At 43.2% G+C, this 144,179-nt stretch overlaps 3 protein-coding genes across 3 annotated transcripts; 1 reads left to right on the forward strand and 2 right to left on the reverse strand.

Moving 5' to 3' along the window:
- Window positions 1-2,127: 2,127 nt before the first annotated feature.
- Window positions 2,128-6,629, reverse strand: ARPC5 (actin related protein 2/3 complex subunit 5). The gene is made up of 4 exons (XM_080623634.1): window positions 6,470-6,629; window positions 5,796-5,867; window positions 3,891-4,067; window positions 2,128-3,367 (listed from the first exon to the last, which is right to left on the reverse strand). Exons 1-4 carry the CDS (start codon window positions 6,611-6,613, stop codon window positions 3,305-3,307), a joined length of 456 nt encoding a protein of 151 aa, XP_080479760.1. The 5' UTR covers window positions 6,614-6,629; the 3' UTR covers window positions 2,128-3,304.
- Window positions 6,630-7,530: 901 nt separating this feature from the next.
- On the reverse strand, window positions 7,531-8,502 carry APOBEC4 (apolipoprotein B mRNA editing enzyme catalytic polypeptide like 4; the record flags this gene model as incomplete). The annotated part of the gene is made up of 1 exon (XM_080624284.1): window positions 7,531-8,502. One exon carries the CDS (start codon window positions 8,500-8,502, stop codon window positions 7,531-7,533), a length of 972 nt encoding a protein of 323 aa, XP_080480410.1.
- Window positions 8,503-38,935: 30,433 nt separating this feature from the next.
- RGL1 (ral guanine nucleotide dissociation stimulator like 1) lies at window positions 38,936-118,276 on the forward strand (the record flags this gene model as incomplete). Its single annotated transcript, XM_080623992.1, has 20 exons — window positions 38,936-39,047; window positions 40,024-40,134; window positions 59,791-59,999; window positions 69,717-69,794; window positions 80,425-80,609; window positions 83,607-83,731; window positions 84,431-84,646; window positions 92,915-93,018; window positions 94,166-94,250; window positions 96,561-96,650; window positions 100,777-100,863; window positions 101,570-101,602; window positions 102,944-103,065; window positions 103,882-103,971; window positions 106,067-106,271; window positions 108,300-108,536; window positions 109,802-109,916; window positions 111,816-111,999; window positions 117,229-117,296; window positions 117,984-118,276. The coding sequence occupies exons 1-20, from the start codon at window positions 39,021-39,023 to the stop codon at window positions 118,274-118,276; spliced, it is 2,664 nt and encodes an 887-aa protein (XP_080480118.1). The 5' UTR covers window positions 38,936-39,020.
- Between the last annotated feature and the right edge of the window lie 25,903 nt (window positions 118,277-144,179).

Raw genomic sequence — 144,179 nt, forward strand, 5'->3', positions numbered from 1 at the left:
CCATGTCGCTCAAAGGATTAGAACACCCTTTCTGCCTGGGTGCATACAAACAGCTGCTTGCCACAGCATGAGGGGACACAAGTGGGGTTTGGGGACAGAAGCTGAGGACAGCCTCCACCAGCTCCAACTGCTACAAGGCAGCCGCTAGCCAGGAGTGAGTCCCATAAGTGAGCTCCTCTCCATCTTATGGGCTAGCATCATACTTGCACTTCACTGCGGGAGGTCTTGTTAATGCTGTGCCACTGGATTTTGGGTGGGCTGGGAGCACTTGCTGTTCACCATGTTCCTGCCAGGATACCAAGCTCAGGCTCTGCTTGCCATGAGGGCAGCAGGAGCATGTGCCTCCTTCTGCAGAGCCAGTGCCTGATGATGTGATGCTGCTCTGGACTAACTCAGCTGGTGGTGGCTCCTGTGTAAGGGAAATGCAGCACCCAGACACAGGTTGCTGTTTGGTGCAGCTGGGGCTTGCTCCCTGCTGTGGTATTCGTATGGTCCACGAATATGACCAAGGCAGGATGTGGGGGAAAAGACAATGTATTTCTTTTTAAAGTAGATTTACATTTTACTTTCCAGTCAATGAGTTACCAGAAGAGATGCCTTCCTGAAAATCTTGCACTACTGCTGCCACCTTGCTGCATGTCTCCTGGCACATCCCATTTGAACACAAATGCAGAAGATGTGTTTGTGTCGTGTTTCTGAACATGTCACAGCCTAACCTGAGTGAAGGTGGAGAACCTCGAGATCGCTTTTGTCATTGCCTTTGCATAATGCCACCTAGAGGTAGCTGATCTGCTTTAACATCAATTGTTCTGGAAAATATTTTTCACTTGATTTGGGATTCCAGTTTGGTTTGTTGTGTTGTGTTTTTTTGGTTTTTTGGTTTTTGTTTGTTTTTTTTTTAATTAGGACTGATTGGTGTCTTAAACAATTTGGATGAAAGGAAACTGAGAAGCCAAACACAGTCCCTGGAAGAGCTGTGAAAACAGAACCTTCACTGACGTGCCCAGGAGGGAGGTTTCTCTGCATGTGTGGTTGAGACCTCTCTGGTCTTTTCATCAAGGCCAGGTCTTCCACTTTGTGTGCCCAGTGCTTCCTGCGGTTGTGCCTGTGTCCTTCTGAAGGAGTTAAGCAAGCAAAAGCATCCTAGGAAGAAAGGGAGGGAGAGCACCAGACAGTTTGAGGGTTCTGTCTGTACCTGTCTGTACCACTGGTTCCTGTCTGCATCAAGGCCCTGAGGACTGCTGTGCCCCCGGGCTATCCCACGAGCACCCCTGGGGAGCCGTTGAGACAGGCTGGCTAACAGGGCTGTGCTGCCCTGCTCAGGAAGGCACAGCTGCTCCAGCTTTGCTGCCAAGCTGGCTGCCTGTCCTTGCCTGCAGCAACATGTGGCAGGGCTGGGGAAGCAGAGGGAGGAGGTGAAAAAAGGCTTTTACTGATTCCTGAATGTGGTGCACCAGAAACGCTTGGGCTTGAGCTACCTGAAGACGTTAGCACCCCTTTTCCAAAGCAATGACTTCAGTAACAAATATGCAATGTCCTTCTGATGTCAGAGTGCTCAACGCCAGGTTTCTGTATACATAGGCCCTCCACAAGTTCATATGCCATTAATGATGATCTAGGCACCCCACCCACAGGACAAGCCCAGGACCGTATCTATGTTTAAATTACTATTAAAACCAGTGCTTAATTGTTCAGTTTCTTGGAGCTTGGGCAGGCAGAGAGAAAAACAAAAGCCGAAATGTGAAGTCAGTTTTGCTCCAGACAACCACCCTGCTAGGCCATCACCGTTTTCCTTTTGTTTTTGAGAAAGCATCCAACATGAATGGTTGTGAGAAGCATGCTCTCTGGCCACGATTTCAGTATAGGCAGAGACATCTTCAGTAGTCTTGTTCTGCAACATTTTTTGATGTTTAAATATCTCACTAAAATAATGTAATATTTTTTAGTTGGATGAAGCTGTGCCTGTATCACCATTACATACAGGTACCGATAACGGCTAAAAAGGAAGCCTACCAAGGGGAGAAGCCTAATAGAGGGGAGAAGTTTTAGGGCTTGCTTTTTTACTGTTGTACATCCTGGAATAACAGCCTGCTGAAACTTCAAGGCATTTCAGACACCATGTAAATATTCAGTGATGATTTATTTTCTGGTCCTTATTACAAAAAAAAGCAAATATCAAAAACCAGCAAAGATTTGACAAGTTCCCCAACAGTTCTACATAACTGAATGGCAGTAAATTGGTGAATGTAAAACACAAGTATTTCAGCCCTGGGCCTAAAGCTTTAACGGTGATCTGGGATGCCCTGGGCTTTCCTAATTCTTTTTGAAGTACTCTTTGAGAACCCAACTCGCTCACTAGCTAACATGCTGTGGCACAATGCAACAGGAATGTGAACTGTCAGATATCCTTTATGACCCTATACACCTAGAAAACAAAATATGACAGCTCTACAAAGATGGTGTGGGTACCAGCATGCATTTCCCAGATTACCCCAGGCAGCCACATTGTCATGCTTGACAGAACCACTTTCAAGTTGCTGAAAGGATTTGCTGTGTTAAAGCTGCTTCTTTTTTCTTCTCTTCAGGATCTTTGCTCCCCAAAATAAAAAGAATTCACTGGGCTGGGCTCCAGTGTAAACGGACCATCAACCTTCAAAATTCTACCACACTGCATGATGGACAACTTCAAGCCCACTGTGACTTTCCTGCTGCAGACCCAGCATCTGACTGATCAGAAGGAACCTGAACAGGCCGTGAGTTGTGAGGTTAAGGAAAATACTCAGCTCTCTGGAATGATAACTGGGGTTGGAAAGGAGCTTTTGATTTCTGTCCTATTCACGGCTGTAGGTTCAGAGGTTGACTAAAGGAAACATGGTCCAGTTACCTATATTAATAGCTGCCCCACTTCTCAAATATAGATCAACCACTGCTTGGCTAGCGAGAGGAATTAAGACATTGCCCTACATTGCTCAGCACTTGCTCAGAAAGTCAGGTCCAAATTTGCCATAATTATACACAAATGCAAATCACCCTAAACATGAAGTTGTACATGTTACTGTGTCACTGAAATGTTTGTGAGTACCAAATATTCCTGTTAGAAATAAAATTGCACCTTCATAATTTTTCCAGAACTTAACAAGAAAGGAGAACATGATATGCATTATTTGTCAGGTATGAAAGAAGCAGTGAGAAGGCAAGCTGAGAGACAGGTGCTGCCCACAGGTCAGCAACAGCATTTGGTTGTTTGGGTTTTGTACCAGCACTTCCCACACTGTGTATGGCAGACAACCACTTGCTGCTGGATTTAAACTGTTTTCCTGGCTGTCAAAACACGGACGATGGACCCTACTCCTCCAGCAGCCAGAGCCTGAAAAGATACACATGGCAGTTAACACCAGGTCAAGGCAGCTACAGGCCAGATCAGAAAGGCTTCCCAATTGTGTTTGAAATGAGCATCTCCCCCACCTTTACATTAAGAGTGAAACACTAGCAGTCAGGGTGTCAAGGAAGAATAATCACAATCACTTTAAAGACAGCTATTTAACAAGCTTTTATTTCCCTGCATAGCTAAGTTGCAAATCTGCTTCCCTCTAGGGAAGAAATCCTAGTTCCATCTGCTTGAATTACTGGATTGATCCATTTTGTTTGCCTCGGTCTAACAGAAAACCAAATTTTAACGGTAGAATCTTTACCCAGGGCACCCTATCAGAAGTAGGCACATGATGTAACTCAGCTCTGAGCTTGCAGGACCATACCTTCCTCCCACCATGAAATACAGCATTGAGTTCTACCAGAGAAAGGTGGTTCTCACCAGCCTCAATGAGCATGCCTCAGACCCAAGAACTTGCTACCACGGATAAACCAAGCAAGAGCACACGCTATAAACACACCTTCTCATGCCACTGCAGCAGCACAGCACTGCTGTTGTCAGAAGGGCTCTCAAAGCCTTTGTAGATGTACTTCATTAGCAGGTCAACGCCATTCTTGTCCAGTGACTGCACTGCCTTCTCAATATCGTTGGCTTTGAAAGAGATGAGGACCTTCAGGACAATACTTTCTGCGCGATCCTGTCAACAAATAAGGAAAGCACAGTTGCATTCATTCTCATATAAGGTACATACAAACAATACTCATCTCTCAAACAGAACCAGATTTTTTTTTCTCTTTATCAATTCTAAAATATGCTTTGATAGGGCAGTTTGTGAAGAGCTTATGATAATAACAGATAATGTCCTCCCAATGATAAACAGCGTAAAAGTTTAATGCGTTTGTCCTACTCTAGGTTTTTTGCCTCTCTGCCTGTGTTTGTAATTCTCCACTTACTAAATTAAGTTATGCCTAAACAATAGATTTTCACATCAAAACTCAAGGTCTAACACTTCCAAAAGAATTGTCATAAATAAGTACTTGTCTTGGCCTCCCTTTCCACCAGAGCCTTTTCCATGCCTTTGTACTGTTTAACATGATACAACTATTATAATCCATGCAAATACCACTGGCCAGACTGAAAGAGCTGACTGCTGGAAGCCACATGTTTTCAAAGCAGTCAACTTCTGTGTCAGGCACACTGGCAGCATTAATATTTTGCATTAATAACCATTTGCAAGTTGATCTGGATGTCATTTCAGGCCCAGGATGTGTGTGGCGTGCTTGGAAGCAGCAATTAGCCATGTAATCTGCAAAAAGCAGCTCTTCCTGTTCATCCATCACTAACTGATGGAGGCTAAAAGGTCTCAGGTTTGTTGTACTTTTGAGTAATTCCACAAATATTTCAAGCAGCTTCCTCCTACAGAAATTATGGACGTCAGTTTTCTTGCCCAATGTAATATCCCATAGCCGCTTGGCTCAGCAAGACTTCTCACATAAAGAACTGCAAGTAAAAACGAAAGTTCCACAAGATCAACTGAAAATGAAGGCGGCCAATAAAATTCAGTCACTGCCTTTCACAGTGTATTCTTAAATCCATCAATACACAGCTAAGGGAAACTGCTCATTAACATGAGGACAAAGCTCTTCAATCTGTTATATAGCACTATCGGTAACAGAACAACTGGTTCTTAAAATCCTGTGAAACTCACCAGGAGAGGGCTGGGACTAGGTAAAATAATCTCCACTGGTGGCCTGGTGAGCAGCATGGAAACATTGCAGTGGGATTCTCCTTAAGGAGAGAGAACAGACGTCTGCAGGAACTCACCATCTGGGCAGTTCCACATCTTATCTGCCTGTTCCTATTGCCACCGCAAGCATGAGCCATTCAAGGTTTATTCTGGGGAGGTTCAGAAATACATACATGCAGCAGGCTCCTACATTCTGTCACAGGCGGAGCACTTGCATTTTCTGAGGTTTTAACGGCTTAATTTTGATTGGATGTGGTAACCATCAGTTCTTCCTTTTTTGTAGGTTTACAGTCTGGCTGTGCTAGCACAGTTTCATTAGTCAGAGGTGACTACTGCAGTTATGGTTCCCCGATTGTTCAGTACCAACAACCTCTATGTGCTGCCAGGTCTGGATCACACATGGGCACCTGGTGACATGTGGAGTTAGCCAGCGCACACATACACAACCAACAAGAGAACACACAAAACCTGATCTAGCACCAAGTTACAGGGATGTGGAGAGATGACATCTGTATTTTGAACATGATTAAAACACCAGAGATCATGGCTGTTTTGAGGAATACCCTAAAACCAGCTTCCTTGGCTTCCCCTAAGGCAGAGGGGATAGAGGCAGAGTCTGGTAGAGTTGGCAGGATAGAGGTTACAAGAACGGGAAAGGATTTTTAAGGAGTAACTCACCTTCACTGCCTGGTTCTTTGTGTTGATAGGAGGGTTCTTCAGAGCCGCCTGTAGTGCAGCCATCATGTTCCCTGTGCCAGATGGTTAGGGATCAAACACCGAGTATTCGGAAGGCAACAAAACCAGCCCCAGGACAGCGATACCTGTAGCTGGCTCATGCATGGCTGTAAATACTCAGGTTCAGTGGATGCAGCGATTCTCTCAACAGCACGAATTAGTGTAATTGTGACATTATTCTCCATCACTTCTGCAATCGATAACCCTCGAGACCAGGGCTCAGCTCGGAACATCCACTCCAACAGCCCCCGCACCAGTCCCTGGGAAGAGCTACTCCACGACCCGGGCGGCCGGGGAAGCCGGAGGTGAAAGCGGACACACGGAGCTCTCTCCACTGCAGAAAACCCCCTTCCTCCATCCCCGCTATCCCCCCATCAGGCACCTCCCCGATACCGCAGCCTCGGGACACCGCCGTCTCCGCCGTGAAGGAGGAAGCGGAGCCGCCTTCCTCCTACCAGCCCCGGGTGCCCGTCTCCCTCCCTCGGCGGGAGCGCCTGGCACGATGTTCCCGTAAAAGGCAGCCCCGACGGCCGCCGCGCCCGCTGTTGGCCCGCCCCGCACCCCGGCGCCGCGCCCGCTCCTGACGTGAACGCTTCCCGCACCCCGGCGGAAGGATATTGCCGCAGGCATGAGTCCACCTCGCCCTCGTCGGGCCCCGCTTGCCCGTCGCCTCCCTCCTCCTCATCCACGAACTTGTTCTCGTCGTACTCGTCCACATCCACTCGGCGGAACCGCGCCGAGGACACCGTGTGCTTCGCCATGGCAAACCCGCCAGTCGCCTCCACGCGCACGCGCAAGCCGCGCACGTACCCGCACGCACGCGCGAGCCGGGAGAGCGTCCCGCGCAGGCGCGCCGGGGGGAAACTGTTGACGGGGAAGGGGGCGTGTTCCCTGTGGGAAGCGAGATGTTCTTGACTTTAGTTGCCACATTCTTTACGACCTGTAGCATAATAACAAATCTATTGAATCACAAAGCGAAAACACCGCTCAAAAGGATAGGAACCTCTTTTGCTGCTTCAAGTTACACTCGGGCTGTGTAGACTTCTGCTATCTACATTATCCTGTTAGATATTTCTTACTATTAGAAAGTTACACAGCTTTGCGAGGTTGCTCTAGGGCAGCAGCCCTAGGGAAAAAGTACACACACAAACGCACGCATACCTTTGTGTCCGTAATTCCCCCTGTTACAAAGGAAGCAGCTGGTAGGAAAATTGTATTCATGTATCAGCCTTACCTACAGAACCACCTTCTTGATGGAAGAGGAATTCTGGGTACGTCATGTGCTCCGCCAAAGCCACCTCAGCTGGGAAGCCACAGTCTGCTGTAGCTATGGTGGTTGGTTGTGGGCTGCTTACATTTTTCTGGTAGAAACTGGCTTAAGGGTAACAAATAAATTAATAGCAGGAGGTAATCAGAAGATACCGAGGTTTTGGTTTTACTGCTGTGGGTTTATGTTTGAAAGATATAGGACTAAAATAAAAGCATATTATCTTCATAATCAATTATTTGAGACCCACAGTTATTCTGTGGGCTAACTTTTGTAGGAGGTGACTTTATTGGTGAAGGTCTTTTTCCATATATGATCTCAGTTTTGTAGCCTAAAAGTGGTTGAATTGTATCATCTTCAGAGTAGGTGTCTGCTGCTTGGAAACATTTCAAAATTAGGAGTTTAATTGAATTACTCCTTTGGCATTTTTAAATGCCTTATGATATTTTTAGGTCTGGGGTATAGATGTTCCCTCTGAAAGGGCAGAAACATTCCTGGGAAAAGCACTGAGTGGCTTTGAGTCATCAGAGGTAGCAGACTGCCTTTCAGCATTTGAAAAGGCTGTTGAGAAGCTGGGCTAGGAGAAGAAAAGGCCTCTAATTTCTGCAGCACAGGAGGCTTTCCCTGAATTGGTTGTGGAAAGGCTTTCCTAAAATATGGTTTCATTCCTGTCAAATTGTTAATTTGGTGTGGATTTTGTCTGTCTGCTAAGGTTCTTGATGGTTGAGTTGAATGATGAAGTGTTGACCCTGGGATGCCATACACAAAATTGCAGAGGAGGTAATGCCATGCCCCCCCAGGCAGTCTCTGCAGAGTCACCCGAGGCCACAGGCTGGAGAGACTCCGCAAAGCTTCACGGTTCCACATGGCGGTGTGGAAACCGTCCTCAGTGTGATAAAGCTGAGAGAAATAGATGCTGAGTGTGACTTCTTGATACTTCAGCAAGAAGTTGTAGATTTTGCTTACACAGCAATGGTAAGCCTCATTACAAGGAGAGTAATTTGAATAGAGAATGATGCATCTGATGTTTTCATAGGCATCTGTAACTGCATCCAGATAACCACCCACCTCAAACAGCATAGATTCTGGATGGTTGTCTTGGTCAGTACAGTTTGTAGCATGGCCTTTTTGGATTACTCTGCCTGAGAAACTCCTCAGTTCATAGAAGAGAAGGTGTTTGTTTTGCATAGTTGCTGTTGACCTGTATGGGAAGCCGAAGACCCTGTGAAATTCTGCATAAGGGACTCTCGCTTCTTCCCCGGTCCGTATGTGGTAGGGACACCTCCCACAGATGTGGTTCTGTCTCTGCCAGCAGTAGGGCTTTACCACAGTCCCCTGATTTACCAGGTATTCTTGGAAAATTGTTTTCTCTCCTGGATTCATGATCCGTTGAAAAATCTGTGTTTATGTGCTGTACAGCTGACAGTCCTGAATGGAAAAGGAAAGTAATATATTAATTCAATTGGCTTTGCACTTAAACAGCAAAACGTACTCTTAGAAAAACGCACTGCAGTTTGTAGCAGTGTACAGAAACTTGGTCAATGACACACAGAACAAAGCTCTCTTGAAGTGACAAACTTTGCTTCTGCCCTCTTACACCAGCAGGAGAAACTGCATAACAAAAAGAATCATGCTTTTCAGGAATCTATTAGCAGATGAGCCTTATGCAATCTGGCAAAACAAACAAGTAAACACCAACAAAAAAGAGAAAAAGGTATAATTACCATCTCAGCAGCTCCAGCTTGGAGTAATAGTAAATATTTATCTATTTTCCTTCACTGGCTTTTTAGGATTGGTTCAGAGTTTCCACTTTAGTGATACTGCAAGCTTTCTATGCAAAATGATGTGGTGAAGAAGAAAGTTACCTGGTTACCCAATTTTGGCAGTTCAGCTGTATGAATGAGTGTTCCCAAATGCCGTACCTTTGCTTCAGGTGTAATGGTGGCAGCAAGCAGGCTCCTGTAGGTGTTTACAGGTGCCAACTGCTAGGAGACAAGAACACAAACAAGATCTTCTTTTGTATGGCCAGCCACCTGTAGTAGTTAAGCCTCTGTTCTTTGCCTGTCAATATTTGTTTCCTGTAAGAAGTGATAAAGTTTTCTTTGTTTCTTTAGCACTGTTTTAGTATAAGATTTTTATATCTGAAAGATGGATGTTTTTCTAACAGAGATGTTACTGAATTTGTTTCCAGGTGATTGTTATTTCTGTGTGTATTTGTCTGTTGTGCCAGCTGGGCAGAAAGCACCTGTTGTGCTTATGCTCTTGTACAAGGCAAAAAGGTTGTCTCTTCATTAAGAAGTGTGTGTGTGTCCCTCACTGAAGCTGTAATTCGAGCAAGCAGTGGGCTATTTAAGGAGCTAAATCATGCCTGCTTTGCTTGGGCAGGGTTCCATATGAGTGGAAACACAAGTTTTGTGTAGATTAACAACTTTTGATAATTACTTCACTGCAGCTCGAATTGAGCCACTCATCATCCCTGGATCCTGGTTTAATTCTGTTACTATTTTCTGACTATGTACAACTTTTTCATCTGCATATTTTATTACAGCTTGCTTCTGCATTCCATGTTGGTTTGCCCTCTGACTGTCAGTGTTTCATTTTCTTCTTAAATTACTAATTTTATTCATTTGCTTTGTTTTCTCCCTCCGACTCTATGCCAGCTTCCATGTATTTTCCTGTGTTGGAGCTCTTTCCTGATCCCGGCCATTGTGCTGTTCTCATTCAGATTACTTCTAAAGATTGGCTTCCTGACATCAAGAATGCTCCATTTGTCATTTTTGATGTTTCTGTACATTTTTGATGTTCAGTTGTACTCTATACTGTGCATTGCAACAAAATCGTGGCAGCAGTTTTTCTCTGAAAATGAAAGAAACATTTGCTACCTGACATAAAAAAGAGCAGGTCTGAAGAAGGGAGTGCATTTCTTTATAGAGGGGTGTTATGAGACAATTATCACCACCTCACCAGTTTTCCTGTAGGTTGCCAATATTATTAAATACAATTTTAAGAGTTCAAAACTGGGGCAAGGTTCCAGTTCTTTCTGTCAGTGTTGGTGTTTTTGCAGAGCTGGAATGGCCGCATGATGGCAATGTTCTGCACCGGAGATGTATCCCATTTTATGCGTGTTCTTAGAGGCAATGGCTTGAACTCTGTTTCAGTGTGTTTAAAAGTGTTAAAATTTTATATTTCCTTCTAAAACTTGCCGGTTTTGTTTGTTTGTTTGTTGGTGTGGCGTGATCAAAACGTAGGAAAAATGTAGTCTTCTCAATTAATAGTGCCACAGCCCAGTTTGATGGATTAATTGGAACAGTGTTCCCACAACCCTAGGGCATTTCTGCACGTGTGGCACCAGCCTTTGCATCCTTTGCCAGCACTATCTTCATGAGCCTGCTGTGAGGCTTGCAGTGACAAGGGCTGCTGGTTCTGCCTCTGTGGGCTCCAGCCTTCCCACCAGTTTGAGTCCTCTGCCAGCTCTGACGAGCAGAGAGGGCCAGGGAGCAGAATCCCAGTGAATCTGTGAATATAAATGGCAGAGGCTTCTCATTTGCCATGTATGTCAATCCTGTAACTGATCATTTTGGAGGTGCAAAGAGGAAGGATGTTTTCAAAGCCGAGCAAAATGGAAGCAAGCTGACCACTCACGATGTTCTCAGAATGGACCCGTTTCTGGTTTATGAGAAAGCAGAAAGTTGTTTTTTCTTCCTTTTCTTTGCACACTTTTTTCTAAAGTAGAAAACAAGCTGAAAATGTGTTATGCAAGATCTCTTAAGCTGATGTATGTATGCACATACATATGGATGTTTGTGTATGTATACATGTGTATATATACATGTATACATATATGTGTGTGTATGTGGATTGATCAGTTAATAGGAACACTCATAATTCAAAATTTTGTTCCCATGCATGATTTTGTTTAGTAATATTGAGCAGCTTAGTAGCATTTTTCATCTTCAAAGTAGTTTACAAATCAGACCAAGTGGTTAAAATATACACTGGTCTAAATGGCTCTCTTGCTGGTATTTTTGCTGCTTAATGTCAATTAGATCCTATGCAGGGGAAATTGCTAAAGGGCTTCTGACTTTCAAGGTGCCTAATTTGTCACAGTGATCCTGATGTATCTGCAGACATACTAAATGATGTGGACTTTAGTTAAAGTTGATAGTTTATGTAAGTTGGAAATTTGGAATTCAGATGCTTTGAGGTTGGGAAATAAAAAATGAAAGTACTCAAAATGGCTTTGTCCTGTTGGTAATTTTCATCTTGATTTAAGGTTTTGCAATCCTGACTGGGAGGGAGGCAGGATTTTACCTGATCGGGTACCTAGTTTGGTTCTGTAGCTCGTTGTAAGATGGCTCTCCTAATGCTTGTCTCCAGTATCTCCTATTGGCATCAAATGGTTTAAAATGCTTTGAGATCTTCAGGATATGTGGTGGACTGAGGTGTTTTGTAGAGCTTATTCTGTCTCATTCTCTTTATCCTTCAAAAGCAACACACAAATCAAAATAGTTAATGCCCTGGTATAAAAGCCAGAAACCCAAACTGTTCTTTTTTGCTTTGTCTGACTGTCCCATGGTTTTGAGCAGAGAGCTTGCCCAAATCTTATCTGATATTAATATTTTTCAACACAGAGCTCTTTATGAGCTCATAGACTGTTCCATATCCTCAGAAAGGCTTGATTTTAAATATGTTTTATGAACCTAAGGATAGGTCTTTTAACACTTGAAGTTGTTAGGAAAAGTAACATCTCCATCTATCAATTTCATTGCATGAAAACTTCATCCTTATATTAGATCATGTCTAATGGATATGATTAGGAACTCAAAATGCATCTTAAAGGATCCATATCTTCCCCAATTATATTTGAAATTATAATTATATCCCTGTCCCTCACAACTATATTTGGAGGGGTCAGGGATATAATTATAACTTCCAGAAATTGTTTCACTTATTAGAAAAGTGCAGCTATCTTTGGGGCAGAAGGCAGTAGCTGTTTAATAGTGCTCCACAACGAGGTATAAACATTCACAGGAGGAACTGGAGAGGAATGCTTTATCCAGTTAAAATCACAGGGGAAATTTATGAGGTCAGTATGTAATTATTCAGGTTGGAAGTCAGCCAGGATACAAGCCATATGTTCTGCTCCTAGGGAAAAAAAGCATAATGATCAGGGCTGTGATATTCTTTTTTTTTTTTTAATCCAAATATTAGCTAAAACCTGGTATCATTTCAGGCTAAAAAGCACACAGAAATTCTGCACCATCCATGTGGGCAGCTTGGGCCTGATACTGGTTTTGAACTTAGGATACTGTCATTTATGAAGATGTCTTTTGGAAGCAAAGTTGCATGCATTGATTAGGCAAAAGATGTTTTTTTTTCCTGACGTGATTATATGGAAGTATGATGATGGTTTTTTTTATTCCCCAAGCTAAAATATTATCTACTTCCACAGTCCAGTGCAAGTGTAGTTCTGTTTATGTGAGAGAACCTGGTGCTTCCCCTTAAAGTGCTGCACTCAGTACAAGAATGGTTCCTTTTTGCTGCTGAAATACGAGTGTTGAAATTCTGTTGCATTTCTTAGTACAGCTTGGTTCAAAATAATCTCTGTTGGAAAGCATTTTACACATGACTTCATTCAGTAAGAAGTTTATCTGAGTTCAAAGTACAGAGGAGTCACATGGTCCTTCAGACAGCCAGAGGCTTGACGTTCTTGTGCAGTCCTAAGCACAGTAAGAAGCAAAGGATGTGAAGGAAGAAGCAGAATGCTACCGATAACTGCTAAAAAACATATTCATATGGAGAATTTAAACTTGAGCTGTTGTGGCATAACTTGCCTCCACACTCAACAATCTCAAGTTCACTTAACACATGAGATTGGGATATCTAGTATTGCAGGAACGTTGGCTCACAGCTCCAGAGCGGAGCCCTTGTATTTTGCATTGTGCCACTGTGCTGTAAAGATTAGCGAGGATTTAGGTCCCAAGTTTGAAACATTTCCTGCTCAAGCTCATGTGAAAGTCAGACATTCAGAAAACTCTTCCACCAAACTTTCCTCACCTGTCTTGTCTAGCCTCAAAGTGATTTAAATTATCACCTCACTTCCAGAGATTTTCCAGGGCTCCACTTCTTTTTTTGTTTCCCTTTTTCTATCTTTACATCTAAAAAGAAATGTTTTTCCCTTGTCTGTCTATTCAGAGTAGAATTTAAAAACATGAAGTTTGGCTACTTCTGAAATCTTCTATCCACTGATAAATTTATGATGCCTCTGATAACAAACAGCATAATGAACAGCAGCTTGCCTTCCACTTCTGTTAGCATGTAGATCAGCTAATGGTGATTAGGAAAATTAAATCCTTGATGGGCATGCAGAGCATTCTGCTATACCCAAACTGTCAGTAATCTTGGAGGACTTGTTGTGAAGCTATGCCTGATGGGCAGCAAGCCAAGCAGGTATCGGACAAACTACACTGACAAATTTTGCTTAGTGGGGCATTTTCTTCTGTCTCTGTCTGCTGATTTTCCAGAAGTTAGTAGTAACCCAGCAGGTTGGTGACCTCTGTTCATTTCTCAGCTGGGTTTGATGGGTTCAAGTGAGTCAATGAGTTCAGAAATCACACAGGATGGAGCAGAAAGACAGCAGGATTGCATATGCTTTGTTGCTTTAGGATTGTAGGCTAATAACGATACAGAAGCAGAAAAAAAAAAAAAAAAGAGAAGAGAAAGTCCTATTTTATACCAGTTGAGTCAGAAGGTCTCAGCATGAATTGCATCAAATTCTTAAGAAAGCTAAGAATAGAAAAATAATGGAAAATTCACTTACTGTTGTTGAAGGTGGTGTTGATTTGTTTGGTACTGTAGCATTACATAGATAGCAGTATCTATTAGCATAGATAATAGATACATAGATACATAGATAGCGTATCTATGACATAGATAGCAGTAGCCTGGAGAACATAAAGAAGGACTACAGAGCCCTGGGAGAGGTGGTTAGGGGCTCTGGAGCACAGATTGTCTTTTCATCAATTCTCCAGGATATAGAGGAGGACCCCAAAAAGGCTAGGAGGAATGGTTAGAAGGGTGGTGCCATAGTCAGGGGTTTGGGTGTCTTGAACACGGAACAGAAGTTAGTAGGCCAGGTCTACTGGGGGCTGGTGAAGCTGCTCTGACAAAGAAGGGGAAGAGCGTTTTTGATTGGAGGCTTGCCAGGCTGGGCAAGGATGCTTTAAACTAGGTGTGTTGGGGGAGGGGGGCATCATTCCATCCCAACACACCCAGTCAGTTGCCAGCACCTATAATAAATGCTTGGAGCAATATAGAGATATTTCAGCCGCTCCAGCCAATGAGCCGGCTTCATTTGGAGCTCGGCTCAGATGCCTCTATACAAATGCCCATAGCATGGGGAACAAACAAGAGGAATTAGAGTTGTGTGCACGTCTACAGGGGTATGATATAATAGGCATCACAGAAACATGGTGAGATGGCTTCTATGACTGGAGTGTTGGAATGGAAGGTTACAAGCTCTTTAGAAAGGACAGGCCTGGCAGGCGGGGATAGGCTGGAGAGTATGGAACTCTGTCTAGGGGCAGGTGATCAGTCAACAGAGTTTGTGGATCAGGGTCAAAGAGAGAACAGCGATGGGGGACACGATTGTGGGGAACTGTTACAGATGCCTGACCAAGAGGAATCTGTGGGTGAAGCACTCTATAGAAAGATAGGAACAGCCTCACGCTCGCAGGCCCTTGTTCTCATGGGAGACTTCAACCACCCTGATACCTGTTGGAGCGACAGTACGGCCAGGCACAAGCAATCCAGGAGGTTCCTCAATTGTGTGGAAGACAACTTCCACCTGCAAGTAATAGAGGAGCCGACAAGGACAGGTGCCATGCTCGACCTCATGCTCACCAACAGGGAAGGGCTTATTGGAAATGTGATGCGCCAGGGCAGCCTTGGTTGCAGCAATCATGAAATGCTCGAATTCGAGATCCTCAGGACAGTAAGAAGAGCATGCAGCAAGCTCACTGCTCTGGACTTCAAGAGAGCAGACTTTGGCGTCTTCAGGATCCTACTTAGTAAGGTTCCATGGGATATAGCCCTAGAGGGCAGGGGGGCCCAAGACTGTTGGTTGATATTCCAGGATCACCTACTGCAAGCTCAGGAGTGTTGCATCCCAACTAGAAGGAAGTGCAGCAGGAGGGCCAGGAGACCTCCTTGGATGGATAAGGAGCTGCTCAGGAAAATTCAAAGGAAAAAAGAGGATTATAAAAGGTGGAAGCAAGGACAGGCGGCCTGGGAAGAATACAGGGATATTGTCCGGGAAGCTAGGGACCAGGTTAGGAAAGCTAAGGCCCAGTTAGAATTGAACTTGGCTAGGGATGTTAAGGATAACAGGAAGGGATTCTATAGGTACGTAGCAATAAAAGACAGGGGCAACGTAGGCATACCTGGAAGCTATCAGGAGAACTGGCTACCCTGGATTTGGAGAAGGCTGAGGTTCTTAATGACTTCTTTGCCTCAGTCTTCACTGGCAAAGGCTCTGACCACACCACTCAAGTCTTGGAAGGCAGATGCAGGGACTGTGAAATGAAGACCCTAGGCCCACTGTAGGAGAAGATCTGGTTCAAGACCGTCTTAAGAAACTGAACGTACACAAGTCCATGGGACCTGATGAAATCCATCTGCGGGTCCTGAAGGAGCTGGCAAATGAAGTTGCTAAACCACTGTCATGGCAGTCAGGTGAAGTTCCTGATGACTGGAAAAAGGGAGCCATAACCCCTATTTTCAAGAAGGGGAAACTGGATGACCCAAGGAATTACAGACCAGTCAGTCTCATCTCTGTGCCTGGCAAAATCTTGGAGCAGATTCTCCTGGAAGGCATGCTAAGGCACATGAAAAACAACAAGGTGGTTGGTGACATCTGGCATGGTTTCACTAAGGGGAAATCCTGCCTGACCAATTTGGTGGCCTTCTATGATGGGGCTACAGAACTGATGGACAGGGGTAGAGCAGTTTACGTCATCTACCTGGACTTGCGCAAAGCCTTCGACACTGTCCCACATGACATCCTTGTCTCTAAATTGGAGAGACATCAATTTGATGGGTGGACCACTCAGTGGATAAAGAGCTGGCTGGATGGCCGCATGCAAAGAGTTGTGGTCACTGGCTCGATGTCCAGCTGGAGACCAGTAATGAGTGGTGTCCCTCAGGGATCGGTGTTGGGACTGGTCTTGTTCAACATCTTTGTCGGTGACACGGACAGTGGGATTCAATGTGCCCTCAGCAAGTTTGCTGATGACACCAAGCTGTGTGGTTCGGTTGATACGCCGGAGGGAAGGGATGCCATGCAGAGGGACCTCGACACGCTTGTGAGGTGGGCAGATGCCAATCTCATGAAGTTTAACCATGCCAAGTGCAAGGTCCTACACCTGGGTCGGAGCAATCCCAGGCACAGCTACAGGTTGGGCAGAGAAGAGATTTGGAGAAGCCCTGCGGAGAAGGACTTGGGGGTGTTGGTTGATGAGAAACTGAACATGAGCTGGCTGCAGTGTGTGCTCACAGCCCAGAAAGCCAACCGCATCCTGGGCTGAATCAAAAGGAGTGTGACCAGCAGGTCGAAGGAGGTGATCCTGCCCCTCTACTCTGCTCTCGTGAGACCTCATTTGGAGTATTGTGTAGAGTTATGGTGTCCTGAACATGGAAAGGACATGGAACTGTTGGAACAAGTCCAGAGGAGGGTCACGAGGATGATCAGGGGACTGGAGCACCTCCCGTATGGAGACAGGCTGAGAAAGTTAGGGCTGTTCAGCCTGGAGAAGAGAAGGCTCCATGGAGACCTCAGAGCAGCCTTCCAGTATCTGAAGGGGGCCTACAAGGATGCTGAAGAGGGATTCTTCATTAGGGGCTCTAGTGATAGGACAAGGTGTAATGGGTTAAAACTTAAACAGGGGAAGTTTAGATTGGATATAAGGAGGAAGTTCTTTCCTGTAAGGGTGGCAAGGCACTGGAATGGGTTGTCCAGGGAAGCTGTGAATGCTCCATCCCTGGCGGTGTTCAAGGCCAGGTTGGACAGAGCCTTGGGTGACATGGTTTAGTGTGAAGTGTCCCTGCCCATGGCAAGTGGGTTGGAACTAGATAATCTTAAGAGAGTCAGTGGTGTAGAAACACAGTACCCCTTTCAGCATAATCAGGAAGGCTGGATCTACCGCTATGTTGGGTGAGCTGAGAGAAAAGGGCTGCTAATTTACTAGTCCATTCACCACAATTCTAAAGGACATGGCCTTTTGGGAATGTATCTCAAGGACATGCAATTACTTTGTTGAAACACCAGCCAAAGGGAGGAGCTGCATGCTTTTTCCTTTCCAAGTGGCACCAAAGTGCTCTCCTGGTTATACGCTACTCTGCTTTCACAATTCATGGTTGACAGAAGCTCAGCAGAAAAGGAGGTTCTGATCTTTGCTGCCTACCTTGCTGTGTCTAGCTGATACATTAGCAAGGTGGATAAAAACTCTCAGGGTCTACCCAGAATGCTGGCCTTAGGATGCATGAATTCAGGTTCTAAGTTAGCATTTGGGCTTAGGCCTCCTGCTGCCACTGCACTGCATAATGTACATGAACAGTAGCCTGAATAATAAAATTTTAAATCAACATTTCTTCAACTGTTAGCTCCTAATCGCTTTTCACATATGTAGTGGTTTAAACTAAGCCAGTAACTCAGTACCAGGCGGCTGTTCACTCACTCACCCCCCTTCTTCCCCCCGCTCTGGGAGGGATGGGGAGGAGAATCAAAAGAATGTAACTCCCACAGGTTGAGATAAGAACAGTCCAGTAACTAAGATATAACACAAGCCACAACTGCTACCACCAATAATAATAATGATAAGGGAAATAACAAGGAAAGAGAATATGACCACTCACCACCCACCGATGGATACCCAGCCCGACCCTGGCAGTGATCTCCCCTTCTGGTAACTGCCCCTAGTTTATATGGTGGGCATGATGTGCTGTGGTATGGAATACCTCTTTGGCTAGTTTGGGTCAGGTGTCCTGTCTCTGCTTTCTCCTGGCTTCCCCTCCTCCCTGGCAGAGCATGAGACTCAGAAAGTCCTTGGTCAGAGTAAACATTACTGAGCAACAACTAAGAACATTGGTGTTATCAGAGCTGTTCCCAGGCTGAAAGTCAAGAACACAGCATGCACCAGCTACTAAGGAGAAAAATGACTGCTACTGCTGAACCCAGGACAACATAGCACTATGAAGATATGGGGAGAGGAATGCTGACTGAAGCTGCTGGCTAGAGCAAAGAATTCCAAATCAGTATTCCTAGGATTTATTCCTGGTGCTTGCACAGACACAGCCCTTCCCAGTATTTTAATTGCCAGTGGTTCAGTTCCTGCTCTGTAATTTTCATCCTTGTAACATTTTCATCCTTGCTGCTTAGAGAAGTGTGGGAAGTACAGTTCAGTTAAAATCAGTGAAATGTGAGGAGAACTGATAAAGGATGTAACAAAAGTGCTAAATGTTACAAAAAACAAGTTGTAATGTCCCAAACTGTGCTAGAATTAACAGTGGCTCTTTTGTGCTCATATGGTTTGCCTAAAAAAAGTCAGAACGAAACTGAAGGTAATTTATTGTTCTGTACAACCTTTTGATGCACTTCAGTATGAAGACTGTAGTGTAAAACCATATCCTTTGGAAAGAGAAATGAAATATTTGACTGAGAAAATATACATCTGGTATAATGACTTTTGCAAAGAGCTCAGGCTTTTATATCCCAGAATGGGTGAAAAAAATCTTACTGTGATATAGGAAATGCTTAAAGAAAGAACTGCGTTTTTTTCTTCTTCAGGTTTTCAAATGCTTTAGCAGGCCTGTGTCTGGATTTGCTGTCAGATCTTAAGAATACCTTGGATAATTCTTAATAGCACTTTCAAAGACAGTGCAGAGTGGCCTGTGTGTGTTTGTTTGTTGGGTGTTGGTGCTTTGATCCTTAACTTTCATATGTTTGTATGTGTGTTCATAATTATGTATATAGTTAAGGGTTAAAGTTTGACAGCTGGGGCTGCAACCTAATTGACCTCTTCTATCTCATTCTATTTTATGTACAAGTGCTTGATAACTGAATTTACAAAATGCTGCGATACCAGTCTGGAATGCAACAGATGTAATATTTTGCTATCTCTGAGTTTCTTAGCCTGCACGGTGTGAGGTTTTGGCTGTGTAGTACTGTAACTCATTGTTTCACTTTCCATGATCTTAGTTTCTACTATTGTCCTGAATACAGGTTAGATGCATTAAAGAAAAAATATGTTTACCTCGTGTATTCTCCAATCCACGTTTCTTTTCGAGAAGGGCATTTTTTTATCCATACTCTTTGTAACAGTCCTATATGGGTGATACTGAGGGATTAGGGTATTTATAAGGGAGTTGGGTTATGTGGAGAAAAGGATGAAAGGACTTCTATCACGGGTTGATCAGAAGTTAAGCATTCGTTCTCTTGGTCACAAAACAGATTTTTTTTCAGGTCTGCATTATGGGGCTTTAAGATACTCGAAGTCTCTGAGTTTCTCTGTATCTGTTCCAAATCTCCACATAAGAGATTTTCTGAGATTTGTTGAGTATGCCCTACTATGTGTTTTTAGGCACTCTTAACCGTGGACACCAGAGTTAATAAAGCCTGGTTTTCCTCTAGTTTGTGCTTTGTGATTGGTTCTGGATTCTAAGAAGAGTGAAGTATTTCCCAAGATTGGGCTGATTTTTATCAGCGAGATGCTAGAAGAGCATTTACTGTGAGGATGATGAGGCACTGGAATGGGTTGCCCAGGGAGGTTGTGAATGCTCCATCCTTGGTGGTGTTCAAGGCCAAGCTGGATGAGGCCTTGGGTGACATGGTTTAGTGTGAGGTGTCCCTGCCCATGGCAGGGGGATTGGAACTAGAAGAACTTGAGGTCCTTTCCAACCCTAACTATTCTACGATTCTATGATTCTGTGTATCCTTGTCTGAACCCAAAAGAGCATTTCCTCCTTTCCAGCTGTAGAAGATTTCCATCAGCCGTACAGCAATTTAAATTCCTGGTGAACCTGGCTTGAATTCACTGTTTTAAGGGGAAGGGTGGCAGGGAGTGTGATTGCCTGGGAAATCAAGCTGAAAAAGAAAGAGTATACTGCTCTAATTCTTTCAGTGTTGTTTTAAGTACTTAGCCAGCTGAGCCCTCATAATAAGTTCGATACTTTCCAACATCTCATCAGGTTCTGACTTATCTGTTTAGGAGTTTTATGACTTGCCGCTAACTTATAAACCTCTGGACTTAGAGTTTCTTCTTCAACACGTACAAAATGCCTTTCTAACTTTAGGTCTAATGAAGAATGAGTTTGCAGTTGTCACATCCTCACAATTCCTTGTTCAATAGATTTCAGGTATTTAGGTAGATTATATATGACAAACACACTGATTGCTGCACCTTAGGGAGGGCCCAAACAGGTCAATAGTTGCTTATCTTGGAGGCCTTCTTGAGCTACTGTCATGTAGGTGCTCTCTTGGTTTTAACACCACCTTTCTTTGCAGTGGAAACATGATAAACTGGAAAGATTCCTCTATGGTCTTCACTAACTATTGTTTAAGATAGCATTTACACCACTCTAAGCTGCATTGTTCTGGCCTGAATACCTAGATCAAAGGAAGCTGTAAAACAATTCCTCAAATAATTGAGCAGGAAAAGGTAAAAAGTAACCTAGATAAGAAACATGTTCACAAGCACAGTAAGCATAATAAAGTCCTGAAGAAGGACTCCGTAGTCTGCCCTTGTGTCTGCCTCCCATGGAGACTAATTAAGTTTTGCTGTGGATTCTCTTTTTCAGCATACCAGTTTAATAGCTGCATTTGATCTGGGTGTTGTACTCTGTTCTTGTATAAGCATAGGAGACCAACAAAGATTATGGAGGACAGGCTAGCACAGGTAAAAGGTTTGTTGCCATATGACTTTTATGGGAGATAGCTAGTGCTCTATTCTGATCCTGAAACTAGTCATAACTTGAATATGATACACATTGTGAGTTTTTTTTATTTAAGTCTTTTGATTTAACATGTAGGAATAGACAAGTTATAGGCCCTGTATGTTACATGCAGGGCACTTTGTTTTAATGTAGTTTTATGTTAATCAATATTTGTATAATTGTTTGAATATTACTTTGGAATACTTGTTTCCATTCTTGTAAATACTGTTTGAAGAACTGCTTCCCTCTTCCCTCAGCTGCAGACTGAACCAGAGGAATTCATAGTTTGTCCGCTGAGTAGGCTGTGGTAACAAAGTTGCAGTGAACAAAAAAAGAGGTGGGGAGGGCAGGAAGGGGGACTCATCCTGTCATTCAGATGCAAGCGGTGTGAGTGTTGTGATGACACAGCCTCAAGGAAAAGGACAGAACTTCAATTTGTAGTCTATCACCTTAGAGGTGCAACACTGTTCTCTCTTCCTTCCCCCCTCACTAAACCATTAGTAGCCAGACTGTTGTAAAGAGTTAGTTAGTTACTATTATCTAGATGTGACTAGTAATGAGAGGCAATTGAAAAGGTCACATTTCCTTAAAAAGAAGAAAGGAGCAAAGCTGAAAAAAAGGGAAAAATGCAAGGCTGGAGTGTTATCCACTATCAGTGCAGTAAAAAACACTCGGAGTAAAAAAGACCTCACTTGGAGTATTGTGTGCAGTTCTGGCGTCCTCAACATAAAAAGGACATGGAACTGTTGGAACAAGTCCAGCGGAGGGCCACAAGGATGATCAGGGGACTGGAGCACCTCCCATATGGAGACAGGCTGAGAAAGTTAGGGCTGTTCAGCCTGGAGAAGAGAAGGCTGCATGGAGACTTCAGAGCAGCCTTCCAGTATCTGAAGGGGGCCTACAAGGATGCTGGGGATGGACTATTCATTAGGGACTGTAGTGACAGGACAAGGGGTAATGGGTTAAAACTTAAACAGGGGAAGTTTAGATTGGATATAAGGAAGAAATTCTTTCCTGTGAGGGTGATGAGGCACTTGAATGGGTTGCCCAGGGAGGTTGTGAATGCTCCATCCTTGGTGGTGTTCAAGGCCAAGCTGGATGAGGCCTTGGGTGACATGGTTTAGTGTGAGGTGTCCCTGCCCATGGCAGGGGGATTGGAACTAGAAGAACTTGAGGTCCTTTCCAACCCTAACTATTCTACGATTCTATGATTCTGTGTATCCTTGTCTGAACCCAATTTTCAGCCTTGCCTGACTTCCCTGGAGATTTACCTGCTGGGTCTCTTCCAGAATTCAGCTATGATGTCAAATGCTTTGCATTTTGAGATTTAAATGTAAGGAAGTTAGCAAGTAATATATGGATTTTCAAATTAAAGCCCAAGAAGCAGGCAGTTTTAGAATATAAGGACTTCATGGCTGTAATCCTTGGATTAAATGTTGGCTTTCCCTACACATGGAAACAGACATGGTGTTTCTCAGGAAAAAAATAATGTCCATCAAAATAATCTTGACACCTGGGGTGATGTCGTGATAGCTTCATAGTTAGTATTGCTTTTCTACACAGTGGAAAGGGATTTAAAGTAAGTCTCTTGGTGTTCAGATTAAACTGGATGATATTCTTATGTATCTGAATGACAGCTGTTAGGATTGCAGCCAAATAAGTATCAATCCCTTCTGGCAAGCTCCTCCCTCCCCAATATGAGGATGACCTAAAAAGTAATAATGCTTGCATTGTCTTCATGTTTTGGGTGTTAAGGGAGTTATTGGGGGAGCCATATTGAGGTATTGGAAAACAAAAAATTATTTGTATGTGAATGAAAGGCATGATTTTTCAGGGAGTAAACAGAGGGAAGATTCTTCAAGGAAAATGCTAAATGAGATAAAATCACGATGTATAGCAAGATTGCTGCCTGGATCACTTGTATTAGGACATGTTTGTCCTAGAAAATGTATATCCAGCCTTAGGGCATTCATTGGGTAATGACACAGAACATATATCTGTTGCTTTGCATTACTGATGTTATTTGTTAGTGCTGGAGACTGTGTCCAGGTTCAGACTGTTGTAGTAAATGCTGCTCAAGCCCATTTCCCAGGTCATTGCTGTGTAGTCTTTACAACAGACCTGCTTTCTTCATTAAAGTTGCAGTTCTGGTTGCCACTTGATATGAAGCTTTTCGACAGCTTTTGGTGGTAGTTGGATCAGGTTGTTAATGAGCTCTGTTTTATTGTGGCTGACTGAATGTATTAATTAAAAAAAAAAAAAAAAAAAAAAAAAAAAAAGCTGAAAATAACGTCTTACAAAAGTCATCATGCATTTCCTTGTCAATGATTCTTTGTTGGTTCAGTCGCTGTTTCTTTTTGCAGGGATTTGTTCCTAGGCTGCCAGGCCTGAATGGAGAATAGGAAGTCACTTCAGCTGTTTTCCTCGTGTTGGCACTGTGCTGAACAGGAATTGCTGAGCAAAGAACATCATATCCCCAAAGAGGTTTGCTGGGGTAGCACAAAGGCAATCTGGATTTTTTATTTTTTTTTAATTAAAAGTTCCTGCCAAATACTATCATCAAGGATTGGGGGGAGGGAGAGAAATAAATGAAGTCTGAAGTCCACTTGGAAGAGCAAGAAACCTGCTGGGGAAAGCAGAAGAGCAGTATTTTTCTCTGGTGAAATTTTGCTTTTGAATATCTAACCACTTACCCAGAAAAGAGGACTGGAAATTTTTTTTCCTTTCCCTCTTCCGTGAATCTCACTTCTGAATACTGCTTCTCCAACAAAGTTGAATGGATTGTGCAACTTTGCACTTAGTTCTGGACTTGCTAGTGGAACAAAAAATCAGCAGAATTCCTTCTCCTAAGTGGGTGTCAAATTATCGGCTGACACATCATGCCATGTTATGGTGATAAATGCATGTCTGGCTGTGGTTTGCAGTAAGCTTAAATTCTCTTTTTTTCTTTTAACAAAATACAAGATAACAGGTATTGCTTCTTTGCTTTCTTTTTGCTTTGTAAAAGAAAGCTTAAGTAAGAAGCTATAAAGAATAGTAGACATTTGACAGAAGAGGGAGATACAGTCATTTCACTTGCTTGCAGGTTTAATGCAGGACAAATGCATAATGACTGAAATATACTGTGACTTGATGCTGTCTGGTACTGGATGGGGAATGCATAAGGTGGCTTATTCTGGTCCTCAGTGCACTGGTGACAATTTTATAAACTCCTTTATTGTATTTGATGCTTTCTGGGATTCTTCTGGCAGTATTACTAAAGAATTGCCTTGCAGTTTGAATAGTCCTCTCTAGCAAGGCATTTTCAGGTAAGAAATTATTTGTGGTTGAAAGACCATATGGTTTAGCTCATTTTTTGAGGATGCTGCAAAATCCCTGTATAGTGGAAGGCATCTGACAGTTCAGTTGTGGACAAGTATGGAGTACCTTCATATAGGAAATGGATCCTGTCAGTGTTCAGCTTATAACCCAGAGTGAAAGAATTTAACTTTGACTTTTTCATGTGTGAGTATTTTAGAGTTTTTAATATAATTGTATCATTATTAATTATCTACTCTGGGTTTTGATTTCCAGTCCAGTTCATCACTCTGAGCACAGCAACATATTGCACAATTAATGTGCTGTTTATAATAGTCCCTTGAAAAGAGTATCATCCATCCTGTTTCTTGGTGTGTTTCAAGCTATCTGTGAAGAACAAAACAGTTGGCTTTGGCTTGAACTGTTATGTTACAATGTTCAACCTTGAACAATTTTGAAGTTCTTGCTTGTTTTTTACTGAGGGGAAAGTATGTTTGACTTCAGCTCCATCTTCGTCCATGTAAAAACTTCAAAATATGCCTTTAGCAATGTCATCCTGATACAGCGGAAAGGGTTTGAGTTTGCTAAGTAATGCTCCATTGCCAGTAAGCTAGATGCTTGTTCAGAATAGCACAAAATGATCTACAGTCTAGCTTGCTTGTTGGTAGGTTTTCCTAACTTTTCTCTTAATACAGGTGGGGTTTACTGTCATGTCACTGTTCTATTCCTGCTTTTATACAAACTTTTTCTAACACAGTGTTGTAGACCTGCATTCTATCTAAAATTTTCCACTCTGCTGGTATCTGAATACAAGAGGATTTCCCCTTCACAGAGTTTTGTTCATGATTTTATTTTGCTTTTTAGACTTTGTCTAATTCTTCAGTAAAGATCATCTGGAAGAGAATTGGGGAAACAGTCAAAACACTGGCCATTTCCTGTCATTGTCTAGAGTCTCAAGCACTGTGGACTTCCATCTCCTTCCTGTCTTTTGTTTCTGGGTTGATAATGTTGTCTTTAAATAAGCTCAAATAAAAATAGATGTAATGGAGCTGGAAATAGAAACTAGTATCCTTAAATTAATGTCTTTGCACTGTCTGAGCACAGCGCACCAATAATGATAAAACAATGTAATCCCAGAGGGTACCCAAGTGTTTACAGCATATGGTTCTAATCCTGTCACCTTTCCCTTAGAAGTGAATCCAGTGAAGTCACTAGCAGCACTTCTTCAAGGAAGTGATATTTGGACTACAGCAGCAGCCAAGTAGCAAGAGCACAAGTAGTAAGAAGGATTTCTCTTTAGCTAAAGATGCTGAGGCATACTGCTCCCAAAGGCTCACATAACTTTTAATAATTGTTGATCTAAATTCATTCAAGTGGGTTGTACTCAATTAATCTACATCCAAGTGGCATCAGTTGGCATGACTGTTGGATATTGTACTCTATGGATCCATCATATAATCTATTTTTGCTCTGTAATAGTGCCTAAAGGTCACAGCTAGGGTTTATGTAATCTTGTCCTGGAACATTTAAAAGTGGGTAGAAGTCTGTCTTAAAGTATGTAATGAAAATTAAAATGCAGAACACAGGTAGAGTGAACAGTGGGAAGGATGTAGGGCAAAGTATGAAGGTAAGTACCAGTGAGGGGAACTAGTTATAGATAAGTAGTGATACACATCAATTGCAGGCTGTAAATCATTTGAACTTTTGTTAGTAAAAGAAATATTACTTGTGTCCCACAGGATTTTTATGTCACTATTGTGAACTACAGATGCATTTCTGGCATCAGAATAAAGATGCATCTCAAAGCTGGGTTTATCAGTTTGAAATGGTTACCAAGGGTATATTGGTAGTGTTATACAACAAAAAGCCTAGCAGTGAACTTTACTACTGGGAGCTTCTGGCAGGCATTGATCTGCGAGAAGAAGCATCAGCAGAGGTGAGAAGATTCTAAGGGATGAAAATAAGGGAAGTCAAAAGAGAGAGCAAATTCTAAGGGATCTTCAAAGTGAGTATTAAATAACTGAATGAGGAAGAAAGTCTTGATGCTCCATTTTGATTCGTCTGGAGGATAGGAATATGGGCTTTGGAAAGCTCAGATTCTGCAATAGGTGAAAGACAAGAGTTATAACAACATAAAGGGGAAAAGACTGGAGATGACTTAGGCTGGTAAAAGCATTTGTGGCTCCCCTAGCAAAACAGGTTACTTCCAGAAACACGTTTAACACACATTTTCTTAATGTAGAGCTGTGCTGATTGAGGAAGTCTTAGCACTGCACTTACATATGCAGCGCAGTCAAGAGGGAGAAGTTGATATGCTTTCTAGCTTACTGGTTTAGGCCTCCGCAATAGCAATACTCCCTCTAATGTCAGAGAAAGCAGAAGTTTAAGGGATCTAGGCAGAGAGCTTGGGTGTATGTAACCATGCCACTGGTTGTGAGTGGCTGGCACTGCCTCCATTGAACATCACTGAGCATCTTCCTTATCTGTGTAATGATCGTATCCAATTGTTGTGTTTCACAAAAGGGAGAGAAATACAATGGACACTGAAATCAAATGTATTGCTATCCACATTTCAAAACTGCCTTTCTGCTTTCTTCAAACAGTTCCTGGATTTCTCCTTGAAATGCATGTGTCTTCAAGGATGTTGTGGAAGAAAAAGGAGAGTCTCACCAGAGAGATGCCAGCAGAAGGCAAGTCACTGGTGTACAGACTGTTGTATTTGACTGTGGGATATTTTAGAGGTGGAGGAGATAAAAACAAACAGAAAAGCAATTCAGAAAACCAAGCCCCACCCTCCCCAAGCCTGGATTTTATGGCAATGCGCTTGAAGGATACCCTTTCTAAATTAAGGATTTCTGTGTTCAAGGCTGTGGTACTAGTAAAACCCCCACACTTTAATTGTTTGAGTGGTATGTATGATGAAAACCCATCACAGGGTTGCAGAGGGATATTTCTTTACAATTCTTGTAAATCTAAAGAGTGCTCAAAAGCAAGCTGTGAAGTAGGAGTCTGATTTAATGGTGCCTACCACTGTAGCAGAGCTAGAAGAGGGTAATAAAATCTTTGTAGGATCGTGTGAAATCAGATAGAATGAATGTAGCATTAAAGAAAATGAGAGGTGCATAGATAAGCTGAAATCCTGCTTCACTTCAATTATTTCCCTTTAGATCGAAGGAAAAAAAAACCCCAACAAATCTGCCTTAACGATTACTTGAGCACTGGGAAAAAGGTAGAGGCAGTAGACCAAGGCAGCTGGAAAATGAGATTCTGCAATAGATGGTGGTTAGCAGAAGAGGGAAAATATTCATTTCTCTCTCCTTCCTTCCTTCCTTCCTTCCTGCTTTCCTCTCTCCCTCCCCTTCCTTCCCTCTTTCCTTCCTTCCCTCCTTCTTCCTTCCCTCCCTCCTTCCCTCCCCTCCCCTTCTCCTCCTTCCCCTTCCCTCCCATTCCCTCTTTTCTCTTCTATTCTCTTCTCTTCTCCTTTTTTTCTTTCTATCCCCTTTCCTCATAGTCAACAGAGATTTCTGCTCTTTAAGCATGTGCATTGTGGCAGGGCCAGAAAAGGCATACATAACATATCTGTAACCAAAGCAGAATGAAACACAGCAGAAGGGAGAAAGAAAGTTATGTTTGTAAATGGGAAGTTTGGAGAGCTACTTAATCAAATAGTTAATTTTCTTGTTACGGAAACTGAAGCTTGATTTCTTTCTTTCCCCTTTCCCTGCAGCACTCAATTCAAGAAGAGGATGAAGAGGGCGCTCTTTCCGATGCCACCTTGGAAAGAGCGCAGATTCAGGAGGCTCCTGCAAAAGAAACAGCATCACTAGGGGTAAGTAATTGAAAGTTCATTTCGTCTTTCAGGAAACTATGTATGCATGATGTGAATGAGTCAAGATACGCCATCTGACTATAACTCAGTGGGGGGGAGGGACACAGTCCTTAGGCTTTGAACTACTTTAGACACAAATACAGAGCTAGGTGGCAAAACTCTGCTCAGAGGTACAGGAGGCCCCAGGTAGAGTGGGAAGTATTCCCAGTACCCTAACTAATAGACAGTGCGACGTAATTATTAAGGCCAGAGTCCTCTGGGGAGTGCTTGGCTTAAAGGACACCAGAGTGTTACAGACTTCTAGGGGAGGAGAAAAGAAATTTTTTTCAAAGGACTATTGAAAAAGAGCCTAGAATCAAAACTAAAGGGAATAAAATCTTCATAGTCAACAGAGATTTCTTAATAAACAGAGATGTTTCAGCATACTGTAGCAGGGCCAGAAAAGGCATGCGTGCAATGTATCTGTAACCAAAGCAAAACAGAACAAGGCAGAAGGGAGAAAGAAAGTTATGTTTGTAAATGGGAAGTTTGGAGAGCTATTTAATCAAATAGTTAATTGTCTTGTTACGGAAACTGAAGCTTGCTAGAGAAGAACATAAACTATGGCAAGGAATTTGGGAATGAGGAGAAGGATCGAGTAGCTACTAGCCAAAACAAAAATAACAAACTTGTAAATGTATTGACAGTAAAACGCTTCTAATGGAGAATCACCCTGTTTATGGGGACGAGAGAACAATCGGGGAAAACAAGAATTTTGCTAAATCAACCCAATGTGTGTTTGTGCCACGACCAATCTAATGATTGCACCATCCGTAGGTGCAAAACAAAAAAGGAAAGAAAGGTCTGCAACTCAGAGAAGGCAATCTTTTGAGTGACACTTGTATGTGACAGCCACGTGAGTCACAAATCAGGAAGAGGGCTTTCTTTTCCTTAATTCAGCTGATGCAAACAAAATGACCCATTATATCACAATGTCCGTAAGATATTTTTCTTACTCATGTCTGTTGGACCTGATTTCTGACACAGTCTAGAAGCTGTGGCAGAAAACTCGGTGGTTACAATAGTGATAATACTAAATGGAAAAGTCTCTGTCTGTGTGTGTGTGTAAAAGATGGGAAAATCAGTCCTTTCACTGAAAAAATCGGTAAGCTCCATCTCCCTGTCTTCTTCTTTCTATGCATGTTTGCCTATTCCTCTGTGAAGAAATCGTAAGATAAAGGAACAGAGTCCCATTGTTTACAAACAGAGCGAACTCAACAGCAGAAGCAACTTGCACTTCGTTAATACCCCACTATCCCCCAACACAGTCTTGTTTCAAGCGCTGTGCAGTTCTCGAGTGCTTTGGACACTGCCTCTTCTTGCTCTGTTCTAGCTGTTCTGTATCATCTTTATACGAACAAATTACTGAAAAATATTACCTTGTGGGATTGTAGATACTTCTTCTTTTTTGGTTTTTTTTTGGGTTTTTTTTCTGTTTCTTGGAGTTGTGTTTTAATTCTCATGAAAGACTACTAACCTCATGCAGCTCGTAGGCAGTTCAGGTCTAACTTCATGCTAAAGTTCCAGCTGAGCAAGATGTGGGCTGTGCTGGTGCAGGGTCTGCTGCAGGATCCAAGTCTCCATCTGGCTGAAGTCACCAGCTTGTCCAGGAGCTTTGCTGTACGCCAAGGCCAGCTCCATTTGACCGTGTCCTGGGAGAACTGGTGGGGAGTCATTGTGCTCTTCAACCTCAGAAGTGTCTGGAGATCTCCCTTCCCACCATTTTTCATTCAGCTTGTGACATGATGATTTTATTATGAAGCTTAAAGGTGTAGGCATTTTTGTCTGCTCTTTCATGGCACTGTTATTTTTGTCATTGTTCTTACATGTATGTAATGCTTGCAAGATATATTAGCCTTTTCTTTTCAGTCTTGTACAACTTTCTGTTGGAGAAGGAGGTAATAATTGTTATTAGTTCTGCATAGGCACAGCGGTTGATTCTGGTATCATGACAATGTAAATTGGGAGAAATGGAATTGACGTCAGGAGAATTACCCACAGTTAAATTTGCACTTGAGCAACGACTTCTTTATATGATTCAAGTATTTAGTCTTTGCAGAAAGTTTTCAAAGTGTTCAAATAAGGCCCTTGGACTCTCCTCAGAGGTGAATTTTTTTGAAAGTTTGAGTGAAAACTTTTCATCAATGTGTTTGAGGAGGGTGGAAAACTATTTTTCCCCTCCAAAAAGACTTTTCGCTGCCTTCTCTTGAACAGCTCAGCATGAGTAGCTGAGACCTGTGTGTTAAAATTTGGCATTGAAATAGCCATAACTATGAAGTGTCTTAGTTTTGGCTTTGATTTGACTGAGTTACGAGCTCAGGAAACCATGTACTCTGTGTGCACTTCAGGGTTTTGTTTATTCCTTCAAAGCTTGTGAAGCGTGCAGACAAGAGCATTTGCTGTGAACACCTGAATAGCTGCACAGCACAGAACTAGGGAAAGATATTGCTTTGAAGCAGCAGGGACACGTGGGACTGGAAAAGTTCAGAAGACTTTGTAAAGCACTTATGGCCTAAGAGAAGTTTCTGGTGTTTTGCAATATGTGCAACTGAGACTCAAGTTCCTAGGACCTGCCTTCTCTGCTCCTACAGGTCACTTCCAAAGAACCAAGAGAGGTTTCTGCACACTGAGTAGGGGGCAGGTATAAGACCAGCTGTACTTACACTCCTCTTGAGTTGAAATGCTTAGGCAACGGAAAGTAAAATATGCCGTAGTTTTTCCATCTGATGTTGAAGGTGGCACAGTTTATCGATGATATGACAGGGTTTTGCAAGCAGCATTGCTTTAATGGCTTAACAAATGGATGTCTTAGGACTTGCTGTTCCTGAAGGAGATATGCCAACCTAGATCTGAGATTACACAAAAGCATACCATATCCTATTGGACAGCATAGTTTTTGAAACAGTGCATGGCTATCTAATTGCAATCACATGTGTAATGAGAAGCCAAGCAAAGGCTGGATGTGCTTCCTTAACTACATGATTTTTTGACTTAGCCTTGTTAATTATGAAGCCTTATGAATCATTTATTTAGTTTTATGTATGGGAGCTCTGCTTTATTTCCTCTGGCATTCTACAATGAAGCTGGTTAATATTTGCAACGACTTGAAGGCCTCTATTTAGTTCTAGTGTCAATGAAGGCAGATAATGATGGACATGTGTAATGGGTTCTTTACTGAGCTGCTACTGCATTGTCACAATTCAAATTTCATTTTTGAGCCAAACAATTTTTCTTACTAGCTGACATGTAGTGTCAGTGCATCTCATTCATTTACAGAATATGAATACCGAAATTAATTTCTTTCCAAATGAGGAAGATGGAAGACTTTGCTCATCTCCGTTACTCACTCTCAGCATGTGCAAAGTATTGCCCCTGTACTGGTGGAAATGACTATGTGCCTGTGAGGTGCTTTGTGCTGTAAAAGACCTTCAGCGTAGGTGAGATTGTACTGCACTGACTGTTAAGCAGATCTAAAGCACTCCTGACAAACTGTGTATCTGAGTGGAAAGCAGCAACTCAGGTGTGCAGAGTGTAGAGGAATACTACCAGGTGATTTTCACATGGTAACTGGTAAAGAGCTCTCTGCAACCAAGCTAGAGATCAAAGTCCACAGTCATTAAAACACAATATAAAACTGATTTGTGCTTGCATTCTGTAGTTTCTGTGGCTCATCTGCATGTGACTTTTTTTTTAATAGTTTCAGTCTCAAGAACTGTATTCTGCAGCATCTGTTATGAGGGCACGTGCCATAAATAAAAAGCAAGAACTAAGTGTGTTTATATAGGAACCAGATGAATAATAATTAATGACATAGTCTTAATAGAAACAGTAATTATTTCCTTTTGTAAGCATGCGCTTCTAATGCATCATCCATTGCAGGGCTGTCTTTTCAGACAGGCTTTATTCTACATGAAAGATGCTCATATTTTCTACAGGATAAACAGACTGCCTTGTGGAATCTCTTCCAATTAACAGCTGCACACATACACATAGTGCCCATGAGGTGGTAGCCACTGCTTCTTAAAAAAACCCAACCAAACAAACCCAAACCAAACTAAACCAAAAAAACAGGAAAGAAAAACTAGAGGGAAAAAAAAAAAAAAGGGTAATATTGTAAAAACATATAATGCAAAGGCATGGTTTGCCTTTCATTAGAAAATGTCTAGCATATCCAACATGCAAGCAGTTCTAGCTCCTGGCTCAATCAAGCACCAGGGAGTGGAAACTGCTTGAGCTGGCACTGCTACTGTAAGGGACATCTTGAAGACATGGCCTAACTTACGTATTTTTGTAATGCAAGAAGTGTTTTCCCTTTTCTGGGGAGAAAAAAAAAACAACCAAACAACCAAACAAAACCCAGACAGTTGTGTGTTTTTCTTACCCATCTCCCACTGAGCAGCCTTACCCAGTGAAAATAATTTGCATGCACATCTCTGGTACCTGGCTTCTTTCATTTTAGGCTGTGTGACGCCTTTCTGTCATAGAGAAGCTGTCTGGGATGACTCTAACATCACCAAATTACTTTGTCCTTTTAATTTGCCCTCCCAAATATTTTCCTTATTTGGGTATCTCTGACTTCGCTTTCCTCTTTTCCTTCTGTGAGGCCCCTAGCAGAGGCATGAGACTGGCTGTTCTTTATTTCCACCTGGTTTATAGGTCTTTTGCTTTGCCTTCTCATGAAAGCGTCTACATGCCAGCTGTAGCAATAGCTGAAAACAAGCAAAAATCATCACTCTGTGCTTATTTTTCTGTGGACAGCTGGCAAGTTCTTGTTGGACTGTAAGTAGTCAATGACCTACAGTTTGAGAACTTTCCAGACCTCAAAGTATTTTCTTATATAACATCTCACTTGTGCCTTAGCATGCCTTCCAGGAGAATCTGCTCCAAGATTTTGCCAGGCACAGAGGTGAGACTAACTGGTCTGTAATTCCCCGGGTCATCCATTTTCCCCTTCTTAAAAATGGGGGTTATATTTCCCTTTTTCTAGTCATTGGGAACTTCACCTGACTTCCATGATTTTTCAAATATGATGGCCAGTGGCTTAGCAACTTCATTTGCCAGCTCCTTCAGGACCTGCGGATGGATTTCATCAGGTCCCATGGACTTGTGTAAGTTTAGGTTTTTAAGATGGTCTCAAACCAGATCCTCTACTACAGTGGGCCTAGGGTTTTCATCCTTACAGTCACTGCGTCCACCTTCCAAGACTTGCGTGGTGAGGTCAGAGCCTTTGCCAGTGAAGACCGAGGCAAAGAAGTCATTAAGAACCTCAGCCTTCTCCAAATCCAGGGTAGCCAGTTCTCCCAATATCTTCCAGAGGGGGCCTACGTTGTCCCTAGTCTGTCTTTTATTTGCTATGTACCTATAGAATCTACTCTGCTCTTGTGCGACCTCACTTGGAGTATTGTGTGCAGTTCTGGTGTCCTCAACATAAAAAAGACATGGAACTGTTGGAACAAGTCCAGAGGAGGGCCCCAAGGATGATCAGGGGACTGGAGCACCTCCCGTATGGAGACAGGCTGAGAAAGTTAGGGCTGTTCAGCCTGGAGAAGAGAAGGCTCCATGGAGACCTCAGAGCAGCCTTCCAGCATCTGAAGGGGGCCTACAAGGATGCTGGGGATGGACTATTCATTAGGGACTGTAGTGACAGGACAAAGGGTAATGGGTTCAAACTGAAACAGGCGAAGTTTAGATTGGATATAAGGAAGAAATTCTTTCCTGTGAGGGTGGTGAGGCACTGGAATGGGTTGCCCAGGGAGGTTGTGAATGCTCCATCCTTGGCAGTGTTCAAGGCCAGGTTGGACAGAGCCATGGGTGGCATGGTTTATTGTGGGGTGTCCCTGCCCATGGCAGGGGGGTTGGAACTAGATGACCTTAAGGTCCTTTCCAGCCCTGACTATTAAAAAAAAAAATAAAAAAGGTTGCATTTACAAGTGGATCTGTATTTCTTTCTTCTTGTGAGGGGGAGGGAATATATGCTCAGATGCATTAGAAGAACAATTTTGATTCAGTATAAAGGGCAGGCACAGAGCTTGATTATGGCAGGAATATAGTTATTGCATGTAAACATGATTTGGAAAGAACCAAATATTTAACACAATGTTGACCATGAGTGTGGTTCATTTGTACAGATTGGTTTTGTGATGGAAGTCTTTTAAAAGACTTTTAAAAGAGCAAAACAGCAGTTCTACTAAACCAAGTTGCAGACTGTTCTTTTTCATGCTTCCTTGAAAGCTTTACAGGACATCTTTTAGATTAATCAGAGCCTGCTTTGTCTTCATGTTTTCCTGTGCATTCTGATCCCATCTCTTGGTCTCAAATAAGTGGTTGAACACTACAAAGTGGTCTTAGAATGCAACTAAATGGAAGGTAAATAAGCTTTTCCTCCTTTACAGTATTAAATAATCAGTGTTTGGGTATAAGGCAGATTTTTAGTAACCTAGGCTGAGCATAATTCTTTCTCTATGAAAGATCAAATGAATACGTATATGTTATGTATACATACACACATATGCTTGTTTTGGTAAAAGTTAATGACAGGAGTTGGAGTTTAAATGAGTCCTTCTGCTACATTTTTAGTTGGTACAGTATTTCATTCAATTTGAAAGATTCTACAGTCCAAGAGAAATATCTTGTATTCCATTCAACAACATTGTTGTGACCATGGGATCTGATGATATAAATATGGACAAGGTCTGTTAGAAGAGGTAGTATATTTGAATTTTCCTCTTTTTTTAGCTGGAAAGCAAGCAAATACTGTGGCATAAGAAAGACATGCTATGTTGGAAAACACTGTTGCATCCCCTGTCAGCTGCTTTCATAAAGATACCACCCCAACCTACAAATATAATTTTCCCGAGTGAGACAGTTACATCAATAGAATCCAGGCTTCCAAGGATCTGCAAATATTAGAATTGGCAGCGGATTTGGATAAGCAGTTTTTTACTGAAAATCTGTTGCAAATGTGATAGCTGGGCTTTTTGCAATACAATGTTTGATGTAATTCTTGTAGGGAGAAGATTCAGTCCCATGGAGGTTTGATGCACTTTGATTTCAGGGTCTAGTCTCCAGTTCATCAAAGAATTAATTTAGTTCCTCTGATGTTTTAAGCTCATGCTACAGTGAAGCTACTACTTACATGCCTTTCTGAACTGGCATACTAGGTAGGGGATAAAGAAAGATTAAATTAATTTGTCATACTAAGTTGCATTGTCTGTTGTCCTGGCCATCTTGCAGTTTCCCCCTTGCAGCTAAACTAGTTAATGGAAACAGTTTCTAGAAGCTTAATCATATAAATTAAGTTAAGGGATAACTAAACAAAATAACTAGATTAAGATTTCAATCAAGTAAATACTGAAGGTTTCTACAAAAGACAGACTATTGTGATATTGGGTTGGGTTTTTTTTTGCCTCATCCTTAAAAAGCAACAACTGTTAGCATCGACAATGAGTTTTTCCTTCAGGCTAATTCTGATACTTCCCTCCCAGATCAGCTGACTGAGGACACTATGGAACCAAATATCCCATTTAAATGTATTGTCTTCCCTGCTCACAGAGAAATCTGTTGAGCTGCCACTTAAGTATATCTACCTTCACAAGTGCATTTAGCACCCATGACAGCAGAGGGTGGGTGATGCTGGAGAAACCCAGATAACAACAATTTGCCATATCAGGTGCATGTTTGCAGAGCTGAGATCTAGGGGTAAAGATCAGCATTTGTGTGTGATTTAGATTGTATGAAACTTGACCTTCAAATCTGGAAGAGTGCAAGTAAAATACATGTGTCTGTTGCCATAGAGACCTCATCACATTAGCTGAAATTTCCATCTCCTCTTATTTCCCTGTGTGCCTTTTTATGTGTTGCAGGTGTGACCATGTGCCAGTGATGCAGTTTATACAGTATCTTGTTTGTGCAGCCCTTGCAGTCTGTTAGGATGAAAGACAACCTGTTCATTCAAAATACTGTTCCAAAAGTAGGATGCAGTTTGATGTACTACAGAATTATATGCCTGATTACTGTCCCTCCTGTAACCTTTCACTGTGATTTCAGTTTGGGTTTCTTTAGAAGGGTGTATCTGTGTTTAATGTTACAAAGTCTGGGCACTGTATCTCACTGAAAGTAATCTGGAAAATAAGCAGGACTAATGACAAATCTAATAAATAAAAAGGCTGTATTTTTGCTACTTGCTAAACTGGATGAATTCATCTGACATTCCTTTCTGAGGGAGCTTCTCTCAGGGAAATCCTGACAAGAGGATTCCTCTTCCATAAATCCTCTTGTCAGTGACTGAGAGAATTCAGAAACATCATCCATGAGAGGGCTTGTGCCTGACCTTGAGTGAAAAGTCCTGAGCTTATCTCTCCAAGGATATCCCTAAGGATCCAGTCTGAAATGCATGATTCAACAGAAGCTAAATTGAGTCAAATGCATGTGTTCCTTCCCACTATATTAAATTGCTGTCATTTTCTTCTTCTAATGAAACAGTTCAAAGTAACTGCAATTTTTTGGTGACTGTCATCCAGAGTAATGGTAGTGGCACTAGTGCACTTACTGTGGCACCAGAACATCATACCATGACAAAGCTTTTATTTCAATACAGAAATAAATACAGAGTAATTATTTGGCTTTGGTGTTATATTCCTTGTAGCTGGATATCCATTTTCATATGCTATGTTTGTCCTGTTCAACAGCAATTTGTTCTGAAACTGCTTGCATGCCTGCTGGGCCAGCTACACGAATTCAATGCAGACTCTGTTTTTTGCATCTAAAAATTACGGTGTGGAAAGCCAGTTTGCAAAAGCTAAAGTATTCAAAATGCTCTGTGCAGTTTTGCAGGAGAAACCAAGGGACTTCGGAAAATCTAGACTTTGATTTGCATGCTACAATACATTTTAGACAGAATATTAAAGTCTATATCTGCCTCAGCATATTCTGGATCACTTCAGTATTACACAAATAAAGTAAATGCACAGCCTGGCAAATGATCAGATCAGGCCACCCACAACAACAACAGCTCAGTCTTGGTTTTGTAGCTTAAAATAATGTTCCTTGCTTTCATATGCTTCCTCATGTTAACAGCTGCGAGTGATGAATAGTCTCTCTGAACTAGCTCTGCTCTTGAGAAAACTGGTAGTAACACTTGTGTATAAATATGTTAATACATTGGCTGCTAGTGCTGAGTTTCAGGGGGATATGAACTCTGCTGTTCAATTCTTACCTCCTTCATTGACTTGTACAGTAATTTGTGTATCAACTCCTCTCTAATTTCATTCGTAAGTCCCCAAAAGCAGGTAGCTAAAGACAGGTCAGGACGCAATTTAAGTTAGTGGTTTTAAGGTGCTTTGAGATCCTTGTGCTAGTATGCTGATGTCTGCAGCTAGTGCTTGTACAGAGAAGGTTGTCATGGTTCATACAGGCTTGTCGGTGAGCAAGGGACTCCTGGAAATAAAAATAAGGAGATTGTGGGTTTAATCTAGATAAATAGATATGTGGGAAATATGATAACTATAATCTATTGCTTACAGAATCAATATGAGAAAATTCTTCTTAAATAGGAAGAGTCATTCTCTTGTGGAAAGATGAGTAAAACCAGTCATGATTTGTTTCCTAATACCAGCTATACAGGTCATATGGGTTGGAATGCTTTCCCTATGCCTGCAATTTCCCATCACCCTAAACCTTATCTCCTCAAACCAGGAACTCACTCCTGTTCACCTCCACAGCTGTGATGCATAGCCCATAGGTCTATTCCTTGCTCCTCATGGCTCCGCTGTTTAGCAATGGTTTCTTATCTGCTGCTACGCACCTGCGCATCCCCCGTCCCCACTCTTAGCACGTCCTTGTCAGGGGAAAGTTTTCTGCTGATGGCCACAGGATAGGCTTGCCAGAGGGCGGCGGGAGGGGAGGGGGTGCCTACCCGGGCACGGTTCGGCTGGCGTGCGCGGGAGGCGGAGAAAGGTCCTTCTCGCTTTCTGTTTGAGCCACCTGAATTGCACAGTGGGCGAGTGCTGGACAGACTCTTCACTCGTCTGCGGAGCAGGACCACGACAACGTAAAGTACTGTCGCTCGCAGCGGTGACGGGTTTTACCATAGCGTTTTACTTCCTTGCTTTCAAGCTTGTACTTTTAAATTTGAGTTTGGCTTAAACTTCCTGCCTTTTGTGCATTTGCGTTTTTCTGTGTGCTGGAGCAGTTCAAAATCCGGCAGCAGCGGCAGGGAGCCCCAAACGCGGCCCTGTGCTCTCCGCACCTGTCCCGGCCATCAGCAGGCACAGGGCACCGCCGCTCACCCTCTGCCGTGCCCGGGCACCAGTCGGTGCGCGGCTGACACAGGGGCGATGGCTGGCGGAGCTGGCAGGAGGCGCTTCCTCCGTGCCCCATCCCGCTGGAAGCCGCGCAGGATGAGCAGCACCTTGTCTCTCTTATGGGGACACCGCGAAGGAGGCTAGGTGAACGCCCCACTTCGGCCGGCACCCCGCTAGGAGTTGCAGCCCCGCTGCGGGTCCCGGCGCTGACTGCTGACTCCACCGTAACTTGGCGGCCGGGGTTGCCCGCTATAAACAGGAAGCCCCTCGGCTAGGCCGGGCCGAGGCGTGGCCTGGCGCGGCCGCCCGCCCGCCCTCCCGTCTCCCGCGCCGCGGAGCCGAGGGGCCGCACGGCCCGGTCCGGCCCGCGGCGGCGGCCGCTGACAGGGTGAAGCGGCGGCGGAACAGCGGCGGCGTGGCCCGTCGAGGCGCACGGGAAGGCATCGAGAATGAAATTGCTGTGGAAAGCTAAAATGGTAACCGGTTGTCCCGTTCCCCCTCCCCTACCCGCGGGGTCCCGGTGTCGGCGGGGTGGCCGGGCGCGCCGCCCGCTGCTTCCCGGAGCTTCGCTGGAAACGCCGTGTGTTAATCGCCTTTCTGCGCTTCCTCGCTTCCGAGCGATGCTTATCTTCACGAGTACCTCTGTGTGTGTGCTTACAGAGAATGAAGAGAGAGGTCCAGAGGGGGAAGTTGGTAACCCCTCAGAGAAACTCATATGCATGTTTTCTGTCTGCCTTGCAGCAGCTTGCGCTCTTTTGTACGGTCAATAACCTAGGAAGTGAGAAGTCGTTGCAGCAAATGTTCGGTTAAAGTTTGGAATACTTGGTTTTTTTCCCCCCATCTGCTTTCCATTATTTGTGAGTTTTAAAGCCTCGACTCTGGAAAGCTTTTTTTTTTTTTAGCTTGGAATAAGAGGTTTTGGAAAAGCAAGCCACAAGAGCTTAAGGTCCCTCCTGTCAAAAGAAAGAAAGGGTTTCTCTATTTTAAATACTTGTTAGCTTCAAAGTTTAAAGGCTGTCTGCCTAAGTAATTCAACAGTTTTAAAAAGTGTAATTCCTTCCATAAATGAAAGGCCAAAGAGATTAATTGCTTTAGAAAAGGGGAGAGGGGGAGGGAGAGAGAGAGGGAAGAGAAGGCTGCTAATCAAAACCAAACTATTTCCTTAGAAAAGACTTTATACAACTATTTAAAATATGTGCTAGTCTAGGAAAAACAGTTAAATGGAAAGTCAGGGTGTCTTGATACCACAGGAAAGGACTGCTTGCCAAGAATATCTTCAGTATTCCCTCAATCTAAAAGTATCCTGTATTGCGTCGATTGTTCTATTTACTTTGTGTAGCCCATTTTGTGCCCTCAAGTCTGCATGAAGCAGTAGAGCACCTGGTATAGATTGTGGTCAGCAGAAGAGGGAAAATGTTCCTTTCTCTTCTTTCTTTCCCCTTTTCCTGGCAGAGCACAATTCAGGATGAGGGTGAAGAGGTAGAAGAGGGAGCTGTTTACCATGTCACCCTGAAAAGAGTGCAGATTCAGCAGGCTGCCAACAAAGGAGCAAGATGGCTAGGGGTAAGTAAAGCTGGCACAGTGGCATTTTGGAAGGCTGCTCATGGACTTTGGAGCCTGCTCCAGGGAGCTGAATTCCACGTGCTTTGTTAGGATATTAACTTTTAGCACTGACTGCGCTCACTATTTAAAAAAACTCCAAAACACTGAAGCAGTGAGGAATGAGCCATTGAGGCAGGTGGGGCTCCATAATGCTTACAAACATTTTTCCTAAAGGAGTCCGTTATTCAAGGAGTGAGGAAGAGACCTTCACTTTGCCTCTGGAGTTGTTATTTGGGTAGGTCACAGGAAATGCAGCCAGGAACAGGAGTTCCTCCAAGCCTATGTGCACTGGAGGAGGCCTATAGAGACTGTATCTCCACATCTTAAATGACTGCTAAGCTTTCCTCAAGCATCAGGTTTCTTGCTCTACTGATGGATGACACAGACTGCTCTTCCTTTGAGTCTTAAATATCCGGACAACAGAGAAATACTATGCTCCTTCATAGCTAGTGCTGCCATGTATAGTTAGCCACTGGTTACATGTCAAGAGTGGAGTTTAGATATATGGTTTTTTTTTTTTCTTTCTGCTTTCATTTTTTTGGCCACAGCTGAACTTTTGGCTCTGGGTTTGTTCAGAGAGAGATTGATTCAAAACATTATTTGTCTGAGGGTTCCTTTAATCCTGTAGCATTGGGTGTATAGCAGAACATATTCTTCCAAACTATAAACAAATTGCCATAGAAGGGTGCTTTTAAATACTTTAAAAATTCTGAGAGGGGAAGAGCTGAAAAGTACCAAATCTATCATTAAATATTTTTGTGTTTTCTTAATACTGATATTATTTGATAACTACCTTTTCTGAGAACTTTGTGGTGTTTAAAAAATAAATTTTGAATGACTGTCTCGTACTGCATGTGACTGCAAGTTGGCTTCTAAACACCTTTACAGTCACATATATTAGAAGGAAGCTTCTGTTTGAGAGTTCCATCAGAAAAACATTACAGAAACTTCTAACTTGTTAGAAGTTAGGACCTGGCCTTCTCCTGGAATTGAACAGTATGTCAAAAAAGAGGTTTTAGCTTGGTTTTTTTGTTTTGTTTTGTTTTGTTTGGTTTTGTTTGGTTTTGTGTGTGTGTGTTTTTTGTTGTTGTTTTTGTTTTTTCCAACAGTGACTTCCTAAAGTATGAGTTGAGATTTAAATGGTGCCTGGAAGCATCAACATTTTAGGAACATGCAAAACCTCAAATTTTCTCTGAGCCTGTTCCTGCTCTCCTTTATGCCCTTCTGAGCCAGCTCTGTGATTTCTTTTTCATCTTGCTCTGAGGTCCTACATGTTCTGGTCAACTGTATTTTCCTGTGTAACCAGCAAGCAAGGACTTGACTGATCATTGTCCTTGCTGCAGCTTGCTTTTTTTTCTTAATTTATACCATATGTTAGTCCCTTTTGGATAAATCAGACTCTTTGGAATCAGGTTCCTGCAGCCTGTGCTGACTGCCCAAACCAAGGCCAGCGTGTAGTTCTGACTGTATGTTTGGCAGAAGCAGAAAAGCAGTTCCCAAGGAGCTGACAGGCTCCGTACAGAAACCAGGTTGTACTATTGTCTGCTCCAGATGCTGTCTTGTCAGGGAACTGTTTTGGAGAAAGAAGAAAGATGGGGTGTGCTCACATTGACTTTGCATGGTGGAAGATACCTGTCAAATACTGGAGACCCACGAAGTAGATACATAGGAGATTTCAGAGGGAACTAAATTACTTTACCTGTAGACATGTATATAGCTATCAAAAAGAAAGCTTTGGCATCTCATTCAGCTTGCCTTTTCGTTTTGCATAGACCTTTTCCTCCTGTTCTTTCCTTCAGCCGTGGGCATAATAGTACCATATAGTACTGTAGCTTATTAGTGACTTCTTATGGAATATTTTTCTTCTTACTTCCTGGTTCAGGCACAGGTCTCTGCTCCAGGGATATCCCAAGTAGCAGTCTCCAATGCAGTCATCAGCTGGATAATAGACACTGCATGTGGAACAGACACTCAAAAATGAAAACTGAGCTTACTCTGAGTTTTAAAAAGGAAGCCTGAAACATTGCTATCTTTTACTTTCCCAATTCCAAATACAGAATGCATAATTAGAAGGGTAACTGGCTTTGTAGCACAGTGTCATGCTCTCAGTTGACTTTAAACCTCTCATTCCAAGCTGTCAGAGGGTGACAGCTTGGCAGTGTGTTAATCTTGCAGAGTAATTAACACTTAGTTAAGGCTGTAGGATAATTCTGGGAGGCCACATGGAACTAGAAAGACACAGGCAGCCTCCCTTCCTATAAGGCTGTGCAGGGGCATCTCTTGCTAATGGTAGTTATATTAAGTGGAGTAGCAAGAGCTAAGGGAGGCCTCTTGGGTAAAAGTTGCTGGAGACTGCACTGTTCTGTTTTGGCACAGGTTGTGTGTGACTGTGTTTCAGAATCTCATAGCTAGCCAGTTTATGTATGAAAACTTGCCTTTGGCATACTTTCAGTTTACCTGTGATATAGAGGAATATATGACTTCCTGTGCTATCATTGATCTCCACTGAGAATTCCTCCGATAGCCAGGATGCCTGTCTTTTTAAAGTAGGCTTCTTGGATGTTAAAGGTTCTCCCTGGATTCTGGCATCTTAACTATCTTGCTAACATCACCAAATACTATCTGGCTTGCATTTTGAAGAAGTAAGTGAAAAGGATAACAAAAGAATCACCTTGCTCTGCAAAAAACCTGGCATTTTCTTTCTGAGTGCTAGATCTAGGTCACTTGTTGGGTTAAAGAAGAGTTGGCAAGGAATGTGGCTGTGTGTTGTTGGAAAGCCTGGGAGTAGCAGCATACAGACTGAACTGAGATGCTGTAAAGGGAATAGGCCTGGGGAAGCCATTAGTTTTACAGTTTGGGTTTTGATGGTTTCATTTAAGAGACAGGCTGGAGCATTGCGAGCATGTTAGTCACACTTGTATGTAATCTTGGGAAAGCTAATTAAAAATGTGTGTAAATGCATGGTTTGAACTTGCATCTTTTACTACTGCTGTAGGAATCTATTTTATAAATAAATAGCTTCCTATAGCCAGCGGTGTAAGGGGGTGTACAGCTGTGTGAAGAAATGAGCACAAAGTGATCAGATCGTGGCCTATCCCCTTGAAGAAAATGGGATTACCTTGTGTGAAAGAGGTAAATGAATGCTAACTCAGTGTGAAACCTGCTGTTGCTTGTCTTTATGCAGCCAGTGTGTAGTATGTTCTAAACCAGAAGCAAAACAAGTGTGATGTGTTAGTGTTATCACCCAGTAATATATTATCAGAGATTATGTATAAGATCTTTTTTTTTTTCTCTCCTTTTTTTTAACACAAGAAAAACTGTGTCCCACTTGTGTTTTAAATGTTATATTCTTAGCAGAATGCTTAGACAGCAGCAAAGCTGCTTTTGTCCACTGGATGTGGGCCAGTTTGATAGACCATTCTTTGAGCTTTGGGATGATACTCTAATTATGTTTCATTTGCATATTTTCTGTGTCTCCTCATAGTTAACACAGATACATCTAGACCTAGGATGAGCAGCTGACCAGTAGTTATCTCCAAGGTGTAGTAATGCTTTGCCCCTGCAGTCTCCCAGAACCTCTTTTGTCCTTGATTCACTCTCAAAATGCTCTTGTTTTTGTGTTCAGTGGCCATACAAGCTCTCAAGAAGTGACCTGTAGTTCTTCATGGGTGGTATGCTAGGATGTAGGTTTACATTTGGGCCTGAATAATAAAGTCTGTGTTATGTTAGAATGAGAATTTTATGGAGATATATGAGGAGATGGGTTTCTTCTTCTTTTTTTTTAAATGAAATTTAAAGGTATAGTGAGGAATTCTATGTTTTGGACATAGAAATCCATTTGCTGTTTATGAAATCACTCTACCTTGGACCAGAATGAACTCATGCTAGGGCCTGAATACAACTGCACTGTAGCCCAGTTCAGCACCATACCATCAATAATTTAAGGACCAGAAGGAAAGTACAAACATCTAAGTGAAATGATAATGATCTTGCATTCTTACAGCATCTATCATCCAAATAACTCTGAAAGCATGGCCACAAATTTTCACATAGACCGACTGTGTGAAATATGTTGTAACGTAACATAGTACAAAAGTATGATTTGAGTGGGGCTTAAAATTCAGCAGCAGTACTGTTGCCTGGGATTTGGTAGAGTTCCCCTTTATTTGGGGAAGTGGGAAAGAGAAGAAGAAAAAGTGATTCTGGTACAATGTGATTTCAAAAAGGCTGGGCTTTGAGGTTGCTGAAGAGTTTGAAGCATTAGAAAAAGGGAGAGATGAATTAGCTGTTGAAGTTGCATGGTTATATTTATTTAGTGGCTTCATAGTGCAATCACATGGGTATGTTCTCCACACGTGACATGTATACTGCAAGGAGCCGCTGTTTAACAATACACAGCAGCACATTGAAACAATTTAGGACCAGAAGTGGATCAATTAAAAACACCTGGGGAGAAGACCCAGACTTCTGAGAGTCCAGAAATCTGTGGACGCATTCACAAACCATGCAACAGCAGTTGTGAAAGCAAGCCCAAATATTAAGCTGTAGTGGGGAAAAAAGTAACACTTAGAATAGAAAATACTATTAAGGAGACTACAGTAGCACCTCACTCATTCCTGATGCTTGTACCCTCATCTCAAAGGTAAAAAAACCTGGGAAAGGGATCCACAGATAGGAAAGGATTGCCAGCATTTGAAGACACTGAAAAGGTGAGGACTGTTAAATCTGTGTCTTGGTGCAGCTAGGGTTGATGTGCAGGTTTAGCATCTGTTAAATATTCATAAGATTGAGGCTTGATACTGGCATTGAATAGGAGGATGTAGCGAAGGCATTTAAACCAGCGAGTGGAGAAGGGATGCTTTATCTCCAGGGAGTATTTGGTGCTTTTGAAAGCAAAGGGGATAGGGGAAATGTGTAATTTTACGCTGTATGTAATTAACCTGAAGGACTTACTCCTGGAAGAAGTAATTGAGTCCAACTGAGCTTAGAAGGATTCAGGAAGGATTAGACATTTCTATAAATTATGAGAATGCATTAATACCATGTGAGATTTAAAACAAAGGACATGTAACTTTTTGTGAGTTAGGCATAAAACAAACATCTGCAGCTGAGAAGAGTCTTTTCTTTTAGACTGGTGTGTTATGAGTGTTATTTCTTCACCTTCCTCTGTAGCATCTGGCCATTGTCTGAGGGAAAAACTTCTAGTTTAACTTAAAATGACAATTATTATGTGTTGCTGTTTATAGAGTCCTGGTTTCAATTTGTTTGCAGCAAATATTTAATAAGGCAGAATAGGATTGAACACAGGCACTTATAAAAAGAATCATGAGAGCTTTAATGTCCATAAGATGTCAGGACATTGCAACGTAGTACGGGAGTTTGTTGTGGGCCTGTTTTCCAGCAGTCCTGCAATCTCCTCCTGGTCGATGAGAACTCTGGGTGCTCAGATACTGCTTTTGTGTGTGTGTGTGTGTGTGTGTGTGTGTGTGTGTGAAACGTTTGCGTCCTTGCTGTTTTAGACTCTGCAAATGTAGGAATCATGTGGGTTGCCTTTTGCTTTACCCCATTCAACTTCATAACAGCCACTTTAAAAATAAAGCAGTTAGAACAGAGTATGGTACTCTACATGTGGTCTCATCAGACCTTTTATGCATTGGAAGAATAGTGTCCTTTGACTGGCTTTGGTACCCGTTATTTATACTTTGCAGAATTGTTTGCTTTTTGTTGCTCCTTCCAAGTGTTGTTCTGAATGATTTAATTTTCTGCCTACTCTAACCCTTCAGATCTTTTCTCTGGTCTGTGTGCAATGCTGCGACCTTTGAGGGTAGTACTTTCAATAGACTGTTTTGCTGGCCTCTTATATTTCTCGTCATTTAGTTGTATAAGCCATCTGTTGCCCATCAGACTGTAGCTACCCTTCAGCAGTGTTGGCAATTGAAATAAAACTTTGGCAACCTCTACATTAGGTGTGAAGCTTTCTACCATTTTGTGTGGTAGCAGTCATTACCCTTTTGCTCTGTCAGGTTACTGGGTTACAGTCTGATGGAGTTTTTACTTGTTCCTCTTTGCTACCAAGTTGTGTCCAAATACCAATTTATGTCCACATTTTTGTGGTCATCTCTGTGTAGCTCAGCCCTGCATCAGTGCAGAAGTTGCTGCATACTGCAAGCACCACTGAAACTTGTGGTGGTCGTCCCTTTGTCTCCCATGACTTAAAGTGAAATCTTCACTGAGAATAAACTGTTTGATCCAGGTGATATTGAGCACATTATTATGTATAATGGTCATGTCATACAAATTTAAGGATAATTATGGTACTGGATTTAGAAATGTACAGCAAGTCAGGAGTCCTGTGTTCACTATTCTTTGGCTAGTGACTCACCCTGTAGCTTAAACTGACCAACTTAACTTTTGGGCATTTCATGTTCTCACCTATAATATACTCACTATTCATTTTCAGATCTAGTGATCCGAGGAGCGTAGAAGCAAACTCTTGTGTTTTAACACAAATGTAGAGTATTCAGATCTGTGAGAGAGAAAACTCTTCTGCTCTGCTGGACAAGCAAGAAAAGTTCTGTAGCAGAGCAAGATCCTCCGATATGCCCTGTGATTCTGTTATCCAATCTTCATTGTTGAAATCTGGGAAAGCAATATACTCTGCTGCTTACAGGTGCAGAGACTTGGCTGTTCTAATCCCTTCTGTGAAGAGAAAGAGTGTTGGATGAGACACTAGAGTTTACCTCCCTCCTAAAACATTCCAGCAGGACCCCAAAGATGCACCATGCAGCACGTGGAGAAGCGCCTCTCCTGTGGAATGAATTGCTGTACCTGAGGGGGTTGCAGTGGCTTTCAAGTTCTTCGTGGGTCTCCAGCACACGGCCTGTGGACTACCGCTAGCAATGCAGCTACTGTGCCACAATGGCACCAATATGTTGTAGGCATTTCAAATGCTTTTGCAGAATGATCCTGTTATTATATTCTATTCTTTCATCTGTTTCCCTTTTATGTTCTTCCCACCTTTTTGTTCTGAAAGCAGTTTAAAGAATTATTTTCTTTTCCCGTTCCAGCCCTTCCAGTGCTTTGTACAGTTGTCTTTTTCCTTATGAAGGCTCAACCTTTCTCCTAGTCATTAACTGTTTCTTCCTTTCTAGGGAGTCCATGGGCTCTATATGCAAGTGAAACAACATGTTTTTATTATAAAGTGGCATTTTATATTGAAAGGTCCAGAATGATTGAATATGGAATGGCTGACAGCTTTGAGATGTGTTCAAATTATCACAGCTATTGGGCTTTAAACTGGAGATTTGTGATATATCCCATCTATTAGCTTAGACTTCCGGGTATCAGTAGCTCCTTCCGACCCTTAAAAATCAGTGATCTAGAATTCTGAGTATCTGTATATCCCAAAGCAGAAATAGATTGTCACATGCTCATAAGCTGTCTAGGGTTTTATTTCCTCCTATCTATAGTTTATGCCTCACATAAACTTGCAAAAAAGCTTGCATGCATTGAATCATATTGAGTTTCGCTTTTTGACTCGAATCTAGCGCAGAATGTCCTTCAGTTGTTTATAGTATTCATGTGTATAGAACTCGTTAGATGAGGTTCATAACGTCAAAGCTTTATTGGTGTTGGGATGCAAATGGCAAGTCAGTACACTATTCAGGATTAACGGTTATCTTCAGTGTGAAAGACATTAGTTAACTAAATGCTCTTGAGGTCCATTTGGAAGTCAGTGTAAATATTACGTGCAAATGCAACAAGAAAATTATTATTAAGATAGGCCCACACATCCTTTGTCTGTGTTTGGTTTGTAGTAATCTCTGGCTCTACCTGCAGTGCAGTTTGTACTTTCAGAGTAGAAATCTTTTAGGGCAGGGGTGATCTTCTGTTTTGACATGGCAGCCATTGTGCTGTTGCTGGAAATGTTTCATAAGTAACAATAACGTATTTCATTTGGAAGTCAGATCTTATGCTTTTGCATCCCTCCCATTGAGTGCTTCAGATTGATTTTGGCTGTGCTTTCAGTCTGCTGGCTCCCTGTAGCATACAAAATGTAAATGAACTCTTGCACACTTACTTAACCATGAGGCTTGCATTCTTTACGCAGAACCAGTCATTTTGCTCAGAAAACATCAGGTAGCTGGAAGGTTAGAACAGGACAGAGAACAAAGTTATGTTACTAATGGCTGATGAGTAATTAAATAACAACCCCTCATAAAAAACCCCTCAAAACCAACAACAAAACAAAACCAACTTAGGCAGTAAACATGAACAATTTCTGTTTTATCTTACAGCTTGACATTTTTTGCTCTTTCTTCCTCCCTTACTTATAAGCTATGCTTATTTTGTATTCTCACTGAATACTTCCACATAAGTATGTGTGTGTTTTGATTTGTGTTCATTGACTAAAGATTGAAGTTCAGCTGCAACATAGTATTCTTAAATGTCTGCAGCGGGCTCAGTGCCAGCTCATGCAACCTGTGCTACTTTCTGCTCCATGAAAAGAAATGGGTTAATGGCTGAGTGCTGTAGTTACAAGAATGCAGTAATTTGTGTACGTATGCAGTATGTTTAGTTGTCATACGCTTATGCAGTTTGTCATAGAACACACAGAATTTGTCATAGAGAATATACCTATAGAATTAACACAAGGATGTTGCCATTAAAGGTGTAGTACATACAGATGTGTTATATGTAGACACTCCCTTTCTCTGTGTGTGTGTACGTATACAAGAGAAGAATCCTAAGAGATTCCTAATCAGGTGCCCTGTTATGTCTAGATAATATACTAGAAATACAGTTTGACCTGAACTACTGATTGAACTAGTATTTTTGGACTCTTTCAGCACTTAAATCAATGTTCACACTGGTAACTCATATTAAGTAGCATTAGTTTACTATAACTGCATTTTCTACTCGGGCCCCACCCTGGAGAGATCTCTTAGTTTTAAAACGAAGGGTAGTAAAAAGCACAGCCATTGAAATGAAGTTTATAATGCAGCTTAAGTATGTATTCATGCTGTGGTCATGCAAATGGTTACTTACTGCTAAATTCTTTCTTTTATAAAAGATTAGCAATCTTTATTGCCAAGATTTTTTAACAATAATTTTTATGAAACATGGTACAACATTTCCTGGATATTTAATAAAAAAATACCTTAAAATACCTTATGCTTCAAGTTCGGTTTATTTTAAAATCTGAATCAGTCTTCTGCAAAATATTTTCTTCTCTGTCAGAATGCATTTAATCTCCTCACACCTACAGTTTTTCAGCTATTCGTACTATTATAATCTCTCACTCTTGTCGTGTTGTTTACACTGAGTGCAGTAGCAGTTTACACTGATTTTTCTGAGTCAGTACATTTTTAATTTCTGTGTACTGTCTGACCAAGCTTTACAGTATGAAAGGAAAGCCAACAATATGATCAGGGTGAATAAAAGCATTTTGGGTTATGTAATGTGCATTCATGCTACTATTATACAACAGAATAATTACTTGTGGCATCCTTAAATCCATTTTGAATTCAACATCGTTGCCTGCTGTCTCATACAGGGCATTCTTTGTTTCTACTGACTGCGCAGGAAGTGATGGTGAGCTCCACAATTAAATTACCTTCCTGGAAGAGGAAGAAAATAGCGTGACTTTTCACAGGAGCAGTATCACAGTTTTTTACTACCAGCAACATACATACTGGTGGAAAATGGTCTTTGGGTTTCTAAATAGTCAAAATACAATATTTTCATGTTCACATATAGTTTTCATAAAATGGTGTGACTCTGGCCATATTAAATCTGTCTGTTATTTGTAATATCAGTCATCCCTTCTCTTTGCTATACTTGGCATTTAATAAAAAATATCAGCATATTTTGGTTTAGCATTTTTCATGAAAGAAGCATGGCAAATGGCTTTGCTGGCCAGTGTTTCACAAACAGAATTTGTGTAATAACTTATCTGTGATATTTCTTATTCTAGATATAGAGTTGTCATCTTTAGCATTCAGCTTATAAATATGAAGGTAATTGTAGATTTTCAACTTCAGTGCAGTGGTGATGTCATTGGGCTAATACTATAGCAGTATCAAGTGGCATAAAAATTCACTTGTACTGGAAATAATCCTGTGATGTGTAGCCTTTTGCCAAAGTAATCAAGGGCCATTTAACAATAAAATGGGGAATTAGGGAGGTTGGAGAGGACGCAATATTAAAATTGCAATTATGTAGTTATTTCAGCACAAGTGTTGAGGTGAATAAGACCATGAGTCTTGGGATAGGGATAAAGCTTTCACTTTCAAGGCAGACTATGAGTTATTTGTGGGCTTGCATGATGACTTTAGCAGCTGTATATTTTATATCTGGGAGGATATTGATGTGGGTGGCATGGGGAGAAAGGTCCAATGTTGTAGGCCTTTGAAATCTAGATTAGTTTAAATTAGGTGAAAATTTTTTGTAGAGGCCACAGTGTTGTCAGATGTCACTGAATCAGGTAACCTGACTTGCAGCTTATACAGTCTACCTTGTATAAAGTTCTTCAGTATTTGCATACAAAAGGAGTCCTGGAAGGACAAAAAGGAACTAATACGTGCTTTTAGGTCAGCCTAACTTACTGAAGTGCAGAAGCTAGGTTATTACCTCTGTGTGTTCATATTTGTTAGAAATATTCTTAAAGTTGGGAAGTTGACATGGTGTTAGGCATTTTTGCCATACTTTCAGAGTTTAGTTAGCTCTTCTGTAAGAGATTTACACACTAATAAGTGAATTCCATTTACACAGTAAGTGAATTCCATTATGTGTATTCAATGTGGCTGTTTACAATACATATCTGTGTGTCATGTTGTTTAACAAAAATCCCACAATGACTTTTGATAGTGTTTTCTTTTCAAAGTATTTGTTCATATGTGGGTTTGTACTACTCTTTGCTTGCTGTGACCTTAGTTGTTGGCTTATGACGGTATTCTGCAGTCGCCTGGTGACAGTACAAAAGCTAAGGCCATGTGGAGGTCTCTTAGGTCTCGTATGTTGAATGCTCGGGTTTCTCAACCCTATATAAAGATCTAGACTGGCTGGTATTGCGTGACACTGGCAGGTGACTCCTCCAAAGATTGTAAAATAGGTGAGGAGGAACTGGGGAGAAGTGTTCGTGTTGGTAAAAGACAAGTTTGTTTTCAAGCTTCCAGCAGACCTTAAAAAAAACTGAGCTGGGATCTGGCCTTTTGAGCTGAATGCACATATTTTTCGTGTTTTTAGTTGCCATCTTTAGCTTCCACTGTGTGCTATTTGCAACAAAACTGGATTGATTTGGTGGCCTTCTACGTCAGAGTCTAATGGATTCAGTGTAGACATGATATTTCTTAGTTTAATAGAGTACCTGTCATCTATAGACTCTGAAGTGCCTTGTAGAGGACATCAATATTAACCTTCCCTTCTGCAAATTGAAGGTTATAGAATAGATAGAAGGTTATATCTGAAGTATACAGCGGTCTTGCATATGGCTCTACCATTTGTGGCTACTATCACCATGACTTGAATTTCCAGAGTGCTAAGACTCTCTTGAGCCACTTTTGAGGACCTCCGAGGAGGGACTCTTCTTCCTGCAAGACTGTAATCTGAAGGGCCAAACTCTCTACCATCTGCAGTTAACAGTTGTCCTGCTTGATCATGCCATGTTTTCAGATGATCATACATGAGGCTTGCATTCTGTATATAAATATAGCATTGGCTGTGCTGTGAGCTTGAACACCTAAGTATTCCTCTTATGAAAGGCACAATATAGCTATCACTCTATTCTATAGTCAGGATTACTGAAAGCTATTGACTGTTTCAGAGTCAAGTGAAATATCTGAGCTGTCTGCCACCTTTTTGTACTGTTTTTCCTCGCTCAGCCTCCCTTCCTTTCTCCTTTATGGTTCCTAGTAAGTAACTCATGTGGGAACTGTAAGCAGGCTTTGCCACCTATGAATTTCCAGGGCAGACTGGAAGCAGCAACAGTATGGCAAGGAAGAGAAGATCAGGGTTGTTAGCAGAAACAGTAATTATTATTTACTGTTTTGGGGGCACAGAACTGCTCCAACTGCCTATTTTCCTCTTTTAGGGACCCTCAGTAATCCATACCTGTAAAAGCTTTTGTTAGTTTTGACAGTTAATCACTGACTGTTTTATGCAAATCCAAAGACTCTGTGAAGAGCTTTTCCTACATTGAGACGCTATGTAACACTTGTCTCCTGTATAACACTATGTAACATTTGTCTCCAGGAGTCAAAATATTTGACAAAATGGGCTGATTTTTCTGCCAAAATCGGCAATAAAAGCTGCTTCTTTGCCTTCACTTTGGTGCTCTATTAACTTAGCTGTTATTTAGAGTATCTATTTACTGCTTAGTTTGGTGATTGGACATTTGGTTTTCCTATGCACTGAAGAGAGGAGGATTCTGAGGTTTACAAAAGTAATTCTCTGATACAGAAGGGCTTTGGACAGATATTTAATATGGGACATGTTTGCTGGGTTAGAAGAGTGTTTCTAGAAAATGTCATTTGATGATAGCTATTCCTCAAAAAATGCAAGATATGCATGGCTGAGTGTCTTACCTGACAATTTACTGGTTTCTGTTTCTTACTTTTCTATTTTAAATTAGAAACCAGCTAAAGCTTCAATGTCCGACTAAAACCACAGCAAGGAATATTTATACATACTGACGTATTATGAAAATAATACATCTCTGGCACGTTTAAGAGTGACCAAGATTGTGGTGAACTGTAGAGCTGTGAAGCACGACAAAAATGGGAAGGGTTTAGGTTATCTGATGTTTCAGGTTCCATGAAGAGTAAGTCAGACAAGAGGGTGGGAGGGCTTGTCTTGATTTTGTTAAAAGTCTTTCTAGCAAGAGAGGTGAGAGTCAGGATGAGAAAACTGTTTGTAGGTAAGAAGCAGTGAAAAGGTAAATGCATAAATCATACAAGATAGAGATGGAAGTTTGGGGCTAAGCTGTTAGGGCATTGCTGCATAGTGAACTTCTCAGAGGACTTGATTCTCACTGAATAATATGGCTACATTCATTTGCTGCACAGATGCTTCTAAGAAGTGGGACAAACTCAGAGGAAGAATTTATGTGTTCCCATGGCTGAGCAAGTTCCACCATTTTTAAGAGCTGGACAATGCCATTTTAATGTAGACCACTTTGAAAATTCGATTTCTTAATGCACCTGCCTAAACTTTAAATGCATGCAGTGGGAAATGATGTGTAAATTAGACTTCTTTACTTTTGCTTTGATTCATTTGGGGCTAGTCCCATGTAATTCACTGATATCCAAATGAGTCTAAATTTGCATAACTTCAGAAGGTGTGAGAATGCACAGCTCAGCACCATGGTATGCATGTTGTTTCTCATTTTCTCCCAGAGTGGCTTTAAGTAGCTGCAAGATGCCCGAGTAAAAGGGTTCTAACTGAGCAGCAGCATTTGTGTAAGAGGCTTTTTCTTTTCTTTTTTTTTTATTTTTTATTTCTCTTAACCTCTAAATCTGACCTATAGCTTTTATTACTGCTTGCCAGCTCTTCAGGCAGATACCAGCCAGGCTGTGAGCTCTAAGGATTGATCCTGGAAGCTCTGGGTTGCTGCCAGGAAAGGTTATGTCGTAAGAAAGGAAAGGAAAAGGGTGGAGGTTTGGAAATCCAGGAATACCCCTAGCTCTCAGATCATAGGAAAAGTCATAAAGCCGTTCTGGCTTCGGAGATTGGTGCAGTCAACATACAGAATTCTGATTTTTTTTCAGCAGCATCCAAAATGTGGAAATGGGAATTTGCAAAGTGGAAACAGCTCCATAGTGATTTCATTTCCAAGTGTACTGTACAATAAGAGCAGGCACTCTTGCAAAGCCAAGTGTCTACGCTGCCTGGAGTCTGCAGGCTGCAGGAGATGCTACCTCTAGCCACCCAAATCCTGCATTTCAAGCCACCGTTTCCTAGACTGGAGATTCTGCTTTAAATTGAGTCCAGTCTCATGCAAGCTGTTTTCCAGGCTGGCAGTTCTGCAGAGTGGAGCATGAGGACAATGATGGGATGCAAGGCTCTTTAAATACTACCAGCATTGCAAACTGATTGCAAGAGGAAGTGTCAATGAGTATAGCTAGGGGCCTTCTCTAGTGACAGTTAAAATACTTCTGACTTCATTTGATAAGCTTAGTCCTGTCACTGCTATTTTCTGTGGGGATTTTGCTGTGGGATCTGGTTGTTCTTCAGACAACTTTTCTGTTTCATCTGCCCTGCTACTTTCTTTCAGTGATGTGTTACTGCATGTTAAATTAAGGTTTTTCTTCTCTTAGGTATTACATCTGGCATTATAGATGCTTTTATTTCTGGAGCTTTTGAAGCTTACTCATTCCATTATTTGATTTTTCCCCCCCCCCCCTTCTTCCCCCTTCACCCTCCCAAGGATGACTGTAGTTAATTAAAGTCTTATGCTAGAGAATAGTGTGTAGGGAAGCAATATCCAAATAATAAGGGTCAAATGACAAAAAAATCTCATTCCTTCATTCAGGAATTCAAATCCTTCATTCAGAAGGTTTAAGGTTATTCACATTTTCACAGTTAGGCAATCAGTGAAATGAAACAGTCATTCTTGATTAGAGTGCCTTATTTTTAGTTAAATTATAAGTTACTGCACTTTAGGCAGTTTTATTCTAGCACAGGGTGTCTGTCCCTGAAGTTAATAAAAATAGCTAGAGTGGAAAACTCCCCATCTGGAAAAGCTGTAAGGTTCAAGGAAAGTGAAAAGCATTTGAAAATCTGTCAAAATCAGTAGAAACTGTGTTGTGGAGAGACGAGTTTCACTATCTTGAGACTACTTCTGCAGAATTCCTGAATAAAACAAGCCTTTAGTAAAGTGGTAATGTTTTAAATGACTAAGCCTGAAGAATATTTGGTGTCTCATTTACTTCTTCTTCATCCCAGTTGTTTTCTTTCAGTACTTTATTCCAGTCTGCCTAATGAAACACAATCGCATTGTTTTCATTCCACAATTCTTGCTTTCAGAATCTCAATGGATAATATTTGCATTGGAAAAAAAGTGCAAACCAGTGGGGTTTTTTGGTAAAAGCAATTGTTTCGAGTGATATTTATAAAGTAGTGGCTGCAGTTCTTTATGTTTCTATTTGGGTAGCAGCCTACTTTTGTACTGTTCAGAATTTGAACTGGGTTTTTTTTTTTTTTATTAAAATCTTGAATCTCTGTTCCCTGTTGCTAGGATGTATCGTTAATTTAGGAGGTGGTGGAGTTTCTAATTTATAATCCCATGGAATGTCAACAGGTAGCATTTGTACCTTTGGCCCACAGGGCTGTGGAATGCAGATCTGTATTTTAGCTTTCAAACTGAGTGAAACACCTGGCAACTTTGGGACATATGCAAGTTCTGCTTTATTTTCCTGTCATTGGTAGGCAAAATGGCCAGAGATCAGCATCTCTTTTCCAGTTTTGCGGAGAAGAACTGATGGGAAATGGAGATTGGGGTATCGAAGGTTGCACACGGTGTCTCACCAGATTCATGAAGGAGTGTTGCTTTTACACACCTGGTAACAAGCTGCTTGTAATTTAGGGCATGCTTCCTCAAACCCTGTGTTGGTGGCCACTGCAGAGAGAATACGTCTGTTGGATATTATGCTGATACTCATATCTTTTCCTCATCCTGCAATTGTGTGTGTGGCTATCTTGCACTTTCACAATGCTTTGGTGAGTCGGTGAGACTGAGTGTGGATGCAGGAGCCAGCCTGTACAGGGCAGGGTCAGGCCCTTGATTACAGCCAGCTTGGAACCAAATTATAGCTCCTTCAGTACAGGGCATCTGCAGCTGGTGTTGGAGTCAGTTTGTGTTTGGAGGAACATTTTAGTCTGAATGTGTTTCAGTCTGCATGGAGCTCTCATGTTTCAGCAAGAGCTGTATACACGGGTAATGTTTTGCGCTGCATAGCTGCAAGATGATTGTGAGGGTGTGCCCCTTTTAAGGTCCAGCATTGCAGAGAATTAGTAAAGATACTAGAATTACCCTAGGTCATCAGTACCTGCACAGCCTCAAAAAGCAAGGACTTACAAGATTATACTTCAGTTCAATCTTTCTACATTTGCTTTTGAAAGATGCTGTCTATATGGTTGGAAGCTATTTGCTCATTAGTTACACTTGCAGATTATCAAAGCTATCATCTGTTGCCTGAAAAATCAAAATAATACTGTTTAAAAATACAAAATAACTCGGACTCTAAAATGTCATATCTGTTTGTTTATGGTTAGCCTTGTGGAGGACCAAGAAAATCTTACTGAAGCCCTGAGATGTTGGGGTCTGACATCTTTGTTAGACTTCTGGACATGTTGAAAGAGATGAGAGGAAAGTGCTGGAGAGCCTTTTCTGTTGTTCTGATGCACAAAATGGCGTAAAAGTTCTGGTGCTGTTAATTGGTACCATGTAACAGTGATCACTGTGTGCCACTGTCAAAGCTTGCAAAGAGCTTTAAGAACATCTTTTAATAGCAGTATTCCTCTTAGCAGACAGCACAAAAGCAAGCGTTAAAACTCGCCTTTGGGTAGCCTGGTTGTGTCAGTGAAGAGATGGCCTCTTGATTAAATCCAGATCGAGCAGTTTCCTGCTAGCATGCTAACTCAGCCCACAATGTCTTATTCTGAAAGTCTGTTATTGACCTCATCTGCCAAGTCCTTTTTCCTTTTAAACTTACAGGCAGAATTGCTAAAATAATACAAACACAGACAATACCTAAAAATTTCCTAAAATGGTTTCTAGCAGTTTAACTGACAAAACTCAGGTTTAGATTTTGGGAGTTTGGGGTTGTTTTTTGTTTTGCCCTCTTTAAAAAAAAAAAAAAAAAAAAAAAAAGTCTTTTTTAAACATTCTCCCAAGATGATGTCTTGGGGAAGTTGCAGTGTTGCAATTAATGGAAAATATTGTGCATGTGTCAATCTTGGAAGCAGATTCTGCCCTTGTTTGGTACAGTCACGTAAGTGAATGAGAGTGTTTTTTACACACACTGAGTAGAATATGGCTGTAAGTCCCACTGTGAGTGGGACAATCTGTTGGAAAGAACAGTAATAATTAAGCACAGTGGTGTTGACTTTCTTCCCTGTTTGAAAGTGGTTGTGTTGTCTAACTAGTAATACAGAAATGTATTTTAATTGTAAGATGAAAAGTCAGCAATAAAGTGGTTCTTTTGGGTTTTTTCATCTTTTTTTTTTGTCCAATCAGGTATGGCTTAGGGAAAATTTGAGTGGAGGAGATACATAGTGGTAGTAGCAATATATCCTTTTAGTATTTCTGTAATGGTGGTGTTATATATGTTCCAGATAGGTCTTTAAGTCAGGTATGTAACAGATTATACACTTCTAAAACAGCTTTCCGATCCATGGAACAATATTTTGCAAGTTATCCTGGTGAAATTGGATTCTTTTCCTGTGGGCTTGCGCTGGGGTAACAGTGGGTTTGGTGCAGTAGCACTGTGCATTGCCTTGTCGATTTGTAAAAGGCATTAATGGGTTCATGACACAAGGCCAAGTCAGTTTGCAGTTTCACAGTCAAGCAGATGTAAATCAGCAGTGCTTCCAGAATTTGTCTTGCATCTTGCACACAAGCTTGTTTTCCCTGTATCAGCTGGTGTGTTTCTGCAGCTGTGGGGTGAACAAGGGTGGGCAGCTAATCTGGATTAAACTTGACCCAACCAAGTGAAATGAAAGGCTGTGCTCTGGCTTGGCCACTTTCTAAGCCCAGTTTGCTGTAGCAGGTAGGCAGAAAAAGGCCTCTGAGCCTGACTTGTTTCAGTGACTTAAACTCAACTGAAAAATGACATTTTGCAGTTGACATGTTGCTGCAAATTTCCTAGGACCTTTGCTTCCGTACTGTGTCTACACTCTTTACAGTCTGTTAATGGGGCCTTGTGTCTTGATCCTACAAGATGTTCCTGCTCTTTCAGGGCTTCCTACAGACACAGAGGTACTTTTCTGCCAAAAAATGCCTGTACTCAGGCCCACTTATTGTTAGAAAGTCAAGAACATTGAGGGATACTGATATTATTCCTGTCTTTTTCTTTCCCTTTCTAGTTTTTGGAGGGTGTTTTTGTTAAATGCAGACAGCAGGTTGTATTTTAATAACTAAGATAGACTACTGTGTGTTCATACCCAATGCAAGTTTATTTCCTGTAGTATTTTTCTACTGATGTATTTAACCTAAAAAGATTTAAATTGGGTTTTTTTGCCATAGTCTTGAAATATTTCATGATGGTCTGATTTTCCCTTTGCATAATGTCATTAATCCTAGCTAGATACAAGGCTTGCCTTAAAATACCTTCTAAACTCAATAAATGTGAATACTTAAAAATTTATTTAATTCTTTAAGATGACCTTTCAATAGTTTATTTACATAAATCGTAGCGATGTCTGGGGATTTTTGAAAGGGGTTTTCTTTTCTCTCATGGTTGCAGACACTTGAATAGGCTCAAGCCATTTCCTTCTCTGAAGCAAAAGGCCCTTTTTGTTACTGGAGTTTCACTGGTGCTAGTGATATGCGATAATAGTGATTAAATAGTGATTATTCATGCCTGGTATTTGAATCAAGGCAGAAGCGTAGATGCATCACAGCACATTTTCCTCAACCTGACGATGTAGTACATCGATCGCTAAACAGCAACAGTGGGAGGGGAACTGCACACCTCCCTCATGCTGCCTCTGTAGAGTTCAGCCTTTCCTACGTCAGTGGTCTGAAAGTTCCTTCCCAGAGACAGCCAACTCAAAAGGTAGAGAGGAATTTTCTGTTAGGCTGCTCTTGTTGTTTTCATTTATAATCCCGTTTTTAAAGCTTTTTTATCACACCTACTTAACAAATAAGTATTTAAACTACTCACAAAAATCATCTTCTGAACTTCCCTCCAAACAGTGGTAGAATGTAAGGGAATGTTTCTAGCTACTTCAGACTTAAAGCCAGATGTAAGCGTTAAAACCAACTGCTGTTTAAAAAGCACACACACCCCAAACACCAAACCCTAGATTTGTTGACAAATACTGTACCTACTGGAAACTGTAAGAGAAAATTGAAATGTTATAATGGCACGTTTGCAAGATGACTTTGACAAACTCCTTGCAAAAGTATGATGAAATGTTCCGCATCCAGATGTGTTCATGACCTTACATTCTGTGTGGTGAGCCAAAGTTGGTATTTTCAGCAAGGGAATCACAAGTGCCGATGCTACAGTTGCAGTCAGTTTTCATGTTTATTCAAAAGTTAAGTGAGACACTGGATTACCACTGTTGTTCCCTCCAGTAATATTATTCTTTGTGGGATAATGGATATTCTTTTAGATACTAATATACGATAGGATCGTAAGATAACTTGATTGCCATCATGCTATAAAACCTTAGGTGGAGCTTGTCACAGAAGTATCTTGAAGATAAACTTACGAAAAGTCTCTGTTATTTGATAGAGCATTTGGTGTTTGGGGAACCAAAATAATTTAGTAATTAAAGATGTACTGTTCCTGGGAAAAGATGGAATTTAATCTGTGTTTCATTGTGAAAGCCTTGTCAGGGATCTGACTTGTGTCTGATTGTTGTGCTTTGGTTTTTTTTTTGACTTTGTAGGTTGAAGAAGACCAGTTACCTCCAGAACACACTGTCAGCCAGTATGAAACATGCAAGATCAGGACAATAAAAGCTGGAACTTTGGAGAAACTTGTGGAGAACCTTCTGACAGCTTTTGGGGATAATGATTTTACCTACATCAGTATCTTTCTCTCAACATACAGAGCTTTTGCTTCTGCTAAGGAAGTACTGGAACTTCTCCTTGACAGGTAAGAGCCAGTATAATGCAAACTAAGCCATTGTTTCCAGGACAGGGGGATGTTGTCTGGAATTCCTTCCGTTACATTTAGTGCACCTGAACTTAATAACCTGATGGACAGATGTCAACAATACTGCAAAATCCGCAATTTCCACATAAACATGAAGCGCGTAAAGGCACGTTGCCCACATCCCAAGTCTCATTGAAGCATAGTCACCAGGTAGAGAGTGTGCTGTGTCTGATTGTTAAGAAACCAAACTGGGACTGACACAAGACAATTAATATTGTTCCCCCCCCAAAAAAAAGGCCAGAATGCATGGGCTGCAAAGCCCATAAGAATCTAGAATAGCTGCTTATATTTTGCTGGATACTGATATTTCCAGATGTAATTCTGCTTTTTGAGGGCTGCTGATTTTGAAGAAGTATTGTACAGCCATAAGCAAGATTTCACTATACCCTTCTATTACTTCACATGAACTTGCAGTCATAATTTTTTAAAGATGGACAAGAACTGCTTAATGTTCATTAGTATAGAAGAGCAGCATAAGAACTCACAGGTTTTAACCTTGGCTCTCCCCACTAGGAAGATAAGGAACCAAGGCATAGATAAGTTATCTGTGCTCTTCGTTTGTATTTGAAAAGTGGTATAGTACTCCTTGCTTTAAATGAATGTTTTGTGGCTCAGTTCATAGCAGTGTTGAAGTGCCTAGCTGCCAGGCCTGCTGTGATTGTAGTAATAGCTGTGGTTGCTCAAGTGTAGCAAGTTCACAGTCAAGGAAGAAGTCAGATGAGGAAAGAGCAGCCATCCTCATGAGCAGACTGTACAGTGAGGTTTACTACTGTGAGCTTTGCCTGTCAGTCCATACCATTTCAGATGCAGAACATGAGGAGCAATAAAAATTGCATATATGAAAGAATATAAAAATATTGAATGTACCCTTCTTTTGAGTGGGTAATTCTTTCTATGCCTTCAGCTTTGGATTCTAAATTTTTTACTTTTAAGAATAAAGTAGGAAAGGACATCAAGTTTGTATGGTTTCTAGTAACTTTAGAGAGGAGCTGACTTGCCAAGTGACAGTGTCATGAGATCTCTTGCTGCCTAAGCATGTTGATTGCCAAAGAGAATCCAAGAGCTGTATGCATATACATTGTGACTTTCAGCCAGTAATCTTTCATGTATGATTTATTTTACTTACCTTCATTAAGATACTTTTTTAAATGGAAAATTTTGAATGAATTAAAAAATAGCCTTTGCAAGGATGCTTTGCCCCAAACGGGTATTTTCGGTATCATTCCCGTAACAGTGCAGTTTTCTCTCTCTGTACTGGTGGGTTGCCAGACTGCTCACTTGTGATTCTTGCGTGTTAATTGATGTGTATCTGGGGAAATTTTCTTTCTGTAAATTTTCTTTTCTGTGACGCCTTGCAAAGAGTTTAAATAATGTGAATCAGTCATTCAAAGGTGGCTCTGAACAGGATTGTACACAGGAAGCTTTTCTATTAAAGGCACTTAAGTAGTCTTAAGACAACTAATTCTGTCTTAAAGTACATTCATACATCCACTTTAGATTCCCAGAAAGCATATTTATGTGCATTCCTCGACATGGTCAACGTAGTTTTGACTTTTAGTAGTTTCCATTCTTACTTCTCTCTTACTGAGGTACCTCAGTAATGCAAACAAATGTCCTACCTGAGACTGCAACTTCATTTTAAAACTCACTGTCCAAACATGCCTAGAACTTTTTGCAACAGACCCCACCATGAAGACCCTCTACTGTCAACAGGTAATAAAGAAAAATAGTGTGAGGAATACGCTATGATGCAAATATTTAGGAGGAGGGATCGTACTGAGGTGAAGTGAGAGTAGGTTTTTAAGTCACAGGGACAGTTTTGGAATTCCACCTAAGTTTTCAAATGTCCATTATTTTTACACTTTTATATCTGGTTGTTTTTTGCTATTCTTAGGAGGCAGAAGACTGTTATGCAAAGAGCAATTCATACATCACACTTAATTTGTATTATTATTTGCAGCTGACAAGCAAGTTTAGAATCTAGTATCAAATCTGTTAAGCTGGGTGATCACCAAAGTACTGTTTCTGGAGAAAAGTTCTTGGTGCTGGAAGCTGTTTTGGGTCCTTGGTGGTGGGCTGGCTCTTTGGTTGTTTCGAAGCCCCTGGTCAGGACTAGGAAAGGGGTCGTGCAGCTGGAGCTGTTGGGCTGGTTTGTTCTGTGTGCTTCTGCACAGAGGACTTTGTGTGTCCTGTGTATAACAGGATAGGTGGTTATTTCGTATGGAGGTATCTGGAGCTCTTGATTGCCTTACCTGGTTGGATTCAATAGGTGCTCCTAGGGATTCACTAGCCATTAAAATGTTCAAACTCTGTTAGGCTGCACTGTCCTAAGAATAATGAAGAAGTCACTTGGGATTCTTCCTTTTGCACTGAAATTTGTAGAGTCCTCTAGATAAACTGTTCTGTTTTCTTCCCATATTTTCCCCTAGTGGAAAGGATCATAGCAAGGTAAAAATAGAAGTGTACAAAATTAATAAACATTGAAATTATAAAATGAGATAATCAGGGATCAGGAATTTGAGAGGCGGAGAAACTCAAGATCTTTATGAAATTCAGCATGTGCTTTAATTTGTGTATTGTTTTCTTGGAAAGTATGTGTTAATAGGATTATAAAAACAGCTTGAAGAAAGTAATTACTCGTTCTCTCAGAATCTTTGGTCATGAGACATGTAAACTCTCTGGGCTCCTGTGAAAATGCCAGCTCTGTGCAGTAAAGGTATCTGTAAATTGTGTAGCTTGGTGCAATTTAGCTCAATTAACTCTGCAACTAAGTTCTTAATATTTTCATATCTGGGAATTCCATCTGTCATATTACAACTGGATTGCAGCACAAAAGAAATGGCAAGTCTGACTTGAGTCTTACATTTTCTCAGGAGTTTATCAGAGGAGTGAAAACCAGCCTTAATTGGAAAACAGATTATGCAGGCAGGACTAACTGAGCTTTGAAATGTTTGAATAGCCAGTTTAAAAGGGATTTCATTTGAGCATTCAAGCAGGAACTAACAAGAAAATAGGTGTCCTTTTCTAAAGCTGATGTGCTTGTTTTTCACTGCATTGTTGGCTGCTGATTGGGGGAAAGGATCTTGGGCCAGACTTGTGCACTGCTGAGTCCTTGTGGTCTTCAAGAGATCGAGTTCCCATCGTATTGGTTTTTAGTAATGTGCTGCCATGGTAGAAGCCCTGCTTTAAGGAGGGACATCCTCTTGTGAATGGCTTTGAAGGTAGGAAGAGAGAACAAGGGAAGTTTGAATACTGCAGTTCTGCTTCAAACAAATAGCCTAAATGATATTTATAGCAACATTTCAGGTAAGTTTTGGTAGTCTGGTTGTTTAGGACAGCAGCAAGTTTGGAGCATATTTGACTCAAAGTCAGCCCTGCCTTCCTGATGTTGCTTTAAAGAGGTGAAAATGTCAGAACAGGGCAAGAAAGCACAAGGGAAAAGTCTCCACAGAATAGAACTCTCCTTTCTGAGCCCAGTTCTAATCTTACTGGCTTGTGTGCCTCTCGAAATAAGTTATAATACCTCCCTCAGCTGAAGGGCACACAGGCTGCCTGACCTTCTCACCACTACCACCAGCCTTTTACAATGAATGATAGAATCCACAGGAAATCCTAGGAGGTCACCACTTCCTTCCCCTCTCACAAATCTTAGGAGCACCGTGAGTAAGAATCCATGGATGTTTCTCTTGCCTTTTGGATTTGGATAATCTAGAATTTTATGACTTGGGACAAAATGTAGATGAAATTTAAGATATAAAAGTTAGCATGATTTACACACAGCTGTGGAATACGGGCTTGTGAAGAAATGCAGATGTTATAAGGAAAAATAAATAAAAAAAGAATTGGATAGTAGTTGAATTTAACCAGCTTAGTTTTCATCTCTACATTAGTTCAGAATAAGTAGCAAAGACTCCTCATTCTCATGCTGGAGAGGGATTCTTCATTAGGGGGCTGTAGTGAGAGGACAAGGGGTTACGGGTTCAGACTTAAACAGGGGAAGTTTAGGTATAAGGAGGAAGTTCTTTCCTGTGAGGGTGGTGAGGCACTGGAATGGGTTGCCCAGGGAGGTTGTGAATGCTCCATCCCTGGCAGTGTTCAAGGCCAGGCTGGGCAGAGCCTTGGGTGACATGGTTTAGCGTGAGGTGTCCCTGCCCATGGCAGGGAGGTTGGAACCACGTGATCTTAAGGTCCTTTCCAACCCTGACTGTTTTATGATTCTATGACAAACTTCTTCCAAAATTTACATGTGGAAGCTGGATAGCCCTTAAGTCCAGTGCATTCAGCTTATTTTGGATTTGCTGTGGATACACCCCTCACTGTGAGTGCTGAGGTATTGTCTGATGTATGTATTAGAGATACACAAACCCAGATTAGACAGTGAGAGTCCTGGGTCTCTTTGGAAGAGTGTCCTAGGAAATCTGGATATATTGTACCCTAATTATGTGGGGATACGTGTTGGTCATTTGATGCTTTGTCTGCAGAGTATTCTGTCCAAGCAGTGCAAGCAGTAACAGATTAACTAAATCTGATGCGGAAACATTCTGTCTAAATAAGGTGACATGATCTTCCCTGAGTGATGGGGCAAATAAAAAAGCAAATGCTGTGCTTATGAGAAACTGAAGTGTTAGGGCAGAAAAAATGAACTTTTAACAGGTTTGAATAATGCAGAATCACATTTGTTTTCGTTAAATCAGCCCACACTGCGGTGAGGTTTTGTGAAATCTTACGGGCAAAACCTTTTTTCCAGTGTGGGCCTTACTCTATTAAAATAAGCTGTAATCTGTCCTGTGAGCGTGTGAGGCTCTGCAGCCATAGGTAGCTCCTAGGCGGCCTTTCTGGGCTCTGTGCTGTAGTCTTCATTTCCTGCATAGCTGCAGAGGAGTTGGTAGTTTTCTCTTTTCCCGTGTGTCTCTTTAGTCTTTTCTGCCACACGTTGCTTACATTGCCTTTACTCCTCTTCACATGACATTGGAAAGCAGGAGAAAGTCGTCCCAAAGCCAAGCACGCATGGCTTTGGTTTTTTCACAATAGGAATCGTACAGTTGTGCAGTGCTAGTCCTTGCAGCGTTTTTTACTCCCGCAGCCCATGCTGGTACAGTTATCACAGAAATGCACGATTTCTGAGTAACTTCTAACACTTCTTGGAGATTGTGAATAAATCTGTTCGGTTTTGGGGAGGCTGATTGGTTTTTTCTTCCTGTTTTTTTTTTTTTTTTTTTCTTCCCTTCAAGGACTTCAAATTCAGCTTGAAGGTTTTGCTTTTATTAAATTTGAGACTGAACCCCTGTTGACTTTTTTTTGTCTGGATTCAGCCTATAAAGGTTTTCTTTAACATAGAATAGAAGTCAAACTAAACAAAATCTTGGGCTGGTATGTTGAAAAATGAAGGGGATGACTTGTATTTTCAAAGCTATTTAAGAGTAACTGGACATCCGCATCCCTTTAGTATTCATGGAAGTTTGGCATCTAAATGCAGCAGACAGCTTTGAAAACCTGCCAGGTCTTTAACACTGTATGTTCTGATATCTTCTCTTTGTTTTGTTGAAGTGGGCAGGGATATTTAAAAAAAAAAAAATCTTGTTGGCATTTTGATGTGAAAACACTCAATGGAAGTTCCTGGATAGAGGAAGAGGAGGCCAGCTCTTCCTGCCCCTAGCTGTGAGGGTACAGCACGATGTGCCAGTGCCACTGGGTGTGCTGTGGAATTAACCACTCACAAGGGTAGTGGAAGCCAAAGATGTTTAGTTGTCCAGATGAGAGCAGAAGCAGGCTAAGTTCCTGTCTTATGTCTTTTATTTTGTCCTAGTAATCGTGTTCCTTGCGATGACACTTAGAAGTGGGGCTGTGCTGTACTTGGCACAGTTGCAGATGAAGTGGCAACCAGTGCCTATGCCAAGGAGTTTACAGAGAAGGGAGTTGATATTGTTTAATGAGAGATCTAAAGCTGAATAATGACAGCAAAAACCAGCAAGTTAGTTTTACATTTACAGTTCATTCCTTTTGCTTGGAGAATGGCTCTATAGAGGGTAAATGGAGGGAAAAATGAAGGTACAGAGGGGACGTTGAAGGAATGGGTCCTTTGGTAGCAGAGCCACGCATTTTGGAACAGGTGCTTTATATGGCACTTGGCTCACTGTTGCTGTAATATCTGATCTTTCCTCTGTTGTATTATCAGGTGGTTTGTCAACTGAAAAAGGTATTTCATTTCCATTATTCTATGTGTGTATAATTCAAAGTGCCTCATGATTCTTGCTGAGTATCTGTATCTCCAAATTGTTTGTTTCAATGCTTACAAGCCTTATTCAGTGCTTTGTTTGGGGATTTTGACAAAAACAAACTTTCCATATTATTTTTGAGTTATTCAAAAAGTATTTTCCTCCCTCTTCTTCACTTCCTTCTTAAAAGAGATGCAGGGATGTGCTTTCTACTGTTTCTTACTATTTAAATATTCAGTACTGCCCATTACATTCTGGTCTCATTTGCTTAGTCAGTCTTTTTGAGTAGCCTATAACTTTCCAAACGCCAAGCAAGGCTGAAAAGTTCTGTGGACTACAGGATCCTTTTGTTTCCCATGTCTCTTTTTGTATGCAAAGCATTCATACAAGGCTGGGTAGTGAATGGCTCTTTGTCCAGGATCCGGTGAGAACAGAGCAGTTGAAGTCTTCAGAAACACTGTTCTTTACGTCAGATGTATCATTAACTCTTCCTAATCTGTATTTAATGACCTGTTGTTCATGCAGAGCTCTCTCAATGAGAGATAGGCAGAGGTTTACATCTGGCAGTATAACGAAGCATTATATACTTCTCCAGTTTTGCACAGAAAATTGTCTGCACTTTATTATTGTGTTAGGAATTTATATTATAAAATCAGCATGTATCTCTCTAGTGACATTTAAATATAAATGCCTAATGTTTTGCATATTTTATATTTCATACATAACCGGGACAGTGATATTGTGAGTCATTGCAATAAATTTTGGAATTTAAATTAAATTTAATTTTTATTCAAAACCTGAAGCTGTCTTTGCGTATTTCTCCCAGTAGGGGAAAAATGTCTTTTATCTCTTGGCTAAGATTTATTTTAGTCATCTTACCTAGCAGACAGCAATGGAGGGTGAAATCCTTGCCCTTTAGCAACAGGACAGGAGCAGCCTTCATAGCATGTCATGTACATTATATCAGCAGCATGTCTCAGTTCTGTCCTGGGTGATCTTCACTGAGGAGGTGTCAGCATCATTCTCTAAAAACCCCCTTATACTCTTTTTGTGTCATCTTGATAAGGTATGTTACCTCATGTTACAGAATTCGGAAAAGCAGAACAATTTACAGGTCTGCAAGAGCAAATATTGAAACCAATAGAGTTAAATCTAATAAAAATAGGTTAAGCTTTACACTGCAGCTTAGCAAAGTGTTGGGAGTATTGATCTTAGGACCCCTCTGATTTATTGCATCCTTGCAGGAAAACAGTAGAAAGTATCTCAGATAGTTAATTGCATTCACTTTGAATTGCAAACACTAGTAAATTAGCTTTTAGGATATAACTGACAGCCTGGAGAGGCCAGGTAGGATTAAGTAGTGAATTCTGGCATAGCCAAGAATCCGAAGGAAGGTATCTATTCAATTTTATAGCTTCAGTAGTGCTGATCCAAATAAAAGGAGCATGGGCAGGGTGTGAAATTGCTTGGGAGAATATAGAGGAAAGCACAGAGGCTATTGATGCACCAGAAATTTTCAGAACATGATTGACAGCCATTCTTGTACCAAGCAGTGGTTCCTCTGTGAATGCTCCTGTTGTGATTCACTGTGACCACCAAGGGATCGAGGTGTTATTCAGCATGTTTAGAAGTGGATTCTTACTTTATTGTCAGTTTAACTAAGCATATTTTTCTTCAGATGTTTGGATTAGCTCTGTGAAATCTCAGTGGCAAAATGGGTTATCCTGTACATAAATCAATTTCTAAGGATGCATTTTAAGAAGCCCTTAAAACCTACTCTCATACAGCTGCTGTCTTACAGGACCAGCAGGATTGTTTCAGGATGACTGAGAAGAATTTGGGCACTTCAAAACATATGTTTGCAAGTTTTTGTGCATGTTGCACCTTACCCCCCCCCCCCAGACAGATAAAATGATGAGATTTCCAAAACAACTGGAACAAATAATTTTTGTTATGTCTGCCTACAATGTAGTTGGAGATTCAAGATCTGGTTTTAAATGAGCTGTTTCAGATAATGCAAGTGGTTTTAGCACAGTACTCAAGGCTAAGTAAACCCAAGCTGACATCCTAACCCTTTGACTGTGTCAAAGACTGTGGCTTTGCTGCTCCTTTCAGACTTGTCTGCCTTTATTAGTTTGGGTTTACTTTACAGTGCACTCTTATAATATGCAAACCCTTGATGTTTCTCTGCCTCAGCTTCCCCATCGCAGTGGATATGTCCAACATTAAGACCTTGTCATAAGATTGTTGAAACCTATGTTCTTATTTTGAAGTATTATGGAGTTCTAAGATTGTTAGCCATAGTAGGGCAGAATATCAATATGAGGGTGGTGGATGGTGGTGCTAAAACTTGTTCTTTGCAGTTCAGCAAATCTGGTGGCGAGAGCTTGAATTCAGTTTACACTGATTGACTTTCTCTACAGATCTGGGATTCTTACATATGAAGCTTTACTTCAGACCGATATTCTAGAGGAGCATAAAACTACCATATTTTTATCATTTTAGATACTTTAGATGAATTTGTTACAGTTCTCACGTGAACCTTCAGAGCAGAAACAGACAGCCCACTATGTTTTCTCTATCTGATGTTACTAGGATGTTGTAGCACAAATACTTGTTCTCCTGCCTGTTCAGATTAATTTCAGGTGCCTGACGCAGTTAGTTGAGCACAGAATGTGTAAAATCAGCTTGCCTTAATCTCAACTATGTGTAATTGTCCCCCTTCATTAAAGCTGCTTCTAAGGAATCACGCAATTATTTATGGAGCTATATATCTGAAACAGTGGGCACTCCCATTGAAAATGAAATACATAATACTGCTTTCAAGGCACATGTGCTTCTTATGAGGTAAGAGATTTTGCTTCGTGCTGTTGGAGTTGAGTCTATAGTTTCCTCTTCCCAGTGGCATTTTCACAGTGCCAGGGCCATTCCCACTCATAACAACTGTTATCAGTAGTTTTGGCACAAGTGGGCACTTGCCACCTAGAAAACTTTTGTGTGAAATAACAGTTGGGAGTTAGAAGGAATGACAAATACTAGAGGAACAGAAACTGTGTTGGAGAAGGTGGTTGTGTTAAAGCCTCACTGCACACTGGAGTATTGCTCTGGGAAAAAATGGAGTGAAAACAGTCAGAAAGGGTCTTGAAGCTCTGAGCAAAAGAACTGTTTTGGTTGATTCCTCATGTCTGCAGGCTGCTTTCTCTAAATTAACAAATTAGTTTGGAAGACACTGGCTGTCTCTCTAAGATTACTTTTTTTTTCCCCCCTCCAAAATGAAATAATCTTCAAGCTCCTTACTTTTGCCCAACTGTTAGATTCCATATTTGTAGTTTGAGCTAGAAAAGCTTTTTAGCATTTATGATAATCGTATATGAATTATGCTATTTGAGATTTTGCTTTGATGCAGTAGAGGTTCCTCTAAACACCCATCTCATTTTTTCAGATATGGATCACTGGAGACCCCAAGCTTTGAAGAAGTTGAAAACGAGAATTCCTCTGAATCCCAAGCGGTTGTCAGGATGTAAGTGTGGTTTTGCCCTGTACAGCGAGCTCTAGTCAGGATTCGATATTGGAGGAGGATGTGGGCAGCATAACATTTGTTTCCTTTGAAAATTCTCAGCACTGTTTGCTTGCTTAAACAAGCTTGTGTAAAGGCCAAATATCAATTGTCTCAAAACATATCCAATATTATAACCCAGAGATCTTTTGATCCTTTGGCCCTCATGCCTTTCATGTCTGAATCTGATACCTGTTACTCAACTACTTATAGAAAGCTCAACAATGAAGTTGTCAAGAAAGTAATCTGTCAGGTGCATGTGTTTTAACAGATCCTGTATAAATGTGAATTCTCTTTCCTGCCTTAAAAATTCCCATTGCTCTCAGTCGCTCTGGCTACTTCTGTCTTACACATGATTAATGGTATCTGGAAAAGAGGTTGGCTTTGCAGTCCTGTTGTGAAACATGTAGTTCAAGTAGTTCATGTTTTGTCTTGTCTGGGATAATTCCAGTATAATTGCGTTTACCATCTTTTCTCATAGAATAGAAGCATGATACAATTTTGCTCTCCGCATTATGTGACTTGGAGAAATAAAAGGAAAAAGCACAAAAGCTATGTTATTTCTTGCCATTAATTCTGTATTCCTCAGAGAAAAAATATCTCATGGGGAAGCCTGGGGTCTGTAGCTAGAGATCTGCATTTATCAGACTCCTGTTATGACACTTCAGATGCTCTAAAAATCCGTTTGGGGCATTAGAAATAGGGATACAATTTAAAGCATTTCCACTGGTTTGACACAAAAAAGAAAACTGCTACAGAAGTTAAAAACAACTGTAGGAAGAGGATTTATGGCTCCTGAAATATCCTTTTTAAAGAAGAGATGGGTTTTTACAAAATCTTGGGGTATGTATGGGAGGACTATTATGTTGTATGTGGTATACTCTAAGCCCACAGATTATGACTTTCTATATTGAAATTCTCTGTGCTTTCTGTACTTGTAGTATAGATTTGTGATTAATTTTGAAGCGAAAAATGCCTGATGTAAGATTTTGTTTTGTTTTATTTTTTTCTTTTTTTCATTAATTATTGTTCCACCTCATGCTCATGTAGCTCAGAACCTGCAAGTCCCACACGGGGGCTTGAGGACACTTATGGCACAGCCTCATTTGAGAGACTTGTGGGAGCTATAAACCTATCCTGATGTTTGCAAATTCGGGGTCCAAGCCGGCAGTTACTTCTCCCACTCGTTGCAGTGACATATAGTTGTTACTGATCCAAGATCATTTCAGCTGTGTTCAAAATCGTGCCTTCTAAGGATCCGTTCTGCCAAGAGGATTTTCTTCTGTTCACTTCTGCATCATTCCTGTCAGTTTTGGGCCTCTGGGGTGGTGAAAAAAAGAAAGGTATTTTTCCTCAGGGATCAGGTTTAATTACCTATAATCTAAAATGTCTTTGGGCCTTTTTATGATTATTGTCCTTTTCTTTAAAACTGCATTCAGTAATACACAGCTTAAAGAAAGGAACTGTAATTTTGTAACTTTACAAATACACACAGTTTGGGCCTTAGTGTTATGAGTAGGCTCAGAACACCCCCAAAAGGTCTGTGAGCTTAAAAAAAACCCTGCCATGCGTGACTCTGCTTTTCTTCTTTTTTTTTTCCTTAGTTATCAGGACCCAGCTTAGCTTCTCATGTTCAGTAGCTTGCTTTCCACAGTTCTTGCTGCTTTCAGTCAGTCAGAAAGTTTGTGGTTGTAAGTAAGAGAAGAATAAAATCCAGCAAAGGTGGAATTCCAGTCAAACGTCTGTGTTTCCAGAAATATGATGCCTTGCCTCTCTTAGCTGTCTGACAAGGGAGCAGTAAGGAGTGAGTAACCTGACCCTCTCTCTCCTCCGATAAGCAATTCTTTTTGCTCTTCCTTGCATTACATAAACAAGATTGCCTGGTGCTGTTTCTCAGTTCTGCATTTTTTTTGTGTCGAGGTGTGACGGAGTTGCCTCTTGATCTTAGGTCATTGTTGCCTTAGGAGTTCTCTGTGTTTACTACATGTTTTCTTAGCTTAGGCTTCTGTTGACTTTCAGAAATATAAGTTGATGGAACACAGGAAGACATGACAATTCAGAATAAAACCATACATACATTAAACACAAAAATTATCAGCATGATGAGCAGCATTAAGAATTAGAGAGGTCCATATGACAGTACACATTACATGAGCTGTAAAGAATTTGTACTACGATTCAATTCTGGTTTTGTTTTTAAGTGAGGTTGCATAGCTCAGATGTCTGGTTTGGTATGTGTCACCTGACAAAAAGCAAATAAGGAAAGAAATTAGAGCCAAAAGAAATACTTTCTCTTGCTTGTGTTTGATGTGAAGACTCTACACACCTTACCAGCCAGGAGGTATGGGAAACTTCAAAGAGGTAGTCGCATCCAAGGGATCTCAAGCACCTTTACATATTCCGGGAAGGGGATCAGTAAGCCAGGCAACTAATGCTGTTTGGGGACTTCAGTCCTTCTGAAATGGTTGTGTATATTGCCTACAAGATAGTAAGAAACAATGCTTTAGATGATATGACCTGATCACTGTGATCTCTATTCAGAGCAGGAGAGTTCCTCAGTTAACTTTTAACTCCCTGTTTAAAGGTTGAGCTGTCTATGCAGAGTGATGTGTGGAATATCTTCTGCCCTATTTTCCCCACTCTACTGAAAGATGGTGTTAATTTTGATCTCTGGGCAATCCACTGCTGGCAGACAACTGTACCCAAAGCACAGACTCCATTAATTTAGAGAGGTGGTGTATTAAAGGAACAGAACACTTGTTTCCCAGAAGGTAGGCATTAAAGACGTGGCTGGAGCTGGTTGAGGACAGAGAAAGGATACCAAGATGCCTCTGGGTAATGTGAGGGTCTGAAACAATGCGTGCTGAGGCCGCATCACTGAGATGACTTGCCAGGCTTGCAAGACCTGTAGAGCTGATTCAGCACATCACACTTCATGGATAAAAGGTGCTAAGCTTGTTGCCAAGAGTTTTAAAGATTTCTGTAAGTGAAGTTCCCAGAAGTGATTCATTCCTGTTCAGTGTACACAGAAGAATGTTCAGCCTGGCAGACCAGGCTTGCCTGCAATGTTTGCATTCAGGGAAGACTAGTTTAATGTTGACTGAACCTAGTTACTTGGAGACCTCGTGCAAAAATATAATAGCATGAACCTGAGATTATCTGTGGGAGAGGTTTTTCAAGAAGCAGTGTTGTCATATTGGTCCATGGACTTGGACCATGATTCTTTGTTTGTTTGCTTGCTTTCTAGAGGTCTAACATTTGTACATTTTCTTTAAAAATACTCTTTAGGCATGTTGGTAAATATAATGGGGAGTGGAAAAGTGTGCCATCTCTCCCTGTACATAGAAACAACTCTTGTGTTTGTAGCTAGTAAGAGACTCCACAGCCAGGGCAAAGGCAATGAAAAGGAAATGCTGTGCTGTAAACAGTGAGACATGTTCTGATCTGTTCATTTACATCTCTCCTGATGAAGCGAAAGAAAGATAAGTCCCAGTTTAGGTTCTATTTCTCATGGGCGCTAAAGAGAAAGTGGTAGAACTGGAAAACTGGTCTCCTGGTTGCAGTATGAAGTTTCAAACAGGGATTTTATTTTATTTTTTTTTTCCCGTGTATGTTTTCTACTTGCAGTATACTTACAGTGCTGTAAAAGAGAGGGTTCTTGCTGGAGTTGGACCAGCTGAGTGAGAAGAAAAACCAGTTTGCTTAGTACAAAACGTTAAAGAGCTTTACGCCCTCAAAATCCTTCTCTTCTGCACTCCCAAGCACTGCCATGGCTGAGTCTAGAGCCTGTTAAATCCTGAATGAGCTTGAGTAACAGTAAAAGTCCTTTCAAGCCTCCTCTAGGAGCATAAGGTTGTGATTTCCTTCTGCTACTGGCTTTGGTTTGCTGATTTTGGGTAGATTGTTGGTGCTCTCCCCCAGATGAATGACAGAAATGAATCAAAATACTTGGAGGTTTTTTTGTTGCGTTGAATGTCAGCGCCTAGTTGCATCTGCTTTATTATCAAAATGTGGAATTTATTTGTTACTAAAACTTGGAACGTGGCACAATTGAAAGCCGCAGACAAAGCAACTCGAACCTGAACTGAAATCTCCTTGTTTCATTCCAGAGCAATTGGGTAAACCAGTTCAAATAAAATTAAGGAACTCTTCAGTTACCACATGGCAGGTCTTGCATGTTTACCTCTTCTCTTCTGCATTAAACCAGCAAATACCAAAACCTTCAATGTAATACTGCAGCATTTGGAGTTTCTCATAGCGATAAAAAAACATTGTCCTATGGTTTCTTGACCATTTTTGATCTTTCCGGAAAAGAACTTGTCTTTTGTGTCCTACTGACATTAACGGTCGTGCTGGAAAACAGAACTGGAAAACTGTTACAGTCCTGCAGAAATAAAACTGCTCCTGAGGCATTGTACTCCAGTAGAACAGACACCAAAGGAATGTGAGATAAATGGAAGAAAATTGGCTGGAAGCTTCTGATGCCTGGGAAATCCATGGTGGGAAGCAGTTCAGATGCATTTGGGAGAGCAACAATCAGCATTCATTCCAGTAAAGCCAATTAAGCTAAAACAACAGCAGAAACCAATGTGGTTACATGAGAAGTGGAGTCAAACATAGGACAGTATAAGCAATGGAAGAGTGGGAGAGTTATGAAAACAACCAGAACTAAGCAAAAAAAGAATAATTAGAACAGCAAAGAAAAATAATGATTGGCATTTCAAAACACAGAACAACTGGCCAAGCTGTTCCCTTAGTGTCTTTACGTGTGTCCCAGCAAACGCCCCCCTCCCACGCCCCCATACTATTCAGTCAGTTCTTCTCAAATCAAAAGAAGAGCAGATCATTTGCTGGAAGTCATCAGCATGTTATTTATAAATGGACTGGGTGTAAGAAGCTACCCTTACAACATCTGTTGCTTGCACTTTACATACATTTTACCCCTAATTCAAAGCTGAAGTTTAACTGCCCATGTTGATATTTAATAAGCAAAACTGAGAAAATACAGCTGGCTTAATTTAGTCTGTGTGAGCTAGCCTGAAAACTGTTGCATGGACAGTGGTGGAGCAGGAAGAGCTCTCTCTAAAGATTATTCCATTGATGGTCTTAAGTATGCGTTTGGCAAATTACAGATAGTTTTGTACATGTTCCTGTCTAATTTAATAAGAAACCAGTCATTTAACCTCTCTTTGCAACTGAGGTTCTCCTTATCCTTCTTAATTGTCGAGTTTCCCTTCTATTCTTCTTCTGAAGGAAAGAAAAACTTTATGGCTCATAATCAACCCATGAAAAATGTATTCTGTGATGTTTCTTTCTTGTCTGAGATCTTGGAAGGCTTCCGTTCATATCTGTCTCTGGGTCTATCAAGTAGAGGGAGTTTCTTCTCAAGGGCAGCAAATGTAAAGCTACTACTGCAAGATATTCAGTAGCCTGTTTTCAGAAGTCTTACCTCCCTGACACACAAATTAAACAATCAGGCGACAGGAATTCAGTAGGGCACAGTGTACCTTTTTTTCTCTTTCCTATTTCTCCTCTTGAATGAAATTATTTTGCTGGCAAAAATCAGTGTCTGTAACAGTTGTGAACTGTTCACCCTGCTCTGGGAAACTGGATCTGTCTTAAACTCTGTTCTTCAGCTTATGGAAGTGGCCATCAAGCAAGCCTGTGGAAACTGAGCTTAGTATAAAGAGCATGTGAACAATATTAATACAAGAACTTATCCTGGGGAGAGGCTCCTTCCAAATCATTGCTGAACTGGTAAATGCTCCTAAGAAAAGAATACAGAGCCTAGTTTTTTGTGGTGGAGCCAGTAGGGATGATGGTGAGCTCATGATATGGGTGGGGAAAAGGGGCATAAGAGCAGGAGGAAGTATTCAATTAGGTCACGCAGCGAGGCACAGTGTTCTCCTGCCTGTGGTGGAAGAGAAATGAAAATACTGTGGACATAGGACAGGGATGTTTGTGTAAGTGTTGCTGTAACACAGCATTCAGGGTATGTGTGGGACTAGAGTGGATTAAAAATATTAGAGGAGGGTGGAGCGAGAGCTTGGGAGCACTGCTGTGAACATGTCTGTTGTGGCCTTTCTTGTACCTCGGGATGTGGAGCACTGTTGGCTTTGCTGTGGCAATCATGGAGCACTGGCTGTTGTGTGACACCTGTCCTGACTGAGAAAAATGGTCTTGAAGCTCCAGATAAGAAGTTTTGCCACCTCTGGCTTAAACTGTGGAATGCATACTTGTTGCATTTATGGTAGGAGCTTGCCTGAGCAAAGTTGTGAAAATTCAGTCCAAAATGGTTTTCAAATGTGGAGAGAGTCTTACAACTTGCACAATCTGTTTCATGTTTGCAGTGAAACCTGAAATCTGAAACATGTTTCCATGTTAATGTTTAGTTGTAAATACTTTTTGTAGCAATGAAACTGTAATTCTGGAGTTTCTCCTGTCAGCAAGCCTACCCAAACAGTATTACTGACGGATCTCCCAATAGTCTCATTAGAAATTCAAGGTTGCTACAATATTAGGGAAAGAAACAGACAAAACAACAGACTAAAATGGATAGGACTTGTAAAATGATATCTCTATGGGATTAAAAGTTAATTGAGTTTTGAGGAAAAAAATAATATGGTTAAGATGAGACAAGGAGAGTGGGAGAAACTTATTTTAATCTTTCGTAGCTATTAGTTTATTTTGAATGACATTGAGCAGCTGAGTTAACCAGATATTGCTGTGGTTTCCCTACTTGCACTACAAACATGCCAGTATTAGTATGCAGCTCTGATACAAGAACTTTCTGGGTTGGCTTTTGGGATCCTTATTGTCTACATGTGAAATCTATGTTCATATTTGAACTCTTTTCGTGATCTCATAAATTGAGGAAAGAGAAGTCCTCCTGTCTTGCTTCTCCCTTTCCATTTTGCAGCTATTAACACAATAGACCCAGAACCACTACATCCGTATTTTTTAGAATTTGAACTTTAAAAGCCAAGTGCCTGATTCTCATGAGCACAGGTGCTCTTTGAGCTGACACATTGGTGTCTCTCACTCTACACTCGTGTTTAGTGGTTTTTACTGAGAGCATAGCCTGTTTCTTCTTCATGGAATATCGTTGGGTGTATGGAATACTGTTATATGCATGATATTGCATATATGTTAGTGCTCTTTGAGCTGACACATTGGTGTCTCTCACTCTACACTCATGTTTAGTGGTTTTTACTGAGAGCATAGCCTGTTTCTTCTTCATGGAATATCGTTGGGTGTATGGAATACTGTTATTGCATGAGGGTCTTGGAAGTGTGGTTATTGGAATAGGTATCAGGGAAGGTTTCTGTAGATGTGAAAAATATGTTCATTGGAGGGCTAAGTTCTCACAGCTAGCTACACAGCAGAGCAGAAAGCATTTGCAGAAAGAGAGCCTGCTGCAAACTAGGGCTGTTGTCACTTGCTCATCTCGGCTGTTTTTCTGATGGCAGTAGAGCTCATGAGATCTGCTTCCTTATAGAAGGAAAACTGCATTTTGTAGCAACACCTCTAACTCTCTTCTTGTGCCTGCCACAGCGTTTGCGACTACTGGTTGGAAGAGATTTGAAATACAGGGATGGTTTCAGTGTCACAGAGGAAATCTTCAGAACTTCCTTTTCTCAGGGACTTTAGATGTTTATTGTGCCTTTTATTCTGGAACAAGGGGGTTTTTCCCTCTCACGTTACGTCCTACTCTGAGCAGGTTAGCACGAAACAGTGGCTGTGGCCAGTGCGTCATGTTATGTGACTGCACCCAAAAGTCCTTTTCCCTTATCTCTTTGTCAGCTCAGGTAAACAAAATCCTCTTTAAAGTGTTTTTTTAATATGCCTTCTGTGTCTTCCTAGCCTCTAATTGTACTGTGGCCAGTGCTAATTGATGTGCTAAAAATATACACACTGAGTTACCTGCACATTGCTATGAAGAACCAAAGATTTCACAGCCTTTCCTGCAGCAGAAAAAATAAATCGCCAATTTTTTTTTAGCCAGGCTTGAATTTTCTTAAAACTTGGAAGAAATCAGGTTATTTTTCCAGAGTTCTTTTAGTTTTTCCACACTTAGTTGAAATTTGTCAACAAAACTTTTAAGTTAGTTCTGGAAAACCATAGCATAAATTCTAAGTCTTATTTTCTTACAAAATCAAGTTGAAACAATGAAAAATCCCTGAAAAGATAGGCTTTAAAGAAATTCCTATAAGCTTACATTTGTGCAGTATCTAAGAACCAATCTAACAGGTGGGTGTGGATTAAAACCTACATAAACCAGGAAAAGTAGATAAACAAATCACTTCCCTCTGTTTCAGGCAGGGTGGAGATGACGATTCACCAGCTCTGGTTTCCCCTCATTCCACTTAGTCTGTAGAATGTACATGGGCAGTTTTCTGCAGTTGGTGACTTTTTAGCTGCATGTGTCTAATAAGGTCTGGGATAATTTTCCTGAATGAAATCCAGCACTCTTGTAGCTCCTTACGCATCGTTTTTCTGCACTGTCAGCATGACCAAGATACCTTTTTGCATGGTATAGTCTGACAGACCCTCCTTTTCTCGGGGCTAAGGAAAAAATAAAGCTTCTGCCGCATTTCACCCTAAGGTTAGCAAGACCAATCTGTCTTCTGGGTTCAGCTGTCTTGATGCTTCAAGCTTGATATTGGGTACTGGCAGCACAGTGCAACCAGTGCTGCACATGTCAGGAGTAGGGTTTTATCTTTACAGATGAGGCAATCTCAGAGTGTGCGCTTCTCTCCCTGTCCTCTGCTTGCCCTTTGCCTGTCTTCTCCCTGTCCACTCCCTCTCCTCTTCTTTCAATTGCTTTATCTACCATTATTTGATATCCTGAATTTAATTGAAGGGTCTCAATATAGCTTAAGTGGATTTGATTCTGCATTCTTTTGGGGCTGTAACTGGATCCACTTGTATGGGTGCAAATCAGGAGCAACTTCACAGAATCACAGAACATTAGGAATTGGAGGGGACCTCAAAAGATCATCTAGTCCAGTCCCCCTGCCAGAGCAGGAACACCTAGATGAGGTTACACCGGAAGGTGTCCAGGCGAGTTTTGAATGTCTCCAGAGAAGGAGACTCCACAACCCCCCTGGGCAGCCTGTTCCAGTGTTCCGTTACCCTCACTGAGAAGAAGTTTCTTCTCAAGTTTAAGTGGAACCTCTTGTTTTCCAGTTTGTACCCACTACCCCTTGTCTTACCATTGGTTGTCACTGAGAAGAGCCTGGCTCCATCCTTGTGACACTCACCCTTTATATATTTATAAACATTAATGAGGTCACCCCTCAGTCTCCTCTTCTCCAAACTAAAGAGACCCAGCTCCCTCAGTCTTTCCTCCTAAGGGAGATGCTCCACTCCCTTAATCATCTTAGTTGCCCTGCGCTGGACTCTCTCCAGCAGGTCCCTGTCCTTCTTGAACTGAGGGGCCCAGAACTGGACACAATATTCCAGATGCAGTCTCACCAGGGCAGAGTAGAGAGGAAGGAGGACCTCTCTTGACCTACTGACCACTCCTCTTCTAATACACCCCAGGATGCCATTGGCCTTCTTGGCCACAAGGGCACAGTGTTGGCTCATGGTCATCCTCCTATCAACCAGGACCCCCAGGTCCCTTTCCTCTACACTGCTCTCTAATAGGTTATTCCCCAACCTATACTGGAACCTGGGGTTGTTCCTGCCCAGATGTAACACTCGACACTTTCCCTTGTTATATTTCATCATGTTATTCCCTGCCCAACTCTCCAGCCAGTCCAGGTCTCGCTGGATGGCAGCACAGCCTTCTGGCGTGTCAGCCACTCCTGCCAGCTTAGTGTCATCAGCAAACTTGCTGATAGTACACTCAATTCCCTCATCCAGGTCATTGATGAAGATATTGAACAGTACTGGCCCCAGCACTGACCCTTGAGGCACTCCACTAGATACAGGCCTCCAACTAGACTCCGTCCCATAGACTACAACTCTCTGGCTTCTGTCCTTCAGCCAGTTCGCAGTCCACCTCACTACCTGATCATCCAGATCACACTTCCTCAATTTAGCTATGAGGATGCTGTGGGAGACTGTGTCAAATGCTTTGCTGAAGTCAAGGTAGACCACATCCACTGCTCTGCCATAATCCAACCACCTTGTTATGTCTTCATAAAAGGCTATGAGGTTCGTCAAGCACGACTTCCCCTTGGTGAAGCCATGTTGACTGCCCCTAATGACCCTCTTATCCTTGATATGCCTTGAGATGGCACCAAGGATAAGGTGTTCCATCACTTTCCCAGGGATGGAGGTGAGGCTGACTGGTCTATAGTTACCCGGGCCCTCCTTCTTGCCCTTTTTGAAAATTGGAGAGACATTTGCTTTCCTCCAGTCCTCAGGCACCTCTCCCTGAAGTCCCTGTGAAAATCTGGGTGATATCGTAATAAGATTCCATGCATAAAAACAACAGATTCAGTTCCGTGCTCAGAAGGTCTTCATACTGCCTTCATGTAGGGGATGAAAGTCTTAGAGTTTTTATTGTTATACTAATTACAGATACATATGATTGCATCAATACGTGCTGTATACAACCAGTTCTCTGTGTATTTGCTCTTAGTGCAACAGCGTCAATCTTACGAGCCTGGCTAAATCAGTGCTCTGAGGATTTCAGAGAGCCGCCCAACTACCCATGTCTGCTGAAGATGCTGGATTACCTAAAGAAGAATATATCTGGCTCTGACCCAGAGAGAAGGGCGCAGAACCTCTTGGAGCAGTTCCAGAACCAAGAAATGGAAAATGATGGTAAGTTACCTTTCCCTTCTCTCAGACTGTAAGGTATCATAGGGATTTAGGTGGAGTACGTTTCATAAGCTGTTGTGCTAATTGACAATGTTGTGAGGTGCACCAGTGACTTTTCTCTTAAAAATAAAAAAATACTAATAAAAAAAAAAAACAAACAACCAAAAAAACTCTTGGTATGACTCTGCAGGTTTTGTGCAGGATAAGACTTTTACGGTGTAGGTGCCTATGCCTGTTTATTCCAGGGTATATTGGGAAATCCAGCACTTCTCATATTTAGCCAGAGATCTGAGATTGCTGCAGCAGCTAAGTGGTTAATTGTCAGTGCACTTCCCATGTCACTGAGGTAAAACACACAGCTGCGTTTTGGCTGGTCTTCTGATTTCAACACACCACCCCCCAGCATCCCCCAAGAAAAGTCCAAATCAACAAAAAGCAAAATACAGAGCTGTGACAAAATACAGCTTGAGTCACAAGCCTTGTTGTCATGAAGCTTTTCTTCCTAGTTACCATCATGTCAAAGGAAGTGTCTGTGGCTGTTTTTTCCTATTTGAGTGGCTGGTATCCAAGGACAGAGGAAAACCTTACGTTATTGGGGGTCACAATCTACTGAAAGAAGAGTGAACTGTAGTAACACACATATGCTGTGTGCAGCAACAAGTCTGACACATACCCTTATCCTGGTCAGAAAGCTTCCTGTGACATAAGCTGAGGAGTCACAGGAGCTCAGGTAGTGTTTGAATGAAAACTAGAATCAACTTCCAGCTTTGGTAGAGGGGTGAGAGGGAATAATTCATGTCATAAAGCATAAAGGAAATGTCAGAAAAAAAAAACCATTTCATGCCATAAAATTCATGTCTGCTGGATGTTCCAGAAATACCATGCCAGTGTGTACTACTGTGAAATGCCAAATTAACTCAGTTGTTAAAATGTACATAAAAAGGAGTACTACACAGAGCCCAGGCTTTTTCCTTCTTGAAAGCACATAAGTGAACAGGATTGCTAATGTGTGCCTATTGATGTCCTTTCCTGGATTTGGTTCCTCCATGTCAAGGAAAGCTTACAAGAGCTGTATTTGGGTTCATCTGTTGTTCCAAGCAAACAGAAGTTCCCAGGAGCCCTGCTTCTGCATGTTTCCTCTAAAGCGTTCAAATTATGCTATGAATTTACAAATTTGGGTCCTGACCCTACAGTTTGATTTGTGCCATCAGACGTCCATTCAGTGCTACCATCAATTCTTCCAGCTTGGGCAATACAAAGCTAGGTGAGCCAGAAACTGCAAATTCAGAAAGGGTGCATGGTTGCTGTCAGTGAAGTCAAGCGGGCCGCTGGGCTTTGAGAGGGCTAAACGGATCAGAGCTATTTGAAGATGATGAGATACTTGAGTAGAAGAGGATTCCAGCTTCTGGGAGAGTAGGGAAAAGACTGGTTACACAGTCATGAAGAATGAGTGACAGAGAAAGGAGGAAGAGGCTTGAAAAAATAAAAGGGAAGTCTTGCGTTGCACTCCAGGACCTGGTTTTAAGGGCACTGTGAGGTTTTGAATAGGGTTGCAACTCAGTGATGCAGATTTTCAATTGAATTTCAAGAGCTGAAAGGAAAGTGAGGAGTCACATAGCAAAAAAGAGAGAGAAAAAAGTGTGACTCTTGTAATGGTTCAGTAGAAATCCATTTAACTACGCATAATGTTACGAAAGAGACACACAAAAATAGTGCTGAAACAGAGATCTCCCTTTATCGCATTTAGCTCTGTCAATGAATGGTGCAATTAGAATGTGCAGGTGGAAATCTGGATACAGCCTTTAGTTATAAGTTGTTACATCAAAACTGTAGCAAATTACATTCACAATTAGGTTCTGTTGTTACTTAATGAAGGAAGGAAAAGCAAAGTATTTTGAAAAACAGTGATGAAGTATTACTTTATCTGCTTTTGCTGATTTGATGTCTGTTCTGCTTAAACTGGGTATAAAGTATTGCATAAGATACTCTGAAATGCACTGTTGGTTTTGTTTAATGAAATCTCACTAGCAGTAAACTCGGTACCTTTGTCGGTAGTCTTCAACAAGTCCATTTTTTTTCCCCCTCCCTTCTTACGGAGTTACTGTCACCTTACGGTAAAAGGGATGAGGAAGAGGATTTATTTTTAGGGATTTTCTGTTTGACTTCCTCCGCTACCATGGGAAACAAGCACACATTTCTTTGTGTTTAATGTGGCTTTGTTCTCAACCTGTGGGAGTCAGAAAGTGACTTGGGAAAAATCTGTGAAATCCCTTCCCTTCTGCACCGGATCAAGTCCCTCAGTGAGGAAAGCTCTCCTCTCCCACCTCTTCACTGCTGCCCAGTGCAAATTTAGAAGCAGCACTCAACAGAATGTTAGTAGATGCTCACTGTGCTCCCTTTTTCTGGGAAAAATTCCTGGAGAGGGAAGGTGAGGGATGCTGAAATAAACTCTCTTCAATATAGTCATTCAATATAGTCCATGTAACCACAAGTGGGGCTAAGAAATCTGGTATCTCCTTTTATTTCCACACATGAGAGATGAAATCTGGATATAAGAGCATTCCTAGTGTAATATTTAGGGATATAATTGCATTCTCGTCCATTTACAGTTTGATTTTTTTTTTTTTTTGGTTATAAGTCATAATATTAAAAAGTAGATTAACAAAATTCTGCAATGTTAATAAGGAATTGGGGTGGTGGACATGGTTTTTCTTTTGGAAGAATGTTTAACAAATGGGCAAAGCCACTTCTCTGCTAAGAGACTCTAAACACCTGAATTCTTTCTAACTGTGTTTCTTTATCTTCCAGCTTTTCTTTGCCAGTTCAATCTTATGGTCATCATCTTTCTCACTAAACTATGCAGCACAGTGAGGCATTTGCATCAGGCTGGACCACTTGGGTGTTCTGCTGTAATATGTACAGTGATGTCTTAAACAAACACCTGGTTTAATTCACTGTTTGCTGTAGAAATTACCAAGTCGTGTTTTCCATTCTGGACAGATGAGTTCCATAACACATCCTCCGGTAACCAGTGTGATGAAGAAGAACTGGAGATCTGCAGTCCAGAAGAATTCTCTTCTTTCCAAGAACACCTTGTGGCAGAACAGTTGACATACATGGATGCAGTATGTAGAGCATACGTAATACTTGAAATGCTAGTGGAAATAGGGCTGGGCTTCTAAATTTTGGTTGTTTATTTATTTTATTTTAAGTTTTGCATCAACGTAAGAATAGTGTTCCAGAACAGGTCTGTTGTTGGGACACAAAACACAGCTCTGCTTGGTTATCCAAACTTGCTTTCTTCATTGAGCACTTTCCTTTAGTCCTTTGGTTTTTTGTTGTTGTTGTTTTGTTTGGTTTTGTTGTTGTTGTTTGGTTTTGGTGGTTTAGGGGTTTTTTTAAGTGTGAAATTACACTGTACAGCCTTTTTTGCAAAGTTCAATATTTGTTACCTGAGAAATAGCACATTTTGGCTATATTGCTGCCTGGCCTGAAGATGTGTAGTTACTCTTAACTGTAGTGCTCTGATTTGGTTTGTCTGTATCAAACTCCTTCAAATTATCATCCTATAAAAAATTTTCCCCTTTGGTTGTGCAACCGATATAAAGGTGTCTCTTCTCAGGACTATTTAGCTGACAGTTAGGGCATCAAGCCTATAAGGAATATGCCAAAGTATGTATTCTAAACTAAGTGAAAACAACTATTTACCCTTTAATACCATATTAGATTTATACCAAGTATGTACTGTAAACACACATTTCTTCTTGTGGACAGTAGAGATCTTTGAGAATCATGCTGACTTATGCACCTCTATTTCACTCTAGGAACTCTTCAAGAAGGTTGTGCCCCACCACTGCTTAGGATGCATCTGGTCTCAAAGGGATAAGGAAGAAAACAAGCACGTGGCACCTACCATCAGAGCTACTATCTCTCAGTTCAATGCAGTTACCAACTGTGTTGTCAGCACTATCCTGAATAGCAAGGAACTCAAAACACAGCAAAGAGCCAAGATCATGGAGAGGTGGATTCGTATTGCACATGTAAAGCATTTGTTCTTTACTGTTTAATGTTTCTTGTGCTGGGTGCCTTGGATTGAGGCAGGTGGAAGGGGAGAAGGAGGTTGTATGCATTGGCCCCAGGCCAGTGAACATCTTGACTCTAATTCTTTCTGGTTTTGACTGACGTGCCAGTTGGAGTGGTTTCAGGGAGATACCCCCGAAAAGGGGATGGACCCCCTGCCCTCTCAGACAGAGGGGGATGGCCCGAGACAACCCCTGCCCTGTAGCTGTCGCACAGAGGTAAGGGACCAAAAAGACAATGAGGGATGGAAGCAAGTTCCAGTTCGGAGTCATGGGCAACCCTGCTCCCTTCCTGCCCTGCTTCCCCAGGTGCCCCTCCATAATAGGTTTGAGGCCCTGGATCTTGATGGAGAGGTAAGTGAGGATGTGGTGCAAGGCCGGCCTACAAGGTCACATAGGAAAAGGCGGTCGACTTCGCACCTCAAGACTGCCTCTGACAAGAAAGAAAGAAAGGTCATTGTCGTAGGCGATTCCCTTCTGAGAGGAACAGAGGGCCCGATATGCAGAGTTGACCCTCATCATAGGGAAGTGTGTAGTCTGCCTGGAGCCCGGATCAGGGATATCACCAGGGCGCTCCCCAGCCTGGTGCACCCGACAGACTACTACCCGCTGCTGGTCTTCCAGGCAGGTGGGGGGGAAGCTGCTTCCCGCAGTCTGAGGGGGATGAAGAAAGACTACAGGGCCTTGGGGCGGATGGTGAAAGAGTCTGGGGCTCAAGTGAGCTTCTCCTCACTCCTTCCATCTTCCGGTGATGATGTGGGACTGAATGGGAAAATTCAGTCCATAAACAATTGGCTACAAGACTGGTGCTTTAGGCAGGGCTTTGGATTCTTTGATAACGGCTGGTTTTATAAGGCTCCAGTCCGGATGATGGCACGTGGGAAATGTTTATCTCACAGAGGCAAAAGGATGCTGGGGCATGAATTAGCAGGGCTCATTTGGAGAGCTTTAAACTAGATTCGAAGGGGGACGGGGTTGTAACTGGGCTTGCCCCAGTGGGGCAGCACTCTAGAATTGATGAAGACTGGGAGGCCTCCTATAATCCTAAGGTGAAATCAGTGAGCTCATCTCCCTCCTTGAAATGCCTGTACACCAATGCGTGCAGCATGGGAAATAAGCAGGAGGAGTTAGAGACCTGTGTTAAGTCAGGAGATTACGATCTGGTGGCAATTACAGAGACGTGGTGGGACAGCTCACATGACTGGAATATAGTCATGGAGGGCTATGTCCTTTTCAGGAAAGACAGGCCAGCCAGGCGGGGTGGTGGGGTTGCTCTTTATGTGCGAGAGCAGCTGCAATGTACTGAGCTCTGTCCAGGGACAGAGGACGAGCGAGTTGAGAGTCTGTGGGTGAGAATTAAGGGGCAGGCTGGCAGGGGCGATACTGTTGTGGGTGTCTGTTACAGGCCACCAGATCAGGGTGAGGAAGTTGACGAGGCCTTCTACAGGCAGCTGAGAGCGGCCTCACAGTCACAGGACATGGTTGTCGTGGGGGATTTTAACTTCCCTGATGTTTGCTGAAAGGACTACTCAGCAACCCAGCCACAGTCCAGGAGGTTCCTCCAGTGTATGGATGATAACTTCCTCATGCAAATGGTGGATGAGCCAACCAGGAGAGGAGCGCTGCTGGATCTCATCCTCACTAACAAGGAGGGTCTGGTCGAAGCAGTAAAGGTTGAGGGCTGCCTTGGTTGCAGCGACCACGAGATGGTGGAATTCAGGATCTTGTGTGGTAGGACCAGTGGAATAGCAAGTAGAATTGCAACCCTGGACTTTAGCAGGGCAAACTTTGGCCTTTTCAAGCAATTGCTAGGGGAAATCCCATGGGCAAGGCTGCTTGAAGGTAAAGGGGCCCAAGATAGTTGGTTAACAGTCAAGAATTGCTTATTCTGAGCTCAAGAGCAGAGCATCCCGACACGTAGGAAGTCAAGGAAGAGGGCCAGGAGACCTGCGTGGCTAAATAAGGAACTGCTGGGTATGCTCAAGTGGAAGAGGAGAGTTTACAGGTCATGGAAGGAGGGGCTGGCCACTCGGGAGGAATATAAGGCTGCTGCTAGAGGATGTAGGAAGGCAGCTAGGATGGCTAAGGCCTCCTTAGAAATCTGGCAAGAGGGGTCAAGGACAGCAGAAAGAGCTTTTTGAAATACATGGCCGATAAAACTAACACCAGAGGCAAGGTTGGCCCACTGCTGAACGGGATGGGTGCCCTGGTGACAGAAGATACAGAGATGGCAGAGTTATTGAATGCCTTCTTTGTCTCAGTCTACTCTGCCGGAGGCAGTCCTGAAGAGCCCTGTACTCCTGAGACCTCAGATGAAGTCAGATCACTGGAGCAGTTTGCCTTAGTCGATGAGGAATGGGTTAGGGACCAGTTGAGCAATCTGGACATCCATAAATCCATGGGTCCAGATGGGATGCACCCGCGGGTGCTGAGGAAACTGGCGGAAGTCATTGCTAGACCAGTCTCCATCATCTTTACCAAGTCTTGGGAAACGGGAGAGGTGCCTGAGGACTGGAGGAAAGCAAATGTCACTCCAGTCTTCAAAAAGGGCAAGAAGGAGGACCCGGGTAACTACAGACCAGTCAGCCTCACCTCCATCCCTGGGAAAGTGATGGAACACCTTATCCTTGATGCCATCTTAAGGCATGTCAAGGATAAGAGGGTTATGAGGGGCAGTCAACATGCCTTTACCATGGGGAAGTCATGCTTGACCAACCTCATAGCCTTTTATGAGGAAATAACATTGTGGATGGATGATGGCAGAGCAGTGGATGTGGTCTACCTTGACTTCAGCAAAGCATTTGACACAGTCTCCCACAGCATCCTCATAGCTAAATTGAGGAAATGTGGTCTGGATGATCAGGTAGTGAGGTGGACTGCGAACTGGCTGAAGGAGAGAAGCCAGAGAGTTGTAGTCTATGGGGCGGAGTCTAGTTGGAGGCCTGTATCTAGTGGAGTGCCTCAAGGGTCAGTATAGGGACCAGTATTATATAATATATTCATCAACGATTTAGATGAGGGAATTGAGTGTACTGTCAGCAAGTTTGCTGATGACACTAAGCTGGGAGGAGTGGCTGACACGCCAGAAGGCTGTGCTGCCATCCAGCGAGACCTGGACAGGCTGGAGAGTTGGGCAGGGAGAAACTTGATGAAATATAACAAGGGAAAGTGTAGAGTGTTACGTCTGGGCAGGAACAACCCCAGGTTCCAGTATAGGTTGGGGAACGACCTGTTAGAGAGTAGTGTAGGGGAGAGGGACCTGGGGGTCCTGGTTGATAGGAGGATGACCATGAGCCAACACTGTGCCCTTGTGGCCAAGAAGGCCAATGGCATCCTGGGGTGTATTAGAAGGGGGGTGGTCAGTAGGTCGAGAGAGGTCCTCCTTCCCCTCTACTCGGCCCTGGTGAGACCGCATCTGGAATATTGTGTCCAGTTCTGGGCCCCTCAGTTCAAGAAGGACAGGGACCTGCTGGAGAGAGTCCAGCGCAGGGCAACTAAGATGATTAAGGGAGTGGAGCATCTCCCTTATGAGGAAAGGCTGAGGGAGCTGGGTCTCTATAGTTTGGAGAAGAGGAGACTGAGGGGTGACCTTGTTAGTGTATATAAATATATAAAGGGGGAGTGTCACGAGGATGGAGCCAGGCTCTTCTCGGTGGCAAACAATGATAGGACAAGGGGTAATGGGTACAAACTGGAACACAAGAGGTTCCACTTAAACTTGAGAAGAAACTTCTTCTCAGTGAGGGTGACAGAACACTGGAACAGGCTGCCCAGGGGGGTTGTGGAGTCTCCTTCTCTGGAGACATTCAAAACCCGCCTGGACACATTCCTGTGTAACCTTATCTAGGTGTTCCTGCTCTGGCAGGGGGATTGGACTAGATGATCTTTTGAGGTCCCTTCCAATCTCTAACATACTGTGATATTGTGATACTGTGACTTTCTTTGTAATAGCAGCTGAAGTATTGCCCTTCTCTCCTTAGTTCCTTCCCCATCCTGGGAAGAGGGCTGTTGCTTGTATCTTGACAGTGTTGGGAGTGCTACTTGAAGGGTGTCAGATACTGTGTCTTGCAGATGGGAAGTGCCATGTACTTGATAATGTAACATTTATGGTAAGATAAGTATAAATTCAACCAGTTCACTTCCCTAGGAAGTGAATATATTTCACTGATACTGCTCGTATCAGTGAAAGCAATTAAGGGATGGTTGGTATCATCCAAAGGTTAGACTTGCTTTCAGAAGAAAGTTTAACAAGAATGGAGTAGGACTGGCAGTGGCCAGATTCAGAATAAGCTTTGCGCTCATCTGCCTCTGGCCATTCATAGTTGGTCAATGAACATCATGCTCCCTCTCCTGCATCTGTGAACACCATGAGGGCTGAAATCAGACATGGTGGGAGATACATCAAATATATGGGGGGGGCCATGTCAGAGGCCTTACAGAAGTCCAGATACGACATCAGTAGCTATTCCCTTGTCCACTGAAGGCCACTAGATTGTTCAGGCAGGACTTGCGCTTGATGAAGCCATTTTGGCTGTCTTGAATCACTTCCCTGTCCTCTCTCGGCCTTAGCGTAGTATCTAGGAGGATCTTGTAGCAGATTGCGTGTTTGTTAATCTTTGCGTGAAAGGGTTTTGTGTGCCTTTTTTTGCATAAATCTAGTTTGCTTAGATTTTGTCTTTAATATCTTACTGTAACCTTTTTAACTCCCCTCAGAGCACTGGGAAGCTGGCAGTAAGCTCGATCTCTCTTTTTGAGGAGAACATTTAAAGCACTTTCATATAAATATGTATTGACTTTTATTTAAGAATCACATGGATTCTTTCTGAGCTATACAAAATAAGCAGTCATAAAAAGCTCAATGCAAACAGAGGTTTTCCAACCTTGACAATGCACTTCTGTGCTTCCAGAGGGGCAGTATTGTTAGTCCTGGCACCTAAGCTCTGGAGACTGCATGGTTGAAGAAACTGGTATGGGGAAATAGACTTTCACCTCTTTTGGCACTTACACCAACTTGTATTATCATCTGATGGCTGCTTTATAAGCCATGTGAATGGATTACGAAGTTTGATTCTGGTTTTCTGTGTGCAGATCTTTAAACTGCAGATGATAATAGCTAAAGCAGGCTTTATGGGCAGCCTGGGCCACAGCCTGGGCAGGTGAGTATGAAGCAGCCTTCTGCTCATCACGGGGCAGCAGGGAGGCCTGGGGAAGCCAGGAGAGGCATCACTCTCATCATACGTGTTCTGTGGATGGTGAACTTTGTTCTCCACCTCTATTGATTCAGTACTTCTCCCTTTACTTAGTTCATACACATAGTGAAATATGCCAGTCTTAGCTATGCACATGAAAATGCTCTACAAAATAACTGCATATGTAGAACAGCTGGTTATATATAACATCTATACTTAGCTGCCCACTTCTGAAGCAACGTGCTTGCTTTTTGCATGCAGACGAGTGTTTTGAATAGTTAGAAGCCTGAATTAGAAAATAAGCTACTCAGTAGTATGCAGTTACACAATGAAAACTAACTGTAACTTAGCAGCACGGAGTTCCGCATTTGTTACTGTTAGTGACTTTTGGATCCAGTTTCTTGGTTTACAAGATAAACTGAGTAATTTCTCTAACTGCCAGCCCTCCAGACCTTTCCAGTCTACCCAGATCTAAGGTTCTTGAGCAGAAGCAGCCAATCTCACTCACACAATATTTTCTTTAAAAATAAGTGAAAGAATTAGGATCTTGTTATGCTTAATTTTTTAAAATCAGAGTTGCTTCTGCACAGGATTCTTTCTGGTATTTCTCTTGTGAAGGACACAGCATGAAACAGTTATTCAAACCAGTCTTAAAAATACTTCTTCTATGCAGATGAAAGCTTGCTGAAGTTTAGTTTGCAATCAGTTAAATTATTGAGAACACAAAATCCAATATTGAATTCCTAATGTGTTTTAAATTATGCAATAGGCAGTTAAGTCAACATTCCAAATTGGATCTTCCAGTCCATACTCCTGTTGTATTTGGAGTAAAAGAAATGCTGAAAATTTGTGCCTGTTCATGTTCTTTCCAGCCTGAATTTCAAGTTGAATATAAAAAAGGAGCTCATTCTTAAATGTGTCAGTCTCTGAGGAACAGCTGTTATGTGGCTTCTTTGTCACCAGTCCATGCAAGAATAGCTTTCAGATCTTGTGCGTCCTACCTCATGATCTTGAACTTGGCCTTTATCTAGCCAAATTGCATACCTACCTCAAGTGCTGTCTGCCCAATCAGTCTTCTTAAACCACACTGTAAATGTGGCCTTCTAAGTTGCAGAGCTACGTTTTTCTTTTCTTTCCCTTAGGTAAATAAATGAGAGTAAATGTACGTATCTTAATTGTTCAGTCAGTCTAAATGCAACTCATGAACAGAGTTGCTGATATAGTAGGGTCTGACTTTTGTTTATGCTAAGGTTGCTTTACATTTGTTCAGTCCAATGAAGGAAACAAATCATGTCAATTTTCACTGAAAGGATCCTTTACATAATCAGCATTATCTGTGTTATAATCAGCCCCATAAAAATTTGCAGAAGCAAGAATTGTAGTTTGAGTACGTTCTCCATCTACATGCAACAGTCAAATTGGCAGGTGTTTTGTTTGCTTAATGTGCATGCACTGTGTTTGTGAGAGCTTGTATTTGCAAGAGTTCCTTAAGTCATTGGTGCCCATGCTCTAGTTCATGGGTCACCAACAGATTGCCAGGAAGGCACCAATAGATTGCCTTGAAAAGTCCAAGGCCAGACTTTCTCCCTTCTTCTTTCTTCCATCTGCTTTACCAGTAATCTGCTGGGGTTTTGAGAATTAAGCTTTTCAGTACCCTTTTCCATCAAAGCTTTTGCCACAAAGAAGCTGCGTAAGAGCTGTCAATGAACCAGCCTCTCAGCTAGCATTTGGTCGCAACTCTGGAGAGGCTGGGAAGGTTTTTCTCTTTACCTGTGTATGTACTTGAATAACAGGCTATTTCTGTGCATGTCTTTATTTATAATTGACAGGTGAATGATTGAGGGTGACATTCTAAATACCACATATGAAGAATCATAGAATCATAGAATAGTTAGGGTTGGAAAGGACCTTAAGATCATCTAGTTCCAACTTCCCTGCCATGGGCAGGGACACCTCACACTAAACCATGTCACCCAAGGCTCTGTCCAACCTGGCCTTGAACACTGCCAAGGATGGAGCATTCACAACCTCCCTGGGCAACCCATTCCAGTGCCTCACCACCCTCTCAGTAAAGAATTTCTTCCTTATATCCAATCTAAACTTCCCCTGTTTAAGTTTTAACCCATTACCCCTTGTCTGCCACTACAGTCCCTGATGAATAGTCCCTCCCCAGCATCCTTGTAGGCCCCCTTCAGATACTGGAAGGCTGCTATGAGGTCTCCACGCAGCCTTCTCTTCTCCAGGCTGAACAGCCCTAACTTTCTCAGCCTGTCTTCATACGGGAGGTGCTCCAGTCCCCTGATCATCCTCGTGGCCCTCCTCTGGACTTGTTCCAGCAGTTCCCTGTCCTTTTTATGTTGAGGACGCCAGAACTGCACACAATACTCCAAGTGAGGTCTCACGAGAGCAGAGTAGAGGGGCAGGATCACCTCCTTCGACCTGCTGGTCACGCTCCTTTTGATGCAGCCCAGGATACGCTTGGCTTTCTGGACTGCGAGGGCACACTGCAGCCAGCTCATGTTCATTTTCTCATCGACCAACACCCCCAAGTCCTTCTCTGCAGGGCTGCTCTGAATCTCTTCTCTGCCCAACCTGTAGCTGTGCTTGGGATTGCTCTGACCCAGGTGTAGGACCTTGCACTTGGCATGGTTAAAAAGAAACAAAGCTTGCTTCTTCCCCTAAAGGGTAAAAGGGATTGGTAACTCTAAAGAGCTTTCTAAGAGGTGTAACATTTGTGCTTTTTAGCTCTGCTTCATGGACTGGTTTCCCCTTTTATTGTTACTAGGAGAACTGAAAGCTGTAGCACTGAAATGTCACCACAAGTACATGCAAGCGAGGAAAACAAGATAAAAGTGCCAAAGCCTGAAAGTATTTTGTGGATGGAGGAGGGAGTGATATTTTTGATGCTCAATATTTGCACTGCTGCCTGCTTAGATGTGAGAATGTGTAGCAAGCATGACACCAGTCAAACAGAAGGGCATAAACATATTTGTAATGCTGACATTTAATGCTCCCGTGTTTCTAATGGCTTCTTTCACAGGAATGTAGGATCCTGAAGAATTTTTCCTCCTTAAGGGCCATCATTTCATCACTGCAATCCAACTCCATCTATCGGCTGAAGAAGACCTGGGCATGTGTTCCAAAGTAAGCCTCTCTCTCTGCTCCTATGGCCAGTCCCAAACAAAGGCAAAAAGCTCATTGTTCTTTCTTTTCATCTTGTTCTTCTTAGTCTTCCTATTCTGCTCTTTTGTGGACATCTGTTCTGTTAGAACTTCTCACTCCTGTGAGGCTCAGACCCCTCTTTTGAGTCTGACCGCTGTGAGCTCTCTTACATATCGAGGGGACAACTTGCTCTTGGGGATACTGGGTCTGTTCTGTCCTTTGCAGCTTATTGGATCTTCCACAACCTCTTCCAAAAAACTGGGACCATCTACTTGACCAGATCATGCACACTGCTCTCAGACGGTCAGCAAAAGGGCCCCATGATACTTGTCTGTTGTCTTCTCTCCCATGAGGTTGGAGGAAGTCCAGGTTGCTACAGCCCTCACTAATCCTCTCCTGGTCCTGACATGTCCTTAAATATATCACCAAACAACAAAATCCAAACCTGTATCAAAGACAGTACTTCGTACATGGGAATGCCTGGTATATTAACTGCATGCCAAACAGACACCAGAAGTCTCCTTGTAGGAAAGATGGTGTTCTGCTCATTCAATTTGGGAGGAATAGACTTCTTTCCTTTGCCTTTGATAAACAAATGAAAATGTCACTGCCAGGCAGTAGAGTTCTGCATTTCTCCTAGAGAGGTGGGTCTTTCTTTTCATTGCCCTGTGTTGCTGTTCCTGGTCAAAATATTGCTATCTTGTAAACATAGTGTTGGACAATAGAAAGGGACTTGTTCACTTAAATGCTTCTAGCTTTATAGAGTCCATGGAATAGGGCAAAACCGAAGTATGTAGGGTACCTCTGACAGCTGTTTTCCCGTCCTTTGTATCCATTTACATCCTTTCTTACAACAACCTCATAGCCTGCAGTGTAATTGATAAATGCTCAGGGTCTGCATACCTATGGTATTTCTAAGTGATGCTGTCAAATAAGACCTGACTTTACTGGGAGCACCAGAACATCCCAGGAAAGTTCCTAGTAGATGTGCAGCGTCTCATTGGATGCAGTTTGGTTGTGTTAATCTTTTTATATGCCCAACTGTAAATGATTTGTGAGAAAAAACAGTGATCTGATCTATTTAGAGTGCTTACTAATGACTCAAACTATTTACTTGTTTCCTGTACAGGGAAATAATGCTGATGTTTGAAGAGCTGGGTGATATCTTCTCAGACCATGACAATTATCTGACAAGCAGGGAACTACTGATGAAGGTGAGAATTAGCTGAGTTGCAAGGCTTGTGATCTCAGTTAAAGCTGAGGTTAATGTTTTTTCTGACAAGCTACCAAGGCTCATCTCTCCCTGAACTACTCTATGTGGTGCTTCAGGGGAGACAGGTCCGTGAAACCTGTACTTTTCTGTTGGGCTCAGAGGTGATTTCATTGTTCCTGAAAAAAACCTACACTAGCATTACCGTGTTGAGCTTGGATACCCACAAGCAGCAGGCTGCAGCAGCACAGATTTGATGTGGACTTGTTCACAAGACAGCAGGTCAGGATCGCTTGGAGCCCCTCAAGTTGAATGTCACACTGCTGTAGTTTGGTAAGGCTCCTTTGGGCGTGGTGAGGTCTAGGTCCAGAATAGCTCTATGTGCTGTATTTCACCTGCGACAGCGCTGGAGCCACAACCAGAGGGAAGAGGTGCTGCGTGGTGTAGTTTTGCTGAAACGAGTTACAGGTTAACGCTTTGGCTTTATGCTGCTCTGTCTAGAGAGATAAGCCTCTCGCTTGTGTACCTCTTAGAAGACCTGGAAAGGCTCAGGTTTGCACTGGTGAGTGTAGAGCAGCTCCAGATGAGATCTTCAACTGGGCTGCACCACTGTGGTACTTCTGACTTCACTGGAGCACTGCCACTCAGCTGCAGCAGAGGAATGAAAGCAAGATGTTTATCCATCTTCCCGTAGCTTTCTCAGGCCTAGAAAACGGGACTGGGAATTTCGAAGGAACAGGCTTCCTGCTCTTGTGTGTGGGCAGATGGACAGCAAAGCAGGTTCTCTCTGAAAGTTAGACTTGTATGCTCTTCTGGGTGATCCCCGAGTTCAGGAGCTTGAAAGGAGTGAGGAAGAACAGCAGGGAAAGGTTATATTCTGTAGAAACTAAGGAGTGCTTGCAGCAGTATTCTCTGTTTGCATAAAAAAGTTTCCAGAACCTGGCTAATCAGTTTACTTTTTGGCAGTTGTATTCAGTCAATCTGGCATTTGTACCTTACCCCCTTGCCTTGGTATCTGAAACACTGTGTTTTGCTCAGGAAGGATGGGTGAACACATTCAAACCTGTCAATCTGCTTTGTTTACCATGAATTATCCACCTCTGTCACTAAGTTTTAAATCAGCTTTTGGAAGTAGTGAGAGGAGAAAAATTCCACAGAATAGCTAGAACCTCTCTCCTACTTCTTGCCTTGGACCGCTTTGTAACGATTGGAGGGTTCATGTCCCCTGAATCCTTAAAGTCTTTGTTTCATTTCACTATAAATAATCTCTCTAGGGAAGCTGTGTTTGACCTTGCCTATCCATCCTCCAAATTTAAATGCAGAGCAGACAAAATGCCACATGAGACAGGTCGGCTGGCACGGAGAGGGAGCACTGTGTTCTCCCCAAACAACAGCTCTGCTGTAGGCTGCAGTTTTAGCTTCTGTGCCTGCCTGCTGGCTGCTGCTAGAGAATCTCGAGTTTACCTTTCAGGTATCCTGAAGATATTGAAATAACCCTTCTTGTTCATTTGCTCCTGTTTTTTAGCCAAGGAAGGAAATACAGTTTGAGTGATCTGTTCAGTACCTGAGACTGAGAGAACTAACCATCATAATGAGAGGCTCTTTACAAGTGTAGACTGTTGTTTTGTGCCTCTTAAAAAGACATTGATAATGATTCATGCCCTATCTACCTGACCACTGGAAAAAAATAAATAACTCACAGCATCCCTTATAGATCCAAGGAAATAAAGGCTACAGGTCTATTGTGAAATACCTCATCCATTCATAAGAAAGCTTATATTGTGGAGACAAAAACCTATTACTTTCATTTCCTGTGTGTTTCTGGATTAGTAAATAAGCCACAGGGGGTAGTTGCCGAATCTGTATGTCACGGCATAAGAAAAACAACAAAGCCTTACATAAGATAGAGATGTTTACCTGTAGTACTCCTGATTAGGAAATTTAACCAAAGTCCTGAGGTCAGGAGTTTCAGGATAGAGTTTAGAGAAGCGTCTAGACACCTGAAGTATATGTAAGCTGCTCTGATTTGAACTCTCAGGAGATTTTCAACAGCACTTAGCTTTGGCCTGAGTAGAGCCATTTTGCAAAAAAATTCCCTTGTAGTCATCCTGTGGGATTTTGTCCAAAATTCCCAATCAGTGTATGAGCACCAGAAAATTAGCACATGTATACACATGTGTAGCTGCACAGCAAATGTTTTTGCTGGCCTGGCTTGCCTGATTAAATGTATTTGCAATTGTTTTACACAAATGTAGTCGCCAGCTTACCACTTAGCTCTTCCATTAATTGCCTTTAATTCCCTTTTAACTCACAGGAAGGAACATCCAAATTTGCGAATCTGGACAGCAGTGTGAAAGAAAATCAGAAAAGGACACAGAGGCGACTGCAACTTCAAAAAGATATGGTGTGTTTGGGGTCCTTTTTGAACTGGTAACACGATTAACCCTAATTGGTGAATTATAGAAGCAGCAAAATCTAGAAAAGTATTTAACAAAGTGAATGATCTGTACGTAATACTCATGAATTTGCTTTCTGTCAAGAAAAACAATAGTATCAATGCTATTGATTAGCTGATACAAAGCAAGTGAACCAAAAGGTTTAGACTGAGTATGTAGTCAAAGTGTTTGTCCCTGTAGATATATGCCAGAAGCTGTATTGCCCTCATGCTGTGAATCGTACTAAGCAGGTAGTACTATGTGTGTGTACATATAATGTGCAGAGAGAGAGAGAGAGAGAGAGATGATCCCACACATGCATCCATTTTTCTGGGTATACAAACAGTTACAAAGTGGGATTCATGCTGCACCCAGCTCAAGCTGTTGTGGCCTAAGCTGACCTGCCAAGCTGTGACAGGAATGGCTTTCAGTACAACCCAGCTGTCCTTTTACTTCAGCATCACCTGTCTGTGTACTGAAATGCTGGAGGAAATGGATATGCAAAGCATCAGCATTGCCAATGCATTCAGTGATCTGATGCTGGGAATGCTCAAAGATTGCAGGATTTGGTGGATGTATGCAGGGGTCAACTTCATGTTCCCTGGTGCCTGTCTTCCCCTGCAAGAGTTAACTGGGTATATGGACTTGCTTTTCCTATTCCCACTTGAAAATGCTTCACATCCCAACCTGTTCTTTGGGATGGACACTGAGCCAGGAGTTTGGCCTTAGTTTCAAGTTTTCAGATTTACTAAGCCTGTCATAGAAAAAAAAAGTAATAAGTGATTGATGAATATAAACATGAGTTCCTAAGTTTCAACTCTCTTGTTTCTGTCCTACAAGAAAGAATTCCATTAACTATTCTTGTTAACCCTTAGAGAGAAACACAAGGAAAGACATGCAGTAAAATACGTAATGTAAATACTGAAATCCTTGTGATAAACAAAATCAGCTGTGGCCAGAACAGAAAGCTTGTTTACTTTTAAACAAGCTCATGAATCTTCTGCCATACTAGCTTGAAAATTGCACAGACTTTTACAGAGATTGCTTTGTAAAACATACCTGGTTTCCAGTCTACTGGTGAAAATGGCTTTCGTCTCGAAATTGGCAAAGATTTAAAAGGACAGGGAGAGAGAAATCTGGGATGCTTCTGGAGGCGAAAGTGCTGAATATGATATTCTGTCTATTTGCTTGGAAAAAAATATGGATCATGTTGGATGGTACAAACAAGCATTTTGTTCACAAGTTTAGAAACAGCCTGAACCGCACAACTGCCAGCAGCCCAGAAAATTTAAAATTTAAGTAATTAAAATGCAGTGAGTGGCTGGGGAAGACGGTCATTTCTTGGAGGAAAAAAAAGCGGTGACTTGATTTGACTTGACTGTCACATGTTATAAAATCATTAAGTAAATACCCACTGGAATGAAGCGGAGAAACCGTGTACACAGGCTAGCTAGGACCATTCCTCAGCTCTTTCTCTCGTAGTAGGAAACCAAGAGACCCTCTCCCTGGTGCTTTACGCTTCTTACACAAGCAGATTTTCCTGGTGACCCACTGTTAGAAATCAGTGTATGGTGGCAGTGCTGTAATTATAAAATCACATGGCAATATCTGTAAGAACATCCTGCGCTCCTTAGGATTTGGCTTAAATCCTAAGATTTAAGAGATCCTCAGGACAGTGAGAAGAGCGTGCAGCAAGCTCACTGCCTTGGACATCAAGAAAGCAGACTTTGGCCTCTTCAGGAACCTGCTTAGTAAGGTTCCATGGGATACAGCCCTAGAGGGCAGGGGGGCCCAAGGACGTTGGTTGATATTCAAGGATCACCTGCTACAAGCTCAGGAGTTTTGTGTCCTCACTAGAAGGAAGTGTGGCAGGGGGGCCAGGAGACCTCCATGGATGGAATAACAAGCTGCTGAGGAAACTTAGACGGAAAGAGGCTTATGAAAGGTGGAAGCAAGGGCAGGTGGCCTGGGAAGAATACAGGGATGTTGTCCAGGAAGCTAGGGACCAGATTAGGAAAGCTAAGGCCCAGTTAGAATTAAACTTGGCTAGGGATGTTAAGGATAACCAGAAGAGATTATCCTTCTAAGGGTAATGTTAAGGATAACCAGAAGAGATTCTGTAATTACATTGCAAATAAAAGACAGACTAGGGACAATGTGGGCCCTCTCCAGAAGCTATTGGGAGAACTGGCTACCCTGGATTTGGAGAAGGCTGAGGTTCTTAATGACTTCTTTGCCTCAGTCTTCACTGGCAAAATCTCTGACCACACCACCCAAGTCTTGGAAGGTGGACGCAGGGACTGTGAGAGTGAAGACCTGAGGCCCACTGTAGGAGAGGATCTGTTTCAAGACCATCTTAAGAAACTGAATGTGCACGAGTCCACGGGACCTGACACAGTCCATCCACGGGTCCTGAAGGAGCTGGCAAATGAAGTTGCTAAGCCACTGGCCATCATATTTGAAAAATCATGGCAGTCAGGTGAAGTTCCTGATGACTGGAAAAAGGGAAATATAACCCCCATTTTCAAGAAGGGGAAAATGGATGACCCAAGGAATTACAGACCAGTCAGTCTCACCTCTGTGCCTGGCAAAATCTTGGAGCAGATTCTCCTGGAAGGCATGCTAAGGCACATGAAAAACAACAAGGTGGTTGGTGACAGCCAGCATGGCTTCACTAAGGGGAAATCCTGCCTGACCAATTTGGTGGCCTTCTATGATGGGGCTACGGAACTGATGGACAGGGGTAGAGCAGTTGATGTCATCTACCTGGACTTGTGCAAAGCCTTCGACACTGTCCCACATGACATCCTTGTCTCTAAATAGGAGAGACATCAATTTGATGGGTGGACCACTCGGTGGATAAAGAACTGGCTGGATGGCCGCATGCAAAGAGTTGTGGTCACTGGCTCGATGTCCAGCTGGAGACCAGTAATGAGTGGTGTCCCTCAGGGATCGGTGTTGGGACTGGTCTTGTTCAACATCTTTGTCGGTGACACGGACAGTGGGATTGAGTGCGCCCTCAGCAAGCTTGCCGATGACACCAAGCTGTGTGGTTCGGTTGATATGCCGGAGGGAAGGGATGCCATCCAGAGGGACCTTGACACGCTTGTGAGGTGGGCTGATGCCAACCTTATGAAGTTCAACCATGCCAAGTGCAAGGTCCTACACCTGGGTCAGAGCAATCCCAGGCACAGCTACAGGTTGGGCAGAGAAGAGATTCAGAGCAGCCCTGCAGAGAAGGACTTGGGGGTGTTGGTCGATGAGAAAATGAACATGAGCTGGCTGCAGTGTGCCCTCGCAGCCCAGAAAGCCAAGCGTATCCTGGGCCGCATCAAAAGGAGTGTGACCAGCAGGTCGAAGGAGGTGATCCTGCCCCTCTACTCTGCTCTCGTGAGACCTCACTTGGAGTATTGTGTGCAGTTCTGGTGTCCTCAACATAAAAAGGACATGGAACTGCTGGAACAAGTCCAGAGGAGGGCCACGAGGATGATCAGGGGACTGGAGCAGCTCCCGTATGAAGACAGGCTGAGAAAGTTGGGGCTGTTCAGCCTGGAGAAGAGAAGGCTGCGTGGAGACCTCAGAGCAGCCTTCCAGTATCTGAAGGGGGCCTATAAGGATGCTGGGGAGGGACTCTTCATCAGGGACTGTAGTGATAGGACGAGGGGTAGCGGGTTAAAACTTAAGCAAGAGAAGTGTAGATTGGATATAAGGAAGAAATTCTTTACTGTTAGGGTGGTGAGGCACTGGAATGGGTTGCCCAGGGAAGCTGTGAATGCTCCATCCTTGGCGGTGTTCAAGGCCAGGTTGGACAGAGCCTTGGGTGATATGGTTTAGTGTGAGGTGTCCCTGCCCATGGCAGGGAAGTTGGAACCACATGATCTTATAGTCCTTTCCAACACTAACTATTCTATGATTCTATGATTCTATAAATTCTGGATTAGATACCAAGGAATACACATAATGAAAGAAAACGTAATTTGTAAGACCACTGGTTAAGCAGACTACTTGTACTTCATTTTTTTTATACAGGAGCATTCTAGCATTCTAATTATTACCACTTGTCAGTCAATCCAACGTTGCTCTGATCATTTGCAGGGGGTAATGCAAGGCACGGTTCCTTACCTTGGTACCTTCCTCACTGATCTCATCATGCTTGACACAGCCCTTCCGGACTATGCTGAGGTAATTTGGGGTGATTTTTTGAATCCTCCCTGCCTTCCCACCACTGTGTGTGTCTGTTCCCCTATCTTCTACTGGGAAGGAGTAAGCAGTTTTATTAGCAACAAGAATCTTGAGTGCAGATATCTCTAGGGAAAAGCTTAGCATTGTATATTGTCTTGTTTCCCTAGGTTAGGAAACGTGAAGACGGTAGGTTTTCTATTATTCTGTTTTACTTTCTGAAAACATTTTAGGTATAACGATTTTTGTGAATAACTGGTAAAATACACTGACAAATTCAGCTCTTCAGACCGATCAGTAAAGTGCTTCAGTATTGAGTCAGACTTGTCACTCTTGGCAGTTCCCTTCTGTCCATGCTTTGTGTTCAGTTGGTGAACTCACTGAGGAACACTGCTAAACTCAAAGCCCAGCCAAAAGCCAAGTTTGTTTCTTGCATTCAAAATCCTGCTAGCGTTCTTCAGACCTGATCTCAACACAGGTTTTAGGAGCACCCTTATGCTTTTCCATTTAGGCCATGAGGACATATATCCTTTGGAGAGTCAGGTGACTGCTGTGGTTTATACCAGATCTGAAAACAGCTATTTGTAGAAGGTGCTTACTCAGGGCAGGTCTGTGCTTTACATTAGCTTTGCTACTTCTTCCTGTTTGTGATTAAATTCCACTGAGCATGGGCTCTTCTACTCTGATCCCTTCTTTTTCCTTCTAACAGGGTGGCCTGATAAATTTTGAGAAGAGACGAAGGGTAAGCTGAATGTTCTGTGATGTTCAGTTTAGTGATGCCCTCTTCTAGAGTGAGGCCATTTGTCTTTGCTCAGGGATATACAACAGCTGTTAATTTTAATTCAAGTTCATGAGGAAAGAACAGATCCCAGAAATGCTGTGAGCCTCTGCCAAACTGTGCGTGTGGCAGGGGGTCGTGCAGGAAGAGAACCTACTTTTTAGATGTGAGCAACAGGGGAAGAGGAGCTCAGGCCACTTACTTCCATGGGATTTACATCTGTGGCATAAGACTATGTGTTGAATAAGACCTGGTGGCATGAGAACTTTGCATTCCAGAAGATACAGTTTGTAACTATCTTCCTTCTGCTGCAGTTAACTATTTGTAGATAAAAGGCTGCACAGAATGAACTAGGTACACAGGACTGAGAAATAAATGCTGTCTTTCCTTTCAGCCTGATCCTTGTTGGTCAGAGAGATAATGCTGTGTAGGAGTAAAGGTACTAAGGTTGCATTTGTCTAAATAAAGTCCTGCCAAATCTCCCTTCTGGGGTCTGAAAGGAGACTTGGATTTGGCTGTGATGGAGCCATTTCCTTCCCTTAACTGCTTCCAGTTCTACAGGCCACTTCTTGGACTTGCCTTGTATGTACAGCTAAACAGCTCAGGATGCTAATAATGCAATACAGGCACTTCTCCACGGCCATCAGTCCAGCTTCATACAAACCAGTGGCAAAGCTGCCCTCTGAACCATGATGAGTACTCAGCTCCATACCTACATCCTGATTCTATAACGTCCTCTAATGCAAGGGAGTTTTAAGGGTTATTTTGGCAAAGTGTGTATGCGCATTCTAGTCACCCATATTAAGGGTAGCATTTTATGTTCCTCTGGTGCAGGTTTGAGTGCACAACGTGCAAAGTTGAGGAGGATCAGATTCTGCTTTCATCCCAGGCACCCTTAATTATTACCCTTGCTTGGTGCCTGAGAACCACTTACGTTCAGAATATGATTCTTCTCTCAGAGCTGGTCTGGCCAGCACAGGGGTGAGAGGGTAGGTTAGTCTGAAGGATTTATGACCTTCGCTACTCTTGTTCCTAGAGGAACAAGCAGCAGTGCTGCTGTTTGGTGGGTTTGCACCAGCATTACACTTCAGTTGGTACTTGGGAAATGACTTCACTGTTTGAAAAACTGGTTCTTGAAATTGTCACTCAGCTGAAACTGAACTTCAGGTCAAAAAATATGTCCTGGCGCTTTTGGTCTGTATGTTTATTATATTAATGAATTTTGCTTTATCTTGTTTTCTACTTAGAATTTATTTCTGATTATGTATCTACTTAGAATTTATTTTTGATTATGTATTTTCTTAGGAATTTGAAGTAATTGCCCAAATAAAGCTCCTACAATCTGCATGTAACAGCTATTGCATGGCACCAGACCAAAAATTCATCCGATGGTTCAGAAGACAGCAGCATTTAACTGACAAGGAGAGGTAGGTTAAGTCCTGCTGGTGAAGCAGGCTTTTCTTACTCCACACCCACCTGCAAATAGGTTATGTCAGCCTTTAGTTATCCTCCTAAAGGAACTTGTATATACTGCTGCTCCGGGAGAGTGAAAATACATCTGCCTTCTGCTAAGCAGCTGTAGAAAACCTGTTGAACACTTAGCAGGGTTTAGTTTTGAAACTGGATATCAGACCTGACTTTGAAGTACGATAGTCTGTTGGGTCTAGGCTGTCTGTATGCCCAGACACATGCTCAGAAGTTGATCCTGAGGGATGTCAAGACGCAGTCACTGAGCCTTCAGCTGGTGGATGCAGGCAGCAGGTAGCCACAGCCACACAGAGCTCACTGAATGCTTGCCAGATAAATATCTCCCCAGGCGTTTGGGGTGGGTTTTGCAGGCCTGCTGAGTTCTGTGCTCCTGCACGTGCTGCTAGGCCAATCTGAGACAATTTACTTACGCATTTTAATATCTCCACTATGTAGATGAATACCCCTCTGCTGCACTAAGAGTGTAAGCACAGATACATACTGCATTGTACTGAGTCATACTAAGAAACTATGTCAGCTTATCCATGAGGAACATAATCCAAAAAATGCACTAGTTGTTAAGACTATTCTAAAGAAGTGAAATATCCCCTTCACTGTGGTAAAATGTACACACAACTATGCTCCGCTCTGTGGAATTGCAGCCTGTGAAGTAGGTATACCTGAAGGTTTCTCAAATTTCTTGAATATTGCTACTTTGAGATCTCTAACTAATAGTCTTGCCTGTAAAAATTAACCCAGTGGCTTCTGTTCTGCAGTTATGACCTTTCACGTGAGGTTGAAGCAGCTGCTGACACCAGCACCACATCACCAAAATCTCGGAAAAGCATGGTGAAGAGGTTCAGCCTGTGAGTATAATGGAGCAAAGGGCATTTGGTGTTTCATCTATTCAGGCTCATATTAACACAAGTAGTACTCATTTCACCGGCTGAAAAACCTGGCTGTGGATCCAAACCACTGAATTGCTTCAAGAAGACACCATCAGCTAGAAATGCAAACTTCTGAAGCTCTCCCTGTCTACTGTTATAAGTAATCATGAGGATTATTAATGATAAATGAGATTAGAAACAAGTAAGCTTTTCTAAGCTGTCAGAAAAAGGAACAATTTTAGTGCTAGTTTATACATTCAGTATCTATTTGTGTAATAACTTCCCTGAATGCAGTAGCAAAACAAAGTAAAGGAGAATGAAGTCTGGCCTATTATTAGTCTAGTTTGCTATACACATGCAAAAAATTCCTTGCAGGGTTTTAATATGAAAATTGAGGTTATCAAAAGGCATTTGATAAGGGAAACAATCTGCCTAACTACCTTTAAATTAAAGAAGGAAAAAAAAATCATGGGGATGTGGTCCATTTTTGTCTTACACCACAGAGATTCAAACAGAAGATGGGTGGAGAACAGGGGCATACAGCTAAACAGACATGGGAAACAATAGACTAGCAGGAATTCAGGGAAAGCTGCAGGGAATGAAAGCAGAGATCAAGGACTGATGTAAAAATACCTTCAAGGTGAGAAATTTGAACCTGATGCGAGAGGACATACGAAGAGACTCCCATATATCAGTGGCGTAATCAAAATGAGGGGGAAAACGATGAAGTTGACTGCACTACCATCTCTTAACTGTCCTTTCCTGCTTGGCTCTTGTACGTAGTTTCCTCAGAACAGTCAGTTGCTGTTCGTATCAGCCAGCGCTACTGCAGGTTAGAGTCTGAAAGAATAATAGATGTTTTCAATCTGGAGTTTTGAGTTCTTATACACACACAAAAAAAATCCAGGAAGCTGTTCAGAAAGTGTTTCAATGAGTCAGAGTTGGTGATAGGACAATGTGACCTTTGAAGATGACAGTGCCTGAACTCTCGGTGACCTGTCATTTGGGTCTCCCTTGGCCTGTGCCTAAACTGTGCACAGGAGGTGTTGCTGGAGAGCATAGGCTTTATTCTTTCGTTTCTGATTGTGTTTCAGTGCTGTGCTGTCATTTACCATACTGAGTTTGTTTGCACTGTGCAGTCTTTGTCTAAAGAGTTGTTTCATCTGCACTCTGAATGTGTTTTCATGCAAATCAATACTGTAGAAAAGGCTGGCATAATTCATCCCAGTAACAGCGAGTGACACCTCTCTAAATTGTCTTAAACCATTAACTGCATGCTGACTAACATCTAATTCATCTTGCTTCTCTACTTAACATATTATACAAGTTTGTTTCCTTTGACACTCCTTTAAATTTATTTGAGCTGCATTCAGAAATGAGTCTCAGAGAGAGTGAGCAAGCCTGTAATTTACATTTTCTTGTGATCTCCTTGTCTACGTCTCCATTCAGACTCTTAGAGAAACTGGTAGCTGTAGCTCCTTTATTGAGTGAAAAATCTGCAGCAGGGATGAATTTGCCTTTTGAAACCTTTGCCTGGTGTATGGCCATGCATTACTTTTCATGCACTGTTTCACTCACTCATGGTGACTGAGTAGGTCTTGAGCTGCCTTGTGTACGCAGTCCTGTACTGCTTCCTTGTGTATGCAGTCCTGGCCTGCTGTCAGGGTGTGACAGCAGTGCAGGACTGTGTAAGGTGGAGCCAGCTGCCATGCCTTGAACTTGCCTCTCATCCTGTGTTTTGTGAACACATCAGATTTACCATCAATCATTTCCTAGCAAATGAGTCTGAAAATCTAACAGTCCAAAGAGGAGCCTTGTTTGTGACACGGGGACATTAGCTATGATTTTGGCCTTGCAGCTGGTGGGTGTGCTAGGTCAAGAAGGTATTGTGTTAGTGTATAACAAGCTCTCTTGACAAATTGTCTAAACAACATAGAGGAAATGAAAACAATGGGACAGTCGAGATAGGAAAACAAAACAATACATAGGACTTTTGAACCAAGTGACAGCTTTGCTTAGCCCAGCTCTGTCATGCTTTTGCTTACTGGCTTTTATGCTTTGTTTCCTATCCTAGATTGTTTCTAGGCTCTGAGATGATAGCCCATAGCACACCCATCAAAGAGCAGCCCAAATCTACCCCAGGTGGGAGCTCTGGTGAAAGCACAGACTCGGCCAGTGTTTCATCATGTGAGTTTAACCACTCTGAAGCTGAAGACGTCTGCATTGGTCCTGTAGACACTCCTGACACTCTTGACACTCCTCATGAGTCTCAGAAAAAGGTACAGTCTGGGCCTGTTGCCAGCAACATATATATATATATATATATTATAAATATATAAATATATATAAACATATATAAATAGCATGTAAGAGACTGTTGACACACACGCAGGCCCTAGATGCCTTCCCAAGCCTGTTGGTCTTGGCTAGAGAATTGCTTTTAGTGGAATGGAGAGACTCTAGAAATAGATGTGTAAAAATGGAAGCAATGCAGTCAGGATTTTTGCACAATCTTTTCTATGTTGCTGAGATACGAAGCAGACTGAAGTTCTCCTTCCCTGAAACCTCACGTTCTTGTGCTTGGCAGTGTTCTTCGCTTAGGTGAGACCGTAGAGAAGCACAAGATGAATTTTTCTTTCAGTCTCTAACTCTCCATTTTGAGAGGGATGGGGCAGGTTAGTGACAGTTCTACCTTTGAGCCTGGAGTGAAGAGCCTGAGCATCGCACTCACTTATGGCACATTAGCAGTAAAATGGACAAGAGGATTTATAAGGCCCCACAAACAAAACCAAATGAAACAGGAGATGGGATCAGCTGAAGAGTAGTAAGATCAACAGCCAGTCATTGAATATCTCCTTGAATATCTCAGGTTTGATGACTTATTCTGCTGTCAGCAGCCCACTTTTGTGTCCATCCTCAACCAGCTGTAGCTGGAAAAGGAAGTTTGGCTTTGTCAGCAGCTGTATGCTCACGAAGCTCAGCTGCAGTAAGGCTGTGCCTCCACTCTGGGAAAGGTGTCTTTTAGGTGTGGAAGCATGTGTGCATTGGTAACGGCCTAATCCTGGGGAAGACAGAGCAGCTGCAATTGCCCAAGTGACAGGCAGGTACGGTCAGGGTTGACTAACCCTGTGGGTTTGACCTCCTGTGAGCTGCCCCTGCCAAGATGAACACCTTGCCTCGGCTCAGGTTAATTTCACTTGGAAAGTCAGTATGCAGTATGGAGCTGCTGTACCTCCTCCTGCACACCAGCTCACTCAGCACATGCAGCCAATGTCTTATACAAAGTCACTGAACCAGGGCGCCTGGAATCCATCCCATTTTGCAGAGAAGGCAAAGCCCTGCACCCTGGCAGCTGGGACATGCAATGGCAAAATGGGTGTGAGGCTGAAGCTGTGTTTGTGCTGAGAGCAGGTAGGTAGAGTGTGCGCTGTGACCATCCAGAGACAAACTATACAGGCAGGAAAATGGCAGAAGGGATCTGATAGGGGGAGCCACAGAGACATCTTTCTTACACACACTGCCTTTTGAACTAAATTCTGTTAACTGTATTGTTGAAGCCCTTTGCAGGGATGCTTTTTTGAAGAGAGTTATTTTGGGTTTAGCTGATGGATATTTTACTAAAATTTGTACTAAATGTTCTTAAATTAAGCAAAAATCCCAGGCACTGGCATCCATAATTTTTTTTAAACTGTTTAGCTGGAACAGTTGTTAATGGTGGTTTTGATAAGCAAGTTAGGAAATGGAATTTCCTCTCAGCAATTCTTGAACAAGGCCAAGAAAGAGAATGGCCAAGCCCTGAGAAGGAAGGAAGGAAGGGAGGAAGGGAGGAAGGGAGGAAGGAAGGAGGCAAATTTCACTAAGGAGAGAATATTCAAGGAGAAATGGCAGACAGGGAGGTGTGCGTGCATCTTCAGTCCTGTAAAGGCTCCAACCTGGCGCAGGAGCAGTGATGCCCATGACTCCCTCTGTTCTTTCCCAGCCGGGGTTGCCTGCAACCTGATTCTGTTTATCTGCTGCCACCTCCTGGCCTGCTCCAGAGGTGCAGGAGGCACCTCTGAGGCGAAAGCAAACAGTGCACAGTGTCCAGCACACCGAATTGGAAATCAGTTTTCATTAAAATGGTGAAAAGAATCAAATGAAGTTCACTTTTTCTGAGGCAAGGAATACCACTGCCAGTCTGCTGGGCAGAGTGCACATGACTGAGGTTTTCTATATGCCTTCTGCTTTCTCAAGTTCTTCCTCCAGAATTACTCATGCAGACAGAAAAGATGTCCAGCTTGTGACAGTGTTTTTCTTTCTTTGTGTAGCTCTCTGAATCCTACACCTCCAGTTCCATCAGCTATTCTATGGATGCATCTCCCTTGGGGGTGGCATCTGTAATCTCAGCTCCTGCCATGCTGTTCTCCAGTGACAAGTGCTCTAACTCTGTGACACCCATTACCTCAAAAGAACTGTCTCCTGTTTACAACCAGCAGAACAAAGATATGTGCATCATCCGAATCAGCACAGAAGACAACAATGGCAATATGTACAAGAGTATTCTGGTGAGTGGCGTGGAACAGCAAAATGCTGTTAGTGTAGATGATGTCCTCATCCAGGGCTTAAACAAATTGTGCTTTTAGTTTTTAAAGCACCTGTTCACTGAGCTGACTAATCAAACCTCCCTTGCAAGGGAAAATTACAAACATTACAATTCAAAATATGTGGAGCATAGGTGAGAGGTTTGGAAATATCATCTTTGTGGAAGTTATGGTCTTGAAATTAAAGCTTGTGCTTTATCAACAAGTTCAAACTGAAGCATTCTGATCAAGGACAGGCTTTGAGGCTCCTGCCTTTCTCCAAGTGCTAGATGCTTTAGCTCTGAATTTGTGTGTGAGTTTTGACACAAGACACCACGTGCCAAGCTGCTCCCCAGCTTTCCCGAAGAGATGGTTTCTGGAAATAGGGAGCTGTACACAGGGAAGCTGACAAGCCCTTTAATTACTCATCTTCTCTCTGTGACAAAGTTTGCCAGACCAGCAGCAACCCATGCTTCCATTGTGGAAAGGTGCTTCCCTTGATGCTGGTTCCACAGAGGGGTTCTAGCAGTGGTGGGCCAGTTGCATGCAGGTCTGTGTGGGACCACGGGCAACATGACTTGCCTGTGCTATATATGATCTCTGAAGTTAATTCTGATGGAGACTCAGCTGCTGAACAAATGCTTTTGGTCACTTGGGGCCTGTGGGAGGGATGTAACAAACACAGAGGGGTCGTTCTTAGCACTTTTTAGCTACCTTACGATTTTAATGGTCTGATGTCTTCAAATTGCAGAGATGGTCCCTGTGAGCCTGACAAATATGGTTACTGGCAAGATCAATCTTCTGCCTGCCTGCATAAGCCTCTGAAGGGAGCCCAATGTCTGATCAGGATGCACAGTGCTTCTACAGCAGACAATAAACCCAGTTAACAGGCCAAAAATCTTTGCAGGATATCAAAGAAAGTATTTAGGACAGGAGACTGCAGATTAGTTGATGTCTGCAAACCACAGATGGCGCAGCTATTTAAGTGTACTTTTTATGGCTAGGTGAGAGCAGCATCTCATCTCTCAAAAGTGTTTGCTTTGTGATTAACTACTGCTTCTTCTAATAGAGTACCTGTCACCTTGAACTAAAAACCCACCTAGTACTTTGTTACTGACCCATAATTTTTTCAGTTCTCTGAAATGTTTCCTAAGACCAAGCGGATTGCAGAAAGGCAGGCATTTGCTAATTGCCAAATTGTTATATAGCACGAACAAGCAGAAGTTCTCATTGCAACTCTGTCTTTTCAGCTAACTAACCAAGACAAAACTCCTGCTGTTCTCCAGAGAGCTCTGTTAAAGCATAACCTGGAATCTGATGCAGCTGAGGACTATGAGCTTGTACAGGTCATCTCTGAGGATAAAGGTAGGGAATCAGAACTCTGCTACTGCTTGAAAGGTTCTGCTGGATTTTGAAGGAAAGAGTGAAACGTGATGCAATGTTAGAAATGCCATGGACCTGTCACAGCTGGCAGTGAGAATAACTGCCAGGGATACACAGGGATGATTTATTATGACAGCCAGCATATTGCTTCATACAGGCAGAGCACACTTGTGGGTTGCCAGGCAGACGTTTGTATGTGCGCTGTGACTGCAGAGCTGTTGACTGAATGGCAGCTGCTCTCTGTCCCTGAGCACAGCCAGCCACCAGTGTCAGGTGCCAGGGTGCAAACTCCCCACGGATCAGGGCAGGTCCGGATCCTACCAGTGTTACCAGGTGGCAATTACAGAGACGTGGCGGGACAGCTCACATGACTGGAATATAGTCATGGAGGGCTATGTCCTTTTCAGGAAAGACAGGCCAGCCAGGCGGGGTGGTGGGGTTGCTCTTTATGTGCGAGAGCAGCTACAATGTACTGAGCTCTGTCCAGGGACAGGGGACGAGCGAGTTGAGAGTCTGTGGGTGAGAATTAAGGGGCAGGCTGGCAGGGGCGATACTGTTGTGGGTGTCTGTTACAGGCCACCAGATCAGGGTGAGGAAGTTGACGAGGCCTTCTACAGGCAGCTGAGAGCGGCCTCACAGTCACAGGACATGGTTGTCGTGGGGGATTTTAACTTCCCTGATGTTTGCTGGAAGGACTACTCAGCAACCCAGCCACAGTCCAGGAGGTTCCTCCAGTGTATGGATGATAACTTCCTCATCCAAATGGTGGATGAGCCAACCAGGAGAGGAGCGCTGCTGGATCTCATCCTCACTAACAAGGAGGGTCTGGTCGAAGCAGTAAAGGTTGAGGGCTGCCTTGGTTGCAGCGACCACGAGATGGTGGAATTCAGGATCTTGTGTGGTAGGACCAGTGGAATAGCAAGTAGAATTGCAACCCTGGACTTTAGCAGGGCAAACTTTGGCCTTTTCAAGCAATTGCTAGGGGAAATCCCATGGGCAAGGCTGCTTGAAGGTAAAGGGGCCCAAGCCCAATTCCCCTCTACTCTGCCCTGGTGAGACCGCATCTGGAATATTGTGTCCAGTTCTGGGCCCCTCAGTTCAAGAAGGACAGGGACCTGCTGGAGAGAGTCCAGCGCAGGGCAACTAAGATGATTAAGGAAGTGGAGCATCTCCCTCATGAGGAAAGGCTGAGGGAGCTGGGTCTCCATAGTTTGGAGGAGACTGAGGGGTGACCTTGTTAGTGTATATAAATATATAAAGGGGGAGTGTCACGAGGATGGAGCCAGGCTCTTCTCAATGGCAAACAATGATAGGACAAGGGGTAACGGGTACAAACTGGAACACAAGAGGTTCCACTTAAACTTGAGAAGAAACTTCTTCTCAGTGAGGGTGACAGAACACTGGAACAGGCTGCCCAGGGGGGTTGTGGAGTCTCCTTCTCTGGAGACATTCAAAACCTGCCTGGACACATTCCTGTGTAACCTCATCTAGGTGTTCCTGCTCTGGCAGGGGGATTGGACTGGATGATCTTTTGAGGTCCCTTCCAATCTCTAGCATACTGTGATACTGTGACACGCAAACAGAGCTCTGAGCACAGTGTCCTCTTGGAGTGGCTTCCAGGTCCTCTGCCAGGCTGGCCATGGCCTGGATTTGTCCTCCATCTCCTGTCCTCTGCAACCTTGCTCCCCTTCTTTGAGAGGCAGATGCTGTGGGTGCCACCTGATGCAGTTTTGGCTGAAGAGGCACGGCAGAACAAGAAAAGGGGCCCAGTACTACCTGGCTGTGTACACTCTATCTTTTCACCCGGTCCCTGTTCTCTTGCAGCTTTCCTTGTATGTGCAATACTACAAATCAGCACTTGCTCTGGTTACTCTTTTGCAGAGCTGGTGATCCCAGACAATGCCAATGTGTTTTACGCCATGAACAGCCACGTGAACTTTGATTTTATCCTGCGGAAAAAAGCTTCGGTCAACATGGATTTGAAAATGAGGAGCCATTGCAATCTAACACTCCCGAGAACTGCCAAACGGGGGCGTTGGAGCAATAGGCTCAGCAAAATTACGATGTGAGGGAGGCAAGGCCACAGGGAGAACTGGCTGAGGCTTTTCCCTTTGCTTACCATCCAGTATTACAGAAAAACAGCAGATGAATTTGTCAGTATTCAACTTTGAATACAGAAGACCTGCAGCCAGCGAGGTGTCTTTTCTCCCTTGCAGCCTTATATGGACAGACAGATGTGGATTTACAGGACAGCAGAGACTGGAATTTTTGTTGTTTTGTTTTGCACATTAGCCTAGGAGGGTGGGAGCCCCAGTTAAAGGGGAAAACAGGACTGCAGCGTTGGTCTGAGGAACATGACACAAGCCAACTCTTTTTGTGAGAAAGCATTTTACTTTGTGCCAGTATTACACAGAAGAAGGTCTAAACTTATAAAAATAAAATTGGAGAAGAAAAGTCTCAGTACAATTGTGCCAGAATTAAGGAGGAGGTCCCAGCCAGCCTCCAGCTGGCTGATGGGAGCGCTAATTTGCAGAAGATGTGGGTGAGCTGAGTGCCAGTAGCAGTTGCTGCCTCCAGGAGGCATTTGAATTTACGAAAAATCAGGATGGGTACTTATCACTGGGGACAGCAGAAACTGCAAGCATGTGTATTGCTCTCTCACACAGCTGGCACACTTCTTTTTGCACTTGTTCTGCACCAGAAAATTGCCTATTTTGGATTTTTTTTCCCCAAAGAATTTTAATATAACAGACTGCACTTGCTTTTGGATGAATGTCATAGTTTGTTCATGAACAACGCAAACAACTGCTACTTGTCGGGATTTAGGTCTTGTCTTAATGCCACTGCAGGGTGGTTCTCCTTTTACTTTGCTAACCCACTGAACACAAATCAATGCCTTTTGCATGTACCCTTAAATGACTGATGTACCTCTTTTTTAATGTGCAATCACTCTTCAAGAGCAAACCTTTAACTCACATTTTCATTCATGAGGGGACACTACATGACCTTTTATTTTCAAAGTGAGTATTGAGATTGCCAGGTTTTAAGCATTACCCCAACCAGGGATTTTATATACTTGTAGCATTATTATGCATAATCTACAGGCACCTCCCTTGCTCTTTATATGCACCTATTAAATGAATTTCCAGACACAGTACATCTGTTCAGCTGGAATAGAGAATTTAATCATCTGTTCTCTGTGAAACTTTAAGTTACAATTTTTGAGGCTTTCCCCAGAACACTGGCTTCCTTGAACTCACAGAGATATTATTTTTAAAAGCCGTAAATAAGACATCAGATTGTAAGCAGCCCTGATGGAAAAGGCTATCTTTGAGATACATTAGTATTAGTCAAACCAGACTCAAATACTGCATTTTATCCATGCCTGGGCCTTGTTTCCTTCCAGTTGCATAGCACCAATTTTCAAAACTGGGCTCAGGTTACATGCTTTGCATCAGGGTCAATGATGCAAACATCACGATCACACACGATCGTTAATGTTTTACACACCTATAAGGTTTGTCACTTCTGTTTACAAGTCACACCATGTAGGTCCTAGCCTGAATACTTTAAGAATTCCAATTTAGGTTTTTTTGAGACAGTGAAGGTTGTGAGTTTGTAACTGAGCCTTACCTCTGCCCAGAGTTGGGGCAAAATTAGAAGTTCAGTTTTCTTTGCATTTCAGTGTAAGCATCATTGATGTCTGTATGGTATCACTTCTAAAGTATACTATTGCTCACTCAAAGGTGTATGTCTGTGTTAAGGTGAAAGTTGAATGTTCTTGATTTTAAAATTACACTTTCCATAAGGTTATATATGAAAAAGATGTTTTTAAATTGCTTTCCTGCAATCTTTATACATAAGTATTAAATCTTTTTCCACTGGTATTTGCCTCGAGTTAGTCTTAAGTTCTCACCTTATATTTTCTCACTGCATGTCAGTTTGGGGGGCTTTGTTTGTTTGGTGTTGGTTTTGGGTTTTGTGTAATGCCTCACACCACCTCTGTCACTCTGCTTACTTAATTGCTTTTACTGTTAGAACTCCTTCCAGCTCCCACAGCTCATCTTCCCTGCTCCCTTGAGAATCTGAAATGCCACATTTCAGCTGAATGCCATTCTGGTGTAACCCTTCAGCTATAACCTTCCTTCAACATTGCTTTCGTTTTCAACATCACACCCAGTAACAAGGTGTGGACTGGTTCTAACAACGCCAGCATGACTGGCATGCATCTTCTTTAAATTCCTGCAGTTTTTCACAAGGGTGGCTTCTGTGTTTCAACAACACTGTTGAAACCAGTGTTGTGGTTTAAGCCCAGCCAGTAACTCAGAACCACGCAGCTGCTCACTCACTTCCCGCCTACTTCCTCCCCCAGCTCCAAGAAGGATGCGGAAGAGAATTGAAAGAATGGAAATCCCATGGGTTGAGATAAGAACAGTCCAGTAACTAAGTTACTACTGCTACCACCAATAATAATAAAGATAAGGGAAATAACAAGGGGATAGAATACAGTTGCTCACCACCTGCCGACTGATACCCAGCCCGACCCAAGCAGCGATCTGGGCCTTCCACTTAACTCCCCCCAGTTTATATACTGGGCATGACATGCTGTGGTATGGAATGCCCCTTTGGCTAGTTTGGATCAGTTGTCCTACCTCTGCTTCCTCCCAGCTTCCCTTCCTCCCTGGCACAGCATGAGACTGAAAAAGTCCTTGATCAGAATAAACATTACTGAGCAACAACTGAAAACATTGGTGTTATCAGCGTTGTTCCCAGTCAAAAGTCAAAAACACAGCACTGCAGCAGCTACTGAGAAGGAGGAAATTACTACAACTGCTGAACCCAGGACAATCAGTCTCACCTGCACTACCCATCGAATTGCAGCACCTTATCATGAGCTCTATGTAAGCCACGTGCACACCGCAAGAGTGCAATGAGCTTGAGAGCTAAAGGTAAACATCAGGGTACTCGGAGGGAAATGGCTAGAAGCTCAGCAGCAGGGAGAACCCAGGTCCTCTAGGACCTCAAGGAGTGGGAAGACAGTAACAGTAAAGTAAGTTCCTTACTTCATCAAATCCCATCTTGTCAGGCTGCTTTGGAGGAACAGAGACATCCTGAGAGAGTTCAATGGGAGAACAATTGACTGAAAGAGGGGAGACTAGCAGGGCTAGTTTGTAGGGTGCCCTGAACATTACAGGAAAATCCCAGAGAGAGACACCAGTAAGGAGAAGAGATCCTTTCAAAAAGAGGTCATAACATGACATCCTCCCACTCAAAAGCTTTTGCAGCTGCTTGTTCAAGGAGCTGAATCTGAAGGTGAGAAAACAGAGAGAACACACAAAGTCTCTCCTTGGAGCAGATGCCTTTGCAAGAGAGAGTCCCACCCACCGCTGAGCTTGTTCACTGGCAACGTCCCAGCAACCTGTGATCAGCAAAACCCTGTTCCCCCTGCACTGACAGAGGGTTTGCTCACGATCAGCTGTAACTGCAGCAGCACTGGGCCTGATGTCACATCAGGCAGCCCACTCAAAACCTACATCCAGAGAAGCCAAGGGAAAGTAGTTTGTTGTTTTTCATTGAGCTCTGGTGACACCTTTTACTATTTAACCACAATCTGAAAGACACTTCCTTTTTTTCCAAAGCTTTTCTTTTTCTTTTTTTTTAATTTTAGCTTTAATGAAATAAGCACAACCACCCCCCTCCCTCTAGGAAATAAAATGAAAAGCAGACACCACATGAATGCATCAACATACAAGGTATTAGTTCCCCTAATCCTTGGTATTTTTAGCAGAGCAGAATTGTCTGCATTAATGCCCCCAGCGTTTCTACCACTTTAAGTTCTGCAGTAAATTGCAGGCTACACTACTTGCCAAGACACACTCAGCTGTCAGCTGCAATTTAGGTAGATGGCATAATAAAAAATACTACCTGCTGACATTCACAGATTTGGCACTGATCTAATCAACTAATCTTATCTGGCCCACTGAGCTCTGTTCTTATCACCTGCTGACTTAAACACAGTTGATCTGTACAGATTCAAGCCAGTATTTCTGTTCCTTCTGGGATAAAAGCTGCTTTAGAATGGTAAAACTACCTTAAAATGGGGAGGCGGACTTGTTCTTGGGCTCTGTTTTTGTCATCAAGTAAACGATTGCTACCAGGGACAGAAAAGGTATAGATAGTTGTATAATGATCAGCCTTTGTCAGGCAGTGACCAGCATTCACAGCTACGCCCTAAACCCACAGCCACATTTAGGCAACTTCTATTTCCCCCAGGGCCCTGTGAGCAGACCTTCCTGCTGGCTGGCTCCAGTTCTTCAGAGCCTCAGCCTGAAAGGAAGCTCAGGATATCTGGCTGGCTAAATGCTATCTTGCCTAGGAGTGCAAGGGGCCCTACAGAGTCCAGCCACACTGAGATTTTGGTCTGAGTCAGTACTCCCACCACAGGCCACATCCTCCCAGCAGAGGTGGGATGGTCTCTTTGGAGCATCACAAAACAGTCGCTTTGAGCAGTAGATCCACTGTGGAAAACCCAGGGTTTGACCCAAGGCGTTTTCCCATTTCTGAACTTGGATGTCATCCTTTTACCCTGGGTGACAAAACTCAGCCCAGGACAACAATCTGAGCAGACCACTGGGCCAGGGTGTTGAAGCAAAGTCTTTGATGTCATGGGTCAGTCCCGGAAAAAGCTAAAGTGCTCCAGGATGGAAGGGAAAATGATGGATTTCAATCCCTAAAGTATTTCTTACACAGATGGAGCTAATGCAATGCAGTTACCACACTCACTGGATGCTGCATTTCTGGGAGAGCTGTCAGAGGGAACAAGTGAGGCAAGTAGACTGGAGAGAGCCTGCTTTGCTAGCCGGGCTTAAACTTCAGTTCTCCTCTGGAGCCAGTATTTCTGTGTCCTGGCCATGAAAGTCAGGACCTCATCTCACCTCTGCCTCCCAAGGCTCCAGTTTCAGCTCTTGCTGCCTCTGCCATTTGTCTCTCTGATGTCATGCCCCTCATGCTCTCATAGCTGAGTTTCAAAATGCCTTGCTTAGTCTGCCAAGACAATGCCATCTTTTTCAGTGCTGTCAAGAACTTCACACCAGAAACATCCCTAAAAGGAAAGCTACAGACATCCGGTGTCTGCTGTGCTGGTCTGGAAACGGTGGCAAAGGCAGTTTTCTCAGCCCATCTCTTCTGCAGAAGCAACTGCCAAAACCAACCAGCTATACTTCTGCACTTTCCCTCTGTTTGTCTGAAGGACAGCCCTTCTTGCTCACCTTAACTTTGCCTCCTTTACAAACAGCACAGCTAAGACCAAATGCACGGCACTCGGAGGACCCACAAGCCACTTTTCTCCACTGCTTCACTTCAGTAAGTCAGAAAACCAGTCATGAAGCTCCCCCAGCTAGGGGTAAGTAAAGCCGGCACAGTGACATTTGGGAAGGCTGCTCATGGACTGCGGAGCCTGCTCCAGCGAGCAGAATTCTACATACTTTGTTAGGATGTTAACTTTTAGCACTGGCCGCTCTCGCTATTGAAAAACCACCAAAACACTGAAGTTGTCTGCCTGGAGCATCTGGAGCATCTCCTTGTGTTGACTCCTCCTCTTGTCTTGAGGCATAAAAAAGATTTGACCAGTTGTGTCCATGGATCAGATGATCCTTAGTCCAGAAATAAGGATCTTAGCGTATGGCCTGAGAAGCTGACCATCTAACAGCCATTTCAGGCTGTGCCGTGGGTTATTTTCTCCTGTTGGGAACGGGTCTCAGGTCTCCCAAACAAATAGTCATGGTATTTTGACTAATGCAGGGATCTCAGGAGTTAGCAGAAAGTTAGCCAAACCTGTGTTCATTCAAGTTTTGAGGATTTTAGTTTTGTATGGCTTTCTCAGCCGGATGAGAAAGTAATGGTCTGCATTTCTGCAAGAGTTACAGCTCTGGACTGTTTCTCAAAGGTGCATTTTAAAGCACACACAGACGGTTTCAGCGGTGAGTAAAATGAGCTTAAACGCACACACACTGAATGTGCCGTGCTGCTGAGCGCCTTCTCCTGTTTCAGGCCAAGGCCCCAGCTACTACCACACGCCCGGCCTGCCGCCGGCGCGGCGGGCACCCACCCCTTCCTCTGGCGAAGGGCAGACGCGGCGGGAGGCGGCGGTGGGCGACACCACCATCGGGCTGGGCTGCGGCCCCCCGCGGCCCAGACGCTGCCCCGCCGCAGGCCCGCGCAGCCTCCCAGGCAGCGGAGAGGCGAGGCCAGCCTGCCCGGGCAGGGGTGTGGGTTGGGCTAGGACGGATCTGGGCGGGTGCGCGGACTCAGACGCCCACCCCCCCCCCCCCCCCGAGGGGTGACCGTGCTCCCGACCCCCAGCCGCTTGGTGCCTGCTATCTTCACCGCAGAGCCGGTTCGCTCCTCTCAGGAAGCACTCGCGGCTCTCTGGGTTTATTCGGGTTAAGGGATCTCTCAAGAGAGACCAAGCATACCTGATGGGAAGGCTAACACAGATACCTTAGGCTCATCTGTAAGATCCAAAACTAAGTGTGTCTAAGGTCCAAGGCTCATCTCACAACAATTTACAGAGCTGGGGAAAGTATGGGAAACTTCATACAGCTTAAGACGATGCAAACTGCTGCTGATGGGGAAAGGCGTGATCTGCAGATCCCCTCCATCCCTGGTGCAGCAGTAGTGTTTGCGTGGAAGTTCCGGTGGTTAAAGATCATGGCAACTGTAGAGGAACTGGCCCATCGAATTACTGCAGAGCAGATGGGAGGAATTACCCATTCCCAGGGAGCTCTGACACAGACACTAATGGATGGGACAGCACAATGAACACAGACTGTCCCTGCAGACTCAGGCCTCTCTTTGCCACAGCGCATACAGGTATGCTTCCTCTGGTCCATCTTAAAAGCAGAGATGAACTATTTGCCAGTTTCCACATTTGGGTCTTTCTTTACGTGTATCACGTTACTTGCTTGAATGTAGATACTCCCCCCGGGTGACAGAGACCATTTCTACAGAAACAGCAATAAGACATCATTCCAACGCTTCCCCCCTCTCTATTATTTTCTTTTTTTCATCGTAAGAATTTTAAGGTTACAAAAAATGACAACCACTGAACAGGAAAAGACTTTCCCTAGTACTGTAATGATACTGCTTTATAAAAGCTGACTAATTTTTGGATTTGGGAATTCAACTGAGTTGTTGGAACTTTTCTACATTTTGGTGCAGGGAGGGAGGGAAGCGCTGCATTGTATCATTGATACAAGTCACCAGAAAGTGCAAGTGTGGGGGTTGGAATGCCCCGAAACTGTCAGAGGCCATGGGAAGGAGAAACTACAGCAGGAAATTAGGAGTGAGCCGTCCCTGACTGGTACTTGGAAGATGTTGGAACTGGCAAGGAATAAGGATGTCGGAACTGGATAGAGGATGTTGAAGAGAAAAATCGGATAGACCTTTTGCCCGAAGTCATAAATGTAACCGCAAGGCAGACACAGACGTGCTTGGCTAATTGCTCGGAAGCGTATAAATATCGTGTAATCCTTGTAATAAGCCATCCAGCTTGTACTCTACCTCTGGGTCCGTGCCTTCCATCCTCAGAAATGGCACCCGAATAGGGACTTGACAGAGAGCCGTGACTCAGCGACCGGTGAGGACGTCCAGCCAAACTCCAAAAGGCTGCAGCAATTAACTGATACCTCTGACTGAGGTAAGCGGCTGGGAACGGGAACATGGGAAACTCAGTACCCCCAGAGCAGAAATCGGTGTTCAGAGTGCTAGTAAAATTCCTAGAGAAGAAGGGGGTTACTGTGAATGAAGACAGACTGAAAGACTTGTTAATATGGGTCTCAACCCATGCCCCTGAGGTGACATCAACTAATATTTACCAGAAGGCAGTATGGGACAAGATTGGGGTCTGCCTCTGGGATGCAGCCACAAGGGATGATGCGGCGGCCCCCAAATTGCTGGCCATATGGTGCTCAGTCTATGAGGCACTTGACAGGGCAGCACAGGAGGCATCGGCACCATCAGCCCCCGCTGTCCCAACTAACAACACTCCGGATCCTCTCGACCTGGGGCCAGTAGACCCAGAAACTGAGCCAGATCTATTCCCGCCTGATGCTGGCATTGGCTGTCGTGAGACACAAGCTTTGCCGGTGCTCACGCACCCTCCCGCGCATATTGATCGGCGGGAAGATACCTGCTGGCAGGCTGCGACAGCAAATGAGCCAGGCAAAGACAACCCTTTTGATCCTGGACCAATCGACCCTGACAGAGAGCCCGACCTCTACCCCCCTGACCCGCATGATACGTGGAAAAACATTAAAAAAGAAGCAAAACAATCAAGGCTCCTACGCCGCCTCCTCCCACTGCTCGGCAGCTGCCTCTTTCCCCTCCACGACCGCCCCGACCTCCTCCATGGGCAGCAGCTCGCTCCCAGCCTCCGGTCCCGCTCCTGCCACCGCTTGGTCCCCAGGGACACTCTCTTTTCTCTACAGATAGTTTGGAGATTTTGGCAAGGATCCCATTTCCAATAATAAAAGTCCCCAAGGACTTCTGGTGCCTAACACCTTCTCTTCCTGGATCCTGAGCACATTACTGTGATTAAACTGTCTGTTACAGAAAATATTGTCACTATTTGTGTTTAGTATTGTAAGAGGAAAAGAGCACAAAAACGTGTGTATATTAAATGCTGGATATTATTGCCACTGACGGGTCTGAAGTGACTCTGCAGAGAGAAGTGCATCTCTCTCTCTACGAAACACCCAATAAGCTAGCATATGTATGGGCTGCAGGAAGGGGACAGTCCCCGAGCAACGCAACGCAGCCCTACTGTTACCTAATTGTTGCCCTGCCTGAGAAAGACACCAAACTGTACCTTTACTGCACTTGTGATATAATGTGATATAAGACATGGTTCTAAGGAAGTACTGTAATTAGTCAGCATGGAAAAAAAAACCCCACAAGAAAGAAATCCGGATAACTAAGTATAGTTTCCTTAAGTGTTGTTTGTCAATGCATAAGTGAACAAGGAGAAAAAATGTGTAGAGAAAAGATGAATTCCATTGTGGCAGGAGCATAGTGGCAAGGGAATTTCTTTCTTCCTGTTTAATAAATATGCTCTCTAGGACCAAAAGACCTATCGTTTTTCACTGATAGACATAAGAGGCTGGCTTATAAATCATTTGGACTCAAAGACAACAAATCTTATTCAAAAAGGGTCTCAAGAAATCCAGTCTAGATCCAGCTAAGCTTATCTGAGGAATGGCTGGAGAGGACAGTTGAGAAGTAGATATAATGATGTAACAGTATTAAAATCACGGTTGCTTTTTTTCTTTTTTTCCCCAACTTTATTTCCAGAAATCTAATGTTTAAAACCATGTAATTCATAAATCACTATAAAGAGTAGAAACGTTTGAGAAAATAGTGACTTGGAGTCAGTATTTACTGCAACAGAGATCTGTACCTATGTTTGTATTAAAACCAGTCAATTTTAGGAGCAGGGTGAGCAATTTAACTGTTTCAAGCTCTACATGCTATAGAAACATAAATCTGTGATGGTGAACAGAGTGATGTAAGATCCTATTCCATCTCGTGGCATCTAAAAACTGGGAAGTCCCAAGCTACTATGCAATAATTAGTATTTGAATAACAATCTAATGACAAACTGTATCCATGTTTTTGAAATCAAATGGTCCAAATTTAATGGTTTTTGAAAGTGCAAGACTGAACTCCTAAGGCTGCTCTCTGGTTGCTTTCTTGAACACCAGAAAACATGTGGACTTTACTTGTCTGGAATATTAGAAGAAAAAAGATGCTGGAGGAAAGAGAAACAGAAAAGCAGAAGTTCCAGGCATGTAGCCAGTTGTGTATTAGAGTAAAAAATGGTGTAGATGATTCAAAAAACTACTGTACATCCAGGTTATTTTTCCAAACAGAGGCACTGGGGAAATTAGGAGGTATTAGCTGAAGGTGTGAAGTCAGAGTGCACTGCATTACATGCGTTACACCTTCACGGACATTCTCTTCTAGAAGACTGGCCTAAAGTTACTTAGTCAAGCGCACCCTCATATGAAATAAACAGCAGTGCAGGAACTGGACGGTGCAGTTCAGTTCACACCTTCAGTTAGTACATTTTAACTTCGCCAAGTGTCCTTTTGCAGACAGGTCCAAATTCTTAGTCAGTGATGTGATACGCAACGTAACACAAAACAAAACAAAAATAGGAAGAAACAAACCTTCAAATTTTACAAATTTTGCCCCATTCACATGTGAGGTGAATTTAAAATGTCAAACCTCTGGAGGTTCTTTGACTTGGACTACTATCTGCTATACCGTCGCTGGTGATGGCACCACATTGCCCTGTTGCTGTGACAATACTTTGATTCAAAAGTTGCCACATAGAAAAGGAAGAAGAAAAACGCAGAATAAAAAGAACAGAAACCCAGAAATATTTACTAGAAATACCATGTCAACATATGTATACATTTTAAAAGGTTCACTTATTTTCCTGCGGACACGCCACTGTATTGACTGTCCACTGGGTGCTGAAAATAAAACATAATCATGTCTGTGTTGATAGGATATTCTGCTATTGCTTGTACAACCAACACCTCCAGAAGCATGCTAGATGGGGAACCAAACAGCCATTGGTATCAGAGGGCATCAGGGAGAAAAGCTTTCATCAGTCACTGACCCCGCCTCCCCACAGAGCAGGTAATCCAAGAGCTTTTTTAAAGGCTCATCATATACAACACACAAGCCCAACGTACAGGCTAGGAATTACGCTCTATTTTGTTTTCAGATTAAGAAAAGTAAAAGAAAAGTGAAAAGAAAAAAAAAAAAACCAAACCACTGAAAAAACAACCAACAGGTCTCAGTTTTAAGGTTTGAAAGCACATCACTGTAACAGAGACAGGCCCATTCCTTGCCTGCAGCAGGATTGTTTAGGTGGGAAATCACACTGGAATAAATCGCCTCCATGTACAAAACTAACTTCAGTTATTTGCAAGATCTAAGCTGAAGCGGTGAAATTCTCATTTCTATCCTGCCCAGGTGAACGTTTACACCCCCATGGCACTTCGAGGAAGATCCTTTCAACAGCAGATCTCTTTCATTCGTACTGCTGCAGCCACGCACATGTATGTGCGCTTGTGTTGTGGTTTAAGCCTAGGCCATAAATTACAACCAGGCAGTCTACTTCCCCCCATCGTGGTTTAAACCCAGGCCATAAATTAGAACCAGACAGTCTGCTTCCCCCCCACACCCTTTCTTCCCCCCGCTCCTGGAGGGATGGGAAGGAGAATCGAAAGAATGCAACTCCCACGGGTTGAGATAAGAACAGTCCAGTAACTAAGGTATAACACAAATCACTACCGCAACCACCAATAATGATAAAGGAAATAACAAGGGAAGAGAATACAACACCTCACCACCCGCCGACTGATAAGTCGCCCCTACCCAGCAGCAATCCAGCCCTTCCGGGTAACTCTCAGTTCTACATCCTGGGCATGACATGCTGTGAAATGGAATACCTGTTTGGCTAGTTTGGGTCAGGTATCCTGTCCCTGCTTCCCCTCCTCCCTGGCAGAGCATGAGACTCACAAAGTCCTCGCTCAGACCAAACATCAGTGTTATCAGCTCTGTTCCCAGGCCGAAAGTCAAAAACACAGCACCGCACCAGCTACTAAGGAGGAGAAAAAAAATGACTGCTACTGCTAAACCAGGACAGTATCTGCCCCTTATTCCATACCATTCACGTCATGCTCAGATCCCACATTTTCAATATACCATCACTCTCATCTCAGTGCACTCTTATCTTAGTGCATGGACCAATCCCTATAAAGCTGCTGAGTCCATTCGGTCCATGATGTTGAGCTCCATCTCTTGTAACAGTCTTTCAGAGCAGGAGAGGCTGTGTGCAGTGTTCTCACTCGTGAATAAACTGGGCGATAGTGTCCATTGTTAAGGCCACCCCTCGATCATGAGTCCATCTCTATGTTGCATCTCTGCCCTGATGGCCTGAAGTGTCACGGGCCCACCAGGCTCAGAATAATTCACCCTCCCCTTCAGCAGTTTCTGCAACTTGTCACTGGGGACTCCATGCAGCTGCCTTCCATCTCCGATGCCTCCAAAGCACTGGAGGGGCCCAATGGACTAGATACTCGAGCATACTGTCCCACACACCCTGACACTCATGACTGTCCAGCCTTGGGCAAAACCTCTTGGTCCCCCTGTATCGTCGTCTAACCCCAGACAAGACTCAAACCTGACTCTGCTTAACTTTTGAGACCAGACAAAATGGCCGTGGATAGAACACACTCTGTGTGTGTGCCAACAGGGTGATTCCCATCACAATCAGCAGGCAGGTCCCAAGGGTACCCAAAGGCCATTCAAAACCTTCAGAACTCTCAAATGATGATGCTGTACTTGTCACTGGGGCTGGTGTAGCTGCTGTGCTTGCTGGCTCTCTCACCACCAGCTTCTCTTTTTCTAAGTCCAGATCTTCCTCCTCTGCCTTGATGGGAAATGCTGCGTGGTCTCTTGCGCCCTCCACTTGTCCCAGGTGCCCGAGGCTGGACCCAGCTGAGGCTCCCAAAGGTGGCACCTTGCTCTCTACATCCTCCTGGGGTTCAGGCTCACAGGGCTCAGCAGGCGGCTGCCGGGGGATGCTCTCGGCCGCCACGGGGCTGGACTCAGCTCGGCCGCAGGGCTCGGCTCCTCTGCCGCCTTCTCCCGCTGCTTGGCGGCCGCCTCCTTCCCCTCCACGACCGCCCCGACGTCCTCCACCCGCAGCAGCTCGCTCCCGGCCTCCGGTCCCGCTTCTGCCGCCGCTTGGTCCCCGGGGCCGCTCTCCCGGGCCGCTCCGCCCGCTGCAGGCTCCCGGGGCCGCTCCCGGCTCCCAGGGCCGCTCCCCCACAGCTTCCCGCAGCCTCACGAAGACAGAGGCGAGGACAAGGGCCAGGAAGGTGAAGAACAGCGAGACAGCCAGGAAATCACACGGGAATAAATCACCTCCATGTACAAAACTAACTTCGGTTATTTGCAAGATCCAAGCTGAAGCGGTGAAATTCTCACTTCTGTCCTGCCCAGGTGAACATTTACACCCCCATGGCACTTCGAGGAATTCCCTTTCAACAGCAGATCTCTTTCATTCCTACTGCTGCAGCCACGCACATGTATGTGCACTTGGAATTCTTTTGTTTTCTCCATTAATACTGCAGATAGAAATTGACATCCTCCTTTCCCCACAGAGCAGTGATATTAACAGGCAACATACATTTAAACCTCTCCAGATATATACCCCTCCAGCTGAATGGCAAGAAGGATAACCCACAGCGCCAGAGGAAAGCCCGGACAATGGCAGAGCCTGGATTCATGTGCACCACTGTTTCAGAGAATATAAAGCCATATGTACATGAGCTCTTAAGTTTAGAGCACGACTTCCAGTTTAAGCTACATTTAGATTAAAGCAATTTAATTTAGCTTGAGACAGGATTTCTTGCTAGGACAGGAACAAGAATTAAACGTATCTACGCCCTGTTTCCTCTCTGTTTCTTTCAGCACTTTTGCACTCCGGAAGAGAAATTGCTGTCTCTATAGCGCAGCAATTCTTCGCATTCTCAGTTTAGTTGCACGTGACCATGTAAGAATCAAGTAAAATGAGTTATTTAAAAGATTAAAGACTATATGTAGCAATATTCAAGGGTCTTCATAATTTTGAGCACACACACACACTCCCCCGAAGAATAACATTATTGAAAGTCCTGCACAAAGATAGGACTTGCACTGAAATCAGTTTGTTTGTTGGGTTGGGGGGGGGTGTCTGGTGTTCTACCAGTATAACACTAGTATAGCCCTGTTATTTAAGGACACTTTTATGTGTATTTGCTCAGAGATTGTGCTTCCCAGCTCTCCTCACTGCAATTTGCTTTCTTAGTGTCATCAGCGGTTGTTGAAACTTGCATGCAGGGTGAAAGAACTGTTTGCTTTAAAGGTAGTTCTTTAATGGAAGTGTAACTTCCTAGTTTTGGGGTTTCAGTATTCTATGCAATTCTCTGTTGAATGTTTTTGAACTTGCACGTGCATGAGCAACACAAAATCAGCAGGAGACACAGGTGGGTTGCTTTCCTAAAGCAAGTACTATGTATTTCCCAATTCATTACTTCCCCCATAACTCTACAAATAATGAAGAGAATCTACCTGTTTCATGGGAATGACTCCTATCAAGTGCCAACTAGAAAGGCCTCCACAGCTTACTGCACGCCACATAGCGTACTACAAACCATACTGCTTTGATTTCCTCTGTGTGTGTGGAAATGTTTGGCTCAGAAACATACAAACATTGAGTGGCATGCACCAAAACTGTATGTCTTCAGTACCTTCACTTATAAACTAGTTTTACAGCTGTAAATTAAAGGGGTTCAAAGGCTTTTGTGCAGTTGCTAATAAATTCCGCTCACAAAATCATTTTTGCTTTGCCTTACGCAGCTTTCCTATGTTACACCTGCTCTCCTTGTGTGGGCATATACCTTAGTCCTGTGATAAACCATTCCTTCAGCACAGGGTAATTGAAAGTCACGTGTCTGTCTCATTCATCTTGATTACTCAGTAAATCCCTTGTAGCAACAAGCGGGTCACACACAGCAAGGCACAGTTCAATGTTTGGAGCAATATCTGACCACAGCAAGTTGAGAAATTTCCATTCAGTATGAATGCACGTAAGAAACACTGTACTGTAAATAAATAAATTATACTGTTCCTAATTCCGTGTAACATGTGTGGTACATGATGTGCAATCAGAATAGCTAAAAGCACATACACGTCAAGCACAGAATGTTGGTCAACGTACTATTTGGAATGGTTACACTAACTAGTTTGTGACCCAGACACAACAAATGTGAAACAACAAATGACAAATGATGAGGTTCAGCAGAGATTAGGAAAAGCAGAGGGGATAGCGCAGAGACATCGCGATTCCTGACATCTCCTGATCCCCGAAGCCCCAGCAGCCCTTGCGAGAGAGCGGCTGACGTGGCAGGGGGCGTTCCCGCGGTGACGGCGACCGCACCCCTGCCCCTTGCCTTGAAAGAGCCTCTGAGAGGGCAGCGGTCGCTGCCCACCGGGCGCAGGGAGGAACAAGCAGGTTGTGTTGTGAACCCTGTTGCTGGTGTCCCAGACTGCTGACCAATATGGTCGCCTCCAGAAGGAGAGCTTGCAGTAAGGAGACTGTAGCAACTCAGACAGAGACCCCGTCCCAAACCGTGGCTGTTCAGGTCTCTGGCTGCAGGGAGTGCCAGAGCTTGCTGCTGCCGAGGGAGGGAGGCCAGCATTCCACCTGCGTGAGGTGTGAGCAGGTAGAAGATCTGCTTAGATTGGTGGCAGAACTTAAAGAGGAGGTCGAGATGCTGAGGACCATCAGGGAGTGTGAAAGGCAGATCGACTGGTGGAGTAACTCCCTGGCGTGCCAGCAGGAACGGTTCCAGGGAGATACCTCCCAAAAGGGGATGGACCCCCTGCCCTCTCAGACAGAGGGGGATGGCCCGAGACAGCCCCTGCCCTGTAGCTGTCACGCAGAGGTAAGGGACCAAAAAGACAATGAGGGATGGAAGCAAGTTCCAGTTCGGAGTCATGGGCAACCCTCCTCCCTTCCTGCCCTGCTTCCCCAGGTGCCCCTCCATAATAGGTTTGAGGCCCTGGATCTTGATGGAGAGGTAAGTGAGGATGTGGTGCAAGGCCGGCCTACAAGGTCACATAGGAAAAGGCGGTCGACTTCGCACCTCAAGACTGCCTCTGACAAGAAAGAAAGAAAGGTCATTGTCGTAGGCGATTCCCTTCTGAGAGGAACAGAGGGCCCGATATGCAGAGTTGACCCTCATCATAGGGAAGTGTGTAGTCTGCCTGGAGCCCGGATCAGGGATATCACCAGGGCGCTCCCCAGCCTGGTGCACCCGACAGACTACTACCCGCTGCTGGTCTTCCAGGCAGGTGGGGGGGAAGCTGCTTCCCGCAGTCTGAGGGGGATGAAGAAAGACTACAGGGCCTTGGGGCGGATGGTGAAAGAGTCTGGGGCTCAAGTGAGCTTCTCCTCACTCCTTCCATCTTCCGGTGATGATGCGGGACTGAATGGGAAAATTCAGTCCATAAACAATTGGCTACGAGACTGGTGCTTTAGGCAGGGCTTTGGATTCTTTGATAACGGCTGGTTTTATAAGGCTCCAGTCCGGATGATGGCACGTGGGAAATGTTTATCTCACAGAGGCAAAAGGATGCTGGGGCATGAATTAGCAGGGCTCATTTGGAGAGCTTTAAACTAGATTCGAAGGGGGATGGGGTTGTAACTGGGCTTGCCCCAGTGGGGCAGCACTCTAGGATTGATGAAGACTGGGAGGTCTCCTATAATCCGAGGGTGAAATCAGTGAGCTCATCTCCCTCCTTGAAATGCCTGTACACCAATGCGTGCAGCATGGGAAATAAGCAGGAGGAGTTAGAGACCTGTGTTAAGTCAGGAGATTATGATCTGGTGGCAATTACAGAGACGTGGCGGGACAGCTCACATGACTGGAATATAGTCATGGAGGGCTATGTCCTTTTCAGGAAAGACAGGCCAGCCAGGCGGGGTGGTGGGGTTGCTCTTTATGTGCGAGAGCAGCTACAATGTACTGAGCTCTGTCCAGGGACAGGGGACGAGCGAGTTGAGAGTCTGTGGGTGAGAATTAAGGGGCAGGCTGGCAGGGGCGATACTGTTGTGGGTGTCTGTTACAGGCCACCAGATCAGGGTGAGGAAGTTGACGAGGCCTTCTACAGGCAGCTGAGAGCGGCCTCACAGTCACAGGACATGGTTGTCGTGGGGGATTTTAACTTCCCTGATGTTTGCTGGAAGGACTACTCAGCAACCCAGCCACAGTCCAGGAGGTTCCTCCAGTGTATGGATGATAACTTCCTCATGCAAATGGTGGATGAGCCAACCAGGAGAGGAGCGCTGCTGGATCTCATCCTCACTAACAAGGAGGGTCTGGTCGAAGCAGTAAAGGTTGAGGGCTGCCTTGGTTGCAGCGACCACGAGATGGTGGAATTCAGGATCTTGTGTGGTAGGACCAGTGGAATAGCAAGTAGAATTGCAACCCTGGACTTTAGCAGGGCAAACTTTGGCCTTTTCAAGCAATTGCTAGGGGAAATCCCATGGGCAAGGCTGCTTGAAGGTAAAGGGGCCCAAGATAGTTGGTTGACATTCAAGAATTGCTTATTCTGAGCTCAAGAGCAGAGCATCCCGACACATAGGAAGTCAAGGAAGAGGGCCAGGAGACCTGCGTGGCTAAATAAGGAACTGCTGGGTATGCTCAAGTGGAAGAGGAGAGTTTACAGGTCATGGAAGCAGGGGCTGGCCACTCGGGAGGAATATAAGGCTGCTGCTAGAGGATGTAGGAAGGCAGCTAGGATGGTTAGGGCCTCCTTAGAATTAAATCTGGCAAGAGGGGTCAAGGACAGCTGAAAGAGCTTTTTCAAATACATGGCTGATAAAACTAACACCAGAGGCAAGGTTGGCCCACTGCTGAACGGGATGGGTGCCCTGGTGACAGAAGATACAGAGATGGCAGAGTTATTGAATGCCTTCTTTGTCTCAGTCTACTCTGCCGGAGGCAGTCCTGAAGAGCCCTGTACTCCTGAGACCTCAGATGAAGTCAGGTCACTGGAGCAGCTTGCCTTAGTCGACGAGGAATGGGTTAGGGACCAGTTGAGCAATCTGGACATCCATAAATCCATGGGTCCAGATGGGATGCACCCGCGGGTGCTGAGGAAACTGGCGGAAGTCATTGCTAGACCAGTCTCCATCACCTTTACCAAGTCTTGGGAAACGGGAGAGGTGCCTGAGGACTGGAGGAATGCAAACGTCACTCCAGTCTTCAAAAAGGGCAAGAAGGAGGACCCGGGTAACTATAGACCAGTCAGCCTCACCTCCATCCCTGGGAAAGTGATGGAACACCTTATCCTTGATGCCATCTTAAGGCATGTCAAGGATAAGAGGGTTATGAGGGGCAGTCAACATGCCTTTACCATGGGGAAGTCATGCTTGGCCAACCTCATAGCCTTTTATGAGGAAATAACATGGTGGATGGATGATGGCAGAGCAGTGGATGTGGTCTACCTTGACTTCAGCAAAGCATTTGACACAGTCTCCCACAGCATCCTCATAGCTAAATTGAGGAAGTGTGGTCTGGATGATCAGGTAGTGAGGTGGACTGCGAACTGGCTGAAGGAGAGAAGCCAGAGAGTTGTAGTCTATGGGGCGGAGTCTAGTTGGAGGCCTGTATCTAGTGGAGTGCCTCAAGGGTCAGTATAGGGACCAGTATTATATAATATATTCATCAATGATTTAGATGAGGGAATTGAGTGTACTGTCAGCAAGTTTGCTGATGACACTAAGCTGGGAGGAGTGGCTGACACGCCAGAAGGCTGTGCTGCCATCCAGCGAGACCTGGACAGGCTGGAGAGTTGGGCAGGGAGAAACTTGATGAAATATAACAAGGGAAAGTGTAGAGTGTTACATCTGGGCAGGAACAACCCCAGGTTCCAGTATAGGTTGGGGAACGACCTGTTAGAGAGTAGTGTAGGGGAAAGGGACCTGGGGGTCCTGGTTGATAGAAGGATGACCATGAGCCAACACTGTGCCCTTGTGGCCAAGAAGGCCAATGGCATCCTGGGGTGTATTAGAAGGGGGGTGGTCAGTAGGTCGAGAGAGGTCCTCCTTCCCCTCTACTCGGCCCTGGTGAGACCGCATCTGGAATATTGTGTCCAGTTCTGGGCCCCTCAGTTCAAGAAGGACAGGGACCTGCTGGAGAGAGTCCAGCGCAGGGCAACTAAGATGATTAAGGGAGTGGAGCATCTCCCTTAGGAGGAAAGACTGAGGGAGCTGGGTCTCTATAGTTTGGAGAAGAGGAGACTGAGGGGTGACCTTGTTAGTGTATATAAATATATAAAGGGGGAGTGTGACGAGGATGGAGCCAGGCTCTTCTCGGTGGCAAACAATGATAGGACAAGGGGTAACGGGTACAAACTGGAACACAAGAGGTTCCACTTAAACTTGAGAAGAAACTTCTTCTCAGTGAGGGTGACGGAACACTGGAACAGGCTGCCCAGGAGGGTTGTGGAGTCTCCTTCTCTGGAGACATTCAAAACCTGCCTGGACACATTCCTGTGTAACCTTATCTAGGTGTTCCTGCTCCAGCAGGGGGATTGGACTGGATGATCTTTTGAGGTCCCTTCCAATCTCTAACATACTGTGATACTGTGATACAAAAGCCACCAGTTGACCATGTTGGTTTTCACTCACTTGCATAAGGCTAATATAGCAGGATGTAATCCTGCATGAATAAGTAGCAAATGTGTGAAAGTGACTGACAAAATGAAGTAAACTCTTTGTTTTCTAAAACAATAGGTCCTCATTCTCTACTGCACTATTTCTCTCATGCACAGTTCAAGGCAGCAGTAATCACCCTTCCTTCCCTTCAGAAAAAGATTGTTCAGGTTTTGAGCTGATCTCTTAATCCACTCGTGCTATGGGTTTAACTGGGAAAATAATGACTGCAGTCTGTTCCATGGCTGTGAGGGTACCATCATGCCAGAGAGCTGTCCTGCAGGAGTTCTGTGCCCTGAATACCTCTGCGTGTATCTTTGGTGGGATTTCATTAGACTATTTTAAACACACAGACTGAGGTTTGCAGTCTCCTGTTGGTAGTTGTAAGAAGGATAACCAGAAGTTCAGCCAACTTGACCCACGTGAAGCCCATACCAGCAGAACACATCCCAGAAATAGTCAGATAAATACAGAGGGGACCGTGTTGATTAGCTTCGCATCTTCATGCTACCTACACCGGGTCTGAATCACATTCTCATTCACTGCGAGGAGTGCAGGGACATCAGCCAACCTGTATACTAGGCACTAACAAGGTCAAGTATTCTGTGAATATACTGTTCTCCTCCCACGTGAACCTGAACCCCCTTCCTCTTCACGGTGTCTGGTTAGGATGCTGTGCTGAACATACACAACATCAGTGTGCTGTATAAAATAAACCTCAAAGCTATGGAAAGGAAATGAACCTTTAAGCAGCCTGGACAGTTTATAGGGCTCTTAAGTCACTCTATACACCACGAATCTCTGCTTCTCAGTTGGTGAAGACATCTCTGCAGCCAGCTGAGTTCTGTAGGCTGCAAAGTCATGCTCCATATTGGGGTGTGGGAATACGGACGGGTTTTTTCCTTACTGCTGGCCTCAACTTAGCCAAGCCAGCCGTCCATGTTCCCTGCTGTAATCAGTGACTACCAAGGGTCCATGCAATATTTGCACAAAAGAAATAAGCAGGCTGTCTTTGAAGACGCAACTCCTTAATGACAGGAGACAAAAGGACACACCATAAATATGGCTATTGTTTTCTGAAATAGGTAGAGTAATGCATTCATACTTGAGCAAACACATGAAAGACATCAGCAGTGCACAGATACTGTCCAGGTCCTCCACACAGAAATGAGTTTACCAAGAAGAGAAAAATGTATTGCTTTAAATCACCCCAAATCAAAACTGCTTAACTGTTGGATGCACTATTGTAGAGGCAGAAGTACTGTTTCAGTTCCAGAAGTTCGAAGCACATAACATGTTGTCTTTTGAATGAAGAAAACTTCAGCCCTCATGAAATAAGTACAAAAACAGACAGACAGATTTAGAGTCCAATCTGCTGTTAGGTGGAAATACATAAATTAAATCATAATCCCTTCTTAACCTGCAAGAGGTGGATGTTTTCATCCTTTGGCATACTGAAACGTAATATTATGGTAGAGCTATTTGCCCATTCCCTGGTGATTGAACCCACAGCATTCAGAACTTAACTATGGAAGTGGGATTCTTGCCTTTCAGGGTTTATTTACAGATTTTGCCAGGTGAATGTGTAACCTCTGAACTAGAATTAGGGATTCCCAGCTGTTACCAGAAAGTCTGGAATTCACACCTTGCAAGCTTTGAACACATTTAAAAATCACTACTGGCAATCCTAAAATATTATTAAACTACCAGGGATGGAATAGCATCAGTTTAAAGTTGTATTAACCCTTTAGTCACTACAATTATAGCATACGTATATAGAATACACACACAGACCTCTGAGTCCCTGTGATTTATTTAAGCACAGACTAATTCAAGTGCCACCAGCTCACTATTGTATTTCCTTGGTTTGACCAGTAAGCAAAACTGGAAACCTCTGATTTTTTATTTTTTTCTTTTTTGGTTTTGACTGATTGAAAGTCATTATTTGGAGCCTGAGGGAGACAGCCTTGGTCTTTTATTTATGTATGTAGCTAGAAGAACCACAGTGCATAGAAGAGGACAGAATTAGCTCAAATCCATTCCTCCATGTACTGCAATGATGACCTATTTTCTAAAACGCTTCAATTTAGAATGTTTATTCCATTTCCCATGGTAGCAATTGCATGTGTTATTCTTAAACAGGTTTTATTCTAAATACGATTCAGACATTTGAGGATTTTCCAAAATCAAATCTTTGTAGAATACCTGGACATTTAGCTTGTTTAAAGACAAACTTCCTCTAAATGCAAGCAAAAAAACTTCCTCCATGCAAGCAAAAAACTTCCTCCAACCCCTCTGCACCCTTCCCCCACCACACACACAAATTTCCAACTGGAAAAGCCAATTCTGACTTGTAGGACTTTTTGAGAAGAGACAGACTTTTAGCATATGGAACATTGTGTTAATATTTTGGTTCATAACCAGCTCAAGCACTGTTTGACATAAACCCCCCAGTGATACCTTTACCGCTCCCCACAGAAAGAGCTAGTGAACGACCTAGTTTTTACCATGCACAAGATTCCCAGTTCAGACAGATAGGAGTTCTAAATCTCAGTTAAAGTTAAAGGAGGTTGGCGTCTATAATTTCACAGAGACATCACACAAGCTTTAACCAACGAGCACACCTGTCTAAATGACCTCTTCAAGCTACAGAAAAGCTTAAAAGAACAAACAGAAGAAAATGCAAACCATTTCAGAATAAATGAGAAAAAAACCTAAACACCATCCTTGTTATGAGGCAGGTCTGAATAGATCCCATCACGAAAAACCATGATAGCTTGATTCAAAAACCTAGCCACAGTCCCAACCAACATATATCCTGAGACCACGCACATGGTTCCAGTGCTTGCCACTTGAGTTTGAACCATTTAGTTTATTATTATTTCTCATCTGATTCCTTGTCAATATTACCAAAGAGATATAAAACAAAAGCAATCAAGAGCTCTTTTTAAAAACTACAGATGAGAGTAAGCATCTATATTCTTTTTCTTTTTTCCTCAAGTCACTAAGTGGAGTAACTCAAGCTTTGGCTCTCTGCCTAAAACTACACTACCTTTAAGTTTTAATTCAAACTTTCACCTCTAAAACTAATCGTGCCATTAGAAGCGACGTAGTTACCAACTACTCTATAATGTGATACTGTTAGATGCTTCCTGATATTGAACCACATCCTTCGTTTCATATACATTAAAATGGCCATTTGTTCTCATTACTGATCCCAACAAATATTGTGAAAGAATGCAGAATTTAACCTAAGTATCCTGGCTATGTTGCCATTTGGATAGCTACATCCTCTCTACCCTAAACACCCTCTATTTCTCTCCACTCTTTTATTTCATTCTAATAAATTAATCATTTCCCCAGTTCTAAAACACTGCCTAGTGCTGATAATAAACAATAAACACCATGCTCCTCACTGAGGACAGCAAAGCAAACCTTACCTCCCCAGGGTCAGGCTGGTTGTGGAGAGAATATCCTGCCCACTTGAGTTGCTCCTCGATTAAAAGTGCTGCATAAACACAAGAGACGAGCTAAAGCTGGGAAGAACAATTCTGAAACAATGCACTGCCCCTCTCTAAGTAGGAGGATGGGCCAGCGTGGGAGGGGACAGCATTCACTGCCCTATAAAAACACAGATTGCAGTTGCAGAGCTATAATCTCACCAGATTCCAATTAAGCTTGGGGCTGTAATTACAAGGTCTTTCTCAGCTTCAGCTGTGTCAGCAGAAGAGCTCCCATCAGCCTATGTCCCAATCACAGCTTCCCTCCACCCTCTGGCTACCACTCTCTCAGACCTCCTAGCTAGGCGACCTCTTCAAGGGCTTCTTTCAGCCAAAAGTAAATCTGACTAGCGTAAACAGCTTAATAACAGATCTTTGTTAACACTAATCCAGTCCAAGTTGACTGCAACAGGGTTAAGGAAAATGTCACAGCAGCTCAGCTGCTACATACCACAGGGCAGAATATTCTCCCAGGGGGGCACAGCTAGCCCCCTGAAGGCTGGTCTCTTCTTCCAGCTTACCTGCAGCCACAGAAGGATCTATATCTACAGTAATGGTCGGCTTCAGCAAAAACATGTAAAGCAGGATGCACTTTAAACTGGAAATGGCAGGATAAACATTAAACAGGATGGCATTAAACTGGAAAGATCCAACCTCTTGTCATAAGGCAGAGTTCATATGATAGAATTCATACAGAGATAACCTAGCCACTCATAAGGGCACAGAAATACTGAAACATAAGTCTGTAAGACCAAAGTACTGTTCAAAGAGATCTGACTTGTATCAAACAGAGGTCTTTCCAAAACGTTTTATACCCCTACCGTATTTTCTTGGTTGAAATTTTCCACTGTTGCTAGACGCTACCAACAGCAGTATAAATATTAGTGAAGAGGGAAGGGAAGTGATTGTCAAAGGTGAGCGGCAATAAGAAAAAACAAAAAAAGGAAGAAAAAAAAAAATCCAAACCAAACATGCAAAGTCACAAAATCACAGAATTGTTAGGTTGTGAAGGGACCTCTCTGGAGATCATCCAGAACAACGCACCTGCTGAGGCAGGGTCACTCAGAGCAGGTTATACAGGAACACATCCAGGCAGGTTTTGAGTGTCTCCAGAGAGGGAGACTCCATGACCCTCCTGGGCAGCCTGTTCCAGTGCTCTCCCACCCTCAACATAAAGTTCTTCCTCATGTTGAGGTGAAACTTCCTGTGTTTTAGTTTATGGCCATTGCTCCACATCCTGTTGCTGAGCACCACTGAAGAGTTTGGCACTGTCCTCGTGGCACCAGCCTTGGAGATACTGATGATCATGAGATCCCTTCCCACTCTTCTTTTCTCTTCTCTTCTCTCGACTGAACAGGCCCATGAGAGACATGCTCCAGACCCCTAATCATCTCTGTAACCCTCTGCCGGACCCTCTCCAGTAGCCGCTTCTCTTTCTTATACTGAGGAGCCCAGAACTGGACACAGCACTTCAGATGTGGCCTCACTAGGGTCAAATAGAGGGGGAGGATCACCTCCCTCGACCTGCTGGCCACACTCCTCACAGTGCCCCCCAGGATAGTATTGGCCCTCCTGTCCACAAGGGCACACTGCTGGCTCATAATCAACACTAGCCCTTCATCCAGGTTGGTGATACACACGTTGAATAAAACCGGACCCAGTAGTGATCCCTGGGGAACACTACCGACAGGCCTCCAACTAGATTCTACTCCATTGATTACAACCCTCTGAACTCTATCGTTCAGTCCAACATACGGTAAGGATGCAGTGCAATTAGTTACCTTGTTCTCTAACGTCTAATCCACATTTTCAAAAGCAAAGTGTACAAAACAAAACAAAACAGAAATCACGCAAGGAGAAGAAAGAAAGAATGAAAAAAAGGAAAGAAAGAAAAGTAAGGAAAGAAGAGAAAGGAAGGAAGGAAGGAAAAGGAAAGAAGGAAGGAGAAGGAAGAAAGAGAGAAAGAGAGAAAGAAAGAAAGGAAGGAAAGAAAGGAAAGAATCTTAAGAAAGAAAGACAGAAAGGAGAGAAAGGAAAGAATCTTATTTAAAAAGTAAGGAAAGAAAGAGAAAGAAAGAAGGAAAGAAAGAGAAAGAATGAAAGACAGAGAAAGGAAGAAGAGAAAGAAGAAAGTAAGGAAAGAATGGAAAGAGTCTTAAGAAAAAAGAGAGAAATAGAAGGAAAGTAGGAAAGAAGGAAAAGAAAAGAAAGCTATAAGTGGTGACAAAATGAGCTACATTATTGCCTCAAAATGCTGGGATCTTGAAATGATTTTGCCCTGCATCTTCCTCAAAGCATGTGCAAAGCAGTCAGGGAAATTAACAGTACAAGGAAGTTTTCTTTCTTTGCATTCTCTGCTCTGTTCCTTTCACTGACCCCAAAACCCGCTGCAGTTTTAAATTCCTCTCTAGGTAAATGTATGGAGATGGCTGATTGCTGTCTCTTCGTAACTTTATTTCATCTGGAGTTTGTCTTTTGTTTCGTTGGGTTTTTTCTGGCTGTGGGTGACAGATTTTATTGCCATCCTTTTCAAGTGATGCTAAATGTTGCTGAGACTTTGAGTGAAGGGTGTACCATGTGCCTTTGGGTCAGTACCACTCACAAGAGAAAATCCACTGTAAACCCCTACTCAGATGCAAAACACAATGCATTTGTTCAGAGAGGGAAAAGACATGAAAGAAAGCTAAAGATAGAGACAGTTTCTGGGCATAAACAGGTAAGTCGATCTTGTAAGGTTATGGAAGATTAGTGTTCTACCGAGGAGCAGAAAATCCCTTTTGGAGGACTAAAACCAATAGATTAAGCACAAAGGTACCTGTTTCTGGTTGTGCATAGCAACAGTGTTTAGGTTCTGCTTAACAGGGGACTTATACAAAGAGACAGCTTACATGTTCTCAAGTCTTCCATATTGGCAGCATTGCAGTCTCAGCAGAACCCTGGCTACCTCAGAGAAGTTTACATCCCCACTGGTCTGGGGGGTGCCTCATTCTGTCGTAGTTTTACAAAGGAAAAGTTTTAAATGCAAAATTTTCGTAAGCATTGTTCAGCAATTAGGAGAGACGGAAACCCCAGAAAACTTCATCAGACCCATTAGTGCCCAGCCTCTCTCTGCTATTTTCCTCCTTTCTTTCGGGGGGGGGGGGTGGGTGTGGGGGGGGTGTGGAAATCCTAAATTTCCTGTTTCTTCAGTTCTAGGCTTTACTATTATTATTACTAATATTATTCTTATTGAGTCAAAAGCTCATTTTTCTTGTCTTCCCACTGTTGCACTGTCTTTGTTTGCCTTTTCTTCAGGAAGATGCCTCTCAGTCCTGGCAGCACGGCTGTCTTTCCTGAGAGCTGCCCTGCACTTTGCGGTCTCACTGCAATTTGTGCTTCAGACCTGACCCCTAACTGTAAGCGCAATAGCCAGAGTTTCTGATGGAGATTTTTATTTTATATATATATATATAAATATTATTATATATATTATTATATATTATTATATATATTATTATATATTATATATTATTATATATATTATATATATTATATTATATATATTATATTATATATTATTATATATTATAATATATATTATTATATATTATATTATTATATATTATTATATATTATAATATGTTATATATATAAATATATATATAAATATTATTATATATAAATATATTATTTTATATATATATATTTGTTAAAAAGGTAAATTCACTTTGCTTGAGGTACACAGGAGGAAGTTAAGCTTTGTATTGGCACAATCAGAAACTGGTAAAGTCCAGTTATGTTAACACATAGCCCAGTGGAAAAGTATCATATTATTATCAGCGTTAAGTGGCCCTATTTACTATGGCTGCTACTTTTTTGTAGTGGAAGTGGTCCTTTGGCCATCATCTGGAGACTGTAAAATCCCTGCTTTTAGAAAAGTATTGAAGTTCTAAGGTCTCTTATAAGAAAAAGAACCCCACAACAGTTGAGTATTGTGCTCTGCTTATAATGTGGTAACAAAGAACTGAGAACTGAGTCAAAACATATCCTGAATTTATGATTACACTGCTTTCTGTGTACCTGCCCCACAACTTCTGGAAAACCGTTGAAATACATGTGATTGGAAAATGTATCGGCAAAGGAGATACAGTAAATGTGTAAAAAGGTTAGAAGGTACCTACTCTGGACTACAATCAGGATTACAATCCTATTTTAACAGTCTAGACTTTGCTGCAGAGGTTGTCAAGCTCTTGATGGAGTGGGTGAATCATTACCACAATAACCTTGATTTGATAAGGTTGAGTTTTAGTCGCTATTACTTCCGTGAGAAATAACTGGGGCTTTAGGAATGCTTCTAGTAGTTAGTTCTGAAGACAACTAGAGTTACCTTCCTCGGAGCGCTTGCTTCTCTCTGTTAACGACAAGCAATTGTTTTCAGATGAGAAGAATTGAGAGAGGCATGAAAAGCTAACTCAGAACTGATTTTGAACCTTTCAAGAAAAGAGGGATTTACTTTAAAATTTCCCCCCACCTCCTCCCTCTGGCAGGATTAGAATGACAACTGGAATGTGTTTGTCAGCATAGTTAGTGAGGGGTAGCAAAAGCTTGCGTGCTTGTGGGGAAGCACTCCAATCTTGTCTGTGTGGTGGGAGATGAGACAGTTTTCTAAACTTCAAAACAAGCTAAACGTGAATCTTCCACATGGCACTGGTTCATTGTGCTTTTGACAGAAGTGAGAGGTACCCCCCAAGCAGAGCAGTAACCAGATCCACTGACTTTCACTGTAGTCTGGATAATCCCTGTTGATCGACCATATGCTTTTAAAATCTGTGTCTTTTGGCTGTGTGGGAATGTCACTAAACCCGTTTCATTGTCTTGAATCTAGAGACAGCTATTGGCTGAGTTGTTATGGAGGGGTGTGATATGCTTTCAAGACAAATACATGCAACCATGCTGTCTATCTGTCTATTTTTCAGTTCAGCAGCTTTGGAACTCCCTGGACATCTCCAGCCAAATTTGATAGAGGGATATTAATTTCAAAGGTATTATGCGTAGGTCAGGCACTTCAAAGGTGCATATTGGTAGCTTTGAAGAGCCTAGAGCCCACGTCCCACCCTGAAGTAGAATGATTATAACCTGACATCTTAGTCATTCCAGAAAGCAGCAGCCAGCTGGACAGTCATCATACATCTAACTAAAGTTCTCTGGGAACTAAGAGAGAAGGTGTGGAGGAGAGTAGGAGCTGTTCAGGAATGGAGGACACAAATGGGTAGGAAACTTGCTTTCCTTAGTTGCGGTACCCACAGGACAATTGGCTTAGCTTTTTTACTTTCATTTGTTATAAAAGTGTGAAACAATTGCCTAGACCTAGAAAGGGTCTGGTGTGATCCAAGAAGAAAGTAGTGCACTGCAAATGTCCTTACCGGAGAGAACATCTTCAGCAGCAAAGGCAGAGTTTGAAGAGAATAAATTGCAGTAAAACCTGAAAGAAGGGAGTAAAACAAGGATTACAGTATATGATTGTGATGAAACCAAAATTCCCTCCTAAATTGGATAGAACAAGTGTGAAAACTACTTATGGGGCCATTGATGGGAGTGCTTAGCCTGCTACAAATCAAGTGTACAACAGAACACTTTTCAGTACAATGGGGAATGGTTTCATTTGTGACAGGACACTTACTGTTTACAGTCAAGTTGCCATAACTACAGAATGCCCAGAAACCCATAACTTTCCTTTTTATGTCAGTATTGAGGCTGGCAGATTTTATACAAACCAAGTTTTTGCATGTTTGATCTAGTTGTTTGTGAAATGATAAACTGATGTCAAAGAGAGATGTCCAGAGAGGATGAAGTGGTATTCATCTCTATTCACAGGCTTTCTGGGAAGCTTCAGCTGGGTTGCAGGATGCATGTTACAGGAAATTATTGTATTCAGAGACCTGCTGAACTGGTAGTAACATCTCCTTCAGTGACACAGACCATTTATTCTTCCTGCTCACAACGTAAGGGGTTTCTAAACAAATGCTCAGTATGTTACCCTCCTGTCCATCAAGGGTGGAGAAGAAGGGTGATGGGGAAGGGTGCAAATTTCTCTTGCCTCTGCGCTGTCTGGTTTTGGAAGAGATAAAGAGCCCTGGCTTGCAAAGGGAGCACTGAGATCTTGCCTCTACCGCAGACTTTGTGGATACTTTGAGCAAGTTATACAGACTCTTTGTGCCTCCTGTTAGTACAGCTGAGATTATGCCACTTATGCCTCAGGAGTGTGGTGAGGGTAACTTCAACTAAGGGTTGCTGGATGCTCAGCTGTTCTGAATAGTAAGAGGCAATTAATAGCTTGGAAGGTAGAACCTCTCAGCTGCTCCTGGGGAAAGTGAGGGGTGAAAGTTAGCTTTCAGGCTTTTATGGTTTCATAGGAGAATTTTCTTTCTCTGATAGCATGGATAATATCTTCTGCAAGAAAGGGTAAAGGAACTGGACTGCCATCTGGATTAATGATCCATTTAGTCACGATCACTGGCTCTGCCGGAGGGAAGGGATGCCATCCAGAGGGACCTCGACACGCTTGTGAGGTGGGCTGATGCCAACCTCATGAAGTTTAACCATGCCAAGTGCAAGGTCCTACACCTGGGTCGGAGCAATCCCAGGCACAGCTACAGGTTGGGCAGAGAAGAGATTTGGAGCAGCCCTGCGGAGAAGGGTTTGGGGGTGTTGGTTGATGAGAAACTGAGCATGAGCTGGCTGCAGTGTGCGCTCGCAGCCCAGAAAGCCAACCGTATCCTGGGCTGCATCAAGAGGAGCGTGACCAGCAGGTCGAAGGAGGTGATCCTGCCCCTCTACTCTGCTCTCGTGAGACCTCACTTGCAGTATTGTGTGCAGTTCTGGTGTCCTCAACATGAAAAGGACATGGAACTGTTGGAACAAGTCCAGAGGAAGGCCACGAGGATGATCAGGGGACTGGAGCAGCTCCCGTATGAAGACAGGCTGAGAAAGTTGGGGCTGTTCAGCCTGGAGAAGAGAAGGCTGCGTGGAGACCTCAGAGCAGCCTTCCAGTGTCTGAAGAGGGGCTATAAGGATGCTGGGGAGCAACTCTTCATTAGGGACTGTAGTGATAGGACAAGGGGTTACGGGTTCAGACTTAAACAGGGGAAGTTTAGGTTGAAGGAGGAAGATCTTTCCTGTGAGGGTGGTGAGGCACTGGAATGGGTTGCTCAGGGAAGTTGTGAATGCTCCATCCCCGGCAGTGTTCAAGGCCAGGTTGGACCGAGCCGTGGGTGACATGGTTTAGTGTGAGGTGTCCCTGCCCATGGCAGGGGGGTTGGAATCACGTGATCTTAAGGTCCTTTCCAGCCCTGACTATTCTGATTCTTCTCGTCGTGCTCGTGCACATCCCCCCGGCGGAACCGCGCCGACGACACCGTCTGCTTCGCCGTGGCCAGCGCGCCGGCCGGGGACTCGCGCCCGGCACAGCCGCGCTGAGACAGAGGCTTCCCGGCCGCGGCGCGAGGGCACGCGCGAGGCGGTGGGCGGGGCGGCGTGTGAGGCGATCTGCCATTGGTCGGCTGCCCGCCGCGAATTGTCTGAGGGCGCGTTCTGTTGCCGTGGTGACGGATGCGGGTATCACCGCCGCGGCTGTCAACAGAGGCTCAGTCCGCCCGTCGACGCGCTCCAGGTGCCTCCGGTCCCTGCGGGCCTGCGGCGGAACATGTCGCGGAGGAGCAGGTTCCCTAACTGCCGTCGTGCTTTCAGGCGGGTACGAGCCAAACAGGACCCCGACACCCTCGCACAGCCCCGGCGGGGAGGCACGAAGCGGGGGGGTCGCACAACGCAGGGCCAGCACAGCGTGTGTCCCATGGCTGATGGGTTGCTAGGAGATGTGAAAAACAAACAGCGTTGGCTTGATGTTTCTGGTCAGAAGACACTAATCACCCCGCTATTATAGCACAGGTGGCTTCTTGTGATAGTGTTAGTTGACATTTAACATCCGTCCCAAGAACAGATACAGGCTGCCAAGCACAACTACAGGCTGTGCTGAGGCTGGATTGAGAGCAGCTCTGAGGAGCAGGACTTGGGGGGGGGGGGTGGGGGTCTTGAGGGGTGGTTGGTTGCTGAGAAGCTCCACAGGAGCCAGCAGTGTGCGCTTGCAGCCTGCAGCCAGAAACCCAGCCGTGCGCTGGGCTGTATCAAAAGGAGCGTGACCGGCAGGTCGAGGGAGGGGATTCTCCCCCTCTGCTCTGCTCTCCTGATACCCCACCTGCAGTGCTGTGTTCAGCTCTGGGGCCTCCAGCACAAAAGGGACGTGGACCTGCTCGAGCAACTCCAGAGGAGGCCACGAAGGTGCTGCTGGAGCAACTCTTGTAAGGAAACAGGCTGAGAGAGTTTGGGTTGTTCAGCCTGGAGAAGGGAAGGCTCAGGGGAGACCTTATGGCAGCTTCCAGTGCCTAAGGAGACCTGCAAGAAATCTGGAGAGGGGCTTTTGACAAGGGCATGTACTGATAGGACAAGGGGGAGTGGTTTTAAACTGCAAGATGGCAGATTTAGATGGAATATTACAAAGAAATTCTTCACTGTGAGGGTGGTGAGGCACTGGCACAGGTTGCCCAGAGAAGTTGTGGATGCCCCATTGCTGGCAGTGTTCGAGGTCAGGTTTGATGGGGCTTGGAGCAATCTGCTCTAGTGGAAGGTGTCTCTGCCCGTGGCAAGGGGTTGGAACTGGGTAAGATTTAAGCTCCCTTCCAACACGAACCATTCTAGGATTCTATGATGTATCAGAAAGGGCAGAATGAGTAAGGAAGGAATGAAGAAGTAAGAAGGAAGGAAGGAAGAATGAGTAAGTTCCTCATTTAAGGAAGATTTTCTAAAAGCGCACCATATGTGTTGTTACACCTAGGTGGCTTCTAGGTTGTCAGCAGTGGGTTCTAGAACAGTTCTAGCTCGTCAGCAGTGGATTCTAGAACAGTTCTAGCTCTCTTACACTGTAAGATTCTCAGAAGAATGTTTGAGTTTCCAAGTGGGATCTGAAGTGTTTGAAGTCACACTGAGAAGCAGCCCCTGTGTTTTTCACTCAGATACATAATAGCTGTGACCACATGAAGAATAAAAAAGTAACAGAAACACTGGCTTCTGCAAGATTAACCCATTGTGCTTATTCATGATTGATGTTACGTGGGAAGGAACCCCTGTTCCCTGTGGGGAGCGACATGTTCTTGACTTTAGTTGCCCCATTCTTTACAACCTGTAATATCATAACAAATCTATTGAATCACAAAGCGAAAACACCGCTCAAAAGGATAGGAACCTCTTTTGCTGCTTCAAGTTACACTCGGGCTGTGTAGACTTCTGCTATCTACATTATCCTGCTAGATATTTCTTACTATTAGAAAGTTACACAGCTTTGTGAGGTTGCTCTAGGGCAGCAGCCCTAGG

The sequence above is a fragment of the Psittacula echo genome (assembly GCF_963264785.1).
Source record: "Psittacula echo genome assembly, chromosome: 7".
In the NCBI taxonomy this organism is placed as follows: Eukaryota; Metazoa; Chordata; class Aves; order Psittaciformes; family Psittacidae; genus Psittacula; species Psittacula echo.

Bases quoted from the DNA above. Each gene is read 5' to 3' on its own strand.
- ARPC5 (XM_080623634.1), bottom strand. From the start codon at position 6,613: ATGGCGAAGCACACGGTGTCCTCGGCGCGGTTCCGCCGAGTGGATGTG. The intron at 5,868-6,469 runs TATCCTTCCGCC...CCATCTGGCACA, and splicing joins TGGACTCATGCCTGCGGCAA to GGGAACATGATGGCTGCACT. The intron at 4,068-5,795 runs GTGAGTTACTCC...ATTTGTTGACAG, and splicing joins CAAAGAACCAGGCAGTGAAG to GATCGCGCAGAAAGTATTGT.